The sequence below is a fragment of the Melitaea cinxia genome, chromosome 4 (assembly GCF_905220565.1).
Source record: "Melitaea cinxia chromosome 4, ilMelCinx1.1, whole genome shotgun sequence".
NCBI lineage: Eukaryota > Metazoa > Arthropoda > Insecta > Lepidoptera > Nymphalidae > Melitaea > Melitaea cinxia.
This window is the reverse complement of record NC_059397.1, coordinates 15,980,359-16,105,499: the sequence shown is the minus strand read 5'-3', so window position 1 is coordinate 16,105,499 and position 125,141 is coordinate 15,980,359. Positions and strand designations below refer to the sequence as shown.

General features: G+C 31.9%; 3 protein-coding genes across 3 annotated transcripts; 1 reads left to right on the top strand and 2 right to left on the bottom strand.

Moving 5' to 3' along the window:
* Positions 1–4,143: 4,143 nt before the first annotated feature.
* Positions 4,144–9,386, bottom strand: LOC123670312 (TNF receptor-associated factor 4-like). The gene is made up of 7 exons (XM_045603816.1): positions 9,235–9,386; positions 8,530–8,681; positions 8,127–8,248; positions 7,374–7,564; positions 6,551–6,711; positions 5,753–6,007; positions 4,144–5,346 (listed from the first exon to the last, which is right to left on the bottom strand). The coding sequence occupies exons 1-7, from the start codon at positions 9,274–9,276 to the stop codon at positions 5,019–5,021; spliced, it is 1,251 nt and encodes a 416-aa protein (XP_045459772.1). The 5' UTR covers positions 9,277–9,386; the 3' UTR covers positions 4,144–5,018.
* A 10,632-nt stretch (positions 9,387–20,018) lies between these two features.
* Positions 20,019–42,740, top strand: LOC123670428. Its single transcript, XM_045603924.1, has 8 exons — positions 20,019–20,167; positions 25,950–26,371; positions 29,974–30,167; positions 35,930–36,086; positions 37,353–37,518; positions 39,152–39,339; positions 40,911–41,097; positions 42,559–42,740. Exons 2-8 carry the CDS (start codon positions 26,210–26,212, stop codon positions 42,738–42,740), a joined length of 1,236 nt encoding a protein of 411 aa, XP_045459880.1. The 5' UTR covers positions 20,019–20,167; positions 25,950–26,209.
* Positions 42,741–45,605: 2,865 nt separating this feature from the next.
* Positions 45,606–110,029, bottom strand: LOC123670311 (nose resistant to fluoxetine protein 6). The gene is made up of 12 exons (XM_045603814.1): positions 109,700–110,029; positions 95,708–95,919; positions 80,907–81,100; positions 78,765–79,029; positions 68,551–68,711; positions 62,043–62,211; positions 57,346–57,539; positions 51,559–51,688; positions 49,844–50,033; positions 49,037–49,179; positions 48,582–48,678; positions 45,606–45,798 (listed from the first exon to the last, which is right to left on the bottom strand). The coding sequence occupies exons 1-12, from the start codon at positions 109,992–109,994 to the stop codon at positions 45,767–45,769; spliced, it is 2,082 nt and encodes a 693-aa protein (XP_045459770.1). The 5' UTR covers positions 109,995–110,029; the 3' UTR covers positions 45,606–45,766.
* Between the last annotated feature and the right edge of the window lie 15,112 nt (positions 110,030–125,141).

The following is a 125,141-nucleotide window of genomic DNA, read 5'->3' as shown; positions in this document are numbered from 1 at the left end:
GCCCTGTGAGCGGTCTGCTACAAATTGAAGACAATATTTAGTTTATGTGAAAAAAAAATAGTCTGTTGTCTATGATTTGTAGTGACTTTGTGTTGGTTGTGTCCCGTATTAAAGACGATGAGTTTGGAGGCAGCAAATGTTTAAAAACATTAATAGGGGTTCAATTTATAAATAATTTCGTATCGGTCTCAGTAGTTTTATAGTTAAATATACATTTTTCTAGTTTTAATTATTAGGTGATAATTAATTTTTTAAATCTGTTTCATTGGCGTAGTTGTAAGAATTTTTTGACAACAATTGATATATTTACTATCCAGCTGTATTAAAATAATTATGATTTTGACTGATCACAAATAAATATTGGTTCGCTAGATGAAAATCGAAAGAAACAATAAATACGTCTTAAAATAGTGATTAAGAAATGAAAATTAATTAAAATATATAACGTAGGGTTACTACGGTTATTTTTATACGGCGAATAGATAATAATATTAAGATAAATCTGCTTTTTGTGTTTTATGTTTATCTCGGATATTTTTTTTTCATTTTATGTGATTTACATAATTATATCTCATTTTTTTTTCGCTTTGTATAACATGTGTGTATTGTCATATATATTAGTCACTAGTTACTGTTAGACGTTCTGAAATTAATACATGCTTTGTCTCTCGGGAACGACAAATAAAAAAAACATGTTTTAATTAATAAACGTTTAAAATATATTCTTCTCACTATATCTAGTACTAAAGTTCTGTGTAATACAGTGTAATTTGGTATATTTTATACATTTGTATTTGACACATTAATTTTTACATATGTCACTTAGGATTAAGAGTTATATATAAGAGTAATACACGTTTGAAACTGGGGTGGTCGTGGCGCATTTTATTTACCGTAACTGTGATACGTTTAGATTTAGTTTTGACATGGATTCATTTATTTTTACATGGTTTCCTCGACGCTATACCTTCCGTTCATTGGTGTATGAAACATTCCGATTAGGAGGTATCATTTCAAATGTTATGCAGTTAAACGATTCGATATTTCGTAAGTCTTCCTCAATTCCATGTTTTAAGTTTAACAGTAAAATAAGTGATTATTTACTAATCGGACGTTAGATTTTCTAACTTAGAAATGTGAGTAATTGATAAAAAATAGTAGTAAATCTTTTTTCTTTTTTATATAAATTCTAACAACCTATGGGAAAATAAGTGGTTCCCTACAATCTTCGCCAAATTGGAATAAATTATTGTTAAGAGAAGGCTACTTTAAGAATACTTTAAAAATAGTAATTCAGTATATACTGTGGATGAGATAGTCTTAAATATAAGTATTTAATTTAAAAAAAAAAGAAAATTTTTACAGCGTTAAATGGTATGTCGTGAAATGTTTGAGAGACTGCGACACAGTTCATTAGTGAACCATAGAATATAAAGATAAGGTGGACCTTGTACATATGTTCGTCAAAGTACATTGAATTAGAGTGGCGCTACTATAGCTGAAGCGCTAAATCGCTTTAAAACAAAGCACGTAATGTTGAAATAGAGCACTGGGTTTTCTCGACACGTGGTATTTATATTTACAATAAAGTTAGGGAATGGTTATGGATAAATTTGACTGTCCAAAGTGACAGAATGGGTTGCTCAAGTCACGGTTAGTTTTAATTATAACTTTATCAGTTATCATAATCGATGTTTTTATACAATATGTAATAAATAACTGTTTGAATAGGATATGTGTAAATCCTGTTTGAAGTTAGATAAATAAATAAGTACAAATTTCTGTTGACATCTGTCATCTCGGCTCAGCACTGTATCACAAAATGTTGGTGGTGGATATACTCTGTGGCAGTCGAGTATTACCCGATATAGTGTGGATGTAGTGCAAGACAAGTGAGCCGATATCACTGTAAGGTCAAGTAGAGCAGAAGAAAAATCACGGATGAAATATTTTAAGATATTTATGTAAAAATTAATTTTCGAAATCATATATGACGTTTTTTCAAATATTATAATAATATTTTCACAAATTATAATGTTTTTATTGTCGACTGGCTCTGAGAACCAATGTTTTTTTAATTATAATAATGTTTATACGGGAATAAAATTAGGCCATTTTATTCAAAGAAGTTCATTAATTTTTGTAGTATTTTTAGTTCTCAAAGTATATTTTGACCATTATTAATATTATAATCTAATTATTTTGGATATAATTTCTAAAACAAGTCATTTCTAAACATAATCAATTAATTAATTCACTATTAGATTAATTAATTAATTAATTTATTTTATAGTTTAAATATAAGCTAAAATAAATCTTTTTTCGAATGCTTGCGTTTGTTGCACTTCCACAATTTACTTTGTATTAAAATAACTTTTTATATGATGTAATTTTTGCGGCGAAATAGTTTAATGTTACTACTTAAAAATATCTCCCACGTAAAACTGACACGAAAAACCGCGTAGGAAATACATTTTGACCAGTAGCCTCATTAAACGCAGATATATTACGTCAGAACATCATATGTGGATGCTATACTTCACTTTACTTTTAAAATATTTAGTTTTGATTCGTTGGTTGATAAAGTTAGCTTAAAATTTATGTCGGTTGCAACTTAACAGATGCAAAATAGCAACACGCCTGAAAAAAGAGATGCAAATAAAACAGGCAAAATTAACTTTTAATGTCGCACTTTGTACTAAACATTATTATCAAATAAGCAATTGTTGGTCGTGTCTCAATAATAAGTACCGGATAATACTAAAAACGACAATTAAATTTTACAATACAGAATGTTCCTAGCTGTGAAACGTTTGATGACTTTTGTGAAAATTGATAAACTATTGTAACTTGGTTGTCAAATATTTATTGGTGCGTTCAGAAAGTGTTTTTTCCATGTTTTTCCAATTATCGCACTAAAGCGCATTATGCGGCATCATGCTCAACGTTGAATGTTTCAACTACAGCAACGCTTCGCACAATCGAGCACTGTAAAAGTACTGTACTTTCGTGTGATGCGTGCAATCGATACCAACTCAGTAGCAGAAAATTAGCAAAAAAATTTAGGGAGTTTTTTTGGAAATAATAAAAAGTTAATTTAGACTGTGTAAAACATAAATATAGGTATGGATGAAGATATAAACATTACCATTTTTTTTTTATTATACATATAGGAGTTTGGTTACAAACACCGGGGCACGAGAATTTTATATATTAGATGTGTCATTTTAAATCTAATGCGCATTAAAAGGATTTAAGAGGAGACATGTAACCAATTTTCTCGTCTCTCTTTCAACAGTTTTACTCTCGCATTACTTTTGCTACAGTACGCCACTCTGATTGGTTTGAAGAATTTATTCTTATTATTATTATTTAAAAGGGTATAATTTTTTGGTTTGTATTGTACGGCACTTGCCTATCTTATCTATACATTCATAGTCTAAAAATTGTGTTAAAATATAGTTACCATTGTATGTCAGGGTCAGAATTGCCATTATAATGAACTATTAAGTACACTCGGAATACAATAAAATTTTAAACTATGAAAAATACTAAGGTATTTCATAACAAATTTTCTTTAGAATAATTTTTTTAATTGTTTAGTATTAAGTGCATTTTTTGTATTACATTTTTAGGTTTTAATATCCGTTTGTATTTAGTAAGTTATTTTGTAAACTTGATGATTGAAAATTGTATCTTAATATTTTGCATGTATACCTTTTTAACCCCCGACGCATGGGTGTTATAAGTTTGACGTGTCTGTCTGTCTGTCTGTCTGTGGCTCCGTAGCTCGCGAACGGATGAAGCGATTTCAATTATTTTTTTAGTTGAAAGCATTGAAACCTTCTATGTCATAAAAGTGTAAAAAATTCTATTAATGAACTATATTTTTGTGATGAGATGTGTCAAAATATTTGGTGTTGCTACTTAAAAATAAACTGAATATTTCCAGAACGAAATAATGTGATGGTTGAATGTGATATGAATTTGGGCGTTCATAAGGTTGGATCGTAAGGGATATGCCTATATTTTATTAAGAATTAGCTGTATGTTAACGTTTTATAATTCTTGCATAATACAAGTGGATAAAAAATATCAATTGTTTTATTTATGTGACCTTGTAAGAACAAAACAAAAAGTAAATTTTTAAGATAAATTGTTTATTTCAATAAAAAATGTAACAAAATAAATTCAATAACAATATATATAAGGCACCATTCTCTTTCCACTATACAATAGTAATAAATTTAAAATATTGGAATGATAAAGGAATGGTAAAACTTTATAACAGATCTGCAATAATCTCTTAAGAAAAATTTTATTTACTATTTAATTTAACTAACTTTATTAACAATAAAACACTTATTTTAAGTTAGTAATACATTAAAGTATTTAATAATGTCTTAAAGGACGGACATCGTTACGATAATACATTTCACTTAAATCTATAAATTAAAGAGTACATGTAAATAAAAGAAAAAAAAAATTTGATCATAATATTGCGTCGTACAAAAATGTCTTTGTACGTAATGAGAACTATTATTTTGTTAAAAATTGCAATAATATAAAAATGGTGGATTAATTGATCAATGCCTTCGTATCAAATTCGCGTACGTAAAAAAAAATAATGTCGACTAAACTCGCCAATCTAGTAAATAGTTATATAAATGGATAGAAATAAGTTTAGACGTTATTGCTAGTTAAATAATCTTTGGTGCGTTGTCAATTAACGACACTAGCCTCAAGATTAGCCAGTCCAAAACTGTTACTGTCCGTTAGAAAGGCTCTTTACTAAAGATCCTTATATCTCAAAAACTGCAGTAAAAACCATAAATGTGGATTGTTGCGTAAAACCGTGCACTTTTTAAACGGTATTTTTATTATAACGTTACGAATCAATATTATCAACAAAAAATCTCCCAATTAGATAGACTTGGCGAGTTAGCCGAACATCTGGCGAAAGTATCCAACAATTACCCACTCAAATAAAAACAACAAACAAAAAATCACTCCTCATGTCATACACACCTAATATTAACTTTTATTATAAGCGCGTCATCCTTAACAAAACCATTCCTAACAACATCGCTAACAACAGCGTACTCCGTATAACCAAAACCCCTGACACATATCTCTGTTGTCGGTTTCTTGAAGGCTATGAGGTTTGAATTAGACATCATTGTGTCTCGTTGTGTCATGTCCGGGTCGTATTGGTTGATCATGGCGAATGTAATACGGCCATTGAAGGGCCATTCCAAGCAATTGTCATATTCAGTCTTCATAAGATGTACGTGTAGTGCAAAGCAGAGGGGATTTTGAGGGGATATGTTTAGACGGACGCAGAATCTGTATTGTTGAAAAAAAGGTGTTGTTTTTGTGATAGTTTAAGACGTCTAATCTCAAATAATAACTAGCTTAAATATAGGAAAAGTCAAAATTAACTGTCAATTAAGAAACTATAAAAAAATCTTTACGCTAAATTTCTTATTAGTAATTAAAATAAAAGTGTCAAATTTTCTGGTGCTAAAGAGATAGATTTATTTTTCGTGACTCATATGCTCTGTCCACTCACAAATACTAAATCAAATCCAATTCAAAAATTGATCCTCATTTATGATGTTGTTTTTGCGTAACAACAGATTAGGCAAACAAATTAGTCAAAAAATAGTATAATATTTTAGTAATGATATATAAAAATGTAGCTAATACTAATACTTAAATTGAAATTATAACACTTCTGAAAAAAGATTACCTGTAACCATTTGGTGATGTATAAAAGCCAGGGCTGTACAACATTTTAAAGTGATCCTTTAACATTGCGTCCAATCTTGCCTTGAAATTATCTATCTTCCATATATAATTTCCCATGCAGTAACGCAGAAGCATGTCGTTGTTTTGTTTCATTTTCGCCACTGCGAATGCTGATAGCTGCTTTGACATGTTTGCTATTACTATATCTTGTTCCCGATTTCTCTGTTCTAATACCACAACTCTTTCATACAATGCCCTGTAAAATATTTCGACTATTTCAAATAAAATAATATAATTGTCTAATTATAAAGCATCAGTCTCGCTTACTTTATCAATACAAAAAGAGCAAAAGAATTTTAAAGAAATTTTTCCAGGATTTTATAATATTTTCAAGCAATATGAAATGTCTATTTACTTGTTTCTTTGCTATTTTTGTTTCATATTTAATGTGGTCATATTTTTTTTTCCACTTTCCATTCCACTTTTCTCTCCATTCCACTTTTATTTTAAATTATTTTAAATTGATAGCACCTTTGCTATTATGAAAATTGCAATTTTTTCTTTGGACTTTCGATAGAACTATAAACATTTTTTATGTAACGTTAAACCAAAAATCAGTGTTGATGTAAACATCAATTTTCTTGTGCTTTTATCACAAAACTATGTAAAGATTATATTCAATTCAAAGTTATCATAAAAGTTTCTGCCACTATTAATAAAAACTTAACATATAATAAAGTAATGTAACTACATCGAAAGTAAATGATATGTTAAGTAGGTATTGTAAGCAATGTACCACCTTATAAGGGCGCTAGTATTACTAAGCGGGGCAGAGGTGCTTTGGTCACTGTCCTTGTCCGGAGCCTCCCAAAGATTCATAGCCTCTTGTTCTTTTGCATCAATGCTAGCATTTGATATGTCACTATCTATTTGGATTTTTGAATATGCATTCATTAGAAACTGGAAACATATATATAAATATATAATAGGCTTATTAAATTTACAATGTGAAAATCATCATTTTACAGGAGAGCAAAAACAAGGTTACAATAAAAGATTGTTTGAGAATTGTGTGGGCTAGCTTAGGAGTATCTTCTTCTGTAGAGTAAAACATTCTCTTTCAATATATATTTAAGTTTTGTTAGTTAACATTTATTATTTTTATTTTATTTTATACTTTATTGTACACCACAAATATATTACAAACAAAGCATGAAGATAGTTACAGACAGTGAAGTACAATGGGCGGACTTATGGCTAATTAGCCGTTTTTTCCAGACAACCCATTTACTTGATGATGAGTTGTAACTTTTTTCACAATTATCAAGTGCTTAGATTATGTGATAAGTGATACTTGTACAATTAAATCACTTTACACCTATAAAAAGTAGACCCTAGAATAATGAATGTTTCTCCAAAAAAAGATAAGAGTTTAAATAATTAAACTTATTTTTTTTTCGTTATCACCTATATCCTACTCACATAATTTACTTAAATTTTACTAAAAGTTTTAGGTTTTTTTTTTAACTAAGATAATTGAACAATTTGAAGTGAGTTACACTTTTAAAGTTCTCAAAATTGTATAAATTTGTAATAAGGAATATATTTAACGGAAGACTTACACTCATATGATTTTGTATATCATTATGCAAATGAGTATTCATATCTTCTTGGCTGTCAAAGGTTTCCTTACAGCCGACAGCTTGGAACGAACATGGAACCCTGATTGATTGAGAAGATGCTTCAGGTTGGTTAAACTCACATATTGCAATGTGGGAATCTAGATCCAGTGGTGTCACTTTTACTGAGCAACCTAAAAATTAAAAGATACAATTCTGTCTATTTAAATATGTAATTTAAATACAGTTTTATGTAACTAAAAGCAGTATTATGTGTCTGTACTTAAGAGCTTATTTTAATAAACCAGGAATATAAATAAAAAGGCTAGATTCATTATTAGTTTGCATATTCATAATTTGTTAATTGACCTTATTTTGCATGTACAGCCAATGTTTAAAATAAAATTTTACTACTATAGTTTACTTAGGTATTGTATAAATTAAGCCACTCATTATATTATTCCATAAAATTATATGAGTACTTATTATATAATTATGTTCAGCGAAAAAATAAATTATGCTTACTATAAGTTACTTGCTACTTACTATCCTTTGCAATTTTATATGAGTAACCTCAGACTCACGGGACGGTACAAGATAAGACGTAACCTGTTTATTACTTCTAGATTTTCATCTGTCTATGTCCAAATCTATGCCATTACAACATTATTTATTTATTTAAAGAAATTAGTATACAAAGAATGATGATAGTTGATTATAAGTGAAAAATGATAGTCGGATACGAGTATACTATACCTTTTGCTGCAAAAGGACATGACATTCTTTGTTCTTGTATTTCTCTTTTTGTGTAATTGTCAGGAAATATATCAACTTTCATACTGAGATTTATGTTATCTATTGGACAGTGACCGCTGTTCCTAGAAAAATACATAATTTTTATTATTACTAGTAACATTATATTTTTATCTTAAAGCTGTTTGTCTAAGTGCTAGTTTAGAAATTACAATTTTTGGTGTTTTGTAACATCTCTATTTTGTAAAGGATCAGAATATGAATGATAAATAAGTTTTAATGTATCTCTATAAAAAAAAAATATTCATTGACATGTAGTAAAAATTCGATGAAAGGAATTTTAATACAAACTTGATCACATAATTTTTTATTGTATAAATATTAAAATGTATTATTAAACACTTACTGTAACCAAGAAGTAATGCAACTTTTACAAAATTTGTGGCCACAAGTTGTTATAACTGGATCTCGTAGCCAATTCAGGCATACGGGGCACTCGTACCTTGATTCAGGTTGATTACTGAGAACTGTTTCATTTATTGTTGTTATGCCCATTGGCTGAAATGTAAAAATATTAAATGATATACTAGTTATCAAATAATTTATATTTTTTCAAATATAAAGACCTTTTGGCTAGTCTTTAGATTAAGAGCCGTCATTGTGAAGTTAGAAAAGTTAGGGTTATTTTTTTTTGTAACGAAATTTCGATAAATGGTCTAATTTTAAAGTTAGATAGGTTAGGGTTATTTTAATTTTATTTTTTTGTAACGAAAATATTCCGATAAACGGTCAAACTTTGAGCTTAGATAATTCGATGGTTGTTAATCTAGACACCGACTTTTTTATATAAAGCCTAATTAGTTAAGAAGGTTATGAATAATTAAATATTAAGTTTCCGAGTCATAGCAGTAACCATACATGGTGGTGAAAGCAGGTCGTCTAAGAATGTACATAAAATTAAAATAGATATGGATAAAAAAATCTAGATAAGCATTTTACTGCTGAATTTAAAAAAGCCAAATAATACGTTATCCTTGACAATTTTTAACTTTGTTTGAACTTTTAAAAACTCTTACCGTCGAATGTGTAATTAGTTATATTTAGTACTTACAGCAATGCCTTCTGACGCGTTTTTTGTTTTATTTGGATCCATTGCAACAAATAAATTATGAAGATTTTTTAATTTTTGTATAACTTAATTAAAACATGAAAACAATGCATAAATGACATAATGATCAAATGACGAGTGATGAGTGATGACTGATGACTGTATGCAGTGTTGCTAGTAATTATTACTATTTTTGTATTATAATTTTACATCTATAATAATACAATTAAATTTATAACCGACTTCCAAAAAAGGAGCTGGAGGAGATCCATAATTCTTCTGTATTTTTTTTGTGTATGTTTCTCAGGACTTTTTACTGTGTGGACAGATTTTGATTTTTTAATCGAAAGGTGGTGCGTGTCATGTGGAGCCATTTCAATTTAATTGAGATCTAATAAGTACTTTTCAAGTTTTACTAATAATGCGTATTTGCTTGACTATTTTTTCGCCGATCTATCTTATACTATTAAACGAGCAATTCTTGTATATATATATATAATCTGAATCTCGGAAACGGCTCCATCGATTTTCATGAAATTTAGTATACAGGGGATTACGGGGGAGATAAATAAATCTAGCTAGGATTCATTTTTAGAAAATGTCGTTTTATCCCTGTTTTTAGGCAATGAAAAAATGGATACAGGAAAAAATGGATGGAATAAGAAGGTAAATTTCGCATCTGTCAATAAAATTGTAATAGCTCAGGGGAAATCGGCCGATCGCGCTCGGCCGAAAAGATCATGGTTCGAATCCTCACGTAATCCAGATCGATTATCGTTTTTTTTTCTTTTTTTTCTAAAAAAAAATAAAATCGAAAAATATTATTCATATTTTATCAATATGTAATTCGTATTTAAATATGATTTTCAAAAAACACGATTTACTAAAAATACCGAGCTAAGCTCGGTCACCCAGGTCCTGTTATATTATACCGCATAACTTTTCACTGGATACACCGATTTTGATTATTCTGGTTTTAATCGAATAGTGGTCTTATATAGTACTTTTTGAGTAATCTTTTGATGACGTGTATTTATGTGACGATGCGTACGCATCTTTGTCGTAACGTCATCTATCGGAACCCAATAAAACTACACCGGTTCGGACTATCAATCAAATGATGTTACGCGGCCAGATCTACTATAATGTAGTAAGCTATATATATACATATATATTATCCACTAAAGGCATTAGCAGTTTATTCTTTATAAATAATTTTGATGATTCTTGTTTTAATCGAAAGCTGAGGCTTGGCTTGTATTTATGGTATAATTTTTTTAATAATTTATAGAATTGGCTACGATTGTTTTAAGACAATATAATTTTGTTCCATCCTCGGATAAAAATAACTATTTCGGTTATAATGACTCAAAATAAAAAGCATGAGACTAGTTGAAATAATATCAAAAAAATTCAAAGAACGCAAATGCAATCCAAATCTTAAATCGCTCTTTTAGCGATAAGACCGCCTTTGTACATCTTCCTCTAATTATACTACTTTTGTTTGTATCTTTTAATGGTGTGCAATAAAGATTATTATTATTATTATTATTATTATTATGTAGTAAGTCAATAATGTATTATTAGATTTTACTACATTGAATTGGTATATCAACCTGACACTTACGCTTCAGCCCACGGCTGGGCTTAGGCTTCTTTCTCTTTGGGGTTGACGGGTTGGCGGATATATTCCCTACAATGAGTAACGATCGCTATCAGGTGTACATGATATCAACCGGGACCGACGGCTTAACGTGCTCTCCGAGGCACGGCGGAGAGACCCCAAAGGACACAGCAGCGTGGTGATTTAAGCTCCGACTCTTATCTTACATGGAGAAAGTGGCCGATGACCAGCAGTGAGATGTAACAAGCTGAATCCTATACTTTTTCTTCGCACGGTGCCTCTTCTCTACGAAGGTTGGCAATCATCATGGCTATCTTAATCTTCGAAGCCGCAGCACAGAAGAGAGAGCAAGTACTTAGGTTAAACCATTCACGGAGGTTCTTCAGCTAGAATGTTTTCCTTCTGCCAGGTCGGCGTTTTCCCTCAATTTTTCCTTGATTCATAAGTTAAAGAATTCGATATCTGTGTCCTCTCATTATGTGACCAAAATACTGTAGCTTCCTCTCCTTCACAGTCCTCATTATTCCCAACTTCTTATTCATTCGACGCAGAACCTATACATGTCTGAAAATAAAAAAAGCTTCAATATTTTTATTTATGTAGATACACTTGTCACTGTAAAAGCGAGTAAATCGCGTCAAATTGTCAGATTAATTAATTACTAGATAATTTGACAGTTTAGGAAGTAACAGTTTTTTTTTCTAATTATCTTTTTGCTTTACGTACATTTCTTTAGGAATGAGATGAAAACTTTTATAATCGATGAAAAGTGGCTTAAAAGCGATAAAATCATCATTAAATATTTAATTGTTTGTCGTCTCCAGGATTTCTAGAGTACAAAAAACTTTTTTTTTTACTGGTAAAATGTCTTAATCACACGATTGAGAGTAGAATGAATTTCTATGTTAATAGATATAAGCTAAGATATGGCTAAGATATATAATTATACTATAGACGACCCTTTTGATTTATCGAATCCTTATATTTACGAACAATCATATTAAAAGAATATATTTTTCTAGTTTGTGAGTAATATGTTTTGTTGTAAAAGAGCGATAAACATACTGTAAGTATTACAATCGCTATCATTGCGGAGGATCAAAAGTTGAACATAGTATTAAAATAATTTCTCACATCTTTGCGGTTAAGCTGCACCGTACTTGTACTTGATTTACCTAGACATTACCTGTCTATTTACCTGCCAGTCAGTGTGGCACGTTGTTTCCTAAAAACTAAACTAAATTACATTTTCAAAGTAAAAGTACCAAACAATTCTCATTCCAAGCGCCTACCGCTAAACGGTTTATTATGGTATGGGGTTATTTAAATTATTAAATTCAACGTAGGTCGTGTTGAGCAACTCCATAGAGCTGAGAGGCTTACATAAGGCGATAACGCTATTTTATAATTCCGTCCGAACACGACGTTTGCGCAGAAATCATGCCAACAAATTGTGTTATAAGTTCCGTTGGTTCATAAACGAAATTCTTAAGCAACTTGCGGACGTAAACGATGGAGCTTACATCTTTGAATTGTTCCTATTGCGTCATTTGCATGGGAATGAGACACATGCCAAATAAAATTATCGTGTGTTATATTTTTGACAACTATCCTAAATTGCTGGCTGTTATGATATTTAAATTACAATTCCTTTCTTTTTATACGGAAAAAAATTATGGTATTTTTTATCTTCTTACAGTTCTAATATTTGTTCTGTTATGTTATCTATTTTTTATGTAGCTTTAAAAAAAAGAGTAGAGGAAGAAATTTCTGATTTGACGGTATATTGGTTTTTATATAAATTTTCTGAGATGTCAATTTTAGATTCGATTTTTGTTTTTCCATTTTTAATGAGAAAGGAATATTTAATTCATATTCGTATTCGACCATTTTGACATTATGTAATAATAGACAACTGCTTAATAAACTTGAAGACATCCAGAATTTATGTATACGATTCGTATTTGGACTTCGCAAATATGATCATGTCTCTGAATTCCGTAAAAAATCTAAGTGGCTCCCAATTCGCTTTCGCAGGAATACGCATATTCTCAACTTACTTTGCTATTTAACCCTGTTGAACCTGCTTATCTAAAGCAACGATTTCTTAGTGATTCTCATAAACGCAGTCTTCGTTCTGACGATAGCTTACTTATTGAAATTCCCTCTCACTCCTCTTCCTTTTATACTAAATCTTTCACTGTTCAAGCTTCTCGACTTTGGAATTCTTTACCCTTGCATATCAAATGTGTACAATGGCTTTCTCTTTTTAAAAAGACTGTCAGAAAGCACTTTCTTGATATTGAATTTGAGTAAAATTTATATGTGTACATGTGTTTATGTAAGTATGTACACGTTTATGGCTCACTTTAAATGCTGTAACACAATTTGTACACCTACACCGACACAATACCATCCCTTCTGCTCCTAGGTTGCCTGGAAGAGATAGATCGCTTTTAAGCAATAAGGTCGCCCTTTGTACCTTATATTACATTGTTAAAATCAATTTGTTATGTATTATTTTTGTTTTGCTGTACAGTAAAGCGTTATGTTACGTTATGTTATGTTTTACTGCGTGGACTGGTGAATAGTAGAATAAAGAACAAGTAAAATGTTCACCGAGCAAAACAATGACAGAACAAAAAGGTCTGCTTGGTTTTTTGGTTAATAAAGCCTACACTATTTTGCAAATAATGAAAAACTAGTCTTGATGGGGCTAAGGTTGCATTCCATCAAATTACATAAGTGAATTACACTCATTATTAGAGTGTATTTAGGTATGTTTTCAACTTTCTCTGCTATGATTTACTTAAATTACTTGATATAAATATTCATATTCATTCCTACAATGATTGTAGTGCCTTATATAGTGAATGTTTGATTTTGTCGTTTACATAAATAATGATCTTAGTAGATGTGTATGCTTCTCTCATTCAAGACAGGATTCATGAGGTTTGACACTGTCAGTTCAGCTTTTTATTGAAGGGTAATGAGAACTACTGCCTATTTCTTGAGTATAAATTAAACGTATTTGTAAGTCCACAACAGCATTTAAATGCACATTTGAGAAAATATCTCTTTACTTCTTTCAAGAAAGGAGAGGTTTGTAAATAAGTATGTAATATATAGGATTGATGGGATACGTGTATGATTTTTTATCCTTTCCCTAAATAATAGTCTAAATTAAATCTTGATCGTTACTGAGTTGATTTAATGTAAATAACTAATCAATATAATTAAGTCCTTACTGCTTATAGCAGAAATACATTAAAAATTTTACTCATAATAGACTTAGTATGTAAGTTTTATACGTTGACTATTATGAATCTGTTATATTGTAAGTCAATCTTATCTCAACTGTCAAGGTTTTATTGTTTGCAGCTGTTTGTCTATTTTTGTTAAGTGTACCTACCGTTTTATTTTTCTAATCAAATTTAAAATACTGTCGTCGTCCACTAGATGATGATGATTCTGATATTACACGCTAAAGAAAATCACAGATACGCATCTGTGTGTATGACTATTCATTTTTACTGCTTTAAATTCTTTATTATATATTGTGGGGTTATGGCAGTAAAGAAGATAACCCGTCTCTTCCCGTGGGTATCGTTATAGGTGACTAAGGGTTAACACAGTTCTAATACCACCTTGGAACTTATAAAGCTGACCGATGGTGGGATAAACATCCAATTGCTGGCTTTCAAATACACAGGCCGAAGACGGGCAGCAGCGTCTTCGATGCGACAAAGCCAGCACTGTTATTTCGAATTTTTTAAGTACAATTAATGTTCACATTATTATTTTAAAAGATGTTATGATAAAATATTCTATTTTTATAGCTAAGCAAAAATTTATTAATTACCATAAATCATTATGCTAATTAATAAAATTTTAGAAAAAAAACGAGTGTGCTTTAGACCACACGACCGAAGTAAATTTCCTTAGCAACAGGCCTGCAGTGTGACTTAAATATAAGAAATGTAACTGGCTATGGGGGAAAGACAGAGAGAAAATCTGTGCTCGCACCTCTCTCTTTTGCTCTGTTTGTCTTGCCCGATCACAATTTTCGTAACGCTCTCGTCACGCATTCACCAGCTTACTCTCCAAGTCAATCGTGCAATATTTGCTTCCAACTTTACTAAACTTTCACAAACGACACATGTCCACATAACAGCTTTATTTTTTATCAAAGAATGCGAATTAGTATTGTATGGTAAAAATATTCAAATATCGTAACCGACTTTAAACAAACGCTTAACATTGTAACACATTTGAAAGAATTTACAATTTAAATGCAATATCGCGTGCGTTTTGCGTAATTTACGACGCTACTATGATTATGTAACGGTTATACTAAGTAGCGTTAAAGCTCTGTATGCCTTATTAATGATCTAGCGGCCGGTTTAGGCTTTGCAGGTGGCTTTGACACAATGTAATACGATAGTAGTTACTTACTGGTTTATGAGTACTAACATATTTTTTTACATATTTGTGTTCATTTTTTTTTTATAAATATGTAAAAGTTTTCATTATTGTGGTATTTTTTACTAGTTGTAAATTTATTACTTATTATTTATAATATTTGCTGTATATAGTATTGTGTATTAACGAAAGCCTACTTGAAATGAATTGCATATTTTATTTTGATTTTAGTATTACTCTTCAAAATGTAAATGGAATTTAACAATAATTGCTCTCACTTTGTAAATGTCTGGATTACAAGTTTGAGTAAGCACTAATACAGTACGAACATTTTATTCCCTGAGGCATAAGTAATAAAATTATTTGTACATAATATTTTTAAATTGACTTAATTCATTAATATTCTTTAAGTTCATTAAATATTTATATTCTAAGTTTCTTAACAATAAATAAATTCAAGTTAAGTGTATGTATAATATATTTTTTCTTTTTCAACTTTTGTGTATTTTAAGTCATATATTTTATTCATAATCAAAAATTATTAAGGAAGTTGAGATACTTATGAATTTTAATGAAACAACTTTTTTCGGATTTTATCGCGGTATATTATTAACTTTTGATTCCCGACGTTTCGGATACTTTACAGCAACCATGGTCACGGGAGAACGAAACGTCGGGAATCAAAAGTTAATAATATACCGCGATAAAATCCGAAAAAAGTTGTTTCATTAAATGAGTAAAATTCGCGTAAACATTAGAAAACAATACTTATGAATTTCGTTGTTTTTCCTGTGTATTTTTTGGAACTTTCCTTGTTTGTAGTTAGGCAGGCCTTCCTAAATATTTTTTTTTGATATTTTCTTATAATTTGTGTGAAGTAAATACTAAAAAATGCAATGCGCATGACAAACATTTGTATTGGCCATACAGGTGTTTGCCGTGGTCTGGGTGTTTATACAGTCCCAGTGGGTCTCCCCACCGTGCCTCGGAGAGCACGTTAAACTGTCGGACCCGGTTGTTATCATGTACACCTGATAGCGGTTGTTACTCATAGTAGGGAATATATCCGCCAACCCGCATTGGAGCAGCGTGGTGGATTAAGCTCTGATCTTTCTCCTACATGGGGAAAGAGGCCTATGCCCAGTAGTAGGATATTACAGGCTGAAGTGAAATACTAAAAAATATTGTTTATATTATTTGTCATAATAGGTATTCGTAATAAGCGATATAGAGACCAGTTTTTAATAGTATTTATTATTATTTTATATTTTATTGTCCACTACAAATATATTACAAACAAAGCATAAAGATAGTTACAGACAGTGAACTACAATAGGCGGACTTATGGCTAATTAGCCATTTGTTCCAGACAACTCAGACATAAAAAGGAAACTTATTATCTAAATTGGATAGGTGGTGTAGATGTATAATAAACTTATATACAAATGTTCACATTCTAATACATATAGAAAATATATAAATAAAAAAAATATAATATATTTTCTTTAATATAATATATTTTTCTTTCGATTTTTTTGTTAAATGTGTAATTAGACAGCGAAATGATTGAGACCATTCGTATTATGATGTTCCCTTTAACAGCTATGGTAAATAGTCGAGGTATATGCACATAAAATTTGTTTTAAAATACCTAGTTAGCATTTATCATGTAATTGCTAGGAAAATGGATAAATGCTTGTAAATTAATTATGTTATATCAAACGCTCTAACAAGGTCCATTTATAATCTAGCCGCGATGCTACATATAAGAGCTGGTCTAACGATATATAGATTTATCGCAGCCGTTTATCGATATACGAAGTCGATCCTGACGTAGTCGATGTTGAAGCTCGTTATTTTTAATCAGATCCAAAAGTGGATGAAATGAGGTGGACATGAGACGCATCTCCTTCTTCTCGTTTACGGATGGCATGTTATGCACTCGATCCTTGTCTTAAATTGTATAAAGGTGTATGAATGTGTAGTTTCTTTTGTTTTCGTTTTTATGTTTTATTTTTTAGTATTATTAATAATTATGTACTTTTTTTGTTTTAGGTTTTGTGTTTTATAGTGTTTAAATAAATACTATTTGTAATTTAAGAATATTAAAAAATGATTTTGGTGATTTTAAAGTAGGTACATGTTGGTACATGGAGGTATACAAATATTGTGTACGTATTTTATTTTGACTTTATACATTTTTGATAGTGTTAATGTCATTAATTTATTATTGCTTAATCAATATAAGTTTTCATGATAACAAATACATTTTAATATCTACTTTAAAATAAAATAACTAAAACAATATTTCTAAAATAATTTATCGATTCTTAAACGTACATATTGTTGTAAGAATCTAGCAAACTACTTATTATATGATGTAAATCTTTTATAATCGAGTAATAATGATAAGAAAGAGAGATCTATAAAAATAGCTCATAAACACTTATAATATTTAATTAAAACATTTTTTTCCTTTTAAAGACATTTGAGAAAGGTTCAAAGGTTTTGAGTATTAAAGTTACTATAATAATGAATGATACTGTTTCTTTTTCATTACCTCAAAAGACAGATCAAGTATTTTGTGTTTGTAAGAGCAGGCATAAATTGGCGTATTTTTTCATATATAATTACTTTTCATAGTTTTATTTATTTCTGTCTAAATTATTGAATTTAACAGTCTTATAGGTAAATAAGTCTCATCCCGAGAGACGGTCATACCTTAGTGTTCATGTAGTTCGCCTAAATATTAAATTAAGAAAGGGAACTTCGAGTTTTGAGTGAATAGTATATACATAGTATAACAGTATATATCATCATGATCATCACTTCAGCCTGATACAGTCCACTGCTGGACATAGGCCTTCACAAGTTCGTGCCAAAAATGGCGAGAACTCGTGTGTTTTGCCCATAGTCACCATGCTGGGCAGGCGGGTTGGTGACCGCAGGGCTGGCTTTGTTGCACCGAAGACGCTGCTGCCCGTCTTCGGTCTGTGTATTTCAAAGCAAGCAGTTGAATAGTTATTCCGCCATCGGCCGGCATTTTAAGTTCCAAGGTGGTAGTGGAGCTGTGTTATCCCTTAGTCGCCTCTTACGTTACCCACGGGAAGAGAAGGTGGCTATATTCTTTACTGCCGTAATCACACAGCATATGTATGTATATACAGTGTGTATATATAGTATATCTAATTGCATAAACCTCTTTTAACCGAAGCTTTTACTACTCATATACATACACATAAACCTTAGCGTTTTTTTTCTTTTTTTTTAAAGGCTGTTTACAATTGTAGTTCGTAGTACGTATGTATACAAGTGCTTAGTTTTTGTAGAGCGTTCGATCGGTCGATAAACCTCGTTTAACGGTACCGTCGGTTCGCATAGACTTGCGTCACCTGTAGCGTGTAACGCCCTGACAGTGTGGCCGGGGCTTTATCGATAACAGTTATATTCAAAGTTAGACCGCTCATTGATTACGAGATTTGGACTAACGGGTCTTAAATGATCTACAATTGTGAAGTATCAAGATTGTCTTACAAATTACTTTTTTTTTGTATAATTGTGTTAGAATACAATACTATTTTAGAGTATTGTTATATCTCAAACAGAGATTAGATGTAACTGTTTATAAATATACAAAAGTAATAGGTTTTGTTTGAAGTAATTTAAGTTTTAAGTGCGTTCGAAATTTTCTTATAGAAAGTTAATTAGAAAGAACACTGTCAATAATTGCTTAGTAAATGTTCAATGAATCGTTTTACGACTTCTTTCGTCGATAAATAATTGTAATTATTTCACAGAACTGAAAGTGGAAAAAATATTATCCACTTCTGTGTACAACCTTTTTTTATTTTTTAATAATAAAAATACGAAATTAATTTTTTTATAAAAATAAAAGATCCATATCAATATTTCATACATTTTTATTGTAAAGTACGTGTTAAAACAGGAAAGTATGTTTTGTGCTTGTTAATGATTAAAATCAACAATTCATCAGCGAGATATAGAAATATTTACACGGTTAAATGTATGAAACCTATTACGTGTCACTCAATGAAATTATTACTGGATTTTTCCAATAGTTAGTATTAGTAGTTTAGTTTTAGTAGAAGTTATCAGAATTATAAAAATTAAAAAAATAACGAATCAAAATCAAAATATTTATTAACATAGTACAACTATAGTCTAAGCGCTTTATAGCAATCTTTTCTAAGCGATTCTCTTCTATTGAGGTAGCGTATATCAGAAAATATCCTGCTCGAAATCTGAAACAGCGCGACGGAGGAAGTTTACAGAAGATCGCGGCCAAATCTTATTTATGTATATCAAGCAGTATTGTGTTTCTGTGGTGAATAAGGTTGACAGAGCTTCTGGGGAGAATCAGGGTAGGTGTTGTAAAAAAAACATCTTACGCGTATTACTTAAGTATTCTAATACGATTTTGAACAAGAATACGTTTTAGAGAGAAGAAAAATAAACAAAATAAATTGTTACGAGTACCTACACGTAATAATTTAGCAGAATATCAAAACATTTTTCACAATCGCTTAATTATATAGTCATATAGAAAGGTAATACTAATTAAAATATTTTTAATTTAAATAAATTATAATATCGCATTAAAATTGTTTTTGACAAACAGAGATACTCGCTTGACGATATACTTTCGTAATAAGATGTAAACGCGATACGTAATAGAGACAAGCTTATTGTTTCACTTGAAAGCTCGAATACCCTTAGTATATGTCGAGACGTGATCGCTGACGGTCGTACATTTGTCTCTAATAACTAAAAACTATACGTGATTGTAAACAGTTATCAGTTTTATAAGTGATACAAAATTAAATAATTTAGTATGGCCTAGCAACAAATATAAGACAATGGATAACATTGGTAGAGTATGAAAATTAATATTTAACAATTTTCACGGAAAATAATTTAAAATACAATTAGTGGTTTGACAAAACTGAAAATTTAAGTTATTTTAATGTAACTTTGTTTAAGTGTAATTAAAGATTTTTTGTTTTATACAAAGTGCAATTAAATTAATGAGGATACGAGGGGACATCTCATAAGTATGTTTTTTGTAATTTTAATTGTGTACATTGTTATAAATTTTCATGCATTGAATAATTTCAAGAATAACAAATTAAGGATTTACGGGAAATCATACACAATACAAGTAAATATAATCAATAAAATCAACAAAAAACAGTTACCTTTAGAAGCATTTTTCAATCGTCATCTTGCAAAATATATACATTTTTTAAATTATTATTTGTAGTATACATAAAACTACAAAACTATTTTGTATGTATTACTCATCCATTGTAAACTGAGATTTAAAATAATAATTATTGAAAGTTAAACGCATAAAATTATTATTTCTGTATACGAAGTATATCTCGAAATTTAGGTTTATAAATTATATTTATATTGACGCTGTATAAAAACCGAGGGTTTAGAACAGTTCTTCAATAAACTGGCTTTCTGTGTAGAAACGAATCACCAATAAATTTAAATAAAAAATGTATCTAGAACACTGAGAAGATATCTTAGGCTCGAATAAAACCTAGGCTTTACCATAATTACTTGGGGTTAATGGATCGGATTGGACATATCCTCCAGACCGGTAGAGGAGCCATCCACATGGAAAACATGTAGATCTAATGCATATGTAGATATAAGTAATCAAATGTTTTGAATATAAATGTATCATTAGATATTCAATACATCTGTTTTAAGAAAAGATGAAAAAAAAGTTGTTTTTTCAATTAGTAAATAGGATTATGACAGCGATACTTCAATGTTGTATAAATCAGCAGATAGACCTATACGTTTTGTTCACGGTTTGTTTTTTTTATTGAAATGGTAGGCAATTGAAGTGTTTAAATTGTGTGTTAAAAATATAGTGCAAACAATCACAGGCAACATATTAATATATAAAACTAACTGACCCCGCAAACTTTGTTATGCCATAAATTTTATTAACCCCCTTAATCTACCCCCCCTTATAACTTAGCGGTATGAAAATAGATTTTGGCCGATTCAAAGATCTAAAATCGGTCCAGCCGTTTCGGAGGAGTATTGTAACTAACATTGTGACACGAGAATTTTATATACAAGATTATGTATTTACGAAAGTTCGTTCATGTATGATGTAGCGTTTCCAGTTAAAACTATATGCTGCTATAAATTTTTAAGTGTAGTTCATGTAATCGTGGTACTGATAGTTTCATAATTTATTTTAAATATTAAAATGATAACGGAAATAACAAAACTAATTTACATAACATTTTTGTTATAAGCTTGCATTATCTAATATATAAAAATATTTTGGAAACTACTTAGTTACTGCAACTAATGTCTGAATTTAAAAGAGTATTGTGTCTGTAGTACGAATAACGGTACTGTGCGTCTCCATTCATCCCGGACAGCTCCTTTTTGGGAACACATATGTAATGGAACGTCCACTGCAGCCTTTACTTGGGCTATCCATGTCATAGACGATCTGCCTTAAAATCTCTTTATCTACTTTAAAGAATAACTTGATGTAATATTCTTTATGTATTCTTTATCATACAAAACATTGGCGAAATTAGTCTGTGTTATTTGGTATTAGTGAAATTCATCAGACCAAATTAGTAAATAAATAAATGTCTAGTACCTAATACAATAGTTTCATTTTTGAGTTTTTTATAATATTGTAGTGAGTAACAAATTCGTGCACCTATATAGTATTTTGAAACATTCTTGATTTTGATTGCTCCTATCAATATGACATGTTAACATACATAATGTTACAACGTTACTTAAAAACTTTTTACTTAACCTCGACCTCATTTGTATCGATGACTGTACGTTTTTATTTCTAGAATTCGTGATCAAAACTCTCTTTAAATGTATTGTGAAACTGTAGGGGTTTCCGTTGCACGCATTGTACGAGTATATGCATTAAAAAAATCTATACTTACTCGTATATTATTTATTACTTTGCTTCAATGCCTTATGGCGTGAGGTTTGTAGCTATACCCATTGAACGATTTGATTAATATATTTTAATTTGTATTAAATTATCCCGTTAATTGAGAATAGCGAGAGTACAGTAACAGCCTTGCAATTTAATAAAATCACTGATGTTTTACTTAATAAAACCTGTTCATTCATATTATTCACATGCTCCAAATAATAATTATTGAAATTACGTATTCGTTCGGTTTATTTAAATTGGAAAATATGCTAATAGATTGGTTAGTCCACAAACCTACATCCGACTGCAAGCGTCGGGTTTGAAAAATTAAATTTATTGCGCCATTTTCGCGTTGTGCAATAAATTATTAAGGCTTTATTTCCATTAGAGCGATTAATAATTGACAATAATGCAATTAAGATTATTTTAATAAATTAAAGAGTGTTATTTAAGTATACGAGTATACGTCAATTCTCGCTAAGATTATGAAATATTTTATTAAAAATTACTTTTGATTTTGTTTATTTTTAAAATCATTTGTGAAGTAAAATTAGATATGTTTTTAAGTAAGAAGTTCTCTTTCTTAAATTTCTCTGGAATAGAAACTAATATTGATTCAATTAATTATGTTGTTTGGTTATTCATGTTGATTATTCATTCATGTTGATTATTCATTGTTTGATATGTGACGTTATTTCACTTAAGCTTATTGTTTCTGATGTTAACTTATTTTGTAAGATATAATTGACACGCAAACAAAATTTTGTAAGACAAAACATTTTTAAATCGTACCGGTAGCTAGATTGATACTTATACGAACAGACCTTTTAACATTGCCATCTAGTATTATATAATGAATAACGATTAGTATGGCGAAACATTTCAATTAAATATTATGTTATAATAACTTAAAAAGGCCTAAATTAACCAATAAAAAAGTAGTTTCCAGTCTAATTAATATATCAAAATATAATATTATTAATTCGTTAGAACTTAATTAAATTGTACTTAAAATACTTTATAACTTGTCTATCTACTTTTTTATTTACTTTAAAAAGTAGAGCAATACTAATTATTATTTTATAAGTGTACGTTAGCAAGTATTACAACAAAAATAAACCCATTTTCATCCAACTGTAACAAAAAAGGAGAGTTGTGAGTTTGTTGATATAATTAAAAGTATAAAAATATTTCGATAAATGTATTGTGTGATATTATACGCATATATTATACGCTTGTTTTGGAAAAAACTGGTCATACAAATAAAATAAAAAATACTTAATATACATTATATAAACTATATCTAATATATTATATAAACTTCTAAATTAGGCATATGATATCTTAGTTTTTTCACTGTTGACTTGAATTTTTAATTTAATTTTTATTTAAAATAATTCAAAATATTTCTCAAAATTAATTATGATACATTCTTTTTTGAAATTACATAATAAAACATACTATATTATTCATGAATTAATTTCAAGGAAACCAATTATTTATTTAAATTTAAATTGAGTCTTATAATTGCTTTCCATTTCTCTCAAATGGCTGTAATAAACTATTATATCTGTATGAAAGTAAATACAAATTAGAAGATATATAAAAGTGTAAATTAACTTGTAATAACTATTAATATTATATTAAATAATAAAAACAAAAATAACTCGAGTTCCACGATTATTCGTCGTGTTAGGTTATAAAATAAAGAGATTATTTAAGAAAAAAAACTGTTAAAAGTAATTACTTTTACTTTAGTTTATAGATTCAAAGTATTTGTTTATATTTTTTTGAGTCATTTCATGGATTTTGCCTGAAATAAATGCTTATTATTATATAATTATATACACAATTAACATAACATAACATAACAATACACTTTATTTTACACCAAAACAGAAATAATACATATTATGGACTTAAACAGAGTATCATCAGGCACAAAGGGCGGCCTTATCGCTAAAAAGCGGTCTCTTCCAGGCAACCTAGGGGCAGAGGAGATGGTATTGTGTCAGTGTAGGTGTACAAATTGAGACATAAACGTTTGAATATATTTACTTATTTACATACATACATACGTAAACACATACATAAATACATACACATACATAATTAATTGTGTTTAATTATGTATCAGTTCGAAGTCTGGTCGCATAGTACTAGTATAAAAACTACCCTTGGCATACAATGAAGATATTTTTTATTAATGAATTAATATGAGATATATGTATTTCTTTGAATTTTAAATGAAATAGATAAATATATCGTTCGCTTAACGTAAAAACAATTTGTAAATGAAATAATTCTCAGACGATGATCTAAATTTCAAAAGATTCATTTCTTAATCTGAACCTAATTCTTAGACTTCTTCATAATGTAATTGTTTCTAAGTTATAAGTTAATTTGTGCTTATATTGTGGGAAAACGCTTTTGTGTTCTTAACTGTGAAGTATCACACTACAATGGGTTATGTAAGTTCGTGCCTTATTGTTACTTCAAAGCTAACTTGATTTCAAATATAAACGAAGAGATGCTTGAATTGAGCCTTTGCTTTTTTTATTTACCATTAACAGATTACTAAACTACCTACTTACAAACTAAGTCCAGATTAGAAACAATTTACAAAAAAAAAAAAAAAATTAAATATAGAATAATTTAAAAAAAAAAAAATGGTTTCCGTCAATTTTAATGGAATGCCCTTTTAGTTAGTCTATAAAAAATCTGCAATACCGATTCAAAAATATTGGGTCGACTATTTCATATAGCTATTAGGTTTTCTCTCTATAAGACTATCGAATTATCTTGAAATAATTTAGTATTAAGACTGTAGAATTATCATGAAAGAAAATTGTTGCGTTTTTACTACCATTGTAAATTAGAGTAGACAGCGCGCCACTCGCACGTAATCTCAATAAAAAGTATTACCTGGCAGCCTACATGACTCCATTTCGACATATGACTGTGGTACTCATACCGTAATTAAATGCTATTGAGGTAATTTTCCTTTAGATTACTGATAATTAGTACATAAAAAGATTGTAAGAGTGAGCTTGATAACCATCAAGGTAGGTTAAAAATTACTTTACATTGGTTAATGTAAAGTAATTTTTAACCTATCAAAATAATAACAAAACACTAATTATAAATATTTCCTTTTTATAGTGATAAGAGTATGAGTAATCACGTTATTGTACTGTCATCCCATAAGATAAAAAAAGAATTAAGACAGAAGATAATAACAATATAAACAAAGTCACGAGGAAAACTATATCGATAGTTTTGAAAAATCAATTTATTGTACCTATTATTTAATATTTCATCACATCATTATCATCATACCAGCCTTTCGCAGTCCACTATTGGACATAGGCCTCCACAAGCTTACGCCAAAAATGGCGTGAACTCATGTGTTTTGCCTATAGTCACCACGCCGGGCAGGCGGGTTGGTGACCGCAGGGCTGGCTTTGTCGCACCGAAGGCGCTGCTGCCTGTCTTTGGCCTGTGTATTTCAAAGCCAGCAGTTGGATGGTTATCCCGCCATCGGTCGGCTTTTCAGTTCCAAGGTAGTAGTGGAACTGTGTTATCCCTTAGTCGCCTCTTACGACACCCACGGGAAGAGAGGGGGTGGCTATATTCTTTAATGCCGTAACCACACAGCATTTTTAATATTTAGCGTTAAGTAATATAAACTTATTTTTTTCTCAGTCGATCTGTTGATGTCGATGAAGTTATCAGAGTAAGTCGAGGAAGCACCTGAGCCGGAACAATTTGTGATCTAAGAGCAATTCGAAAGTGAATCACGGAAATAACGATGTGCAAAATGAAATAAAAGCCATCATATCAAATTTAAATAATAATAAAAAGTGAGCGGTTATTATTTAGTGAACAGTAAACAGAAAAAAAATTTGGCTGTATATAAAAATGTTATTGTGATAAGGAGTAAAAAAGAAAACAAAGAAATAAAAATGGCTACCTGGTTGTTGTTTGCCGCTTTATTCTGCGGATATCAAGCAGCGGTTCTGCCTCCTCACTGGGCTGATGTGAAAAGAAATCCTTGCGCTGCTCATCCTAAGGGATGGTTGATGTTGTATTGGCCTTCAGATGGAAAATGTTACACTATATACAAGGTAAATATGTATTAATTTTTACTACCCATCTCTTTCTCTACTAGTTAATATTTCCGTGGAATAACAGGTAAAAACGTTGTAGGAATTTCGTTATTTTCCAAAATTAAAATGTATTAATAAATATAGGTATACAATTTATTCAATGCCTTTAACTGAATTTTATTGAATATTTTTTTTTTTCGATCAAAAATGATATCATGTATAATGTAAGAGTTAAGTAAGGTCCAGAGTAAAGTTGTGATATCACGTGTAATTGTGTGTAATTATTCAGTGAATGACAAAACAAAAAAAAAAAAATGGATTTTCTGTCATCCTTATCAGTATTACATATCATTTTATTTTAAATGATCACCTCTTACCGTTACCAAGATTACCACACTAAGAAGCTTCTTACTTTATTAAGTAATGTAGACACGAGCTTATATATTAAGTGTGGTAATATATTATATACATATATTGGCTTCTAGTAGTAAATCGTCCGAACAAAAAAAATAAAAAAATAAAATTTACCCAATGACACATGACGTGTTTAAAGTAAAATCACCTAAAAATAAACCCACGAGCTCAGTTGCAAAAAGTTTATAAACAAATACATTAAATTTGATACCGGTCCTGCGAGTTTTTTCGTGAGTCAAGACCGTGACCGATCAATTTACACGCCGTCACTTACTGACCCACTGAACTTAACTTGTTTATTTCATAATGTGTCTACGCGCAATAATTGCATTCTGTTAGAGAGATAACAATTGTATGAACAAATAAAAGATTTGAATTTTGATAGAGAGATATTGAACAAGTTAGCTTATTGACATAAAAAGCGTTTCTTACCTCATAGAGCAGAGAAAACGTACGTATGTTTGAATTATCAATTATCAAATTGAGAAAGTCAAAATTCTGGGTCAAAAGTTTAACTGTTATTTAAGCGTAAATAACGATTGAAGTTTTACTTTAACAATCTGTAAAAATCAATCAAAGTGTAGGTCAATAAATGTAGGTTAAAATACCTAAACCTTTTAAGTTATGTATTTTGTTGTTTAAATATAGCAAATTGAATTGTTTGAAGTGATGAGTTTTACATCTATGTAATTATAAGAGATTGGCTAGGCGTTTGAGGCATATTTCTTTCTCTACGCATTAATTGTACGTGGGAATGAAGTCTCCATAATGAACACTCGTCATACCTGACAGTTATATCTATTTAAGTACTTACATAAAAATGTCCTTTGTTATAATGTGCATGTTGCGCTTGCTTATATTAATATTATAGGGAGGAAAGATTTAATAAATAAAATTTTGTTTGTTTCTAATGTATAAATTAGTGAACCGATTTTCAAAAAAGACGAGTGTGTTTTCGACCACACCACTGAAGTAAAACTTATAACAAGTAATCTCTCTTTTTATCATCACTAACTTATATCTCCCTCTCAACTTCCGTTCGCCTCACCCGATCACACTTTTTATAACGCTCTCGTCACGCTTTCAACAGCTTACTCCCCCAAGTCAAGCGTACGTAAAGAAGTTTTACTTCAAAAATCTTTCACTGATAGGGTGCAGCTTTATCACTGAAAGACATAGACTATATTAGTAAAATAGTTTGATAGGAGAAGACGGAACTCAAAATCTTGTAATCCACACGTGCGAAGCCGAGAACGGCATGCTAGTTTATAATATAATTAAGGTAAAGTATGTAACTAACGTTTACGTAATTTTACTTTACATCTGCATTTCTGGGATGCGATTATCTTTATGGTGCTAATGCCTTTTATAATAAGGTTCATAAAGTTCAACACGACGCATAATATGTTACGCACGAGTGTGTTATGCTTACATCTGACGACACGATATAAATAGTAAATTGTAAACATTTCATTACACATTTTTAACGGTAACAAATAGCTGTCCACTTACAAATTTAGAATTATCCTTCTTTGTGTTTGCCTAGAAGAAAGGAAGAAAGGTTAAACGGGAAAATTAAACGATGCATTTGAATTACAAACAAAATTTTAACAGTTTTTGATGTCAAAAAGTTATATTTCTACATTACGACGCTAGAAATAAACGAGTCATTATTTATAAAAATCAAGTTAATGTATATAGTTTCGTAAGCCAGACTATCGTAATTGGTCGTATAAATCGTAACATAGCGCAGTCATCTATATCGTATCGCCACGTCTATAAGGGTTTTTCACCTTATTATTCAGGTTCAAGGGTCGCATTATGCAAGTCATATCTGATCGTGGGATCTGATAAAAGTAGACACTTATACTGTGTTGTCAAGTTTATATTATTCGCTTATTAGCGAGGTTATTTCTTGTAAACTTTAATTTGTTTTTTAGTCTGCGATGTCCTTGTATGTATTGTGATATAATAATATGTATTGAATGTTTCATTATAGGATAATAACTTTTCAGAATTCAAATTAAGGGATCTTTAAAGTATAAAATTTTATTTTATATTACCTTAATTTAATTTATTCGTTGCATTTAAACCTGTCTAACATGATAAAAAAAGAAATAAATGCGAAACGAAGGCGCACACGAAGAGTTCGTCATGATAATACATTATTACAATGTTGCAGCTGCTCTTTGACTTTTAACTACATTTTTATAATTAGTTTTTCGTAGTGGTCATCGTTTTAAGTAAATAGAAGTTAAAGACAGTCGGACAAAAAACTTCTTAGTGATATTAGTAGTAGGGTTGCGTCGGCACCGTATTTGGTCCAGAATTTTTATTATGTTTTATACTTTGTCCATTAAAACTATATGAATCCCTTTAAAAACAATAAATTCACCGACATTAGTGATTCTAGTCTCGGAAAAGTTGTAACCCTATAAATATTTTTATTCAGCGCGTGCATCGTTTAATAGCTGATTAAATCAACTGTAAAAAAAATATGGATAAAGTTTCAATCATTCGACTTTATTGGTTGGTGATAGTGGTGATAGTCGCTTGTAATTTATTAAAGTTTACCTCTTTTTAGTCTCAAACATGGTTTCCGCGTTTAATACCGGAATCTATGTTTATCGATTATACAAAAATGTGACAAAATTAGTAATTTCCTTGTGTTTTGTATAATTAATTTACTGAATTAAAAAATACAATTTGTCAATGACTACAAATAACAATTTTTTTAAATAAAAAACGGGGTTCTGTTACAAATACACAAACGCACACATTAGATTTGAGACTTGAAGCGTCTTTACAAGCAGCGTGAATGCCAATTACGCCAATGGGCCAGTCAAAATATAATTTTCCAAAGATCGTTGGAACAGTATTGTTATTTTAGACGAATTAATTTTTGTCATAATATTTAGTATACTTATTAGAAGATACGCATATAACTACATGGTTTAATGGTGTTGACGAATATTACCTTCTAATGAATAAAGGAACGAAATCTTCATAGTTGCTTTGTGTGAATTAATTTTACGAATCTTTCAAATTAAGTGCAAATTATTGCATGGTTTGGAGTTTATTCTTTACATCATGTAAATTTTGTGTTTGATCCGCTACTAATAAGTAATGTGCGTTCGTGTTCTGTGTAGCTAAATCGAGGTCACGTCGTTTTACGTATAATAAATTATAAAATAACTTAATTTCAGAAAGGATATCCATGTCCAGACACCCAGGAACTGAGCCCTGGTCGACTGGGCGGTCGGACGGTGGCGGAGTGCAAGTGCCCGCCAGGTACCGCTCAGTTGCCACACACAAAAACTTGCCACAAGCTGTTCCAACGGGGACCATGCCGGAATGGGGAGTACTTCGCTCCCGTTGAAGAGTCATTTAACATGCGAGGGTAGGTAAGCATCTAGACGCCAAGAGAATTATATCTGTGTTTATTACGAACGCGGCCGGCACGCCTGCAACACCAGAAGTATAACACACCAGAAGTATCACGAGCGCGACCTAAATCCCGACCCGCTTCATGAGCTCTGGCCACCTTACTCACCACAGGAACACAGCACTGCTTGAGAGCTATGCTATTTAGCTGTGATATTCTGTAACATTCAGGTCCTCCCTTAGTTGGCCTGTTCCTCCTGTAACCTCAATAAATATATGTAGATTGTAAAATTCAATTCGATTGTATTTTTTTAAAAATATATGTTACATCAGAACTTTTGACTGGTGAACCGATTTCGACAAATTTTATTTTAATTGAAAGGTGTTGCGTGTCATGTGGTCCCATTTAAATTTAATTGAGATTTGACAAGTGCTTTTTACAGTTATATCTAATAATGCGTGTTTTTTACTTGATTGTATTTTCGTCACCCGACGTTGTATTAAGCCGCATAACTTTTCACTGGCTTTATCGATTTTGATGATTCTTACTTTAATCGAAAATTAAATTTTATCGAGATCTGATCGCTAGTTTTTGAGTAATCTTTGATAATGCGTATTTACTTGACTATTTTTTCGTCTACCTACGTTGTATTACTTGTCGATGTGATTGAAGTCGGTTTTATTTTTGTTTGCGAGCAAACACAATTATCTCTTTAATTGATAATTTTCTTTGGTCGGATAAATGGTCAGACTACGGAATCTCAGTAATAAAGGTCTTTCGGCTATCTTTGAATGCGGAAACACAACATTGGCATAAAGCTACATTGTTTGGATGCGCTTATCTCTAGTGTTGTTGTATTGTCTTGCTAAATTCTTCTTGCGTTAGATAATATACATTTTTCACCCTTTTGTGGTTACGGCAAGGAGGATTTTTTTTTTTTTTTTTTTCATTTTAATTATCGTTTATAAAAGTAGTAATACACGAAATATTAAAAAGAAATAGCAACAAAAAACCACTAAGGTTTTAAACTGTGCTATCTTAGTCTAATTATACACATTCATTATTTATAACGGTTACAGACAATGTTCAAATTCTTTTAATAAGAAAATAAGAAAACAATTTGTAATATTATAAATAAATACAATAAAATACAATTTAAGTAAGTAAATGTTTAGTTCAAAATATTTAAGTAATGTTGTTTTAATTTATTTTTGATATTTCTATTTGAAATACTTTTGCATAAATCTACGGGTAGGTTGTTAATAAGTCGAGGCACAATATAAGCAGTTGTACGCTCACCATACATATTGTTAGCGCGCTGTGTACGTAGTTGTCTCTCAGTGATCGCCCGTGTGCATACAGGATGTTCAATAATATTTTTTGATGACATATTGAAAAATTGTTCTTTAAGCAATATAAAATTTACTTTGGAATGTACTGGTAAAATTTTACAATGCTTAAAGAGCCCTGATTCGTTATTGGAAAATTTACATTTTATTTTTGGTGACACTATTGTTTTTAATATTCTTAATTGGAGATTATATATTTTATCGAGGTAAGTTTTATACGTGCGGCCGTAACTACTAATTCCGTATTGTATATAGGATTCTCCTAATGCGTGGTAAAGCATAATTTTTAATTTGAATGGTATACGACTTTTAAGTATTGTTATATTTGCAAGAAATTGTCTTAGTTTGTCACACACTAGTTCAATATGGTGAATCCAGTTAAACTTGTTATCTATTGTAAGTCCAAGATATTTCTGTGTTTGGGTAATCTCTATAGTTGGGCATTTACAATTTGCTTTATTTTTTGCGTGAAGACAGTCATGGTTATGAGCAATCAAATTTTCTATAGGACATTGTTTAATATATGGAGACTTAATAATCAGTAGTCTTGTTTTACTTGCATTGAGCACTAGACCAGAGTCATGACACCATCGTGTTAGGGCATCTAGGTCGACTTGTAAACTGCTTATAGCGGCTTCGAGATTTCTATTAGCCATAACAAGACATGTATCATCCGCGAACTGGTAACATGTACTATTAGTGATACAGTTGTTAATATCATTTACGTAAGTTAAAAAGAAAAGTGGACCCAGCACAGAGCCCTGAGCTGTACCCTCAGTCACAGATATATGTTTACTGCAAATATTATCTACTTTAACAGTAAAGGTTCGGTTATCGAAGTAATTTTTGCACCAGGTCAGTAGTGGACCACGTACTCCACAATTATCTAATCTGTCAACTAGCTGCCGATGTACCAATGTATCAAAAGCACGGGAGAAATCAATAAAGAGAGCTAAGACAATTTTTTTGTCATTAAGATGTTTGTTGACTTCGTCGGTAAACCTTGACAAAAGGAATGAAGTGCTTTTACCCGACTGAAATCCGAACTGATTTTGATTGATTACATTATATTTTCTGTAGAAACTATTTATCTGTTCTGATACATATTTTTCAACAATTTTATCTATGGAAGATAGGAGTGTTATAGGGCGATAATTTGAGTAATCATTCTTTTTAACTTTTTTATGAATTGGTCTTATACAACCTATTTTTAGAGCATCCGGGTAATGACCACTTTCAACACTACGATTAATTAAGTCTGAAATTGAGCCAGAAATGTTGTCGCCTATAACTTTAATATCGGAAATATTAATATTGTCCAAGCCTGGAGCTTTTCTTGGGTTTAATTGTTTAATTATTTTATTGACACATTTTGCTGATGCTCGTTTGAACAATATACTTAAGTCCAAAGTTTTAGCTATAGAATCAGATAACTTTAAATTACATTTTGGAATAATGTCTTTAACTGCTCTGTCAAATGTTCTTGCAAAGTTCTCGGTCATGTCTTTGGTATTAATACCCTGTGCATCGAAGGCTCTATGTATAGCCATATCTAATGATAGTGTTATTCTTCCTAACATTTCGTTAACGATTTTGTATATTTTTCTTGTGTTTCTAAAATTATTATTAATATATTGTACGTAATAATTATTTCTTTTGTATTCTAAAAGTTTATGAATTTTATTTCGAATTTTGTTATAATCTAATTTAATTTTTGGATCTAGACTATTTTTCCACTTAGAAAATATATAATCTCTCTTATCACAAAGCCTGATAATATTGTTATCTATCCAGGGCGAACTAAATCTTTTTAAGCCTATTCTTGTCTTTTTAAAAGTACTTTTATTACTTGCTGTCTTTTTTGCATGATCAAAAGAAGCATAAATAAAATTTAAGATTTCGTTGGGACTTTTCATACTTTTTGTTTTAGACCATTCTACTTTTTTAAGTTCCTCATAAAAAGTGCTGTAATTTATAATCATTTTCGAATCAACCTGTATGCATCTTGGCGCCGAGAATGTGTCGTCGACACAGGCAAATATTATTCCTCGATGGTCGGCCAGTACGACGTCGAGAACTGCCGCGAACTTATGCCCAGTTGGAAAACGTGCAAATATGTGATCAATACATGATTTGGTAACAATTTTTTTTTCTTACCTCAATCCGGGTAAAGTCTGTTATTCCACACATTAATCCATGTTCACACAGTGCTCCTAAGTATGAATGCTTATATGCTGAAGTATCTTGTAAATTAATATTCATGTCACCAATGAGAAGAAAGTTCTGCTTTGAATTAAATTTACTTATGTGGTTATTAAGTTCCGAGATAAATACTTTTATGTTTGTACAAGGCGGTCTATAAATTGCACTCACAACTACATCATAATTTGAATTTATTTTTAAGGTACCAGTAAGATTTTCAAAAGTTTTTGTGTTTTGTTCTATTCGTGTAAATTTTATATGGTTCCGTACATAAATAATAATCCCACCACCTTTTTGGTTCTTTCGCAGATGTGAGTATAATTTATAGCCGGCTAAGTTGTATAGGTTAATTACATTGTCAGATATACCAACTTCTGTTAAGACAATAAGGTCTAATGGATAAGTACAACTTTCAATAGTTTGTTGCAATTTCGTAAAGTTCTTTATAAGCGATCGGATATTAAAATGTAAACATGCTAATTTTAGTTTAGTATTTGATGCAATAAGTTTAAAGAAATTATTTGTGGAATGACAATCAAATATTTCTTTTACACTCGTATTTATATCCATAATTTTCAAATTTTATATATGTAATAAATAGCTCAGATGACTTACAAAGGTGTTGACACTTCTGGTTGTTTCTCAAACTGACCAGAACATAACTTTTCAACTCGTTTAATATCATCAAATGTACGGATATAGTAAATTTTACTATCATTAGACATCCTCGCATAAACTCGTCCGTTCCTGCACCATACATACTTACAAGTTTTGTTTAGTAACTGTGTTTTAGTTTTATACAATAATGATTTTTGGAACTTTGTTAACGCCTCCCTAATGTAAATAGGATTTTCATGTTTTTCTATCGGAGTGTTTGAAATTAGTTGACCCACGGTGAGGCGATGTTTCTTCCCGGCTTCTAACCATTGGTGCTGGAGTATCTTTGACTTTAGCTCAACGAGAATCGATCCTGGCTTTTCCTTGGTTCCTGGTAGTCGTAGCGCTGACTGGATATTCTTATCTTCAATATTAAGTTGTATAGCCATATTATGAACAACTTTTCCTACATCATTAGTTGGTATTTCTGGTAAGCCAGCTATCTCTAGCGATGAAGTGAGAAATTTTTGTTCGAATTCGTTCAAGCTGTTTTCCAACGAATTAACCCGTAACTCGAGGTTCTTGTTTTTATTTAAAAGATCATAATTTTTGTTCTCTAGTTCTTTTATTTTACTGTCTTGTTTTTTAATATTCTGATCCATTTGTGAAATTTGATCACTCAAAAACTCAAGTGAACTTTCAAGGCCTTTGATTTCATTGCGAAATGTCTGTTTTACCTCTCGGCTTATATCCTGAATCAATTTTTTAGTATTAAGGACTGTAGCGGTTTCCGGAATTTCAGCAGCTTCGTAGTAGTCCTCTTCATCGACTTCTTCTGGAATCACAAAGGAAGACCTGTGTGAGATGTTCTTTAAACAGTCCTCACAGCTCCATTCTATTCCTACGGAATTTTTTAAAGTATTTAGCTGTTTATTTGATAACTTCGAGCATGTTGCATCTGCGTGTACTATTTTGTCACATCTACTGCACTCAAGTCCGGGAACTTTTTTTGTAATATTTTTTTTACATTTAACACACTTTTTGATTGTCATGGTTGAGAATCATTAAATTATAATAGCTATTATATTTATTTTAATTTTATATTTTAGGTAAGTTTCTGAAAACGTATAACGTTGCCTAGCAACCACATAAATAAATATGTATATATATATGATAAATATGTATTTTGCTAAAATTTTCAATCGTTAATAAAATATCAATCAAGTTAATTTTTTTTTAATTTTTAGTTGACGATATTTAATGTTAATGCATTTTGAAATAAAAAATTGAATAAAGTAATTATAATTTTATAAGAAATAAATTGAGCTAAGTAGGAAATGACTTTTTTATATTATTTTTAAGTGTATGATGTGTTTAGAAATACTTATGTATTAAAATGATTAAAAACAAAGGAAATTAGTTTAAAATCACTTATGTTTTACGTATTCTTAAATGTTGATATGTAAATAAAATGAAAAGTATATATATACGAAATTTTCTACGCGAATTAGTTGTCTTAACAAAACAGTGACGAGATTGCCACAATAGAACTGTTAACGGTTTTACCAGAAATAAATATGGTCATGATCTGAGGTAAGTGTGACTAATCCGTTATGTTTTATATTCCAGTGAACGTCAAGGTATGTGCGTGAGGCCTCAGGCGTGCGCGGACGAGACCTTGTTGTATTGGCCACCCGATGGTCGCTGCTACTACAGACTCACCCAGGGTCCGTGTTACCCCGGTTCTATATTAGATATAGGGGAGGATGGGCTGGCTAACTGCACCGTAAGTTATTTTTTTTTCAATTTAAATTATGTAGTTTATATGTATGTATGAATGTAGATAGGACATTCAAATTGAAAATATTTACTTTTGTAAGTAATTTGAAATAAAAATGAGTGTGCTTTAGACCACGCGACTGAAGTAAAACTTACAAAACGTAACTCTCTCTCTATCTTCACTAACTTATATCTTCCTCTCAACTGCCATTCGCCTCCCCTGATCACACTTTTCGTAAAGCTCTCGTACCGCATTCACCGGCTTACCCCAAGTCAACCATAAAAGTATATTTATGTATAAGTAGCGATTTCTTCCAGTCTACCTTTAGGTAGAGGATAATAATATAGGAGTAAAGAAAAAATGAAAAAGATTAAAAAATGGAATGGAATTATCAAAAATGGAATGTCTGATCTGTTAATTACACGTGTTTTTATGTAACTTAAATTTGGAGAATTTTACACACAATGTTACCTGATGTTTTTTTATAAATACAATTTTTAAATTACCGTCAATTTAAATTTAAAATATTTATCTTTAAATGTCAAAAATAATATTATCTTATTATATATCTTATATATATATATATATATAACTATCTATCTCTTAAATATATTATCTTAGGCGGCGGTGAATTGTAAATGTTATAAAAACTTATTTTAAAGCTATAAAAAAAGTAAAAAAAAGTATTGTGTAGTATTATGTAAGTATTGTCAAGTAACTAAATTGTTTCTTTCAGTCATGATGTAATGATTTAAAGTGAAGGAGGAGGTTCTCTATTTGATTATATGATTTTTTAATCTCTATCAGGTGTACATGATAACAATCAGGACCGACGGCTTAACGTGGTCTTCGAAGCACTGTCGGGAGACGCACAAGGACAGACATCTAAACCGGAGAGAAATATTTGTACAAATACAATTTTTTTTTATATCACTAGTGCGGCAAACAAGCGTACGGCTCACCTGATGGTAAGAGATTACCGTAGCTTATAGACGCCTGCAACACCACAAGCATCGCAAGCGCGTTGCCGACCTAATCCCCGATCCCCAGAGGAGCTCTGGTCACCTTACTCACCAACAGGAACACAATACTGCTTGAAAACAGTATTATTTAGCTGTGATCTTCTGTAAGGTCGAGGTACTACCCCAGTCGGGCTGTTCCGTATTTTGAGCAGGAAATTCCTGCTGTGCCCTACCTCAGTTAAATATCTCACAAATCGTCGGTGTTTTAGGCGACTACTCGCACCACCTAATGTTCAGTCTCGTGCTCCAGTGCGGACCAGACAGCCCTCACTACTGGCGGGCGGACGGCGGATGCTACGCGCACTACAGCAGGGGCCCCTGCGAGCGCGGCCAGCTGTTCCTCCCGGGCGCCCGCTGCGGCTGCGAGGCGCACCTCCCGCACTACCACAACGGCACTAAAGGATGTTATGAACTTGGTGAGACCCAAACTAAACCAGATTAGATGTTAAGTCTTGGTTAAAAATAAATTTCATTATTTTCAAAATACAAAATCTATACATGTATATAAATAAAATTTGAGTGTCTGTTTGTAATATTGAAAACCCCATTTTACTTAATGCATATGGATGTATACAAGGTACGTATATCAAAATAACATTTTTTAAATTTTTTTGTCCGTTTGTTCCTAGTAATATTTGAATCGGCTGGACCGATTTTGACGGGACTTTTACTGGCAGATAGCTGATATACTAAGGACTAACTTAGGCTACTTTTATTTTAGAAATTTATTTACTTTGTATAATAACTCTGCGAAGTGAACAATTATTTATTTTTAAATTCCACCTGGATGAAGTCGCGGGCACAGCTAGTACATAATAATAGTTTATGCAACTGTCATATAATGACGGGTATTAAAACACGAGTGTGAGTTTATAAAACGAGCGCAGCGAGTTTCATAATAGTAACGAGTGTTTTAATACCCGTGTTATATGCAGTTGCATACACTACTTTATCTTCACTAATGCAATTAATCAAACAACAAGAGTAAAAGCTGACAATAGTTTATTTATAATAATTGTTCAAATTTTGGATGGTACAATTTTGAAAGTTAATGTTAATTATTGATCCAGCAGCTGTAGCGGTCGCGGGACAAGCAGTAGAGCTTGTAGACGGAGTCGGAATAAGTTATTATATTCTTTTTCATATAATTTTCTAGATTTTTCTGGCAAAAGATTGTGGGTTAATTTTGTTGCCAATTCTAGAATATCCGGAGGCGTACAAATATCATCGTCGCTATCCATTTTTAACTTTTAATTTATTAAATTAAATTCACGCGTACGTGTATTGTCATAGTGATTTTGCCGCCATTAAAATCTAACCAATGAGAGCGCAGCTGCGCGCATGCGCGCGCTGTTATAATGAGATTTTACGATATCGATGTGGATATTATACCATCATGTGAAATTGCTTAAATTGAGTGTTTTGTTGTCTGCGCTATAACAGTAGTAATTATAAGTCAAGTATTGGAAACATAAGTAGAATGTTACAACATTAGTGTAGATAAATGTGTTTTACATACGGTCGTGGCTAAACTAGCTGCGCTGTTTAATATTTTTTTAGTGTCTTATGTTTTTTCCTTATTATTTTTATTTTCCTTATAAATATATTTTATTGGGATTTTACTCATTAAATTAATTAATTTACACTGATTTTTAATTTTATTTATTGATTTGATTTAATTTACACTGAACAGCAGCATCCAGTGAATGCCTATAAAAAGAAGTACAATAATTATTGTTTACCTAACTATTATGTATAAAACATTTATTTTGAATATTCTGTTGGTTGTTCTTGATAAATAAATAAATAAAATAAATAAATTTTAGTTGTCACTAATTATTTGCCAAAGAAAATAGTTAGGTAAGCATTTTCTAATTACCTTTAATGTGACTAGATGTCACTCTTTTGTTTCATTAGTATTCCGATTACGCTTATGGGTATAATGTAAATTTTATGTTGTTATTTGAATTTAAATCTTACCCATTTTGGTGATTCGGCAGACATTTATGTAAAGCGTCGCAATAATATCTATATTTTAAACAATTCCAGACACTCTTGGACCTTGCCCAAAAGGTCATTTGTTCGTAATATCCGAGGTGTCAGAGAGCGGGTCGCGGGCGCAGTGCCGCTGTAAGAACTTCCACACGCGGGCGGCTGACGGAGCCTGTTACAGGCTCTACACCAGAGGACCTTGTGGGCAAGATGAGATGATTTCTAGGGGAGGACGGTGCACCAAGGTGAGTTAGGCGTTGATTTAGCACGGTTTATAGTATTTGGCCTTACAATGATGTCTGTTTATAGTAAATGGTCCGTGATAGGTGATGATGACGCTGATTTCTTCAAACGATTTTCTAAAAATCTTGGTAAACGTAATTCTTATGATATTTACGATAATATTTTTGATAAAAAAGATAAACCAAGCAATAAAATCTCTCTAAGTTCCACGATAAATTAACTTAGGAATGTATTAAACAAAGGTGTTTATAGCTAGGGTGGTCCGCCTGATGGTAATGAGTTATAGTCTTTAAACCCTTCCTATACTTATGAATATACACTGCTGGTAAGGCAGTGCATCCTCAGGATCTCTGTTTAGCGTATTCGAATATAATACTGCTCGAGAGAGGTATTTTTGGCTGTGATTTAGGTAAAGTTTATATACTTCTTCGGACTCCTCCAGTTTTTAAGCAAGGTAATATATGGGTGCGAAAATTTCTCTGCGACTCGATTAAAAAAAAATATGACTAGGTCTGACCGAACCCGTAACCGCCAGCGCAACAGCCATAAACCAGTGCTGTGATCGTTGCGCCAACGTGGCGTCGTGTTGTGCCCTGCCATAGTAACGATATATCTGTTTATGATATAAAAATAAAGGAGGTACAAGTACAAGGTTTCGTAAGAACAAAAAATAATCTGATATTTAAAAAATAGATTATCTTTCACATTCCATTGATCAGGCCATTGTTGGCGTAGTTTTTAGAAGCCCTACTTTCTGCTCCGCGGGCTATGGGTTTGATCTCCGCTTGAGCCTGGGTGTAATAGTTATATTTATATATGCATTCACGGTCACAGGACATCACATGGATTGTGCCTGTTGCGTAGGCGGTTTCGATCCCCGCCATACAGGTGTTTGCCATAGTCTGGGTGTTTGTGCAGTCCTTGTGGGTCTCCTCGCCGTGCCTCGGAGAGCACGCTAAGCCGTCGGTACCAGTTGTCATCATGTACACCTGACAGCGATCGCTACTCATAGTAGGGAATATATGCGGGTTGCATTGGAGCAGCGTGGTGGATTAAGCTCTGATGCCCAGTTGTGGGAAGGCACAAGCTGCAGCGAAGCGTAAGAAGTAATCGCTTCACAAAATAAATATAAGTGAAGCGCGTGTGTGCGTGTAAATATAAGTGAACACCGCCCCCTCGGCAAGGGCGAGGTCCCCGCGTTCTGACGGCTCGCACGCGCCCGGCGCGTAGCGGACCGTCCGTGAGCCGTCTCAGCGCTCCGCATAGCGCCTCCTCCACTCCGACGACGCTCTAAGCCGAGGTGCGATCTCGCTAGGAGACACCCATAGGGCGTGCGTTTTTCCCCCCAGCTCTCCCAGAGGGCTCCCCATCTTCCTTCGCGGCCGGTGTCTTTAGTAAAAGCCGATACAACAGCACTCCACAATTCGACAAAAGAAAAAAAAAGAAGAAGAAAAACAAGCGCGTGCCGCAGGTGCCGTGCGCGCGCGGTCTCACCGGTGACGTTGTAAAGGCCGACAACAGCACTACAATTCGAAAAAAAAAAGAAAAAAAAAGAACCAAGCCTGTGCCGCAGGTGCCGTGCGCGCGCGGGCGGCTGTACGCGCCGGCGCGGCGGCGCTGCTACCGGCCCGGCGCCGCGGAGCCGTGCGCGCGCGGCCAGCTGCTGGCCTACGACTTCGGCGCGCGGCCCGCGCTCGACGGGCTCAGCCACAACGGCGTGTGCGTGTGCGCCGCCGGCCCGTGCGCCGGCAAGCAGGTACGCTCGCTACTGTACTGTTGTATTATTAACCGACCCCGAAAGAGGACGAGCTTCCTCAATTTTATTTTATTGTAGTAATTGCATTTGTACCATGTATTTAATTGGATTTTATTTTTATTGACTAGGTTTAAATTTATTTATTGGTTTTAATTTATTTTATTTTTAATGAAAATTATTGAATTGACGAAATTATTATAGTTTTTATTAATATAGATTATGTAATTTGACTACGTATTGTGAATTTTTAGTGATGACTTAGTTTTGTTTTGTTAAATAAAATAATAGAATTGAATGTGATGTCAATTTTTGTATTTTTATCTTCATATGACATATATTTAATACGACTAACGATAATATCCTGTAATGTTAGATGTATGATGGAATAAATAAATATATAAATTCGACCGTATATATTTTTTATGTATGTTCGCGTTTCTGAACTGATCTTAATGATTCTTTTTTTTCATATGTACGATTTTTATTTTTGTATTACCCACACATTAGGAATTCTAAACATTTTTGAATATCATATCGAACCCGCGTCTCCGACTGACCGTGTCGGCGCTCTAGCCAATTAAGCTAGGGAACGATGTACCCGCTAGATCGCCCGATAGATAGGTTCGCTTAAACCGAATATAAAAATCATCATATCAAAAATTTCGATCTAGCGGGTACATCGTTCCATAGCTTAATTAACTAATACTCCTTAAGAATCGATTTTCGTATAAGGTCCCCGGTATGGAAAAATATGAAGAGTAAAATCTACTAAACGAATGATCTCGATACGTTTTTGTTAACACCATTTATCTGTACCCAAAAGGATTCCGATAGATGGCGTTAAGACGTTTTCGTTTATTTACCATTTGATTTGGTATTAATCTTTTTCTTAGACTAGTAAGCCTTTTTTGTGCCTTTAAATTTATTTATTACTTTGTTGCATAGACATAGTAAAACATTTTTTTATATTAAAAAACACAGTCTGCTTCCATATTACAGCGTGAATGTAGTTTAGACACACGCTAGGTCACAAAGTAGAATTTTCATCTACTCAACATGTAGTAATTATACAAAGTAGAATTTATAGGTAGATACTGTATTTTAGTCATTGGTAAGTTTAATAAAATCAATGTTCTTATAAAAGCTTGTGGAAGTAGTTTAGGTTATTTTATTTACTTACTAATTATTAAAAAAAATCAGAAAAACAAAGAGGAAAAAATAAATATAAATAACAGCTTTATATTCTTAATTATATATATATCGTGGTCTGGGCGGTCTGTAATTATATAGTTTCTGGATCGGTGACATAAAAGAGCTTACCTTCTGTTAGTCAACAAAGTTCACACAAATATACACACACCCACAGACACACTAATACTACACAAATATTTGAATACATTATCAGTAATTTATAGTATGAGTGGGAGTGTGTGATCAGTAATGTGTATATCAATATTTTAGGAAGCATCGTGTTCCGATCGCAAAGGCGCAGTAATATTCAACGGAGCGTGTCACATCCAGCACACGCAGGGTCCTTGTTCTGACAACTCCTGGCTAGTTAAAGATACCAACGGACGAGTATCCTGTCAGTGCAGACCTGATATCACGACGACAGAAGACTGTTCTACCGAATTAGTGAACAGTTGACGAGAATTATTATGAAGATAATGCCACTGAGTCGTATTTAGGATTATCTAAAAGGTAAAAGCAAGAACGCGACTAGAGTGTGACATTTTCAGTTATTTGAAGGGCTTTTGGTTAAAACATAGTTTTAATAAAGTAAAAATGAATTGTGTGGTTTCGGTTTGTAGGCATTTAAATACCTTATTTATATTATACTTGCAAGAATAAGTGCTAATAATGCTACACGGTCAGTTTATGCGAATATAGGCGCCGGCCATATTGGCCTTGGCTGCTCTTTCATGCGTCTTTCACTTTATCCCCACTCTGTGGTCAGTTGTAATGCGACATGCGATAGATGAACGAAAATTTTGGATAGATAGAATAAAAGTTTTACTTTAATAACAAATAAAAGTTAATAAGCAAGAACTTGTATAGAGAAGTATAATCTACATTTTATTTGAACGGTTTCTAGTTCAATATTAAGAAAAATGTTTAGTTTGTACATACGCTTATTTGATATTCTGGATATTGTGTTATTGTCTTAGTTATATAGAGTACTTGGAGTTAGTACTGTGAGATTTGAAGAGAGAAGTTGGATCTTTGAGAAAAGGTAGGTGGGATTGTTATAATTGTTCAATTATATAAAGAGATTATTTTCTGAATATTTCAAGTATTTAGTTTGTAGTCGATGAAAACCGAAAACATTTATGATATAAGTATTATAAATGCCTTCGGTTAGGACGTCTGAAAGGATGTTGAAACAGTTAAGAGGAATACTATTTTAACTTAAAAAATATATATTATAAAGTCTATATTTTTAATCTGTGTTGCAGGAAACTAACTCTACTGACTGTATGTAGAATATGTTATATGTCTGTTTACATTATTGTTATTGTCGAATTTATATATTATATTATGTATAAGTTGTATAAATGATTTATTTCTTATTGCAGTATCAAAACTATTTTTTTTAAATTATTTTTACAGTAGGGTTATATCGTGCTATACGATATTTTGTAAGCAACACGATCTGGTGTTCTAGTGCGTGTAGTCGCCTAAAACACCGAGGTTTTGCGGGTTCTATTCCCGCTCGTGATGGAATATTTGTAATTGTACAAATATTTCTTTCCGGTTTAGATGTCTGTCCTTGTGGGTTTCCCCGCCGTGCCTCGAAGAGCACGTTAAGCCGCCAGTCCCGGTCGTTATCATAAATACCTGATAGCGTTCGTTACTCACAGATCATACCCGCTAACCCACAGTTGAGCTGCATGGTGGATTAAGCTTCAATCTCAGACCAGCAGTGGGATGTTACAGGCTGAATGCGAATTAAAAGTATTAAGTGTCACAACACTATCTTTGGTTGTTCAACACATAGAAATGAAAATATAAAACTTAAGTAAATTATTTAAAGTGTAATGATCTCGAATAGTTTAAGAAAATTAATGTATTTATGTTGGTAAAGCGAGTAATTTTCTTTAGTAATGAACAGTTTCTACAATTAATTTGTAACTGCTAATATCGATAGATTTCTGATGTAGTTCGTATGGAGTACATGAAAAAATTCTGCCTCTAGTGTGTAATATCCGAGATTATAAGAAACAGGACGGCAATATTATTTAAGTTCGTAAATTAAAGACGGTTAGATGTTTTTATATTTATATGATAAAATAAAAACTTGTGTTTTTTCATAGCAATAGGGCTAAACTGTGCTATATTTTAGTGTAAACATATTTTGATACATTTTACCAGTATATTTGAATTATGAATAAATGAATTTAATGTTTTATTATTTTTATTTCTATCTTTTTAATTGTTTTAATTAATACTAGCTGACCCCGCAAACATTGTTTTGCCATATATGTTGTTAACCCCTTTAATCCCTCTTATAACTTAGGGGTATGAAAAATAGATGTTGGCCGATTCTCAGATCTACCCGATATGAGACGACACGAGAATTTTTTATATAATATATATGAAGTCTAGAGTGTTTACATCAGGGATGTCAAAGAAAGGGCCCGAGGGCCGGATAGGGCCCGTACCATAAGTTACCTATAACCATAGGTTACTTACAACAAACGAAATTAAATAATTATCAATAAACAAATTTAGGGTTTTCCGCTTAAGTAACTAAAGGACTGACTAGTTCAATTTTCTTAGAATGGCTTGAAATCTAAAAATGTTTGCTTTTTCTTTCCAGCGTTTTTGGATATTCCAGCCAGAGTTACGTGCGGCATGAATGCTCGTGTGATAATTCTATGATATTTTAAATTAAAGAAAAGAATAATTTGTGTTGAGCTAAAAAATTGAAACAGGCGTAGTAAATTTTAAATTTACTACGCCCCATAGTAAACTTGTATAGCTTATGTATGACAGAAACTCCATATTGCATTGCCAGCACGTTGCCGACCCTAACTACTGATATAAGCCCTTAGAAGTAACAAAATGAAAATATGAGGAAAATATTAGGAGCTAACTTCTACTGTAATCCCTCTGTCACAGTCTAATCGTATTTATAGGAAAACAGGCTCAGGATTTGTTAAACATTACGAAACTATTTTGTTATATAACTAAGTCGGCCAACAAGCGTATTGCTCACCAGATGGTAAGCGATTACTGTAGCTTACTGATGTATGCAACACCGAAAGCATCACAAGCGCATTGCTGGCCCTTCCACCAATTATCTCGCCAAGAGCTCACTCAGCTGGTCACCTTACCATAGGAACACAACACTGAGAACTGTGTTGTTTAGATGTTATCTTCTGTCACGTTGAGATACTTTCCCAGTCGGGTTCCTCCGAATTTCGAATAAGTTACTTCCTGCCATGCCCTTACTCAATACATGAGGGTTAATAACTAAGGGATAGTGGGGAGATTAAATATAATACAATATAATTTTAGCCATCGTTTATTTATCTTACAAAATATATCTATCTATCTTATAATTAATTATTACATAACGTAAAAAATACACAAAACATTAATATAAACTTATTAATTACGTGATGTTTGGTTTTAAGATCTTATATTACAGTAAATCTTTGTCTTTGTCATCACTTGTCCTTTAATTTTGTCTGTGATTTACCTGAAAAAAAAAATAATAAAATACATTAATTAACAAATAAAATACTAGGCTTAATATTACCCAACCTACCCTACCTACCCACCTTGACCTAATTAAACATTAAATAACTTTTTTAAGATTACGCGTACTGTCAAACCTCTGAGTATTTTGTATAGCAAATTATTTAGATTTTTTTTTGTCAAAAAAACTTAACAAATATAATTTGGTATTTTGTTTAATTCCTTTACTTTAGTACAAAAGTTTATTCACTTAAAAAATAATGAAATAATGAATCACCATTATCAATCACCACAGTCACACTCCTTAAAGACTAAAGGGCTTACTTCAACTGGTCAGTATGAATACGGCGTTCTAATTTACTACGATTTAATTAGTCAAGGGGTAATGAGCGAGTAAAAAATGCATCACTATTTTTGTAACGCGAATACGCTACAGCATGTATGACTCGTTAGTCTCTACCAAAACCAGCAACTCTTAGAATCACCTAATGGTTCATCATTACTGTCTATACAGTCCACTGCTGAACATAGGCCTCCACAAGTTTACGCCAAAAATAACGTGAACTCATGTGTTTTGCCCATAGTCACCACGCTGGGCAGGCGGGTTGGTGACCGCAGTACTGGCTTTGTCGCACCGAAAACGCTGCTGCCCGTCTTCGGCCTGTGTATTTCAAAGCCAGCAGTTGGATGGTTATCCCGCCATCGGTCGGCTTCTTAAGTTCCAAGGTGGTTGTGGAACCTTTTTATCCCTTAGTCGCTTCTTACGACACCCACGGGAACAGAGGGGATGGCTATATTCTTTAGTACCGTAGCCACACCTAATGGTTATATTACAGTAAAAAGATAACAAATTTTAAATGCTAGTTTGATTTAAGTGATAACACGTGATGACTGTAAGACCAGATTAATATTTATTAATATTTTAGTATCGAGCAAAAGGCTGTTCTCCGATTAAATACCGTTTTATTTATGAGAGTAAATCCGTTTAGAATCTATTCCACTGCGGTGAGCACATGTAAATGTTATAAGATTTCTCCAGAGACAGGTCTTTTCACGGCGTTTGGAGATGATATTACCATCGGCGTGAGATGAATTTTTAAACAAAAAAAAAAAGAACTTGCGAACTGGTGCAAGCGTGGATTTAGTAATTTTTTTATCATAGTTGAGGTACTATATTGCGCAAGTACCAAATATAAGATCCTTTACTGTACTTTCAAAACTAGCTTAAAGCTATCAATAATACTATATCTCGTTGTAAGTTTTTAATAATTACTTACATATAAAAGTATACATAACATGTTGTCTGTTATATAAAAGTAAATACATAGGTATTTACGTGCAGTATTTACCAAAAAAATCCATTTTTAAATTATAAAACCATTTTATATATAGATAGAAATCTCCAAATATATAGTTACTGTATAAAATTGTTTTGATTATATTAACAGAAACAAAAGTAATACGTATCTCATCATCAATCGTAATTTATTTGTCAAACCATACCTGGAGATGACAAAGGGAAAAAGGAACCTTCAAGTCAAAAGTAGGACGTTGATTTCCATAAGTAAATTAAAGGAAAAATAAGTTTATTTACCGAGTGTGTAACTTTTGAAGGCTTCTTGTAAGCAAATCTTATTAAAGGTAATGTTCAAAAATATTATGGGAAATGGAAGATTACGGGGACTGACACTTATTTAAAAATGTTGATTATTTTCTGACGTATAAATGCTTAAAAACACATTTATATTTTCTGATGTCTTTAACACGATTCACTTGTTTAGTGCTCAAGTGTTAATATTAGTTTCGTGTATCGTAAAACTGATTATTAATTAAATTATTGTAAAGTTCGATAACATAATAAATATATATTTTCTATTTATTTCGTAATAGAAAGCCGAACCTATAAGTTGAACTTTAAATTAAAAAAATTTAAACGCTTTTGTTGAAAGACGTATGTTATTTTTAGGGCCTGTTTCATCAGTTATGGATAACACTATTTGACAGATAACGATACAAATAGATTTTGACAGCGAGAGGTAGAATAGACCACTAAGATTTTTTTTACATTGATTATACATTTATACATTTCTTTACTTTACTTGTTTCTCCCCAATAAATAAACCGCAACTTTGAGATTAATATACGCGACTACAAATATCTCATGAATATAGTAGAATTCGATGGTTAAAAATAATAATGAATCAAAAACTACCGAATGCTTCTCTCATCCGGTAAATATAGTTTATCCAGAAGTACTGAAATAAGCCCTTAGAAGTAACAAAAGAAAATATGAGGAAAATATTAGGAGCTAACTTCTGTCTGTAATCCCTCTGTCATAGTCTAATCGTATTAATAGGCAAACAGGTTCAGGCTTTGTAAAACATTACGAAACTATTTTTTATATAACTAAGTCGGCCAACAAGCGTATTGCTCACAAGATGGTAAGCAATTAGGTACTGTAGCTTACTGATGTATGCAACACCAAAAGCATCACAAGCGCATTGCTGACCCTCCCACCGATTCCCCCTAAGAGCTCTGGTCACCTTACTTACCAACAGGAACACAACACTACTTCAAAACAGTATTAGTTTAGCTGTGATCTTCTGTAAGGTCGAGGTACTATCCCAGACGGGCTGGAAGAAATTTCCTGCTGTGCCTTACCTTAGTTAAGTTTTTGTGAATTACAATAAAATGTTATTGCTTCGTAATCTTCACTATATGTTAAGGTGATACTTATGAATTTTGTGTAAGTAAAAAAAAAAAATACACGTGTAAAGAACTTACCGAAATATATCCTATACACTTGGTTGAAAGGCATCTCTATTGCCACTGTTGCTATTATTGATACAACCAGCACGGTTGCCATTTCCGGTATGTGGAACTGAAAATAATTATTATTACAAATTAAAGGAAAACTCTTAAAGAATTTTCTTAACAGTTTTAATCACAATAATAGGTTTCTAAGATTCTAAAGTTGCAGTGAAGTACCGATGCATGTTTAAAAAAAAAAGAAAAATATGGAAAACAAAAGCACGGGCATTATAAGCCTGTGGATATATAACTTAAAAAAAAAAAAAAAAAACAATAATAATGTAAATTCAAATTCTGCTGAGAAGAATCGATTTAATATTTACAGGCTTTTTTTAGTGCAATATTAAAGTGCAATTATTGCGTCTAAATGAAATGAATGAGAGTTTTGAATCCCATAATCCCAGTGTGGTAATATTGATTATACTTACAAGAAGCATTGGCGAATAATGTTCGGAATGTCTTTGGATTCCGACGTTGTAGAAGAATATAGGGAACTGGGACAGGTATACCGCGTACGCTATTTTGTTGAAAAATTTAAACACCCATGACTCGACGAATGCTGTTCCTGAACCTGGTGAAATAATAAATTAAAGAGTTTTAACTTTTTTACTTTATTTGCTGCGCGTATTCAAAACTCCGTTTATAGACTGTTATTAAAAAAGTAAACGAAGACCCAATTATTGCCTCTTCGTGTACATAATGTAATATCGCCTCTCTTAAAAACTTGTAGCCAGAAAAGTCATAAATATGTAATTAGCTAAAGATATAAAGTGGCTAATCTTAAACAATATAGAAAATGACAAAATTGGCTTGTACATTTCTGATTAAATAAATATATTTTTGTAAATTTTGTATTAAGTTAATAATCAATCTCTTGATTCTACCACTATAAATAGTTTTCTTTACGATATAAGACTTTTTCTATTATCATATGATTGGGATGGCAAACAAGCGTGTGCCCCACTTGATGGGAAGCGGTTACAAAGCCTAAAGATGCCGGGAACTCCAGGTATTTCTTGCTATTATCTCAATACACAAAAAAACGAGTGTTCTTTAGATCACACGATTGAAGTAAAACTTCTTTATCTCCATCTAACTTATAACTCCCTCCAACTTCCGTTTGCCTCGCCCCATCACAATTTTCGTAACGCTCTCGTCACGCACTCACCAGCTAACTACCTTAGTCAAGCGTTCGTAAAGAAGTTTTACTTAAAAATATTTGTATACTAACTTACCAACATAATCATTGCAAATACACCAGTGAGCGAGGCACATGAACAAGCCCCATAGAATCGGGGTGAATGCAGCGAACATCGCCGCGGGATAGTGCTCGTACTCGTAGCCCTCCAGACCCATCTTGTACGGACTGGCGATTGTGTATGTGGCCAGTCCGAAGCAAGTCGCCCAAAGTAATCTCGCTTGATTCTAAATTTAATAAATTTAATTTAAGATACTTATATATATATATAGGGAAGTCCCTTTATTCAAAGTTAACATTTAATATACTTCTATATTAATATTATAATAATATATTTGTGTTTGCAAGCAAACGAAGAAAAACCGACTTCAGTTATATCGACAAGTAATACAACGTAGATAGACGAAAAAATAGTCAAGTAAATACGCATTATCAAAGATTATTCCAAAAGTTGTAATCAGATCTCGATGAAATTTAAATTTGACCACACGATAAACATCGGCTTTCGATTAAATTAAAAGTCATCAAAATCGGTACACCCAGTAAAAAGTTATGCGGATTTTCGAGAATTTCCCTCGATTTCTCCAGGATCCCATCATCAGATCCTGGTTTTCTTATCATGGTACCAAAATAGGGATATCTCCTTTCTAACAAAAAAAGAATTATCAAAATCGGTTCATAAACGACGGAGTTATCCCCAAACATAATATATATATATATATATATATATATACGGTCGAATTGAGTAACCTCCTCCTTTTTGAAGACGGTTAAAAAGGATGTTAATATAGAGAAACCGGAACAGCCAAACTCGTGTTACATATATAATCTCTAAACTACTTTAAAACAAGTATTATATAAACGTATTATAAACATGAAATAGATATTCTTTTCTAATGAAACAACTGTTGTCCTCCCGTGACCGTGGTTGCTGTAAAGTATTCGAAATATCGGGCATTTAAAAAATTTAATGAACCGCGATAAATCCAAAAAATCTGATTCATTATAATAAAATACACAAATAAATCTACACGTTGTCTCTTCGGCGCAGTCAGTCATTAGAAACCAGTCAATAACAGAGTTTGTAAAGTTTGTAAATAAGGGCTTTCTTATAAGGACCCCCGTAGCGTCATTATTATAGCTCTTTACAGGGCCGTGGGTTATTAGTACCTATTTAATGACTTCAACTATGTGATAGCATGTAATGATAAATATAATGTGATACAAAGTGACAAGACTTGTACATTTGTTGTTTTATAGATCGTCTGTAAGTAATTAGCTCTGTAATACTTAAGGTATTATTTTTAATAACTACTAAAATAGCTACTGCACTAAGTACGCAAATAAAAAATAAAAAACGATATAAAATCTATAATAGTAATACATGATAAAAAATATATATTTAATACTAGCTGACCCCGCAAACGTTTCTTTGCCATATATGTTATTAACCCGCTAAATCCCCCCCCCCCTATAACTTAGGGGTATGAAAAATAGATGTTGGCCGATTCTCAGACCTACCCGATATGCCCACAAAATTTTATTAAAATCGGTCGAGCCGTTTCGGAGGAGTTCAATGTTTAACACCATGACACGAGAATTTTATATATTATTAAGAATTTCCTTATTTGTGTTCGTTATTGTCTGGAATTTTTTATAAATGAAAATAATTTTAAAAAATCTTAAAAGTTCGCAAGTTCAGCTAGTTTTTAACAACATTTACTAACATATTGAAATACATCATTTACTTACATCACTGAGTTTTACAAATGATTTCTTGGATTTCATGAAATAGGCCATAATCACACCGATGAGGTAGATCGTAGCGCGGTGAGTTGGCAGAATGTATGAAAATCTTGCTGCATCCAGAAGTTTTTGAACTCTGGAAAGAAAAATATACTTGACAAATCTCTTTGTTTTTTATATTGAATTATTTCAGAAAACTATTCATCTCAGTAACGAAATTCGTATTTACTACTTTTGATTTAAACAAGGTACTACTTAATATAAAAACAATGCAATATATTTATTAATTGTTACACCTACGGGTTGACATTATTTGAGTAAATGGGAAGATTTTCATTAGTTTTAAGTGGATCAAGTTGTTGTATAATTCTAGATTAATATGTACCTAAAACATTACCTACTTTAATATTTGTGTTTTGAAATAGTACCACAATTAATGATTTAATTATATACAAGAAATTATAATGCAAAATTAAATATATCGCTTTATCGCTCGGCTATTATTTATAACACAAGCCTTAAGTCGCTTACCTTTGGAACAGACGACCGTGTGAATATGTTAATAAAAAAATCTCAATATAAGTATGACGTTATGAAACGTATATTTTTATGTATCAGTATTTTTCACTAATTTAATTAAAACAGAACAAACAAGAAAATATCTGTACATTAAACGGACATTTCGACAATTATTCAATTTTTAAGTTTTGATTTCTATTAAAAATAATTTTTATTATTTTATATTTCAAGCTCGAAATAAAATTAAATGTTAGAACCAAATTTCCGACTTTCACAACGCTCTTTAATAATTATTTTTAATTGAATACTGTGTAACATACCGAATTTAGCGGTGTATGTATTGGACATAGGTTTGGATGATCGTTTATAGTTTAGACTACACAAATAATATTGTCAAAGCTTTTTTTTTAATTTTCCCTGGTCAATTTATATACCTATAACAAATGTATAGCGGTGTCGTCAATATTTGGGAACAAGGGACTCTCAACTCGAATGATCAAAATAAGAAGCATTTGGAAGATGAAGCTTTAGTTCGCAGACGTCAATATAAAAGGTTGTCGGGCAACCGCATACGTTTAACAAAAACGGTCGAATCAAATATAAAATTTAATATTTATTGTAATTAAATAACAATCGTAAAAGGACTTTCAAATGAAGCGACTACATAGCATTATTTAGTAATCTCGGCTCTTGATTCAATATGTACCTACATAGACAGCAGGGTCACTACAAACTGCTACCGATTAATTATACGATGCCTAGATAGAGTCATACAAGCGCCACGAAACATAAGGCTATGATTTTAGATCGTAGTAGCAAAAATATTGTAATTAGTTCCAAGTTTTATTTGACGATTTTTTTTAATTAATCATTATTTTTTTTTATAGTTCAACTTTGTCGTTCCGTGATTATTATTCGATACTAAATAATGGTTATTACGTTATAAAACTTTTAAGTACATATTGAAGTAAAAAATCATAATTAGACATAAAAAAATAACAAAATATTTTTATATTTTATACAAACATTTACAAATAGAAAAAAAATAAGTGAGATAGGGTACAGCAGGAAATATCCTGCTCAAAATATGGAGCAGCCCGACTGGGAAGTACCTCGACTTTATAACCTAAATAATACTGTTTTCAAGCAGTATTGTTCTTGTGGTGAGCAATTGTTAATCCTGGGGGAAATTGGGGGTAAGGTCGGCAACGCGCTTGCGATGGTACTAGTGTGTGTCTATTGGCTACGGTATACGCTTAGGTGTATAAAAGAAATAAGATAATCATAAACATATTTTTATAGCATTCCATTTTTTTATTTTTTTTTAGTAAAAAATAAAATAACAAAAAATTCGTCTCGTCCCCCTCCGTTCCTTATAAAGAAATTTTTTTTTAATGTTGTAATGCTTTTCATTTTTTGTGTGGGCTTATATGCGATATCGTTTCACGTCTTTCGTGTTTCGTGTGTCCATGTAGTATCGTGTTTTTAAACGGTTTTATTTAGCTCACCCCGTTTGTTTTATTTTTTATTCTTGGGTCAAATTTAGTAATTCAAATTTCACCCTCTTCCTGTCAACCGATTAATTTGAAATTTTGTATACACTTTGGATTTTGGTGACAATACAATTGTGTTTATTCGTTATCATTATAAATTCAAGATGGCCGCCGCTACAAAATGGCGGATAATTTATGTTTTATTAATCCCATCAATATGGGTATCAAATGAAAGGGCTCAACAAGCAGAATACAATATACTATAAAAAATTGAAATCCAAGATGGCGGCCGCTACAAAATGGCGGATAACGTAGGTTTTATCAATCCCATCAATATGGGTATCAAATGAAAGGGCTCAACAAGCAGAATACAATATACTATAAAAAATTGAAATCCAAGATGGCGGCCGCTACAAAATGGCGGATAACGTAGGTTTTATCAATCCCATCAATATGGGTATCAAATGAAAGGGCTCAACAAGCAAAATACAATATACTATAAAAAATTGAAACACAAGATGGCGGCCGCTACAAAATGGCGGATAACGTAGGTTTTATCGATCCCATCAATATGGGTATCAAATGAAAGTGCTCAACCAGTATAATCAATGTACTATATAAAATTAAAATCCAAGATGGCGGCCTCTACAAAATGGCGGATAACTTAGGTTTTATCAATCCCATCAACATGGGTATCAAATGAAAGGTCTCAACAAGTAGAATACAATTTACTATGCAAAATTGAAATCTAAGCTGGCCGCCGCTACCAAATGTCTGATAACAATTTTTTATCAATCCCACCAATATGGGTATCAAATAAAAGGGCTTGACAAGAAGAATACAGTGCACTATACAACCTCAATATTTAAGATGGGCCTTGCAATAATGAAGCACTAAATGAATTAAACAGAATGCGAAATAAAAACTAAAAACTAGAAAATAAAAATAGATAACAAAACTTTTTAAGTTAAACGGTTTTATGTTAAACATACATTGCAATGTTTAAGATAAATGTACTAAAAACCAAAAAATAATAAAATAGATACAGTCATGGGAATTATAAACATATGCATAGACTAGACTAAAATAAAACCGTGGGGCACGTGTCTACAAATTATCGACTTAATGTGCGATAGAAGAATCGTTTAATTCGTCGTTAAAATAGGCAGTTGGCCCGCAGACGGTGAGGAAATTACTTACTATTTTCTTGCTCATGGAAATTCCAATAGTTATACACTCCATGTAAATAAAAGAGATGTTTCAACTAGTTTATCGTTGGACATTCACACTGCTGGCTGGCGAGGAATCGTTTCACTGCTCGTAGTTTGTCTTTAATCGACAAAACATATGATAAAAGTACTACTCGCTCACCACTATGAAACCGTAAAACTCGCTTATAATCGAGCTTGCTAGCTTGTTTCCACATTCTAGCCCTACTTATCACACGTCCATCGTTGTCGGTTGAACAACTGCCTAATTATAGTGTAACATTACAAAACAAACATTTTAATCAACGATTGTAGACAATTGACGTGCCCCACGGTTTTATTTTAGTCTAGTCTATGCATATGTTTATAATTCCCACGACTGTATCTATTTTATTATTTTTTGGTTTTTAGTACATTTATCTTAAACATTGCAATGTATGTTTAACATAAAACCGTTTAACTTAAAAAGTTTTTTTTTAAATATAAAAAATTTATTTTATAATTTAACAGTAATAAAATACCTTATAATAATAGTTCGCTATATAAATAATTGATTAATAGGTATGTAACTGTTAAAGTATACACGAGTACGAGAGTGAGTAAGTAGAGGTGTACTTGCCACTTATTTCGAAAAACCGGACAGATTTTCAGGACAAAAATAATCTTAGCTATGACCAGTACATAAAAATAAAATAGTTACGGTTTTGTCATCATTATCTACTACACTTTAATTTTCAAAATATCTTCCGCTTTGTATAAATGGACTTTGTTACACTTTTGTTACAAGCAAAGATTTAAATATAGTTTTATTACATTTTAATAAGTAAACACTTACACAGTCTACTATACTTATGATAATCGATCGCCTCTTCCTATGGTGTTAGCAAGGTTATCACGACAATAGTACCTCGTGTTAAGGCTAAGGCGTGAGAACAAAACTTGTAATTACGTATTAGTGTATACTATCTAAGTATTGTACATTTAAAAGCACATTATATGCTGTAACCTGTTAATTTTCATGTTTTTACCGGTATTTTGGTTTTTTTTTTTCGATTATGGTTTTTGGTATCAAAACATTATGATGATATGATTAATGGCATTCGATCTACATATGTTACCTTCTAAATTATATATGTTACCTTATAGTTACTTAGAAAATAGAAATGTTTTTTGTTATTTATGTTAGGATAGTTATACGAGTATGCTGTTAATGACCACTTAAAAGAGTTATAATATTTTGGTTTAACAAATTATTCTCATTCTAGTTATTTCTTCTTGATTAGAAAGAATATTTTTTCATTTGTGTTAGAATAGTTATATGCTATAAAATGTTAATTTATAATCACTTCATGAAATAGGGAGGTCTATTTTTATTGTGTAAGATATACATATATATGTATGATTTTATACGTTAATTGACAACCAATTTAAGTTGGTCGTAACATTTTAGATTAATTTTTTTCCATTATTTTCGTTCTCGTTATGGTTATTTAGAAACAAGAATATTATCGAAATTAAGATAGTTGTATTATATTAATTAATAACTAATAACTATGATATGTTAATTAATAAATATAACTTATCAATTACTTTATCAATTACTTTCGTTCGCGTTATTTGTCGATGTTTGATGTTTTTTATTTGTCGTTAATGGTTATTTTATTTATGTGAGGATAGTTATCCTTCCTTCCTTCCTTACAGTGTCAATATATTTTGGTTTAACTTTTTCGATTATTGTGACCTATGCTTATTTTTCTTCACGTAATTTAGAAATATGAAAGGTTTTTTATTTCTGTTAGGACAGATAACTGATATTTTAGTTATATAACAAAAAAATATCAAAAGCAATATTAGATTTTGCTTACGCAAATAGTTTATTAAAATATTCATTTCAAGAAACAAAAATGGAATAAAAATATTTATTCAAATGTTGTATGTAACAAAAGAATCAGTATCGGTTTTCGGTGTACGGAGAGGGTCTTTAGGACTAACTACTTACTAACTATATGTGTGTGTGTGTGTGTCACGGCAGCCGTCAATATGAAGTGTTAATACAAATGAGCGTATCAAATCTCTTATAGTAAGCGGATTATTCCCAAGTAGGACAAATATTGTATATAAATTTGCGGTTTTTGTGGTTAATATCTATCATAGTGATTATAACCCATAAATATCTATTATAATATCGATAGCTCCTAAGTATACTGAGTCAACTCTACTTCTAATAACTTTATTTTTTTGTTACGTAGGTGGATAGGAAATGAAGTAAATGTTATTAATATCTTAAAAAAATTAAATAGTCAAAAGTTGTTAGTTGACTCAGTATACTTAGGAGCCATCGATATAACATCTAACTTATTACAAGCATGGTACGGTAACAAGCTAAGACTCTCTACGTAGTTGTGACATGATATTGGCATGATATTATCACAATAATATGATTATACCATGTGTAGATCTATCTAGAATCGAGATAGACACAATTTCAAAACATGTAGTACAAAATTAGGGCTTATATACCCGGGATTATTACAAACAAAATGATAACAACATTTAGTTATTTTAGTACTTACGATATTCCATAGTACACGAACATGCTGATGTCGTACCAGTGTATAGCCAAGTATCTCAAAACTGTTGAAATCACTGATATACCGAAGATAAGTGCGAGGCCCAAGCGTTTCGACTTCCAGAGAACGAACATCAGAGGTAGCGTCGCTACGTACAGTTGCATGTCCATTCCAATTTGGTGAGTATGGGTCAAACACTAGAATAATAATAAAAAAATGTCATTTCACTTTAGCAACACAAAAAAAAAATCTAAGCAATTTTTTGACAATGAGTATCGGTAAGTTATTAGAAATTAACCTGATTTTCTTTTTAATTATAGCCTTATTATTAATTGTCATAAGTGCCACCCCTGGTAACGTGGGAAACATAGGGCTGGTGTGTTTTTTGCCCAGAAAATCGGCATAGTGATTCAATGCGAAACGCTGTCACCTATCTTGGATTAATTCCACGTGGACAAGGTTTGTATCGCAGATATGTATCGCAGAAATTTTAAATATACGTATATAATCATAATTATATACTGTAAAATTTAGAAATAAATTTCTTAAATTATAGCACATAAATCATCACTGAGGCTTAGATCATATAAAACCTGATCATAAATAATTAAAAAATCACAATTGCTACAATTGTGGTATCCCTAATTATGGCTGATTTTTTTAAAGATAATCAAAAGTACAAATTTTTCCATTAACGAATATTAATTAAAAAAAAAAAGATCTGTCGGGAGGTTTTAACAAGCAAATATTAACGACTCAAGCTTTGTTTGAATTCGTAAAATAACTTAAATGCAAATTAATTAACACAGTTAAGTTTGTTTTTCAAGCAATATAAAGTTGTGGAAACCAGTTAGTTTATAATAGATTATAATTTTGTTGATATTTCTTTGATACACGTCCTATACGTTATGATGTCTCTTACAAAACTGGTTAAAATAAATAAATGTGATAACGGAAAATTCATTAAATTGGGTGTTAATTTTTAGTATTAAAACTTATTTCGTATTAAAATTTATTCATTTAGACCATGATGTATTTTTTTTTTTTTTGTATTTGTGACCAATTTATTATGACAACAACGCCGCTCGTTTTTATAGAGAACAACTTTGAATATATACTAATCATCATCATCACCATCACTTCAGCCTGATACAGTCCACTGCTGCACATAGGCCTCCACAAGTTAGCGCCAAAAATGGCGTAAACTCATGTGTTTTGCCCATAGTCACTACGCTGGGTCGGCGGGTTGGTGACCGCAGGGCTGGCTTTGTCGCACCAAAGACGCCGCTGCACGTCTTCGACCTGTGTATTTCTAAGCCAGCAGTTGGATAGTTATCCCGCCATCAGTCGGCTTCCTAAGTTCCAAAGTGGTAGTGGAACTGTGTTGTCTCTTAGTCGCCTCCTTACGACACCCGCGGGAGACGAGAATATATAGTAATATATCCAAGAATCCTTATCATTTATTTTTTTATTCATTTACTACCGAGAGTCACGGATTCCTATCAGATATTTGTAACGACAGCTAAAGTACTAAAAGTACGCGAGGGAGACATATAGGTATGGATAAGATTCGAGTCAAAATATAAATCTGTACAGGCTATGTAAATAACCCTAGCGAGGGTGTTTAACATTCGATTATCGGTTTTGTGAGTAGGTATAGGGGGAGATATTCTGATTTTACTAATGTAAAGAAATTCTACGCAAAAATATACATTTTAACAATTTATACATATATACATATGAACAATTTAATTTGTATTAAGCATTGGAATATTACAGTAACTATGTTTTCTCAAGTAATATAAAATAGGTAATCGAAAAAATAATTAATTAATTACACATTAATACACATTACGAGAGATATATCAAATGGTATTCGTCAAATCTCAATCAAATTTAAATGGGACCACATAAATAATATATATAATATCACCAGTTTTCTACATCTCATATTTTCTGAAAGCATCTTTAACTATATTTATGTATTTTCCCACAATAAATGACATATAATAATGTACAATAAAATATCTACGATCAAGGATTAGGCTTGACCCCGTGAAATACCCGTGCTTTTTGCCTTTAGTTAAAACATGATTTCCTCTCAGCGAGTACATACTATTTTATTGGACTAAATTTATTTGGATATATGGTTAGGGGGCTCTGAACTTATACAACGTGTTATTTAATATGTGTCCTTCCATTTATGGACATAGAGATAAATTTAGGCAGACCATGGCAAAAATTTTAAGTGGAGATAATTAAAAGTAGGAAATTACAGCTCGCGCTTCAGCCTGAAATATTCCACAGCTGGGCATAAGTCTCTTTTCGCATGTAAAAGAAGGATCAGAGCTTAATCCACCACGCTGCTCCAATGCGGGTTGGTGGATATATTCCCTACTATGAGATACGATCGCTATCAGGTGTACATGATAACAACCTGGGCCGACAGCTTAACATGCTCTCCGAGACACGGCGGGGAGATCCACAAGGACTATAAACCGGCAGCAGCATTCAAAACCGCCGACACAGCACACGCACAATAACAAGTAAGTACTAATAAACTTGAAAATCGACCTATTTGAAAAAAAAAATGTTGTGAAGGCATACAAACAACCGAATTAACGGTAAAACTTAGGTGACTCGATCACACGACATTCACTCTGCGTTAGTTCAAAAAATTAAAAAAAAAACTTCTTTACATTTGTACGCTTTACATTTGTACTATTATTAGCAAAATATTCCAGCCTGCATAAAACATCATTTCAATTTATTATTCACGGGAGATAGCTATTGATACTTTACGTATTTGTGACCTCAAAATGCTCCATAAAAAGTGAAATATTGATTTTCCACCATATTTACCTTAACCCAAATCTGACGAAGTGTGTCAGTATATGGTTTATTATTTGTTTTCGCAAATGACAGAAAATATAATATTTTTGTGTGATCTTATAAAGTTCTTGTTAGTTATATGTTCTCATATTACGTCTAGTACTCTCATAGTACTTTGTTGTTGCACAAATCAGCATCAAAAACAATTAAAATTTTAATTCTGTGCCTCCCGTGATAAGTAATATAAGTCTAGTTTTATCTTTTTTATGATTTTAGCAGATGCATACTCAGAAAAAGTTAACGAGTTTTTTGGTCCAATTCACGTTCTTCTATGTGCTATAGTTACGAAAATATTTGGTAGTGATAGAAGTCTGATAAAAAAATCGTTAATATCGTGTATTTGTCAAGTTGTGCTTCTTCGTCAGTAGTCGATCACCCTTAGTATTCAACTCAAATTTTTGTGTTTTTGCGATTGTAATGTACTCACGTTTAATTTTCAGTACATTTTTCGTGAATACCTGGAATTATATCTCTTTGAACCTAAAACTTGTATACTGAGGTTGGGCACAGCAGGAAATTTCCTGCCCAAAATATGTAGCAGCCTGTTTGGATAGTACCACGACCTTACAGAAGATCACAGCTAAATAATATTGTTTTGAAGTAGTGTTGTGTTCCTGTTGGTGAGTTAGGTGACCAGAACTCCTGGGGGAAATTGGGGATAGGGTCGGCAACGCGGCAATTTGAGCGTGATCTGATAAGCAATTTTTAAGTTATAGGTGATAAAATGCGTGTAATAATACTTGTTGATGCAAATTGATAGTTTTTTTTTTTTCAATTTGAGAACAAACACAATTATCATGTTAGTGAAATATAATCTGTGTTAGTTTGACATGACTAAATTCCATATGAATATAAAATTTCATCATTGTTCTTTTCTATAATAATTTGAAAGAAAGGAATATAAAATCAGTGTTCCCATTTTATCTTTTATTTATTTAAATAATACCGCGAATACTATTGGTGTTTCTGGTAAATTTATTATATTTTTGTTTATTGTATGCTGAATATTTTTTTGAGAAAAAATTTCTTTGCAGATAATATTTCTCCTATAACTATTTGAAAAATTACAACAGAAATGTTAGATGCGATAATTTTAAAACAATGTAATACATATTTAGAAACGTACTAGTTATATAAAATATATTTTAGTTTATATAAAATATATTTTATATTAAAGAATTAATTAAATGTGTGAGTACTTCAATTATTAAAGAAAATAAAATAGATATTATAATTTTATCCATAGCTTATGCACGTATAATAAATATAAAATAAAGTAAGTTCATATTCATCACAATAATAATTGGGTCGCGTTGACATCCATACAATGCATTCCAAAAAATCAGTGTTCAGCAAAAAGCGTTCGCTTTGCAACACATATTTATTAAGTGTGTGACACTGTGTCAGTTATATAACGTTCATGGGAACAGAGTTATTTATTGTTAGAAGCTATTGTTCAATCAGTTCGATAGAGATTACATACTACTATCTAACTAAAGTTACCGTTGCATGTTCTGATCACTCAGGAGCCATTCTAATTAAGAAGGAAACACTATTTTCGTTTTTATAAAATAATATTTAGCGATTTTATCTTTTTGTTGATTTTCAGTGTTAAGTAAAAACGAGAAAAAGAATTTTGAACCGTAAAATTTGCTATAGTTTTTTAAAGATCCTACTGTAATAAGGTGGTGTAGTAATCATTTGTACCCTACTATTAAAAAGCAATTACTGTTTTACGTTCTTTCGTTCAGATAATGTACCTGCTTTAATATTCGTTCATGGGTTGGTTAAACGAAAACAAAACATACCATTTCCTCGAAGCCGAAGTAATTATGTATGAATAGAAAACTTTTCCACATGTTTTTCTCGCAGACACGGCTGTGCTCCTCGACCACGAGGTTCCACTGGGGTCCGTTATTTATGTCGGGCAGGATATATGTGCAGAATAACATTAAACTCAGGAACATTGGGAAGAGTCTGTAAACAGTAAATACATTATGATATAATAGTGGAGCTCTTAATGTTGTATAAATTTACATATTGTGTTTGAATAGTTGATAAATGACAAAATCCTATATGTAATATGATACAAATATGGATAATCCTTTTTTGTATGTTCATTAATCTCAGTACAAAGTTTGTATGAGAGAAAATTAAAATAAAAAATCGATATATTAACGAATAAAAAGAACACCGTCAGAAATTCGCCGGGTCAGTTCCCTTTTAACCGACTTCCAAAAAAGGAGGAGGTTCTCAATTCGACTGTATTTTTTTTTTTTTTTTTATGTATGTTACATCAGAACTTTTGACCGGGTAGACCGATTTCGACAAATTTTGTTTTAATCGAAAGGTGGTGTGTGCCAATTGGTCCCATTTAAATTTATTTGAGATCTAACAACTACTTTTCGAGTTATATCTAATAATGCGTTTTTACTTGACGCTTTTTTCGTCGACCTACGCTGTATTATACCGCATAACTTTCTACTGGATGTACCGATTTTGATAATTATTTTTTTGTTAGAAAGGAGATATCCCTAGTTTGGTACCGTAATAAGGAAACCAGGATCTGATGATGGAATCCTAGAGAAATCGAGGGAAACTCTCGAAAATCTGTAATAACTTTTTACTGGGTGTACCGATTTTGATAATTTTTAATTTAATCGAAAGCTGATGTTTATCATGTGGTCACATATAAATTTTATCGAGATCTGATAACTACTTTTTGAGTAATCTTTGATAACGCGTAGTTGCTTGACTATTTTTTCGTCGATCTACGTTGTATTACTTGTCGATGTAATTGAAGTCGGCTTTTTTTTCGTTTGCGAGCAAACACAATTATTGATTAAAATAACATAATAAGGTCGAGGAAAAGTCTTGTCGTATTTTGTAGTAAAAAGTTGCAATAAAATCTTTTTAGTTGTATTGATTGCAACTAGGTGATTTTGATACCATGGAAATGTGAAAAATATGTGTTAAAAATGAAATGAAAAAGTAAAAAATAGTTTCCCGCCACATTTCATTTGTTTTTTTGTTGCCAAAATGGCTGAATTCAACGAAGAAATTCGGCACATTTTAATTGATTCCTACTGTCAACAGCTGATGAGACTTAAGCAAGAAATTTAGGATAAGCGGCCAGAATTGATTAACGGAAAAAGGTACGATCTTTCATCATGACAATACCTTTAGCTACTTAACAAAATTCGAGAGAGTTTCACTAGGAAGTCTTAATACATCCGCCATATAGTTACAATCTTACACCCTCAGATATATGTTTCAGTCTCTTTAGAATCCTTTATGTAGTATAAATTGTGTAATCTTGCCAAAAATTACGAGATAGCGCCAAGTTATGGAAAAAAGGTATGGTACAATATATATAATGGTGGTATTATAATTGATGTGAATAAATTTTGTAATTAATTTTACCTTGAATTTCTATATAAAATAAGATGAAATTTTTTGACCGACCTAATATATCCATGTCAATATTTACGACATATTTATTAAATCGATTATTAAAATTTATTTTTACCGATTTTTGTTTCTATGAATCGGAATATTTAATATAAAAAAATATTAACATTTTGATAAATACGTAGCTACAACCTAACAAAATAAAACATAAAGAAACAGGTTAGATTATATACGTATTTGTTATATTTTATTTGTTCTGTTTTATACGCAGTTTATTTTATCGTTCGTAAATAAGATCATTCAGTTTAAGTTATTAGTAACTCTTGAGATTTATTTTACGCGTTGTTATTTATGGATATTATATGTTGATATATGCTGTTATGTAGTAACTATTAAACTTTATATAACGAATCTTCGTCTTTATTAAAATCAAATCAGCAAGGTCCACAGAAAAAATTAAAGTAAATTTACAAAAAATGCCATTTTAGTTGATTATACATGTCTAGGGCAAATTATGAATATACTCGTATTTTTTAAATACAACATAAATTAAATATTCCAGTATTGAGATAATTTTTTCTATTCTACAAAGAAGATGGAATGGAGCTCAATTCACCACGCAGTTCCATTACGAGTTGGGAAATATTAGGTATAAGACTTGGATCTCTTTCGAATATGTAGTCTGAAGACTGTTGTGCACGAATTTCAAAGACTACTGAGAAGGTCAGAATTGTATTCAAATATTTTTTTAAGTATTTTTATTCGAAATGTGAGATTGACGCGACGTTATTTGAAGGTTTGATGGTTCACTGTATTAATCTTGAATAATCAATTTCTTTACAGCTAAACATTTTTTTAAAAAGCCTGAAAGTACACCATTTAACCATTTAACCATTGTAATGGATTCTATATTTTGCTATACACGTTATAGTATGTACAGGTCCTTAAAGCGTTATACTTGTGAACTGATTAAATTTGATTGGATTAAATTTTCAAACTTAATTTCATAATTGGGATATGTTCGTAGAAGAAAGAAGTAGAGTAAGTAGTACTACAATTATTATTGTGCATATTTGCACAGCGATTTCTTTTAAAGTTTTGCATATATCATCTTTATTTTAAGGACGTAAGAGTCAGATTTATGTAGCAAAGGTAATTCGTTGGGTTCTTTCACAATTTTGAGGTACGAATCCGTCACTTATATTCATAACCTCCTTTTGAAACGTCATATCAATGTCTTTCTTGCGTAGCTGTGTATCACTTACGCTTTTCACTTGCATGAAGTATCGAATAAAGTGGCGTATTTCCTTTTTTTTCCATTTTAGGCAGAAAGCCTCAACAGAAGGAGTCGCTTCGAAAAAAGCGCAGAGGAATATGTTCGTTAATCATCGCACAATAAGTTTTAATGCTTTGAACTTTGGAATAGCAGTAAAAAAAAACAAAAGTATTGACTTCGCGACTCAGAGCGTCAATGATGAAGGGTTGGTTAATTTTTTTGGCCAGGAAATCGGAATTCTGAGGCAACGAAGAAATGTTGCTAGAATTTTTGCTACCACACACGAACATGATTTTTATTACAATTATTATTGTAAACAACTTTTATTAAAACGCTGTTCTATGTTTATTTCTGAAGTACGAATAATAAACAAGTATAATATTACCCTACTAAAATTTATATTGGTTTCAATGTATTCAAAATTACTTATAAATATGGATAAAAATATTTATGGTATTATTAAAATGTGTTTCATGTTACATTGTAGGGTTTATGTTAAAAATATATTTTTTTATTTAGGTCAGATACAATTTAGTTTTATATTGTAATTAGGAGTATATCATATAACAATGTCGTTATTTAAAAACAATAAAACATGTTTTTTTGAAACTTATTTAACAAAAAACCATAATAATAATATCTTTAAAGTATTTATAAAAGTAAATGATAATAATAACATGTTTACAAATTCTCTACCCGAAAAAAACACATAAGTATTATACAACTATAGGTATATGAAGCAAACACCGATCTGGGGGTTTGACAGACATTCGTGAAAACCATTATAAAATTGACGATTTGCCTTCGTAAAACGAATGACCAAAAATATAAAATATATGGTTATATTGCATGAATATTCCGTATATCTATAATATGTACGTCGCACACCACAAAACAGATGATTACTACTGTGTGAATTATATTGAATAAATTCACAATTTCTTTTAAATATTGATCTTGATTAGCGAGCGTTACGGGCCCAGAACTTAAACCATGATCTTCTGTCATCGATTAACGATTAAAGTTCCACTAATCTCTCGGATAGGTTGAAATAAAAGATAAAGTCCTGCTCAACAAGAACAAGTCGAACAATAATAGTATGACAAAAATGACTTGACACCATCACCTATCCTCAATGAATATTATATATTAATATGTTTCTTCAAAAATCATTAAGGAAACAAGTTTTCTAATACACATTTAATTGCTAGGTCGTTAAGATTGTTATGAATCGCCTTTAGACGCACGTGTTTCCAATTTTTTTTAATTACAAGATTTATTGCGTAATTAAATACTATGTTTTATTAATGTAACACTTCTTTAAATAAACTTTGTCTCAGTTCTCTTATTTTGGAACATAATGAAATATATTCAAGGAAATACAATCAATCCACGAAAGGACATTTACTTAGATAAACGTTATTATAAAAACGAATAAATACAATTTCTTAAATTAATTTTAGACGTTAAATTTTGGTTACTTTTTATAATTTTAATATTCATTAGGGTTTTATCGAAGCATTTTCAGTTAAAAATACGGTATTAGAAATATTTATTAAATTTTTCGATAGTTCCAGTTAATGGTTGAGCAATAGAGTAGAAGATAGTAGTTCCAAGTACTATTACTACCAACTACAATTGACATATAAAAGTTCTTAATTTTAGAAGTCTTGGGTGGAAATATTTAATACTAATGTTAAAATATTAAAATTTGACTGGCATAGTTATTGATTTTTAATTCGTTGTTCAATTTTAATTACAATCATTACAGACGAGACTACGGAAGATTGCCGATGGAGGCTGGATGAGGATCGCGGAAAATCAAGATGTCTAGCGCAAACTTGGGGAGGTCTATGTCCGGCAGTGGACTGCGTTACGCTGAAGTGATAAAATTATGACCAGAAAAATTACACAAAATCAACTTGCAACACCTAAAGTATGTAACTACTACAACGGAAAACGCACAAATAGATAACCCTACCGTCATTATACATACTCAACGTGCTTACTCGGATGAAATTTTTCGTCCAAAACTTAACCTTTGTATTTATATTCGTTAACCTGTTCTAAAGAGGTACAGTTGAAGTTCATACTAAAGTTTGGTATATGAAGGCAATCGCGACTGTGTGCCAGGATTTTTATAGGTTCTTTTTGCAATTCGATTAGATGAAAATACATTAATATTGGGAAAGTCTTAAATTATTACTATATTATAATTATTTACTTCTACTACTGTAACTATAATTATGATTCTTTTCTTTACTATAATTTTACTATTTATTGCAGTAGTAAATGTGATACGCTGTAATATTATGTATCTACCTATAATGCGTTTCAAAGTACGAAGTTGTGGCTGTGAAAAATTGACGTGTCTTAGTTATGTGACATAAAGGATAATATAAAGGACGCCATTGTCCTTTAAGGACCCGAAATCAACAGAGTTTTTGAGTCTGCATAACAAAATAGAGATAAGAAGTATATCGAAATCTACATTCAAAGGTTTAATTTAAAATTTAGGCTAGCATCTCTGAGTTTAATAGTACAAAATCTGTTAAAATTCATCTCGTGCTCAAGGGTGAATGAAAACATTGTTAGCCAGCGTGACTCAACGCAAATACGACGTGTACATTAACAAAATAGCAGTTGTTTACTATATTAAATGACGTCATATATTTCGATGTTGTTTATTTCTTGAAGGTTGCATTTGAAGATACTTGGGATTACTGAGTTGGCAGTATGGCAGATAATTTAATAATTGTCAGATCATCGAATTTTACAGTTAAAGTACTAAGGGCGGTGTAAGAAGTGACAGATGCCCGGCGGAGTTTCTGCGAGTTTCAAAAATAGAAAATGCACATTAAATCTTAAAAAACACTCATATATCAGAAATATTTTTTAGTAACTTTAAAATATTTATGTCACAAGCCCTTTAATATTATAAAACTTACAACTCTTTGCCTTATTTGACTTTCAAAAGTGGCTCGATTATTATATTTAAAACATTTATGCCTTAATTTTAAGCTTTAGCAATAGATCACAGCATTTTAAATGTGCATGCAATTTAAAGTGAATTGTCTAGTAGATGGTAATTAAGAGTAATTAGCCGTGTAGACGTAGAAGTAGACGTAACCGAACGACGATATCGAACGGCTGTAAAGAGATCTAACAGCTATATAATCTTTTTCTATTCTTTTTTTTGAGGTAGGTCTTATAGAAGATCACAGCTTAATTAAATAGTACAAGTAGTGTTGTATTTTTGTGGTGAGTAAGATAGGATCAATGCTTATTTTGACACCATAGTAATATAAAATTACTTGCATTCTTTATAATAACATTCGTGTGATTTCTCTTGTCGAAATATTACGCGTGACAGGTGTACTACTAATTAAACGTAACGTGAACATTTTTTCCGTTTGGTAGTATTCACAATGAAAACAAAACGCTTTTCCTCGACTTTCTTATAATATTTCGAAGTTTAAGACTAATGTAAGGACCGTTTGTACTAGATGTACACATGAAATATTACACAGGATAGACACGAAGTGCCAATTTACAGTCTTTTTTGAGGACGTCAATTTTGATACAATCTAAATACTTGTAATAAGATGAAATAGTATATAGAACCGTACCTGAACCACCTGGCCAGAAGTCTGTTCTTGAAGTCAATCGTTCCTTTCTTCTCCAAGTCCTGAAGAAGATTGTGAGCGTTAAGGAACCCGCTTAGATACAAGAAGCTGTCGGTATACACGATCGCTGAACGCCCGATCACGGCCCAAGGCATTCCAAACACCTGATGACAATATATAACATTTTCATAAAAGAAAAACGTATACTAAAGTAAAATTTAACAATTTATCTACATGCTCATGAGACATTGTGCAAAATAAATGCTGATTCATATATAATCAGTTCAGCCTATCGCAGTCCACTGCTGGACATAGACTTCCACAAGATGGCGTCAAAAATGGCATGTATAACATAAGTTATGCGTTTTGTCCCATAGTCTCAACGCTGGGCAGGCGGGTTGGTGACCACAGACCACTTTGTCGCACCGAAGACGCTGCTACCCGTCTTCAGCCTGTGTATTTAAAAGGTAGCAGTTGGATGGTTATCCCGCCATCGGTCGGCTTTTTAAGTTTCAAGGTCGTCGTCTAACTGTGTTGTCCCTTAGTCGCCTCTTACACCCACGGGAAGAGAGGGGGTGGCTATATTCTTTAATGCCGTAACCACACAGCATCATACATAATAAAGATTAAAAATTTAATAGATAAATTGAGAGGTAAATAACCGGATCAAAACCTTTAACAGTACGCATTTTTAAAATTAAAATATGAATATACAAAAAAAAACAAACTTATAAATACGTATGATATGTATGATTTGATATGTAGAAATTTCCACAATGTATTTTCTACATAATTAAAAAAAAAAATTATAACGTGCTCACACGGTCGTCTGTTACTAAAGTAAGCAACTTATTTATACTAGCGGACCCGGCAGATGTTGTTCTGTCCGGAAAACAGCTACCAAATTTGATTGCTTGTATACCGATAGCAGCACCACCTACCAGGTCCAATTGAGATAAAAACTACCCTATCTCCAAAGTTGGACCAAATTATAGATGCTTACAAAATTTGATAAAAATTAGTTCAGTAGTTTCGGAGTTACATACCGATAGCAGCGCCACCTATCGGGTTCAATTGACATAAAAACTACCCTATCTTCCAAATTGGATTAAATTACAGATGCCTACAAAAGTTGATAAAAATTGAGTCAGTAGTTTCGGAGTTACATACTGATAGTAGCGCCACCTACCGAGTTCAATTGAGATAAAAACTACCCTATCTCTCAAGTTGGACCAAAATACAAATGCTTACAAACTTTGATAAAAAATGGTTCAGTAGTTTCGGAGTTTATTGGCCACATACATCGTGACACAAATTTTTTATACATATAGATGTGTTCTGTATAAAACATTTAAACATTCTGAATCGAATAATTAGACAGTTCTGCTCAAATCGAAAAGTAAAAAAAAGTTACAAACTTTTTTTAAATGTCTAATAATATTTTATTTTAAGATTTAATGACTATGTCAAATAAGTATTAATGATCAGTAACTATATAGGTATTCGTGATCGTTAATTAACGATTAGATTTCATTTAGGGCCAGGAATTTACTTGCTATTAACATCGACTTAACTATAGTACATCGATTAACATATACAATATTATGATACAAAAAAAAAACCCAATTAATAAAGAGCCACACGAAATAATATTTAATAATAAGGTTTTACACTTAGCTGATTAACAGTTTATCCGTATACAGTTGTGTATTTCATATACTTTAAAGGATAAAAATAAAATAGAAAATCGTTGTATTTCGAACGAAATGAAATTGGATACACTGCAGTCCAAATATCTTTCGTTGCATTACGTGACGATTTTTGATTGGTTTTTATTAAATTAAAATGTATATGAAATATTTTCATCGAAAAACTGCATTACTTAATGAAACAAGCAATATCATGAATTAATCTTAAATCTTTTGTGAAATGAAATAACAAAAACAGTTCGAGAAATATGTATATTTTTTTTTTTATTTTTTTTTTATTTTTCTACTGAGACAGTTTTATTAAAGAAAATTAAACTTGTTTAAGCCGGTATACAATACCATGTTTGTTTGTATGAAGGTCGTATTTTGTGTTTTTAAATTATTTTGTATCATAAATAAAATGTTTGCTCGCAACCTACATAATATATGTACTTAAATGAGATTTTTGTTCTATCAGCATTGTAAAGTATTAAGGCACAGTACGGAAGAGAAATATGTTCAAACAAATTGGTAACATATGGTATATATACACGTCCTAAATAATTTAAGCCCTTATTTGTAATAAGAACTTATTTCGTAGTTTGAGAATGGCATATATCGCTATATCTATTCTTTTAATACATCTATTATTATGATTTGCTATATTTTCGAACTTATATAAATCTGGTATATTGTAATTCGAACTTATCCCGAAACTTTACATAAATGGCATAGACTAATATATCTTATACAATTAGAGTAAAGTTAAATATATACTAATTTTGACATTTGTACTTTTTTATAAGGAAAATACCGGGTGAAAATTTGACAGCCATCTATAACAAGCCATTGACCTCAGTGTCTACGTAAATAAGAAATTATTAGTATATTATAATACTTCCTATTTTAATATATCACGGAAATAAAATTTGGTAAATGACATTGCATTGACGATAGAAGTACTCATGAATGTAGTAGTCCGGTAGTACTCGATTTCCGATCGAACAAATTTTTTAGTTAAATGCCCTTGAAGGTCAACCTACCTCAGAGAATACATTAACTTATCTGGTCATGAATACATAATTCAATAAAGAATTGAATATACTTCCGTTACAGAGCAAAGTTACAATGAAAGTAAGGCTATGTTATATCGTCCAGTTGGAATCTTTTGCCAAGTATGAGCATTACTGTGTAATGAGTGCTATTTTGCACTGTTTTGGAATAATTTTGTATCACCTACTTAAGTCAATCAAAAATATATAAGTTTATTGCATTAATTTATAAAGCATTGAACAAATAATACATTGCATACAGCATATAACATCACCGAGTCATTCCTATATTTTATATACTTGATATTTACCCTCGTAACCTATCCTAGGTGTGTCCATGTGATCAACGTTTGATATAATTTAGCCTGAAGGTTTTGCGAAATTGACATTTAATTTTTCTTTGGTTTCAAATTATAATGCTAGTAGCTGACCCGGCGAACTTCGTATCGCCTAACAGTGACTTTTAAGTATTATCACAAATCTTTTGTATGGGAGTGTAGAAAATGTTATGAAAATGAGAGGGTACTCGGTGATTGCAAAGTAAACACGCACGTCAAAGTCTTCCGCAAAATAACAACTGTTTTTAGTGTAAAGAGTGTGAAATAGAAGTGTCGCAACACGAAATCCACCAAAATAGTCAATAATATATTATATAAACCAGTGAAAAAAACATAAAAAGTTATTCTGGGAATAAAAAGTGCAATAAAAGCTAGCGAACAACAAAACCTAATTAAAAGAGTGAATGACATAACAGTGCTAACAACATAACCAACAAATCTGTCAAATAGTAATAACTGCCATTTTGACACTGACATAGTGAGTCTTGCCAGCAACAAGAATATAAACTACCATCCTGCCGGTTTTGTCAGTAAATAATCTGAAAAAAATGGACAAAAGTATGGAATTATTGTTGTTAAAACTAGATGAGAAACTGAATCAACAAACCAAAATTATAACAGAGTCGGTGACGTGTAATGTTATGGAGGCATTGGACGAGAAATTAAAAATAATAACTGAAGAAAACATAAGATTAAAAGATAAAATATCGTCATTGGAGCAGAAAATTACGACCATGGAAAGAGAGAAAAGAAAATACAACTTAGTCTTCTTTGGAATTGAGGAGAATGGAAAATCAGAAGCGGAACTAGTAGACTACCTCAAGGACACAATCATAGAAACAGGCACACATCTAAATAGCCAGGAAATAAGCAATATATATAGAATTGGCAAGAATAAAAATGCTGAGAACCGCCGTCCTGTCGTCGTCTCCGTGACAACGCTGTGGAAAAAACACATGATTTGGAAAAACAAGTCAAAGCTGCCCCCAGGTGTCTATATAAAAGAAGATTATCCTAAAGAAGTGTTAGCAAAGCGCAAGCAATTACAAGCCCAAGTGGAAGAGGAAAGAAAGAAAGGAAACATAGCTTTTCTAAAATATGACAAAATAATAGTAAAGAAAACATCAGAAATTAATAGAGAAAAACGAAAAAGAGAAGGCCATGACTCACCTAACTCGGCAACCCAGAAAAAAATCGATTTAAAAGGCAACCCAGCTTCTACATCAGCCAAGGGAAAAGAAATTGCAAAACCCAACATACTCAGCTACGTTGAACGAGGAAGATCTGCTTCAATGTCAGGGACTCCAAAAAACCTGTAATGACCACCGGTACTCGAAATCAACTCAGAACAATTAATACCAAAAGCACACATACAACAACTGAAAAATGCACCCCAAGCCGGTTGGTCACCGTGGGGAAAGAAGACCACTACCCTTCAGCAAATGAAACACCTGGAAAAAAAGAGAAACCTAACAATATACACATAGCCACCCTAAACACACTTTCATTGAGGACTGCAGAAAAACTTCTCGAATTAGAGATAGCTTTGGGTAATATTAAATGGGATATTCTTGGCATGAGCGAAGTAAGACGAAAAGGGAACTGCATCGAAGAGTATGACAGCTACATTCTGTACTATATCGGTGAAACAAAGGGTCAGTATGGAGTGGGATTTATGGTGAAAAAATATCTAAAAAAACAAATCATAGAGTTCAAAGGCATATCCGAAAGAATAGCTTTACTAAATATACAACTACAAGGCTATAAAAACAAATGGACTATAGTACAGATATACGCGCCAACCGAAGCAGCGGACGAAACAATAAAAGATAAGTTCTACAACCAACTTACAACTACACTAGGAACTGCCCACAAAAACGTCATCCTCATGGGAGACTTCAATGGGAAAACAGGTAAACAAAAGCATGGCGAAGAGACAGTAATAGGAAATCATGGCATAGGAACAAGAAGCAAAAACGGCAAGAGAATTGTAAATTTGGCTCTAGAGAATAACTTAACCATACTAAATAGCGTTTTTAAAAAAAGAAACACCAGGAAATGGACTTGGATATCGCCAGATGGAACTTATCGCAATGAAATCGACTTTATAATTAGTAATCAACCTAAGTTTTTTCAAGATGTTAGCGTAATAAATAACTTCAATTTCAATAGCAACCATCGTATGGTCAGAGCTGTACTATTTCACAAACAACAAAAGAAACAACGAAAACACTTTCACCAGAGTGAAAATGCCTGCACGACTGATACAAGGTCTCAATACAACTTAACAACCGGAGAAATAGACAAAACACAAGAAATTTACAACATAGAAACAAATGATATTTATAGAAAGAATAAAACAACAAAAAACAAACATACACTGAGCTCGAAAACAAAAGATCTCATTCAAAAACGGAGAGAATTGCTTAAAAATGGAAGAAATAAAACAACATTACGTGAAATTACCGAACTAAGTAAGGAGATAAGTCGCAATATAAAACAAGATAAATCGAATGAAAGAATAAAATGTATCCAAAAACACATAATTAAAACAGGTGGTATCAGTAAAGCACTCAAAGAATTAAAAGAAACAACGCTATGGGTCCCGAAAATGAAAAGCAAAAACAGCAAGGACGAAACAAGAAGACAGCCAATTCTATAGATAGCGACAGACTATTATCGGAAATTATATTCTACCGAAAACATCTTAAAATTCAACATAGACCTTGAAGACAAAACAGAAAATATCCCTTCGATTCTTGAAAGGGAGGTTCAGCATGCGATAGAAACACAGAAAAATGATAAAGCTCCTGGACCTGATCATATAACCAATGAGATGCTGAAAGCTTCATTGCCAGAAACAACGAAAAAACTAACAAACTTGTTTAATCTTATCCTCAACACAGAATCCATACCTTCACAGTGGACAATAAGCACTATAATACTCATATTTAAGAAAGGAGATAGATCGGAAATAGGAAATTATCGGCCAATAAGTCTCATGTCCAACATATACAAAGTGTTCTCAAAAATAATATTGAAACGCATCACCAAAAAACTCGAAGAACAACAATCAAGAGAACAGGCTGGATTCCGATCGGGATTTGCAACAATTGATCACATACATGTGATAAAACAGCTCATTGAAAAATGTCAAGAATACAATTACCCATTATACATGGCATTTGTGGACTATAACAAAGCGTTTGACTGCCTGGAACATCAGTACATTTGGGAAGCCCTGAAAAATCAAGGAATAGAAAATAAATATATAAGGATGATAAAAAATGTGTACTCCAGTAGCAAAGCACGAATCAAACTAGAGACAGAGGGGGAAATTTTTCCAATACACAGGGGAGTGAGGCAGGGAGACCCACTCTCTCCGAAACTTTTTTCATCCGTGCTAGAAGAAGTCATTAGGAAGATGGAATGGGACAACATAGGGATTAACATAAATGGAACATATTTAAATCATTTAAGATTTGCAGATGACATAATACTTATAACAGATAACCCGGAAAGCCTTAAAACCATGCTTCAAGATCTATCATGTGAAAGTAAAAAGGTGGGACTAACAATAAACAATACAAAGACAAAGATAATAACAAACAGGTCCCAAATAAGTATCTCAGTAGATGAAGAAGAAATAGAATACGTGAATTCTTATGTATACTTAGGCCAGCTTATCGCTTTTAACAACCAAATGGATTCAGAGATTGACAGACGGGTAGCCAATGCCTGGAAGAGATTTTGGTCCCTCAAAGAAGTGCTAAAAGGCAATCAATATAATATGGCAATGAAAAGGAAAGTATACAATACATGCATATTACCAATCCTTACCTATGGGTGTCAGACCTGGGCAAACACACAAGAACAAAACCAAAAACTGATTACATGCCAAAGAGCCATGGAGAGGAGTATACTGGGTTACACAAAAAAGGATAGAAAGAGAGCCGTAGATCTAAGACAAATTACCAAAATCGAAGATGTAGTAATTAAAACTAGAAAACTCAAATGGAGGTGGGTAGGCCACATGATGAGAGAGAATAGAAATAAATGGACGAGAGATATAACAGAATGGACCCCTAGATATCAAACAAAAAGAAAACGAGGAAGACAAAGAAAACGTTGGTCTGATGACTTAAAAAAGCATGCAGGTCCAATGTGGCACAGAAAAGCTGAAACAAGAGCAGAATGGAGAAAGCTGGAGGAGGCCTTCGTGTCGCAAAGACACGCCGACGCGTCGCCCGACATATTTACCTAATAATATAATATCAATTAAAATTACAATTAAAATTACAATTAAAATTACAATTAAAATTACATATATAGTGATATTGAGTATATATAATAGTAATTCAATAATGTTAATAATGAACTTTTATATTCTACTTTTAAAGCTATAAATTCTAATTTGCATGTCTAATTTTAACTATGAAATGATAAATCATGTATATAGTGTTGGCAATAAAGGCTTAATAATAATAGAAAATGTTGTTTTTAGACTTTTTCAGAAAATTATTTTTTTTTTTTTTAGAATTTTTCTCTCCGTAAGAACCATCCTCGTACTTCAAGGAATATTTTAAAAAAAGAATTAGCGAAATCGGTCCAACCGTTCTCGAGTTTTGCGCTTAGCAACACATTCAGCGACTCATTTTTATATTATAGATGTAGATATATTGTTTGGAAAAATAAAGCTTTATTCAAATTATGAAAATTGTAATATTGATAGCTAATCCTATTAGCGTATATATTTATTTGAGACGTATAACTTATATAACTACTTAATACCAGTTGTTAATATTATTTGGTCATTTTCATGATTAATTTTCTCATTTTAAAAATCTCTCCATAAAAAACATGAAACAAAAATTATAAATGTCTCCGTTTGTTTTGCCACAATTTAATTACAAAGTATATGCGTTTTATTTGCTTTTGCCACCTTTGCTAAATGAGTAATAAAAAGATTATCTTAAGATTTATTACAAGTGTCTGTTATGTTTTCATTATTAATTTACAAATGAGGTTGTAATTATTTATGACTAGCTGGGCCCGCGACTTCGTCCGCGTGGAAATCAACAAAGTAGTTTTTGTTTAGTTCGCAGTTATAAAATAAAATAAATCTGAAATAAAAATAGCCTTAGTTACTCTTTATTACATCAGATATCTGCCAGTGAAAGTCCCATCAAAATCGGTCCAGCCATTTCAGAGATTAGCCGGAACAAATAGACAGACAGACAGACAAAAATTATAAAAAATGGTGTTTTGGTATATGTACATATGATTTTAGTAAAAAGCGGTAATTTTTATATTACAATCAGACACTCCAATTTTATTTATTTGTATAGGTAAGGAATATGCATGTAAGTATGAGGGCGCAATTTTTATTCGCGAAAAAAGGGGTATTGAGTAAAAATAAAAACAGAAAAATATTTTCCTTTGCAATATATTCACTGCAAGACGAAGACATTTTCGCATAAAATATGGACAGCGTATACGAATGAGTACCGTGTGGTGTCGGGCGAGTAGAATGGCACCACCCCCTTCCTCCCGTGGGAGTCGTAAAAGGCGACCGAGGGGATAAAACATGGCTCAAAATCATCAGGTCCTGGAGAAGGAAAACTTCATTTGAAACCCGGAATGGGGTCTCCTTCAAGCATTCGTGGCATAGCTCTAAAATGCGAAAGACTCCTGCAGCCGAATTGGCTCCACACGTATCGACTCATCGTTGCTGTGGGCCTAGTCAGTGAGGTCGAGAGGGTGGCGCAGAGCTTAGGCAACTCTGCGTTTTCCTGAAGAGCGTCCTAGGCGGCACAGTGTCTATCTGACACTGTCTAAATCGTCTGCAATAGACGGACTAAGGCCAATGATACGAATGAAGACTGAATATGATAAGTGTTATAATAATTCTTATTCTTTGTATTTTTTATGAAATAAATAGAACTTGCTATTTATTGCTTTTTATATTAAGGATTACAAAATAGCAGTCTTGTAACAATGACGATAAATTGTTGTCGAGAATGCCGACACCTAAGTGACGAAAAATGACAAAAACTTCAGGACAGAACAGGAAAAGAATTTGCATATTTTAGAGGCCATTTCGAAAAATAAACGTGTATATGATTTAGTTAGTTTTTAAAGAGGAATAGTGAAAAAGGACAAGGGAATTAAATAATAATATAAAAAGAGAAAGTCTTTAGTTTCACAACCAATATAAAGTAGACAAACATTTTATTGCATTTTTTTTTTATGTCACTAGGTCGGCAAACAAGCGTACGGCTCACCTGATGGTAAGCGATTACCGTAGCTTATAGACGCCTGCAATACCAGAAGCATCGCAAGCGCGTTACCGACCCAATTCCCAATCCCCCCAGGAGCTCTGGTCACCTTACTCACCAACAGGAACACAATACTGCTTGAAAACAGTATTATTTTGCTGTGATAAAATTTTTGCATATTTCTTATCACATAGAATATTATAGCAAACGCAGCATCATATTTTTTTTTAATTTCCGATGAAACAGCAAAATATTAATCCTTTTTATGAAATAGATCCGTTTATCGTGATCTTTGGAGCCTGAAGTCTAAATGTATAAGATGCCTAGTCATAGTCACGAATTTCATTTAAAAAACGAACAATGATTATCATCAGTAAAGTTTTACTTAACATGGTAAAGCAGCAATTATATATATATATAAAATTCTCGTGTCGCGGTGTTTGTAGATAAACTCCTCCGAAACGGCTTGACCGATTCTCATGAAATTTTGTGTGCATATTGGGTAGGTCTGAGAATCGAACAACATCTATTTTTCATCCCCTTAAATTATAAGGGTAGTCCGATCTAAATTTTTTAAAATTTTTGGATAAATTATTTATTATTTATTTTATTATGATTTGGCGTGGAAAAATACATACAACCCTAAATTTTCACCCTTCTACGACTAACCCCTATTTTTAAATAGCGTTTAGTGGCAAGACAACGTTTGCCGAGTCTGCTAGTATTGTATAAAAAAACCAAATTAGTAGGTGATCTTGTTAAAAATATCTACACTATTAAAACAATAATTGCGAAGAATGATAATATCGAATTGAAGATTTTGCACACTGTTAATGTGAAGAATAATGTTGTTGTACTTACCTCAGAAAAGCTGGTCTTGTTAGTGTAAGGACTGTGAGCCATCGCCATAGACTTATGAGCTAGAAGCAACGCAAATGCATTAATTCCCCTAAATGCATCCACCCCTTTCACTCTCGTCGGCGAATCGGATAAGTCGAAAATTTTCCTTAAATTACGTTTAAGCGAAAACGCATTAAGTAACTTCTCAAAGTTAGTTGTTCCTTCCTTTCCGTCGTCAAGCATTGTTCCCAGACTCAACAATAGGATTATCGCCAGGAAAAATGTTCTGAAACAAAATAGAAACGATGTACTTCCTAATGTACTTCTTTATTACAGTGTTCAGTTGCAAATTTTACATTAATAATACTTAAAATAATTTTATGAAATATTTTGTCGATACTTATAATGAAATTTTAACAAATTAAATTCTGTATATTGAAGATATTATGTTTTTTTAAGCTACTTCTATCGTTATTGAGTCCAAAAATTTTATTGTCAACATTTACTATCCAATGTTTATGAGATACATATTCAAGGTTTTATGGTTCATTTGTGTTTCTCAATTTGTACACGTAAACAATATGACATGATTCATGCTGGCTAGTCAAACTTCGTAAAAGAAAAAATAAGGAAGATGGTACTAATATTCATGTGCTTGCATAAACAGGTGATAAATATTTGTTAGAATTCCATTTTGTATATATGGTTTTTAAAACCTTTGTTTGATTCGTGATCTATTGCTTTGTTATATTTTTTATTGTTTGAAAAATATTAATTCGACAAAAAAAAGAGAATTGATTAATTGGTTACCCAATTAATTATTTTAATGTATTTTTTTGCAATTTTGAATTATATGTTTAGTATTTATAAAAAAAACGCAAATATTATTGACTGATTCCGTTATTAAAATTTTATTTTATTATGACATAGGGTGATATTTTTTTTTTTGTATTTGACGACGCGTTGGCGCAACGGTTGCATTATTGGTTTGTGGCTGTTGCGCTAGCGGTTGCGGGTTCGATCCCCGCAAATGACAAACATTTGTATTGGCCATACAGGTGTATGCCGCGGTCTGGGCGTTTGTGCAGTCCTTGTGGGTCTCCCTACCGTGCCGTGCGTACACATGATAGCGATTGTTACTCATAGTAAGGAATATATCTGCCAACCCGCATTGGAGCAGTGTGGAGAGGATTAAGCTCTGATCCTTCTCCTACATGGGGAAAGAGGCCTATGCCCAGCAGTGGGATATTACAGGCTGAAGCGATATTTTTTGGTAAAACATTAAATATTTTACTGTACCTTTTGATGCTAATTACGTATTTATTGGAAACCGAAATGTCAATAAATCAAATGTGTTAATAGGTTTTAATTCATTTACGCCCACTCTAAACGAGATAATGTCACACAGTTTGGGAGCGGCTGCTAACAAAAATTTTAATTGCCACGTAGTGTTGTTATTTATAGTTCAAAACTATTAAAACACCTGTTTAACGCAAGTTTTAATTTTTTCCGTTCTGTTAATATAAAAATTGTGCAGATTTTTGCTATTTATAAATAAATTACTTCGTTTTGAGACCTGAGAGTATTACCTCACGGAAGATAATTTTTATAACCCATGTGATTATTACGTAACTAGTAGTTATTATATTATATATTTATACTTAGAATAAATCTGTAACAAAGTCTTTAAAAAAAATTTGGATGGTAATTTAAATTGATATTGAAGTCAAAATGTATTTTTTGCCTGTCTCTCAGTTTCTCTATCTACCTATATTACTGTCTGGCAGTCTGAATTTTGGTAACGCATCACACCCAAATAATTAAATGGATTTTAATTAAACTCGCTTTGATTTAAACTACACTAGACACGCACGAGTACACTAGATATCGTTTATTCTGAAATGCAGTACCTTCAGTTCCCGGGAGTGATAGACAAAAGTTGACATTTGTATTCGTGGACGAAGTCGCGAGTTTTTTGTTTGTAATAAAATAAACTTATTTTGTTTAATTACTTATCATTAAATTCGAAAAAAGTGTCAAAAAATCTTTTCCTGTGGATAGCCTTCTTATTATGAAAAATTAAGCTAAAGCTATCGTTACATTAATGAAAACTCGTACAAAATAGAGATTCTTCTACATATATCTTTTTTACTTCATACTTACATCGCCAAGGACTTTCCGAATGAATACGGTCGTTTAACGTTTTTCACAGTGCACATTGTATTTTGAACTTTCACAGATATACCGAGGTCGTGCAGTCTATGAGATAGCTCGTCTTCTAAGTCGAAGCTGCTGCATGAGCTTGGCATGCAAACTCCCCATAGAATGCTGGAGTATCTTGGAAGACGGTGACCCATCTTGAACAAAAATATTTAGTATGTTAGATGCGCAAATTTGAACTACGTATATAATGGCACGTACATTTTTTATTAGATGAAATTTAATATAATATTTGAGTACTTGATTTTAAAACGTAGACTAGACTTTAAGATTGAGTAATATTAGACATCAGGTTTAAATCACCTAGACTAGACGAAAAAGTTAAACAAAAAAGTTTATACATATGTATAATTATGTTTGTGAAATTAGAAACGTTTACCCATTATTTTCCCTTGGCTCGATTATTTTATGAAATTATGGAATAGCTAACCCAAAAAAATGGTCAGCGGACTCCGACTAGCACTTCGCCGAGCCGTGACTACAACCCTTCTTGAGAGCTGGATACACCCCTGGCCTTATACATATTTTGAACATTATAATGGTATAAGAAATTAGTCAAAGTTAATAATAAGAATAAAATTATCGATTTCACTTCAATCTATTTCAGTTGCTAGAAATAATTTAACTTGATTACATAAACATCTTTTAAAGGTTCACAAGTTTTTTTTTGAGAAACCAATTAATGATGGAATATTTTTGTTAAATAACGTAAATAAATTTAAAAAGATTTTTAACTACCGTATAACACGAATATCCAAAAGTTTCATCACAAAAATATTTTTGTGTCAGTATATTGCAAATCGTAAATTATCGAACGCTATAAATTTATCTATTTTCAGAACTAAAAGGTTACAAGCAAGGTATTTGACCAAAAATAAATTTAGTCTTTTGACATTTTCAAAGCAATAACTTATGTGTTATATATTCAAATTATAAGGAAAGTCAAATCTGCACTTAAATTTAATGTTACTAATTTAATGCACTTTATTAGTCTTGATATTTTAAATTCAGCCTTTTGATGCGATAAATTATTTGATCAAGTATAAATAGTTTTTTTTTAATAGTTTAAATACGATAGTTTCATATTTAAAAAATAAGAATAGCTTATTAAACAGTACACATATTTACAATTAACAACTTAAAAAATAAGTATTTACAGATAGTTATGGTACAAATCATATCCGCGTGGAATTGTGCTTAGTAATTTAAAGTAATAAAATAATTAATAATTGTTTAAAATATGTTACATGTTTATATTATAAGGAATGTCATAACTGAATTCAAATTTAATCTTACAAATTAAATTCACTTTAATAATATTTTCGAGACATTAAATAGTGCTGTTCTTGTGCGATAAACATATGTTCATTTCAAAAAAAAAAAAAAAAAAAATAATAATAATACAATCATTTATATAATTTTTTTATATTGCCGTTACGTTTAAATATAATACATTTATAATACAAAATGTCAATGGTTTTGATTATGTTTGGCACGAATAAAATGTATAAGAAATACGAGAAAGAGATGTCATACATTCCTACAATACTTATTGTGTTTGGTTTCATTTATGATTATTATCATTGTCATGTCTGCCATGCTCTTACAATTTTATAAGCACTAGAATGCAAATAAAAAAAATTATAAATAGTGCTATTTGTATTTTAGGAATACGTACAATACTACAATTGTATGAAAATATTCTAAATATTTATAATGTTTATTTTGAAACGTTATTGTGCCAAAACAGGGCACAGTATTGTCTCAATATAATTTTACAACTCTTCCAGAAATTGTTTGCTTTAAACTGTGAGCATTGTGTAACACAATAAGAATTGTGATTCAAAATAAAGCTAGAGTCCAAATAAGTTGACAATGTGGCCGGCAGGCGAGCTCCTTACGGAATATTAACGAAGGAATCAGACCTTGGTATTTGCGTGATCATGATACAACCGATATAGGTTCCTTTTGTTATATATTCGTCTTCGTTATGCGTTATTCATTTTTTCTTATAATCTTCAACATTCTTTTGTTAAAGCTAAAATATTTATTACCTAAGGTTGACAAATTTTAATTAACTATTAAGTTTAATACTTTTTTCTTGTTATTATGTTTTTCTTAGTTCTGACAGTAAGCTGATTTACGAAAAGACTAATTCTCATTTGAATCTCAATATCTTAGATGGTTAGTAACTCCTTGGGCATGAATAATAGTGCTATTAACAGTATAACTTAACAATCGAGATAGATGGATATATAATTCAGATTTTTAACCAAAATAACCTTGAAATGAAATTGGTAATTTTGAATTACTAACTCTTATTACTTATTATAACTATTCAGTTTAATATTTCTTTTATTGTTAATTGTTTCTCCATTTTGACAGAAATCTGATTTATGGAGATACCAATTATCATTTGACTTACGATATCCTGGAGGATTAGTAACTCGTTGGGTATGAGTAATTGCATTATTAAAATAACAATTAAGATCGATAAAGTTATAGTTTTTACAAAATAGAATACTAAAATAAACAATTAACACATTCCAGGTGAGTCTTACAAAGCTAAGAACGGATGATTAATTTAAGGTTATTTATCTTAAGTTTTCGTATGCAAAATAATGCACCTTTTGTTCGTCACCAGCTTCATATCACATTTTCTAATCACGTTACATCTCAAGCACGAATTGCTTATATTATAATCTGTTTGTCGTCTGTTTACATACAATTGCATGATGAATTTTTATATCAAGTTAAATGTCACATGGTATTCTACAGTATCTTAATATGCGAACAATTTCGTATGGCTTCCGCTTCGATTGACAACCAATATTCCTGATCCTGATTGACTGTAACACAGATGTTATCTTCAGAACGATTCCATAACATTACTACATATGATCGTTGAGGGTATAAGTGATTTTTATTTTTTTTAAAAAGTATAACTAGTGACGTAAAGAAGACATTGGAGCTGTATACATAAGACTATTTATAGATTCATTTTCAAATATTTTACTTAAAAATTTAGATGATTTATTTAGACACCTAATTAACAGTGAAGTGGCAGTGCCTTGAACAGTTGCGTTACATGCCCTCTAGCGAAACACCTCTTGAGAGGACAGTAGCTTTGACACACACATACAGTGCATTTGATACTCTCTAATTAAAAATTATAGTAATAAATGTAATGATACTAGGTATGTATCTTTACTAAAATCACTTTGAGTCAATCTTGCCAAATCACTTTTGGATTTCTCACTAAGATGATTGTCAAAATAATATCTGAATTATCACACTCTTACACCAAGTAATTCTTTTAAAATCCGTTATAAACTATCGTGCTTTGCTCAAAATTATAGTATCTGAATCTTCTTGCCTTTTGCCTTGAATATTTCGCATCTTCTTTATATTTTAAGTAAGTCAATACTCTTGTGACCTTTAGATTTTCCTTTTGGGTCTAATCTAATCGGATCACGTAACATAGCATAACGTAACTTTACAACAGTCAAATGCTAAGTTGACCGGACGTCTGAGGTCGTTTAACTTATTTCGCTATTTTATTTATTTAGTCCTTAGATACAATTTCTCAGTCTATCAGGTCGAAGAATTTGATTTCCGGCATTCCTCATCAATTCACCATTAATACCACAGATTCAATGCTTTAAATTTTTGACACGGTTATAAGATAGCTTTAATATAACATATTTATAAAGTTCCATAAGAAATAAATTAATTGTTACGCATTTAGCCTGTGATATCCCACAGCTGGGCATTGGCTTTTCCACAGCTGGGCATTGGCTTTTTTCCTATGTCGTAGAAGGATCAGAGCTTAATCCATCACACTGCTCCAATACGGGTTGGCGGATATATCCCTACTATGAGAAGCGATCGCTATCAGGTGTACATGATCACAACTGGGACCGACAGCTTAACGTGCTCTCCGAGGTACGGTGGGGCAAATATTTGTATAAACACAAATATTTACTCCGAGCGGGAATCGAACCCGCGACCAACAGTGTCTAGGACCGCCGATACAGCACACGCACCATTACACCAGAGCGGTCGTCTAATTAATTGTCGATATAATCGAAAATTATTATTCGAATTTTTCAACTTGTAACTAATTATTTTTGTTAATAATTATTTGCGATGTATATTTTTCGACTTTCCCCAATCTGTCCCTCATAGCGTTTTTATATCATTCTCAACTACAAATAATTGTGTTTGCTCGCAAACGAAAAAAGACGAAAAAAATAACAAACGCACTAGTCGTCACTACAATTATTGAGGGTTTCCCTCGATTTCTCTGGGATTCCATCATCAGATCCTGGTTTCCTCATCATGGTACCACACTTGGGATACCTCCTTTCCAACAAAAAAGGAGTTATCAAAATCGGTTTGTAAACGACGAAATTATCCTCGAACATACATAATATATATATATATATATATATATATATATATATATATATGTTAAGACATTATGACCAGGAAATATTTTCGTCAATTTATTCAAAGCATAAATATTTAAAATGTCAAATAATCAATTAAGTTATTCGGTTGTCTACTTAAATATAATGAAAATGTACATTATGTATATCATTATACGTTTTTACTTTTAATTTAATTGCTAGCGACTAAATCAGAACTCATCACGTGTTAAATAGTGATGTATGATGTCATGGGCATGTGTTATGCATTTTGACAGGGTTTTTTGGTACTTTTGAATCTTAAGAGAATCTCTTATAACCTTAAAAATCAAATTCATTAACATTATATTTCCTAAATCAAATTTTCTCATAAATCAATCATCAATCAAGACCGTCCGGTTTCCCGCTCGGGATAAATATTTGTATTTGTAAAAATATATCGGTTTGGATGTCTTTCCTAGTAGGTTTCCTCAGCGTACCTAGGAGAGCACGTTAAGCCGTCGGTCCCAGTTGTCATAAATACCTGATAGCGGTCGTTACTTATAGTAGGGAACATAACAGGCAACCTGCAGTGGAGTAGCGTGGTGGATTAAGACACAATCTTTCTCATACATGGAGAAAGAGGCCTATGCCCAACAGAGGGATGATACAGGCTGAATGCGCGTATGCAAATGCCTACATAAATAATAAATAAATAGCTAAATAAATATCTTATAACATACACACAGGGTCGTCTGTTCCTATGATAAGCAACTTAATGCTTGTGTTACAGGTACCAGCCGACTGTTACATAGAAATAATAAATATATAAATATAAATATTACAAACAGACTCAGGCGGGAATCGAACCCGCAACCCGCGGAATAGAAAGCACTACTAATAACTAAACGTAATTACTAGTAATGTATTGATCAGATGTCCATAAATATGTGTCATGGTTTCTACTTTTTTAAATACCTTTAAGCCAGCAACGCTTTTTCTTGTAGTGGAGATGTTTGTATGCGAAATTGACCTCGACAATTAAAGATAAGCCAGTTGCTCGTTTGTTGGTAAAATAAAAGAAAAAATAAATAATAATCTGCAAACGTTACTTATAATTATTTTCAATTGATTGTTTTAACAATTGAAGACAACGAAATCACGCGATATTTCAATTGATTTTGGACTTGTAAATATACTTTTGTACAAATTCAAATATATATATGGATTATAATTATGGATTGACATTATAAATATGGATTGATCCCAACAACTTCCAGTTGTGTTTTTCGCTCCCATCCTGATGTTGAACTGACCGTATTTGTTACTGCTATTTTTAAATACAATGTATATATAAATTGAACCGTACTGTATGGAATAAATAGGCCCCGTAAAATGGCTAATTAAGGATAAAGGAATAACATGTGTGAGATGTGGTTTCATCTCGACAAAATGTTTGTACATCAATCTTAGCCAATCTAACATTTGCGAAGAAACTGTGCGGCTTTTCATTATAATTTTAAGCCAAATTACTTGTTTCAAACATCTCGTAATCATGAACGTAATGACATTTGTGTCAGAATTTAACCTTATAATGTTATGACTTCTAATCAAATTTTGACGTAGTTGTGTCTTCACATAAATCATTTTTGATGACATTTAGACATTTCTGATTGTTTCGTATATTTTATACGTTATTGTTTTATAAAAATTATTTTTATAATAATTACTTCTATATGCTGTGCGTGCTGTGTGGCTACGGCACTAAAGAATTTCGCCACCCCCTCTCTTCCCGTGGGTGTCGTAAGAGGCGACTAATGGATAACAAGGTTCCACAACCAGAACTTAAGAAGCCGACCGATGGCGGGATAACCATCCAACTGCTGGCTTTGACATACACAGGCCGAAGACGGGCAGCAGCGTCTTCGGTGCGACAAAGCCAGTACTGCGGTCACCAACCCGCCTGCCCAGCGTGGTGACTATGGGTAAAACACATGAGCTCACGTTATTTTTGGCGTCAACTTGTGGAGGCCTATGTCCAGCAGTGGACTGTATAGGCTGTAATGAATGAATACTTCTATATAAATAATTATTAGCGTCAACCGAATCATAACTATCTTTTCCTTTTTAATAAAATACTGCCCAAATACCCTGTTTTATGCTCCGAGGGTTATGGTTTCGATATCCACCCCGAGTGTGGGTGTAGAATTTACATTAATTATCAACGGATGTATTATTTCTATGAATGTTTATCTAAAAATATATAACTATATCAGTCGGCTGTTACCTGTAACACAAGCATTAAGTTGCTAAACTTAGGAATAGACGTCCGTGTCTGCATGTTAAAGATATAATTGTATTTGCAGGCAGACGAAAAAAACCGACTTCAATTATATCGACAAGTAATACAACGTAGGTAGACAAAAAATTTGTCAAGTAAATACGCATTATCAAAGAATACTCCAAAAGTGACCACATTATTAATATCGGCTATTGATTAAATTAAAAATGATCAAAATCGGTACACCCAGTAAAAAGTTATGCGGATTTTCGAGTTTCCCTCGATTTCTTTGGGATCCCATCATCAGATTCTGGTTTTCTTATCATGGTACCACACCAGGGATATGTCCTTTTCAATAAAAAAGAATTATCAAAATCACTCCTTTTTTGAAGTCGGTTAGTAAAAAAAGAATTTATATTATTTTTGGATATAATGAAAAGTAAATATCTAAGCAAAAGTTTCAATTAAAAATAAAAAAATGCGTTAATTTTTAATCTACTTATTCGCTTTCCCTTAAATAAAACTTATCCAGTGTAAATATGAACGTCGCACAATTGATTGTAAAGATAATAAGCAAAAACAAAATCGTGTATAAAATTGTAAATTGATTTTTCATTGTTTTATAATTTTGCACATCTACCTCAAAAATATTTTTTTTGCACGTCTTAAGGCCGACGCTTAAAGTAGATAAGGCTGCGTGGCTTTTATTTACTTAACATATTTTGTATAGTTTTGTATTAAAGTCAAATAATTTGAATATATTATATTGTATCAGCTCAAAATCAACCAAGTGCGGACATCAAATCGTTATTAGATACGTCAGTAGACCAAATTTGTGTGATATATGACGACATACCATAATAATTATGACAGAGCGATTATTACAGTTGGACATAAATAAGCTATTGGTGTACTTTGCACATTTGAATGTCTTGTTTAATATGTGTATGTATCATCCAAATTTGTATGGTATGAGTTGCTAAGCGTGTTACAGAGAATCGTATTGTTTGCTCAAAGGTAGAGGATTTGTTGTGTTTTCGTTGTAAAAATATTTTTATAAATTATAAGCCCGTTGGCGCAGTTTATAGTGGCCCTGCTTTCTGTTCCGCGGGTTGCGGGTTCGATTCCCGCCTGAGTCTGAGTTTGTATTTATATATGTATTATTTCTATGTATATTTAAAAAAATATTTAGCTATACCAGTCGTACCTGTAACACCAACATTAAGTTGCTTATCATAGGAACAGACGACCGTGTGTGTATGTTATAAGATATTTATTTATTTATATTTATTTATTTATTAAATTTAGTTAAAGTACTTGACATGGTTTTTGATAACTATTAGATAGGTAATTGGTATATATTTAATTACGAATAACTATATTAAAATAATTGAATTTCAAAAGCAATTAAGCCGATACATTATACAATTTGTCGATAGTAATCAATTTATTGTTTTGCACAAACAGTTTGAGACTTCATTTTAAAATAATTATGTTTAATGATGAAATCATACTACCATTTTGTTAGGTTTTGACGAATTTTGTGTTTTAAATTATTAAATATATATATATATATATATATATATATTTTTTATGCAACACAAAACATTACTGCATATATAATTATGCAGTTGTGTTTTACCCATAGACACCACACTGGGCAGGCGGGTTTGTGACCGCAGGGCTGGCTTTGTCGCATCGACGATGCACTCACATGAGTTCACGCTATTTTTGACGCGTACTTGTGGGGCCTAAGGCCTGTGTGTGTGTGTGTGTGTGTGTGTGTGTGTGTGTGTGTGTGTGTGTGTGTGTTTTATTTCTTTCGTATGTAACGTAGGTGTATTTTTGTTCCTATTGTATGTCGTAGAAATATTTTTATTGTCATTACTAGTAGAAAGAATTGGTAATGTAAGTTTTATTTTAAAATATTGACCAGAGTATCCTGAACCTAAAATTAACAAACTCAGCCCATATAAGCCCATCAATCAAGATTACATGAATTCTTAAAAATGAAAATCTTAAGGCTCTACCATATGATAACTCTATGTGCTTAATTGTTAATATTTTTTTAAACCTGATATAATAATTGTGTTTGCTCGCAAACGAAAAAAAAACCGACTTCAATTACATCGAAGAGTAATACAACGTAGATCGACGAAAAAATAGTAATACTTTGTTCGTATTCCATATAACGCGACATTATAAAATTGTACAATTATATAATGTTCTACTGTTATTTCTAACATTTTGTTAGCGATTGTAGGCAGAAATTTCATAAAAGGCCCGTCGTCGATTCGCGCGAAGCGCTGACATCGCTTATTACGGCGGGTTTTTTAGTTGAAGCGGATTTATATTGAATTACGGTTTATGTCTTTTTTATTAAAAATATGTACTGTTCATGTTTTTACACAGCTCCGATGCACGACTGGAGTTTACCCCTTCAGATCAACTGTCTAAATAGGCACAAAAAGGCTTACTAGTCTAAGAAATATATTATTACTATATCAAATTGTAAATAAATGAATCCAATAACGCCATCTATCGGAACCTAATTGCGTTATTAGAAAACGTCTGAACGCCATCTCTAACAAGGTCATTCGTTCAGTAGATTTTACTGTTCAATTTTTTCATTCCGGGGCCTTAAATGAAAATCGATTCTTAAGGAGAAAACTCCAAAAACAGTCAAGTAAATACCCCATATCAGATATAGCTCAAAAAGTTCGAGTCAAATCTCAATTATATTTAAATGGGACCACAAGACAAGCACCACCTATCGATTAAAAAAAGAATCATCGATATCGGTCCACCCAGTAAAATAGTAATGAGGTTAATATAACGTTGGTCGACGTAAAATAGCCAAGTAAATACCCAGTATTAGCGATAACTCAAAAATTAAAAGCTCAAATATATTTATAACGAATAAATTGCTACTCTCTACTCTAGTGGAATATTGTAATTTGATCGATAGTGAACGAAGTAATTTCATTAAATTTTGATAGATGGCATTGTGGCAAAGTATTGAACATGACCACAGTCGTCTTAACATCGTCATGTAAATACGTGTCATCAAAGATTACTCAAAAATTGCTCATTATATCTCAATTATATTTAAAACGGACGACATGACAAGTATTAGCTTTTGAATTATACAAAAAAGATCAAAATCAGTGTACCCAGTAAAAAGATATAACGTATAATACAACGTAGGGTGACGAAAAAACCGTCAAGTAAATACGCAATATTAGATATAACTCACAAATTACTAATCAAATCTCAATTAAATTACCACCACCACGGACCGCGTGACGAATAGTAGCTTTTAATTTATATAAAAAACGTCAAAATCGGTGCACCCAGTAAAAAGTTATGAGGTTATAATACAACGTAAGGTGACGAAAATAATGTCAAGTAAATACGCGTTATCAAAGATTAATCAAAAAGTAGTAATCAGATCTCGATAAAATTTATATGTGACCACATGATAAATATCAGCTTTCGATTAAAGTAAAAATTATGAAAATCGATACACCCAGTAAAAAGTTATTGCGGATTTTCAAGAGATTCCCTCGATTTCTCTGGGATTCCGTCATCAGATCCTGGTTTTCTTATCATGGTACCAAACTAGGGATATCTCCTTTCCAACAAAAAAAGAATTATCAAAATCGGTACACCCAGTAGAAAGTTATGTGGTATAATACAACGTAGGTCGACGAAAAAAGCGTCAAGTAAAAACGCATTATTAGATATAATTCGAAAAGTAGTTGTTAGATCTCAAATAAATTTAAATGGGACCAATCGGCACACACCACCTTTCGATTAAAACAAAATTTTTCGAAACCGCTCTACCTGGTCAAAAGTTCTGATGTAACATACATAAAAAAAAATACAGTCGAATTGAGAACCTCCTCCTTTTTTGGAAGTCGGTTAAAAATCTAAATAAAATCTGTCTGGCGTATCATCTTCATTTTAAACATATTTCAAGTTAACCTTTAAAAATACGACTTTGGTCTTATTATTATTCCATGATTTTTATCAATAAATTCTAGTTTTTTAATGTTAAAATAGATTGCAAATTAAATTCGGTTCTCACAGATAGAATAAATTATGTTTTACAATATATAAATTTATCATTCAAATGCGAGTCAAAATATTCAAATACAAGTATCTATTTTTACCCATTGGTGTACAAATATATACATATTTGTACTTTTAATATGTTGAGTCTACTTAATGGTTTGATAAATTTTCATTAATGAGATGTTAGAGATCTGTTAAAAGGTTGTTGCAACGTATAACCAACTTCATATAAGCGAAACCGATATAAAACAAATAAAGTTTGGTAGCTACACTCATAGACGTATTTATCCTAGGGTCAAAAGGATCGGGTGGCATTCGGCGAGGGCCAGCGCAAGTCGAGATATTACCGTACTATACGTATGCTCGGCTTGTTGGGATGTAAAAAAACAATCGACTTATATTTAAATTATATGGAATAGGAGGCCTAAAAAATCCATAATACATACGCTGTTTTTGCCGTTTTCACATAATGTACTGGGTGGCAAACGTTATTAGCTCGGGGCGCTGAATCTTTAAATACGCCACTGGCCACACTGCATATAATTCTTTTTTAATGCTTTTAAAATTTTTCCTCTTGATCCTGATTTGGGATTTTTGGGATTCCTTTGGGATTATTGAAATTATCGTAATTTATAAAAAATAAATAATATTAAACGATAATAATGATTCAGCAATATTGTTTTCATGTTATTGCTTCCTTTTTTATGTAAATATATGCTATATATGTATTTATAGAGAAGCATAGAAGTTGGTTCAAGAAGAATAAAATAAAACAAAAGGTACGAATTAACTTTAGAGAGTGGCTTCACAAAATAATTAACTATCCGCGTTATTATAATTACGTTCAACTTCTGTGCATAATTTCCACTTCCTCAACTTATTCACTCTCCATTAGGATGAGCATTGTCAATTAGCCGGTGTTGAAGTTTTAATATAAATTAGACTTGAAATGAACCATATATCCACCGTTTTAGTATATTATACAATTTGTATATTATATTTATTAATTTTGTATAATATATTGTATATGTTTGAGACAATTAGGCCGGTAAACAAGCATTCGGCCACCTGATGTTAAGAAGGTAACGTAATTAAGTTTTTTTTAGTGAAAAAAGATGATATTTTATAGTAATCTTTTTTTAACAGTCGTTACAGGTGGCCGTATTGCTGACACAATGATCTTTTTAGACAACTTGAATAAAATGAGCTGGTTCTCAATTCGACTCTATTTTTTTATGTGTGTATCTCATAAATTTTTACTGGGAGTGCCGATTTTGATCATTCTTTTTTAAAGGGAATACTGGTTTTGATTACCAACGGTTGTCCAATTTAAATTTGATCGAGATATAACGAGTACTTTTTGAATTACCCGTAATAATGAGTATTTAATTGCCTTTTTACTGGCTATCTACGTCGCAGTACTTGTCGATGTAATTAAAGTCAGTTTTGTTTTCGTTTGCAAACACTATATCTAGCAATTTTTTTGCAGAGAATTTGCGTAAAAAGCATGCGAATGGTTGAAAATTTTCCATACTTAGTATCATATTTATGTCAATATTTACTACTAATTGACAATAAACAAATACATAATGGATAAAAAAATAGTCGTAAATGTAATATAAAAAGCTAATTACATGTGTGTCTACAATGTGTGGTTGGTTATTCTTATTATATTTTTAACCGATTTCCAAAAAAGGAGGAGGTTCTCAATTCGACTGTATTTTTTTTTTAATGTATGTTACATCAGAACTTTTGACCGGGTAGACCGATTTCGACAAATTTTGTTTTAATCGAAAGGTGGTGTGTGCCAATTGGTCCCATTTAAATTTATTTGAGACCTAACAACTACTTTTTGAGTTATATCTAATAATGCGTTTTTAATTGACGCTTTTTTCGTCGACCTACGTTGTATTATACCGCATAACTTTCTACTGGATGTACTGATTTTGATAATTCTTTTTTTGTTGGAAAGGGGATATCCCTAGTTTAGTACCGTGATAAGGAAACCAGGATCTGATAACTTTTACTAGGATATGTAATAACTTTTTACTGGGTGTACCGATTTTGATAATTTTTAATTTAATCGAAAGCTGATGTTTATCATGTGGTCACATATAAATTTTATCGAGATCTGATAACTACTTTTTGAGTAATCTTTGATAACGCGTAGTTGCTTGACTATTTTTTCGTCGAGCTACGTTGTATTACTTGTCGATGTAATTGAAGTCGTTTTTTTTTTTCGTTTGCGAGCAAACACAATTATTATATAAATAATATTAAAAAGGTAAATGGTACGTACATACGAAATAGTCTTGAACGTTATATAAATAATTAATTACATATTTATTTAAAATTTACGTCTACTCTTATTAATCGTATTATCATAAAGATTCAGCACAGAAATATAATAACACACTTGTGACACACTTGTGACACACTTCGTAACAATAAGCTCATTGTCTAAGTTCAATTAAGATGAAAATTGTAGTGCACTGTGATTGCAATAAAACATGAGTTTGATGCATTTATGTACTTGTGATTAGTTACATAAAAGCGTTAGCGTTGTTCATTTATTTTACAAGTTTAGTTAAGTTTTCTAAAAAATGCATATTTGTAAGGCTAAAATGGGTGTAAAAAAACAAATAAGTCATTTGAAAAATAAGTCATTGACGTATGTCATTAAATTATGTTTATTTATAGTCTATAGAGGTTATATATTCTATAAGAATTGGTTTAAAAAGCTAAGTCTACTCTATAAGCTATGAGTTCTGTTTCCACAGATGTAAGAAGTACACCAGACTCTTAGGGCTTGTTTTAACCTAATTTAAAAGGATGCGAATATAAACATCTGAGAGACAAGTGGAGTTAATAGTACAAAAAAAGTTAATAGTACTAATTACATCTTATTTTTGTCTTTTTAAATAAATTTGAATTTGCTCAATTATAGTATTTAAATACCTAGAAAATTTATGTCATGTACGTAGTTAACTGGTGAAAAAATTGTGTATATTGAGTTTGTCTTTTGCGGAATATACATTTCATTATTATTTATTATGCAATAATGAATCCAATAACTTAACCACGTACAAAAATTGGGTTTGAGATTTTTTACTCAAAATATAAACTTCTGTAAAAAGATGTAATTGTAAAAAAAATATGTAATATGTTAATAGAAATGAACGTAAAATAAGAACTTATCTTAGTAGCTTTTAATGCATGATTATTTAGTGTGTTATTAAGGATTAGCGCACTGTGGCTGTCACTGTCTGTGTTTATGAAGAGTTCTTGATTATATTTACTGCTGAATTATTTATTTATTTATTTGGAGAACGGTACACAAACAATAACAAGAATAACAGCGTAGCATAAAACAGAAAAATAGATACAAATTGTCCCCTTTATGTATCACTAAGAACAAAAGGATAAGACTTTACTGCAAGGACAGTAAAGATGATTAGTTATTACTTTTAATAGTCTAGAGCTAATGAAAACACTCAGGTAATTAATTAATCTAAACATATAACTTCCTAACTTTAGTTTTAAAAAGCTACTAGCACTAAATATGTGCTAAATATTAATTAGGCTTAACTTACTGAGTTGACTCGACAGAAATTTAGATTCCTAATTGAGAAGGAGCAGCATATTTTTCGTTTATATTTTTAATAGTTAAATTAATATTTGTTGACGCTAATTTAGTATTAAATAAATACTAGTTAAAAAATGTTTAAAAAATTAACGGAATTTATAGACTAGTATAACTGCATGTGTAATATGAAATCATTGTAATATAGTTTACGCTAAGCTAAATTTAAAGTTTGACATATTTGCAAAAAGTGTGTGTATGTGTGAGTGTGTAATAAACGCGCTTACAGTCACGAAACCTAAAAATATTTCAGTTTTATTTTATTATTATATATTATGACTCAACAGAAGGACTGTATTTTTAAAATAGACATATAAATAATATTTATACTTACATCTGTGACATTACTTTTAAGATAATGCCCGCTATGTATTAGTGTGTCCAATTCATCATAGCCTTTTTCACCTCCGATGTCCACTTGCAAGTACGCCAGACAGTATTTACCACGTACCGCACCGTCTATGCCCAAACATTCGTCAAAGTCGCCATATTGGTTGCCATTGCCACTCAGTATACCGGATGGTGGTTTTGCTGTCGCGTCGAACACTGGAACAAATATTGGCAATGTTATTATCGAAGCTGAGACAAAGTTTGTCCATTATAATCCAAACTTGCTTTGTTGTCTTGTTACGAGACTTGACAAAAGCGCTCTTAAGAGATTAGGAGTCGATCTTGTTTCTGAATAACATGAGACAAACTTTGATATATGATTCAGAAGTAGAAGAAATGTAATGAAATATCACCCATCTTATGTCAAAAAATATTAAATTTACAAACCAAAGTTGCTGTAGTAATATTTACAAAAAAAAAAAATTAATAGCTTTTAGGCTTACATTTTACGTCTATAGTTTGTTATTTACCTAAGGTTCATAATAATATTTTTATTGTTTTCATGCTTTAGTTTTTTCGCCTTATTGATTTTTTTTAATTTAAATCATTTTTTTAATTTTAGTAATTATTAGCATTACTAAACATAAACAACCAAAACGAAATTTTTAGGAGTATTATTAATGCAAATTAATTTTAAAATTTGTAGAAAAAATATAAAGAAATATTTTCATACAATAACCTTTTACTGGTTTATAAATATTATAGCCCTTAAATTAGGTCAAATATACTCTCCACGTTATTTGATTACCTTTTTTGCAAATTTAAAATTTAATCCCCAAAGGGTTGACAAAAGAAAACGGGTCTTCGATATTCTGTACTGAGATATGTTTATATATATTTGAGGATTATTATAAAATTTCTTTAAAAAAATTGATTAAGACGTAATTATTCAATAAATATAAGCATCATAGGCTATTAATTATTAGGGGAACGAAAGGTACTTTTTCGTGTAGAGTATTTATTTTAAATGACTGTTAGATATACTTTGCTGTACCCCCAGGAATTCACTGCTATCTATATTTGCTACAATAATTTACGATTTTTTTTACCTTGAATATATATTTTTTTACTATAAAGGTGAAAATCAAATGTACGGTTTGCCTGATGGAACGCGGATACTGTAATTTATGAACGCCTCCAACACTAGGAGCGTTGTAAACGCGTTGCCGATCCTAAGCACTTACTATCCCCAGAAGCTCTAGCTACCACATTCTCCTCAGGAACACAATACTTTTTTTTTTTTTTTTTAATGTCACTAGGTCGGTAAACAAGCGTACGGCTCACCTGATGGTAAGCGATTACCGTAGCTTATAGACGCCTGCAATACCAGAAGCATCGCAAGCGCGTTACCGACCCAATCCCCAATCTCCCCAGGAGCTCTGGTCACCTTACTCACCAACAGGAACACAATACTGCTTGAAAACAGTTTTATTTTGCTGTGATCTTCTGTAAGGTCGAGGTACTACCCCAGTCGGGCTGCTCCATATTTTGAGCAGGAAATTCCTGCTGTGCCCTACCTCCGTGAGAGTAGTATTATTGATATATGTTAATATAGATCTCGAAAAATCTATTAACATACACATACACACACATCAGCCTGTCGCAGTCCACTGCTTGACATAGGCCTCTACAAGATCGCGCCAAAAATGACGTGAATTCATGTGTCCATCATTGCCCATAGTCACCACGCTTGGCAGGTGGGTTGGTGACCTCAGGGCTGGCTTTGTTGCACCGAAGACGCTGCTGCCCGTCTTCGGCTTGTGTATTTCAAAGCCAGCAGTTAGATGGTTATCCCACCATCGGTCGGCTTTTTAAGTTCCAAGGTGGTAGTGGAACTGTGTTATCCCTTAGTTGCCTCTTACGACACCCGCAGGAAGAGAAGGGGTCGCTATATTCTTTACTCCCGTAACCACACAGCCTATCATATATAATATCTAGATATCTATTAATGTAGAAATCTGAAAAAAAAACTCCTCGAAACCGGTTACAGTGGTCTACTGGGCCGATTGTCAATCATCTATGAATAATACGGGTAACTGCTACGGCGTTGATCCCAGTGAAGAAAGTACCTTCACTTACATGTGAATGTGGAACTCCAAAAAGAACTTATTCGTGTAAAGGTTGAGGTCATCATGGCGTATTGGTACGCGTACTTTTTGAATGTCGCACGATAGCATTGAGACGTGTGTCAAATACTGGGTGAAATGGTGACAAGCGGTGCATTCTTAATGTCAATTATACGATTCGATAATAACTAAACGTGTTTAGCGATAAGACGGCCTTTTGGAAGCGTTTCATTTATTAATTTAAATTCAAATTGTGGCCTTTAATTGACTTACAAATGTGTCCAAAGATTGTTTGTTGCACGCCCTGTGTTGACGGATAAAGATTTGTATAGACAATCTGCTTGGACAGAGAAGGGCACAGTATAAAAAAAAAATGAACGAATTTTACGAAGGGAGTGGATTTGATATTTGATTGTCATTCAAAGCGCTCTTTCAAATTACAAAGCGTCTTTGGATTGAAGAGTAAATAGGGTAATTTGTAACTTACGAATGGAACTGGTAGCAAAAAATATTATACGGCTGAGTTCCTTTATTTGGGAGTCTAACTTAGACTAAATTTAGGTAAAATTAGTTAGTTCTTAGTTAATTTCTGTACTTAAGGATATTACTAGTATCAAAAACAATCATCGGTAAAGGCGAGGTGATTCCTAATGTGTGGGTAACACAAAAATAAAATCGTACATATTAAAAATAGCATGGTGTCGTCTCCTGTCAAAGATTTTCATTGTAATATGAAACTTTGAATAGTTACGGGTCTCTGTAAAGAACTCACTATAGACGGCGCCACGCTTCACTTAAACCGAAAGTAAAAATCATCATATCGGTAAAGGTGATTTGTATTAGTGCCGATTTAAATTATAGTTACAAATAGTAACATTATATTATGTAAGATAGGATTTTTATGGGGTTTACTTTTATACCAAAACAATTACTTCAGTAATATTACTTTCCCTTAAGTCATCAAATAACAGGATTAATAATCTTTCGGTTAATACCATCACAACTGATATAGTTTAAATATTCTGTTTAAAATAATAGTTATTATTGAATTGATGACAAGAAAATGGTTATAATGCTGGAGTTGAATTGGTGAAGATGAGGTTAATAGTATTTGACTTCATTGAAAAAAATATATATTTAATAATCGATAAAGTTCTTCTTTAGAACAGTTTGACTAAGAGAAATATCAATTTCATTTTATACATAGAGATACGGGATAACGGTCATAAAATTACATATTCAAATGAGTATCACATGGATTCACTAAAAAAAATCTATAGAATATATTATCTACCTCCTCGCGAACATTATTTCGTGCATCTTAAAGTCCATTAACAATAATATGAACACAATAGATACAAAAGTTTTACATTAAATTTAAATAAAATTCTTCGAAGCTCTGCCACCTACAACAAATCTTTAACACACAACATCATACAAATAATCAAACTGCGACAAATCTACCAATGCAATGACGAAAGCTGTAAAAAAAGTGTGTATAGTGTGTGTTTGTGTGCGTGAGTGTGTGTGTGTGTGTGTCTGTGTTTGTGTGCGTGTTACGCACATAATAAGTTATACTTCATTGGCTAGATAACTTCACTTCGTTGACTAGCTAACTTTAGGGTGTCGGTTTTTTTATTGTAAAGGTGTGCGCACGCATCTTATAAAATTACATATAGTTTTTTCCTAACGCCGCAAGAAGTATAACTTCAAAAACTCTTGTCTTTTTTGTTTGTTATTTCAATAAAGGATAGTAAATATATGAACTTCATACATGTCCTTTTTGTATTAAGCATGGAATGTTTAAAGATTATGTATTTTTTTACTCAAAATTCTGAAGAAGCAGATACTTATGATACATCATATTACTTATGTTGTGGGTGATTATGAACTTCGAGTACATTCAGCATTCTTAAGATATTTTATCAAATTATTCACTCCGATTTTTTTTGCCCATTTATAAAACGTAATCTTCAATTACTTACAAACGTGTTTTGCTTTAAATAATAAATTACATTGCAAAAGTTGTAGCTTGTCGCTTTGTGCTTGCCAAGCACTAAACTCGCGATATCATCAAGTATATTAATATGATACATATTCTGGAGGCGCGGCAATAGGTCGTTGACCTAGCGCTAGATTGTAAATTTTATACTCTATTTTTTATATTTAATTCTCACCGTGCATAAATTATACAAAATTGACAAAACATGACACGGCTAACGATGTGACTTTTAAAATATCCAATTTGGCTACATTACACAAATTTTATTAATTTTTAAGGCATTTATTTTGAAGTAGAAATATGGACGAGTAGTAATGCTAAAATAAGAAGTGTTACCAGTAGATAAATTTAGACAATTATGTAAAAATCCATGTAATAATGTTTTTAATATATGATTTTGCGAATTTTTGTAAATTTGAGATATTTGGAAATAGTGAAATATTGATTTAAGATTTTTTTTAAATGGGTGCACAGACTAATAGATACAATTCTAATTTAATTGTTAAAAAAAATAAAGAAATAGATGTAAAAAAAAAACATGATTTTAACTCTAATAAAAATAAAATAAAATAAAAGCATAATGAAAATAAAACTATTTAGTTTTATTAAATTTATTATATTTTTTATGCATATCCCTCAAATTCGATATCGATCTAATTTTAAGATATTTTACTAGAGCCTTGGCAGTTTTGAAATTCGCTGTACCCATCACTAAAATTAAGCGAAGTTTAGTAAAGTTATTAAGTGAAAAGTTCAATGCAATATTTAATGATACAATAATTGTGACTAAACATTTTTGTGATGCTAAAATAATTGGCGTTAATATAATATTTTCAGTAACATGAAAGCAAATATAGCAATTGTTAATTGAATTTATTATAAGTAACAATTCGTAACAGAGAAAAATTAAAGTTTATACTACTTTTACTGTTTAACTTGCTTTACCGTGAGTTAGGAAAATAATTCATACAGAGCACCGTAGTATTTTTGAACAGGTAATAATTTGTTTGGTTTTCACCGCATGATTGAGTTTCTATTTTTAATTTAGTTGTCATTGTGTGTATATTTCGTTTACGGTGTTATTATTTGTTTAATAACTAGCTGTGCCCGCGACTTCGTTCGCGTGGAACTTAACAAAAAAGGTTATTGTTCGGTTCGCTGAGTTATAAAATAAATAAATTTATATAATAAAAGTAGCCTAAGTAACTCCTTGCTACATCAGCTATCTGCAAGTGAAAGTCCCGTCAAAATCGGTCCAGCCGTTTCAGAGATTAGCCGGAACAAACAGACAGACAGACAAACAGACAAAAAATGCAAAAAAATGTTATTTTGGTATATGTACCGTGTCCATATGCATTTAGTATAAGGCGGTTATTTTAATATTGCAAACAGATACTACAATTTTATTTATTTGTATAGGTAATCCTTAGTTTTTTTCTTTACCAAAAATCGTGCTCTTAGACTTTTGATTCGTAATTCGTAGTAATAAACGTAATGGATGCTTGTTTATATAACAAAAAGTGCTTCATATATACATTTTTAAACTGTTAAATAAACAGTACCTGAGTGACCGGTTTAGCTCAGTATTTTTAGTAAATCGTGTTTTTTGGAAATCATGTTTAAATACGAATTACATATTTATAAAATAAGAATAATATTTTTTTTTTACCGAAATACCGAACCACCGAATAATAAAAAATATAAAAAATAAATATAAATAATCAAAAACACAAAAATAATTAAAAAATAGTAATGATAAAATATGAATAATATTTTTCGATTTTACCGACATAATAATAAAAAATAAAAACTGGCTATTTAAATAAAAAATTACGAGTTCAATTAGAAAAAAAAAGAGGAACTTATAATCGATCTGAGAGTTTGAGGATTTGAACCGTGGTCTTTTCGATCGATTGCGACCGGCCGATTTCCCACCTGAGCTACAACACTTACACTTATTACACTTTTACAACTTTATTGACAAGTGCAAAATTTACCTTTGTATTCTCTAACGATATTGTAGCCATTTTTTCATTGTACTAAAAACTAAGATAAAACGACATTAAAAAAAAAAAAGAATAGGATTAGTTTCAGGCCAGATTTATTTATCTCCCTCGAAATCCCCTGCATACTAAATTTCATGAAAATCGTTGGAACCGTTTCCGAGATTCAGATTCTAAATATATATATATAGGAATAATATTAGATAAATGGAATTATACGTAAAATATCAAAATGTCAAATAATACCGCTAAGCTGATTAACAAGTTATGTTAAACGGTCTCACACGAACACACGATGAAATATCGCTTAAAATTAACGGATTATATATAGAATCACGTTTATTATATTAATGTCACCGTTATATATTTAATGTCGAATAGTAAACTATGTAAATAAGAATTCATCTTTTGCAATCTGTAATAAACTATACAGATAAAAAATAATCTGTAAGGTTGAGGTACTTCGTCAGACGATCTGATCTGTAAGCATGACATATCCTACTTTGTCACATCTATATAATATTATTTTTTATAGATGTTTTACATACTCTTGCAAGGTCAGTAGCTCGGTAGGTTGTTAATGATTTTTAACTAGTGAAGACTTAACATTGATTTAAACCTTCTTCTTCTTCTTTAAGACTTCTTAAAAAAAAAACTATTTATTATAATGAAACAACGTTTTTCGGATTTTACCGCGGTTCATTAAATTTTTTAGATGCCCGAAGTTTCGAATACTTTACAGAAATCATGGTCACAGGAGACCTCGCGTCGTCGCGAAATTCGCGTAAACATTAGAAAACAATATTAAAAATAAAAACTATTTAATTAAAAGTCTACAGTTGTTACGATGTAAATTTCCGTTTCACAATTTTGAAAAAATTTCATAAGCAGTGATATACAAAATTAATAACACTATTATAAATAATACTATTGAATAATACTATTGAAACTATTTTGAAATTATTTTAAGTGAAATATTGTAATAGAGAATATGTCGTAGGCTTCAAACTATCTACAATAAATTGAGTACACCATTGGGTGGCAGTGACCCTGTGCACAACTCCAAGGTTGTAGGTTTGATTTCCGGACTAATGTGTGGGTTGACTATTTATATATATATATATATATATATATATATATATATACTATGCTTATATTAAAACAAAATAAGTAAGCATAGTGGTTAATTCTTATCTAAAATGCATTATTTGATTGGTTGAATTTTAATTTTCATTGAATTGTAATTTTAATTTAATTTTAGTATTGATTGGATTTTGATTTTAATTGTAATTTTGATTCAATTTTGATATCGATTTTAATCTTGATCTTAATTTTGATTGTGATTTTGATTGAACTTTGGTATTTATTTTATTTTCGATTTTATTTGTAATTTTTATTTAATTTTAATATTGATTGGATTATGATTTAATATAATTTGTTTATTGAATCTAAAATAGTTTAAGAAAAAAAACTGCAATAAATGATGATTATTATTATTATTATTATTACGTTTACGGCAGGAATTACATTGGCTTCCTTAGAATAACAGAGTATTTTAAGTTAATGTTATGTCGTTTATTTAATTTAAAATTATTACTTTGCAAATATTAGTAAATTAGCAAACGCACGCGTGACTGTGTGTCTGTGGTAGTGTGATTATTCGATTTTTTTTAAATTGTGATTTAAATAGTCAATTTTAATATAGAGCAATTCAATGATCTTACTTCTTTTGAAAAAAAAAAAAACTTAAGCATACATCCTTAAGCATAAACCTTTTAGTTACTTTGATAAAGAAAACCTACGACTCTAGAAAATCCAAATTTCCATCCAATATTTTTAGTATTTAAAAACTCTTTTACAAATTATAATTATTTCAAACTTGTTTTTACGTAAATTATAGCAAATCGTACAAGTGATATTTGGAATAAAACACGTGTTTAAAAAATGTCGTTTTATCTTTATTTATTGACTTTGAGATGACTATGGTTTTTAGTTTAATGTTTTATGTAAAAAAAAAAATATGTGGTGTCATGGGACTCCAGGTAGAAACGACGTTCTTTCGGATAGTATAGAAGCAAAACAATTTGAAAAAAAAAAATGTTGAATTTTATATATATTTTCTAGTTCTTGATTTTATTTTTTAATTTTGTTGATTGGTTTTTAATTAAGTACATAAAAGTATTTAGGAAATTTAGTATTTTAGAAAACAACAAATATCGTAAAATAAAATAAATCAAACAATATAATAATAATACTAATTCAAACTATTAAGTGAAATAAAAAAAAAACATGGCTTTATTTATTTTTGTAGACAATATAAAATTACATGAATAATTAAAAAAAAAATTACTAGTAATATTTTAGTTTTACAAACGTCATATTATACAGTCGTGTGACTGATATTACGTCACTTCCGTTATATATTTTTCTTACGGTTTTAGTATCACATTTTTTTCAGTTCGCTCGCCCAGACAAATGTCAAGCCTGCCGTAAGGAACTTCGTTCCAATTAAATAACTTAAACAAAACCTGTGAAGGATTACATTTAAGGATCGGCGCTGATTTTAGAATAATAATGAATATAAAAAATAAATAAATTTTAAATGTTTACGACTAAAACAATACAATTATAATGTTTTTCAAGATTTGTATATTCAAAATACATAAAAAAATTCTAGACATAATTTTAGGTAATTTTAAATTAACTAAAAATAAATAAATTAGTAAATAAGATAAAATAAGGCGATTTTATGCTTAAACAGAATAGAGAACCGATAGAGAGTTTTTAAAATAAAATAAAAAAATGTGTATATAAAATAAAAGCAGTATGTGGCAAACAAATTTTATAGCTTTATTATAGCGCAAATGTGATATAATAATTAAAATTTAATTTTAACCAGTAACACGTGTAAAATACGTCTATTCAAACATATATATACATATAAACATATATATACGTCTATTCGTACATAATCAATTTTTATGTTCTCATTATTCATTATTTAATCTGAACGAGCCTATTTATTGATTAATTTTCAATGTTACATATCTCAACTCAATTATGATCCTAATACATCGTTTTTAAATGTCTTTTGTTATGTTATAGTGTGTAGTAAATGTACATACGAGTATAGTTCGTTGCTCGCGGCTATGTTCGCGTGGATTATTGATGATGTTAAACGTTTAAACGTATTTTCTTAATCATAAAATGGATAATTGTCACTTGTTGTTTGAACTGTAGTTTATAATTAATTCAGATGTTTTGCATGTAATAAAAATCATGTTACGTTTAAAATTAAACAGTATTATCCTTAAATTGTTTTGTTGCGTGTTAGATTCCTATTTGGTGAGGATTTTTGTTAGTGCATTAATCTGACACATGTGATTGAAATAAATACCCGATAAGAATCATAATTCCATAGGGTTAGTGTATTTTCTAGTTTACAAAGGAAATGGTTTATGATGGATTGAATAAGTTAGATCGTAATAGCTTTGTGACAAAATAAATAAATAAATAAATAAATAAATAAATATATATATATATATATATATATATATATATATATATATATATATATATATACTTAACAAACACACAATCGTCGTTTTTTAACTCAGGCAATTTAATATCTATGTTGTAGCTAACATTCGACTGATACACATATTAATACATATTATTAAATAAATAATAACACCGTGAACAGAATATACACATAGTTGTGCTCGCAACACATCGGAAAGCAGGGTTCTTAATTTAAATTTTATAAAAGTTCTAAGATATTCCTGCGGAATTATTTAATAGTCGTGTTGGAGACTAGAATTTTGTGATTGTCCGTTAAAGTGTTTGTCCTCGAGCTAACTACTAAGCTACTAAGCGTGTAGTATTTCATTTACGTTATAATACACTATACTTAGGCCAAATATTAGCCTTGACATAAATGTGACAAAAACATGACAGACTTATGTCACTGGCGAAACATTGAAAGCATTATAAAAAGATTATCTTCTTTATACTTGTGATGTTACAAAACCGTTGATTTTCGATTAACGTGATTAATTATAGTTTCGATGAATATTATTTTTTTGTTACAATACCAGTTCTACTAAAATACATAATGTATATCACATTATAATCATGAACTTTATTAGTAATTATACAGAAATTTGTGAAAATAGCTAGGATTTTACACGTCTTATAGTTTCAAAAATATAAATAAAATAAACTAAAAACCGTGAAAATAATTATATAAAAGGATTAATTTCTATATTTTAAGCAGAAAGCGCTGTCCCAGCGCTCGTACAAAGTTACGCATAAACGTGCGTAACTCTCGTAGTTGGAAACATGAAATTTAAACTCGACTAAAGCTTCGTTATATAAGTTAACTTCTATTTTGATGTTAATATACATTTAAACCTCCTAACTTCGTTACGTTATGCAAAATTAAGATATATTATTCAGCATTTACGACGCTTCGATTAATAATTTTGATTATAATGATTTTTTAAGATTATTTCCAAGTTTTTATGGAATACTTTAGTAGTTGAATGAATTATTAACTTCTATCTAGTTTTTCAACGACTCAAAATATATCAAAATGACAAACACTAGATTAGTCACTAAATATTTTTGTATAATTTTATTTTTTAAATATAAACAAACTCCTATATTATAAATTAAGCATTAAAAAAAGGTATGATTCATGGAGTAGTATTTATATTTATCCGTAATTTATTTGCAACAAAAAAAATATACATACGTGCATTGAATTGGTTTTAAAATACTTTAAAGTGTAATTTATGTACTAAATTATATAAAAGTATATAATATTAAACACGTGTCCCGTATTCAATTGAATTCGCTAATTATTCTCAGAACAACAAATATCTAGAACAAGATATTAAAATTATTTTAATGACGCAAATTTATTTTGAAATAGTACACATACAATAAAATTATTATTTAATTAAAACACAGATAGTAATAAATTATACCGGCAATCGTTTGATTTTGTCGTTATACTAGTTTCTGCAATGGAGATAGGTTTGATGTCCGATGTCACTATGAGATTATTATTTCGATCACAATCATTAATTTATTATAACATGTTATGCAAATATACACACGTTTCTTTCTAGTCGTTATAGGTATATAATTTTTTGATTGCTTTTCAGTTTCAGCGTTGTAAAACGAATTGAAATGATAGTGAAATGAAATGAAAATGAATTGAAAATATTTATTTCGCTATAAGGTTATTACGAACACTTAATGAACGTCAAATAATATATTTAAAAAAACTCACCTAAAAAGCGTAGGGTAGCAAAAATACCAATCAATTAAAAAAAATTACATTCGGTACATTACAAAATTAAATAATATAAATATAAAATATTGTTATCTAGCAACCTTAACTTAGTCACAATAATTAATGAACACTAAATCCTAATGTCTCTGTAGACATTACTTTCCTATCGTATCCTCGGCTTGGTTAAATACTAACTGTGCCCCGCGGCTTCACACGCGGTAATTTGAAAAAAAATGTAGCCTTCCTCAGTAATATGTAACACAAAAATAATTTTTCAGATCGAACTAGTAGTTACTGAGCGCGCTTAAACAAACAAACAAACTTTTCAGTTTTATAAAATTAGAATAAATTACAATAAACAAATCAAAGCATTGTCCTTAGTGCCGGGAGGAAAAAGGCAGGAGGAAAAGTTTTGATACTCATTTAAAGTCATATACGAGACGAAAAAAACGTGACAGTAGCGAAATGATCTGGACCAACACGAGACAGCCGATTATGTGTGCTGAAATCACCACATGCCACCTGCTCACAATATTTGTAACTATATCCATTGACAGAACGGGTCACAGACATATCCTGTTCGAGCTTTATTCAATCCCATGCTTTTTCATCGGTAAGATATTCATGGATATTAAAATAAAATTTGATTTTTGTATTTTAATATATCAGATATGAAAGGTGTTTGCGGAAATAGAATATGCCACGTATCAGGACTAAGGTTATGCCAGATTAAAAGCTTTATTTTTCTAATAGCTTTTTAGAAAATATCAAATCAGTCAAGATAAAAATTTAATATTTTCTTTTACATATACTGTATAAGTAAAATAATTTCTAGCGAAAAGTATGGATTTTGTTAATATTCTTTGCAAGAACCAAATTTAAGCTGTAGATGGTTCTACACAGCCGTTCTCCACATAATTAGGTATCTAATAGTGATAGTGATCTCTTACAGACATGTAAGAGATCTCTATTAGTGATAAGACCGCTTTTGCACTTTTTCAAGTTAAAATATTGTAATTATCTAGACAAAGATATAAAATTTGAGTCTCTGTTTCTAATACTGAAATAACCGTTTTTACTAAATGCATATGGATGTATACGCGGTACATGTACCAAAATAACTTTTTTTTTTACAATTATCTGTCTGTTTGTTCCGGCTAATCTCTGAAACGGCTGAACCGATTTTGAAGGGACTTTCACTGGCAGATAGTTGATGTAAGAAGGAGTAACTTAGGTTACTTTTATTATAGAAATTTTTATGTTTTATAACTCTGCGAACTAAACAATAACTATTTTGTTAAATTCCACACGGACGAAGTCGCGGGCACAGCTAGTTGTTCAAGATCATATATGTATATTAATACGCCAAGGTTAAGATGTTTGCCTCCCCTTTTAGAAAAAACTTTACAATTACTCTACATAAATTATATATCATTTTTATAGATGATAAATGAATCGCTTGCTCTCCCGGCATCATCAACTAAAAAATTTAAAATATTTAAAAAGGAAGGTTAGGTATGCTTTAAAAAGAAGGAAGTAAATCTAAATAAATGAATAATTATCTCAGCCGGATTTTTATATTCGGAGCTTTATATTTTTATAGATATGATGTTAATTTTGTAGATTTATTTTAATATGTCTCTTAATAGACTAATATAACCAGTAAACTATGACAACAGAATAATTTATCTAATTATAATTTACGTTATCAGAGATAGAGTTAAGTGAAATGGGCTCTTATTCTTTCAGGAATATGTATATAATAATATAGAAATAGTTATTGTATATTTTAAAAGCAATCAATGTCATACTAATATTTTGATCCCTTTTGTACAAGTAAGTACACAGTTCTAAGGTTTTAGGGTAAAGTTTGTATAAAAGAAAATTTACAGTAAAAAACATTTATTCTCGAAAGAAATATGGCGGTACCGGACTTCGTAACACCATATTTTCTTTTTAGCACTATATTTTTGAACTGCTAGTGTTCATTACACAATGTTTCTGAGGTGACTTCATTGTTGAATTAGTTGTTAGTAATTGAAACCAAAGCAACAGTAACAACATTAAATCATTAAATAAAATCTTGGGTATTCAAATTTTTGACCGTATTCGATTTAATGCGTTTTTCCTCTGATTATTATTGAAAGTAAATTATCTTTATTTATACGCAAAACTTATATGCAAGTAGTTGATACCAACTACAGAATTTTAAACATGCTCGTGATTATTTTGACTAGATCTAAATGTCACTATTACTTTTAAATGTTAATTTATCTAGATATTCATTTGGTAGTGAGTTTACTTTTAATTTTTTTTAGTTTTTTTTTTATATTATTATTTACTAGGTTTTGTTGATATTATTTTAGAAGTAAACTACAGAATGTTTGGTTTGATTTTATATATGATATTTTAAATGATTTACGTTATTATAATGTAATTAAATATTAAGGTAAAAGAATATATTTTGTGTTATCATTATTATACATTAAGAAAGCGTTATCATCTCCCTGTCATTAAGATAAAAAAAATCTTAGTCTGTAAGGAAATAAATAAAAACAATTACTTTTCAACGCCCATAACTCCAACCTGTCGAGGCTGTCGTAAAACAGTCTGCTGTCCCGGCGACACTGTTCGCTCGTCCCATTAACCGGCACCATGATCCTCGGGAACCTATCCCATAGATCGAGTATATTAACCCTCGAATACTCATAGGATTCATTATGAGCGGCAACTTTTAAAATCGTCCCATTTGAAATAGTACTTGAAAATATGTTATCGTCGGCGATAGTGAGTTCGATACACTCGCGAGCTGCGCACGCGCAGACGAGGGCGAGAAGCACGCAGGTGCGCGCCGCCATGTTTCCTACAGCAATGATGCCGCGCTGCCGGCGACTTGGTATTAACATCACAAGCGCACTTGAACAATAACCCTATGACACTGACACCTATAAGATAAAACACAATAGAGTTTTGTAATTATTTTTTTTTACCTAATTTATATTGTAGTAAAATTTTTAGTAGTTTGTTTACATTTTTGTATTTATACTTCTGTAAAATGTATTATATATATTTTTATAATGTTAAAAGTTGTTAGTTTAATCTTAGCAAGTTGTTAAGTGTTAGCAAGTTTTTTTCTTGTTGCAATAAGGTACAATAAGTTAGTTAAGGTACAATACGTAAAGTTAAATCTGTTTTGGTTGAAATGACCATTGATAAAATTAGTGTATGTTTTGTATTCTATTTTTAAAATGTAAATAATTTGTGTTAATGTAATTTAGACAGTTTCCTGTTGGTGTATTTCCTAGATACCCTGTTTCCCGTTCCAGGGCTATATATCTGATTCCTAACCGAACCTGGACGAGATATTTAAATATTACGTATATACTTGAAAATAATAACGTTAATATGTATATCAGACGGCTGCTATCTTAATCACGTAAGTTAAACATATTCGCATTGGTTTCATTTTATTATATTCTTATTTTTTCTAATACAATTACGATTTACTCACTCCGTGTGCAAGGGGTAAACCTGCAGTTGAGCAGCGGCGATGGATTTAGCTTAAATCTTTCTCCTATATGTAGAAAGAGGCCTGTGCCCAGATGAGATGTTACTGGCAAAATCAAAATCAAAATAACTTTATTAAAAAGGCTTAAAATTAAAAATTGTAATAAAAAATAAATTATTATCGTTAAAAGTAAAGCTACCGACGATACGGAATGTAATATGAAGAACCGGCAAGAAACCTCGCAGTTATTTAAAAAAAACTGAGTTTCTATACAATATTTTTAATATCTTACATGAAATACATCGTCACTAAAACCGTACATCTTTATCATTTATGTACTGAATTAGCTAATAATTTCTTTTTAATACAAACTTTTATTTTTATTCGCAGACAATTGAAAAATCGTTCGTGGGATTTTATTACACATGCGAATACCATAACTCAGAATAGAGATGCTTACTTTGCGCAAACGGAAACTTGGAGTTACAATTTTGTTATTCCTTTTCTTGTTTAAGCTGCGATTATTACTATTTTTATCAAAATAATCGATATTTTTGTGAATATACATAATATGGTTGTAAATATATTGTGACGCAATTGTCAATATTAAATAATGAATACCTTATGAAAAACACCCCCCAGGGAAGCTCGAGCTCCAGGATCATAAATAGCGCAAATGGCTCTTTTATTGCAAAAGAAATACAGTCTCAATATCTGTATTAGTAACAGAACGTAAGACATAACATCATGTAAATAGCTAAAATATGTATATATATTTTTTTATGTCACTAGGTCGGCAAACAAGCGTACGGCTCAACTCATGGTAAGAGATTACCGTAGCTTATAGACGCCTGCAACACCAAAAGTATCGCAAGCGCGTTGCCAACCGAATCCCCAATCCCCCCCAGGAGCTCTGGTCACCTTACTCACCAACAGGAACACAATATTGCTTGAAAACAGTATTATTTAGCTGTGATCTTCTGTAAGGTCGAGGTACTACCCCAGTCGGGCTGCTCTAGTTTATATGTCATATTAAACACGCAGTAGCAACTATGGTCAGTTGACGAACTTTTCTACATCTCGTTCAAAACCAAGTAGTTTGTTTTAACCTGATCTTGAACTCGCGACAAAGTTCACGTTGTCATAATTTACATGTTTCCTATCAACTTTAAATATAAGCCATGTATCATTAGAAAATAACACTATATCACAAATATCCTTAACATAAAACCGAATATCATAAATATTAAAAAGAAAAGGACCTAGAAACGATCCTTGTGGAACGCCCATTTTTAGCACAGAGGTTGAATCGTAATAGTTAGATAATGGGCCGTTATTATTTTTTGATCAAACAAATATTAATCTGTGTCATAGTATAATTAATTTCCACTACCGGAAAATTACAACGTAATGCTATTGGGTGCTTGTATTAATTGCAGCTATAGGTAAAATCTATTGGAAATAACTTATAATAATTTCTAACACAAAATTTATTAAAATAAATTATTACTACAGAACTATGAACTATGAACTATTTTGTGTAACATGAAGTATTATATTATTTATAATGTGTAAGCAAAAAATTTATATTCAAGTCGTAACATAATGCCCGTGGACGTAATAATTAAGCAATTTTATTAACTTCAAAAGTATGTGTGTGACATTTTGAGCAGTTCAACTAGCTGTGACCCACCTTTACAGCTGCGTCTATTTGAGAAAAAAATTACTAAAATATTGTATAGCCTACCTAGGGTAGCCCATTTACCAAAACAAAAGTAATTTTTAGAGTTCGAACCAGTACTAAGATTATTGAGATTAGCTCATTCAAACAAACAAACTGTTCAGATTTATAACATTAATATAGAATTATTTTAGGTACTATGTTAAATATTTGATTATTAAAAATTGCACAAATTAAAAATATGTCACAAAAATATAAAAAACATAACATAGTAAAAACGACAGATATTTTTATAAAAAGCCTAGAAGTATTAAGGAGTAAATAGCTGATTGAAAAAATTCCATCACCATTTAAAAAAGAGGAAAAATTGTATATATATATATGCGACGATTCGTATACATACATATCTTATACTATTAAACGAGCAATTCTTGTATATATATATATATATAATCTGAATCTCGGAAACGGCTCCAACGATTTTCATGAAACTTAGTATACAGGGGATTACGGGGGAGATAAATAAATCTAGCTAGGATTCATTTTTAGAAAATGTCGTTTTATCCCTGTTTTTAGGCAATGAAAAAATGGCTACAATATCGTTAGAATAAGAAGGTAAATTTCGCATCTGTCAATAAAGTTGTAATAGCTCAGGGGAAATCGGCCGATCGCGCTCGGCCGAAAAGATCATGGTTCGAATCCTCACGTATTCCATATCGATTATCGTTTTTTTTCTTTTTTTTTCTAAAAAAAATAAAATCGAAAAATATTATTCATATTTTATCAATATGTAATTCGTATTTAAAAATGATTTTCAAAAAACACGATTTACTAAAAATACCGAGCTAAGCTCGGTCACCCAGGTCCTACTATTTATAAAAAATGTATCTATGCTGTAATAGGAAGTGATATCCTAAAAAAAAATCTAGTCAGGAGTAAGAACACTACGTCTGCAATTAACCGAATTGCAGCTTTATAACAAGTGTATTCTGAACTGCATGTGACTAAACTAAAACCTGTACTAGATTCTGTTAGCACTGTTGATTGTAGACGGATATTTTCTTTTTTTAGATGTCTAGGTCATCAAAAAAACAGCCCACTTATAGTAAGCGGTTACCATAGACAATAGGCTACAAGCTAACATCAGAAGTATCGCAAGCACGTTGTGGCCTCTATCTTTAACCCTTACTAGGAACCCTGGCTACCTTACATCACAGGAACACAACACTACTTGGGGGCAGTATTATTTAGCTGTACTCTTCTGTAAGGTCCATGTTAGTCCGGCTTCCTTAGTCTGGCTGCTCCATATTATGGAAGGATGTTTCCTACAGTACCCTACCTCAATTATAGTAGACGTGGGATAAAGTAATTGTTACATTTATAATTACCGACATTAAATCGTGATGACCTTTGGATCACATTGGTGTAAAATCAAACTTAATGATCTCTTTAATTAAACTGTTATTAATATAACGTGATTACTAATATGTTAAACAAATGAAGGTGATCTTAGAGAGTAAATAAACGTTAAGTTTGCTGCGAGAAGTCACGTAGTTAACTACTGTCAATAAATTTGAAATGGATCGCGTATTGTTAAAGAAAAAGTTTTCTTTTTGATACATGTCGATGTGTGTACGATTAGTAGTAGTTCGTTTATTTTAGTATAAAGAATTGTACTGCAAACAATTTTTTATGAACTTTAGTTACTTTGAAAACGAGCAGTTGGATGATTATCGCGCCATCGGTCGGCTTTTTAAGTTCCAAGGTGGTAGTGGAGCTGTGTCATCGCATCTTATGACACCCACGGGAAGAGAAGAGGTGGCTATGTTCTTTACTACCGGAACCACACAGAAAATACACAGGCCGAAGACGGGCAGCAGCATCTTCAGTGCGACAAAGTGGTCACCAACCCGCCTGCCCAGCGTGGTGACTATGAGTTTGCCCATGAGTTCGCGCCATTTTCGACGTGAACTTGGGGCGACTGTGATAAGCTGAAGTTAAGTTACTTTGAACTGATTCAGCGTCAGTGTAATGACTCACTGCTGAATAATGATATATTTCGTTATTTCGGAAAAGGGTCGGAGCATAGTTCATTACGCCGTTCTACTGGGGGTTGGCTAGCAGATGTTTGTGGTAATAATCGGGACTGACAGCAAACATGCTCTGTGAACAGAGTGGGCACCCGCACAGGCGTACTTCCAGATCATAAAAAATATTTGTATACAGATATTTGCTCTAAGCGGGATTGGAACCTACAACCGTCAGTGCTTAGACGACTGCGCGCGCCATTAAACTAGAACAGTTATCGGTCTTTCATTTAAAAAAAAAACACAACCAGGTGATAGGAGTTAAGTAAGTTTTATAAGAAAGTAGGTTGTATTTATTTGTATTTTTATAAAAGCCTTATAAAGTTTATAGTAGTTTAGTTAGTTAGTTTAGAGTAGAATAGTCCCAATGGACAGAACACCTTGACATATATATGGAACAATCAAAAACGACAATAAAATCTGATTGCAATTAATGAATTACAAGTAAATACTCTAAATATAAAGACATACTGACTAAACTGAAATTCATTCACATTGGAAGAAAACCAATAAACATTTCAATAATCGATATTTTTATTTTATTTTAAATTCAATCCAAATAAAATAAAATGCTTTGTGTAAAATTAAGCAATGCTAATATGCATACATATTCTCGGTTTTAAATTACACCGCATCGCATATAATATAATATAACGCTGATACATACGAGCAACGCACTGCTGTTACAGAGTAGCAAACATTACGAACCTCGTTTTGTAAAAATATTTGCAAATACACTGCACGTTATTTAAATTTAATTAAAATACATTTTAAATATAGAATTTCATAGTAGGTAGTAATATATGATTTTTAATGTAATTTAATTAATTATAATAATTTAATGTAATTTAAATACAGTCAATATACATATATATTAACATCCGTAATCTATTACTGTAAAATAATGTACGTAATTTTAAAAAAAATGATAATAAGAAATAAGCGTTTAGGCTGAACAGAGAGCCGTTTACTCTAATCCTAACAGTCGCAGACCTAGATGAACACGAGGTTTATCCCTGATTTCGTTTCTGGAATTAAGCGGGGTTAACCTGGGAGCACAATTTATTGAGTTATCTATAAATATTTTCAACGTACTGTCACAATTATAACAATATAGGTCACCCTGTTAACTGTATGACACAGCATGAAAATGCCTACTCAAAACATGGGGCAGCTCGACTGGAGTAGCTAGACTTCGACCTTTCAGAAGATCTTAGCTAAATAATACTGTTTTGAAGCAGTGTTGTATTGCAGTTGGTGAAGAAGGTGACCAGAGCTCCTTGGGGGAATTAGGTATAGATAGTCGGCAACGCGCTTGCGATGCTTCTGGTGTTGCAAACGACTATAAGCTACGGTAATCGCTTATCATCAGGTAAGCCGTACGCTTGTGTGCTGACCTAGTTATGTGAAAAAAAAGAGAAATAAAAAGTGAACCGACAGTAGATTGCAACACCGATTTTTAGGTGTTAAATTTGAATTCTGAATTTATCTCATTTTTATTGGTGAAACATTGTGAGAAAACTCTCTGTTTGGTCGGAATATATGAGACTAGATTCCCCAAACTACATTATAGGGCAGGAAATTAAGTTGTAACCTTTGTTTTCAACACAGGAGGAGAAGCTAGTTATGAGATTAAACAAAATATTTATTTTTTATAATTATCTTGTTTAGTAATTAGAATTAAAAATAAAACCTGTATTTTAAATACTTTTTTTGATGTTTGAGAATTTCTTGCAACTCTAGTTATAGGCCTTGAACTTAGTGCAGTTTATACTTCATTAACCGGTTTTCGTACCTGTAACTTAGGGCAATAACACCGAGTCTATTTGCGTTGTACATAGTTTTCTACATTATAATAAAAACTTGTAAATTATCATATCCTTTACAGAATTGAAACATGTGATTATAGAAGTTTAGATTATACAAGACGCAATTTTTGTGAACATAAGTCGAGTTGTCGTTGTAGTCTTTCAAATAACTTCTTGTAACATGTTCGAAATATAAATTACACATTTAGAACATATACCTTCTAAGCTTGGTCGTCATTATTTTAGTTAATATGCGATTATAAAAAGATAAATAAAATATCTATAGATAGGTATATATGTCTAATTCACATACCAATTATTTGTTCACTTCCTAACAGCAGTTTCTATTTCAGTTCTTTTGTTTGGGAGAGATCGCTCTTTCAGCAAAGAGGACTTTGTACATCTTTCATTTTATGTAATTTTTTTTAATGGTTTACAATAAAGAAAATATTATTATTATTATTATTATTAAAATGTACAGAAATAAATCTGAATTAAAAGAGTTTTTAAAATGTAAATAGTGATATTCCTAAACTTTTTATGTAGTAGTTGCAGTTTTAGTTGTATATTGAGTCAATTATTGCCTGGCGAACGCTGGCAGACGAAATTCAAACTAATACCAAAATATATTGAAAATCATATATACACATAGAAAAAAATGGAAGAGAAAAATTTTTATGCATAATAATATCAACATCCTAAATGGATAAAGTTTTATTCGTTTTGCCAAATCAGCAAACACGCTTATCCAGCATTGAAGCGATCAGCACATATTATCGACGATGACTTCAATCGAATAGTGATTTGAAGCCAATTTGTTTTTTGGTCCAACGAAACCGCATTAATTTAGGAGAGCGTTTGGTTGTTCATTGGTTTAACCAAATTACCTCCTCAATGGTGACCATTCTACCGTTTGTATGTCTTGAAATCGGTTGCATTGAAATAAGAAAACAAGAACGAAATAAGAAGTAGGGGTGTTTTGGTTTTCATGCAAAGAATGTAGTTGCGTTGTAAGTTATGTTTTTAGCTTACTATATATAAATTTATAGCATAAAAGTTGCCAAGTAAAATATTACATATTTCCTTCCCTTCCAGATTCCCTTGCTTCCTTGTTTACTTTCTCATTTACATATATAAAGAAGAATTTTTGACTACATATGACTTGCCTACATTTACAGTTACTTTATGAGCCATATATTTCCAAAAGAGCTTTGAACTTTAGCAGTAAAATTAAAGGACACACTTCAACTTATTATAATAATATCGATAGAGATTCTAGAAATCAAGTATTATTAATGATTATGTATTTAAAACAAAATATTTTAAAACCGGTATACAACTAAGGGCCTGTTTTATCGGATTTGGATAACTTTATTTGACAGATGACAGTATCCAACAGTAAAAAATTCTGAAATATTAAATGTATGTTCGGGGATAACTCCGTCGTTTATGAACCGATTTTGATAATTCTTTTTTTGTTGGAAAGGAGATATCCCTAGTTTGGTACCATGATAAGAAAACCAGGATCTGATGATGTGATCCTAGAGAAATCGAGGGAAACTCTTGAAAATCCGCTCATAACTTTTTACTGCGTGTACCGATTTTGATGATTTTTAATTTAATCGAAAGCCGATGATGACATTTAAATGTGATCATGTGGTCACATTTAAATGTCATCGAGATCTGATTACAACTTTTGGAGTAATCTTAGATAATGCATATTTACTTGACTATTTTTTCGTCTACCTACGTTGTATTACTTGTCGATATAATTGAAGCGGTTTTTTTTATTTTGTCTGCAAACACAATTATTACATAAATTTTCTGATCAGTTTTTAAATTTTAACAGTTACTGTTACTATGATTTATATGTAAAACGAGATATCTATCACTTTTGTTCTGGGTATATTTGAGTTTCCCTCTATTAATAGTGGACATTTTTTACAATTGAGCTCCATCCAATCTTGGTTAGAAATCAACGTTCCGAACTTCATCAGAGCTGAAGAATGGCCGTCATCTAGTCCCGATCTTAATCTGTAGTAGTGTAGGTTTGTAGTCAGTTTTAGAGAGTATGATGCTCTAAATGCCATGATAATAACACGCCAACACGCCAATATGCCAACACGCCAACACGCCAACACACCAATACGCCAACACGCCAATAGGTCAGCCAACACACCAACACGCCAACATGCCATCACACCAATACGCCAACATGCCAATACGCCAACTCACCAACACGTCAATACACCAACACGCCAACATGCCAACATGCCAACATGCCAATACGCCAATACGCCAGCTCACCAACACGCTAACACGCCAACTCACCAACAGGCCAACACGCCAACATGCCAACACGCCAATACGCCAACTCACCAACACGCCAACACGCCAACACGCCAACACGCTAACATGCCAACACGCCAACACGCCAACACGCCAACTCGCCAACACGCCAACACGCCCAACTCACCAACAGGCCAACACGCCAACATGCCAACACGCCAATACGCCAACACGCCAACACGCCAATTCACCAACAGGCCAACACGCCAACATGCCAACAAGCCAATACGCCAATACGCCAACTCACAGACACGCCAACACGCCAACTCACCAACAGGCCAACACGCCAACATGCCAACACGCCAATACGCCAATACGCCAACTCACCAACACGCTAACACACCAATACGTCAACTACAAACATGCCAAAACGCCAACACGCCAATACGCCAACTCACCAACACGCCAACTCACCAACACACCAACACGCCAATTCACCAACAGGCCAACATGCCAACTCACCAACAGGCCAACACGCCAACACGCCAATACGCCAACTCACCAACACGCCAACTCACCAACACGCCAACTCACCAACAGGCCAACACACCAACATGCCAACACGCCAATACGCCAATACGCCAGCTCACCAACACGCTAACACGCCAACTCACCAACAGGCCAACACGCCAACAGGACAGCCAACACGTCAACACGCCAACTCACTAACACGCCAACACGCCAACACGCCAACTCACCAACAGGCCAACACGCCAACTCGCCAACACGCCAACACGCCAACTCACCAACAGGCCAACACGCCAACATGCCAACACGCCAATACGCCAACTCACCAACACGCCAACACGCCAACACGCCAACACGCCAACTCGCCAACACGCCAACACGCCAACACGCCAACTCGCCAACACGCCAACACACCAACTCACCAACACGCCAACACGTCAACTCGCCAACACGCCAACTCACCAACACGCCAACACGCCAACTCACCAACAGGCCAACACACCAACATGTCAACATGCCAATACGCCAATACGCCAGCTCACCAACACGCTAACACGCCAACTCACCAACAGGCCAACACGCCAACTCGCCAACACGCCAACTCACCAACAGGCCAACACGCCAACATGCCAACACGCCAATACGCCAACTCACCAACACGCCAACACGCCAATGGACCAACAGGCCAACACGCCAACATGCCAACACGCCAATACGCCAATACGCCAGCTCACCAACACGCTAACACGCCAACTCACCAACAGGCCAACACGCCAACAGGACAGCCAACACGTCAACACGCCAACTCACTAACACGCCAACACGCCAACACGCCAACTCACCAACAGGCCAACACGCCAACTCGCCAACACGCCAACACGCCAACTCACCAACAGGCCAACACGCCAACATGCCAACACGCCAATACGCCAACTCACCAACACGCCAACACGCCAACACGCCAACTCGCCAACACGCCAACACGCCAACTCACCAACAGGCCAACACGTCAACTCGCCAACACGCCAACTCACCAACACGCCAACACGCCAACTCACCAACAGGCCAACACACCAACATGTCAACATGCCAATACGCCAATACGCCAGCTCACCAACACGCTAACACGCCAACTCACCAACAGGCCAACACGCCAACTCGCCAACACGCCAACTCACCAACAGGCCAACACGCCAACATGCCAACACGCCAATACGCCAACTCACCAACACGCCAACACGCCAATGGACCAACAGGCCAACACGCCAACTCACCAACAGGCCAACACGCCAACACGCCAATACGCCAACTCACCAACACGCCAACTCACCAACACGCCAACTCACCAACAGGCCAACACACCAACATGCCAACACGCCAATACGCCAATACGCCAGCTCACTAACACGCTAACACGCCAACTCACCAACAGGCCAACACGCCAACAGGACAGCCAACACGTCAACACGCCAACTCACTAACACGCCAGCTCACCAACACGCTAACACGCCAACTCACCAACAGGCCAACACGCCAACAGGACAGCCAACACGTCAACACGCCAACTCACTAACACGCCAACACGCCAACACGCCAACACGCCAACTCACCAACAGGCCAACACGCCAACTCGCCAACATGCCAACACGCCAACTCACCAACAGGCCAACAGGCCAACACGCCAACATGCCAACACGCCAATACGCCAACTCACCAACACGCCAACACGCCAACACGCCAACACGCCAACACGCCAACATGCCAACACGCCAACACGCCAACACGCCAACTCGCCAACACGCCAACACGCCAACTCACCAACAGGCCAACACGCCAACTCGCCAACACGCCAACTCACCAACACGCCAACACGCCAACTCACCAACAGGCCAACACACCAACATGTCAACACGCCAATACGCCAATACGCCAGCTCACCAACACGCTAACACGCCAACTCACCAACAGGCCTACACGCCAACTCGCCAACACGCCAACACGCCAACTCACCAACAGGCCAACACGCCAACATGCCAACACGCCAATACGCCAACTCACCAACACGCCAACACGTCAACTCACCAACACGCCAACTCACCAACACGCCAACACGCCAACACGCCAACACGCAATACGCAAACTACCAACACAACCTTCCGAATAGGTAGCGACAACTTACGACACCCACTGGAAGAGAGGGGGTGGCTATATTCTTGCCGTAACAGCGGGTTCCCACGACCCTAACCAGATCGTCGGTCCACCTCGTGGGGGGCCTACCAACGCTTCCTCCTAGAACCTTTCCGCCCCATGAGAAATGTTTGTGAAACATATAGATATTTCTCATCGCTTAGTATTTGTATTATAGGCTTATTCACGTTTAAGATATTTTCAAGGACTTCAATAAAAGCGTGCTTTACTCCTGAATATTTTTTTTTAAATCGGATTCTACTTTATTTATGAGATATTTCTATTCGCATATATTAATCTAAAAGTTGCAGTTTACTAAGTGAAGAGAAACAGACCTACTGGGCTATTCTACCTCCAGCTGTCAAAGTCTTTTTGCATCGTTATCCATCAAATAGTGAAATAGGTTATCCACAACTGATGAAACAGGCATTTAAACTAATAAACTAGCAATTTTACGTAGATTGTCGGCCCACCGGGCCGGAGGACATTCCACACTGCGTTTGCCAATAGGCGGTCTCTACCCTAGGACACGTCTGACAACGGCCATCGATCCATTCTGTGGGGTATGTGGGTTACTTTCGTTCTTTCGCGGACAGTCTCGTTTCAAATACTATCTTTGAGAGAAACTAAGTATAGATCGTTCCATTGAACGTGGAGTGACTTAACTTGTGGACCAGTCTCTTCATGAGTGTCCACATTTCGGCTCCGTATGTTAACACAGGCAGGACGCATTGCTCGTTGGGAGGACTCATTTAGACCACCTAGCATTTGGATTAGCTTCTCCAACGTCTACGCAAATATGACGATGTCGTTGGCAAAACAAAGGTGAGAGATGTATTGGCCTTTGACATTGATGCCTAGTCCCCTCTAATGAGGTCTCAAAGACATTCTCTAGCGAAGTGATAAACAGTTTCGGTGACATTACATAATAAATAATAAGCAAGTTCCTTGATACAAACTATTTAAACGGTTGATAAATAGACAAGGAAGTGATTTTATTATGTCGCAGATAAAATACTTATAATTTACATATATTACATTAATATATACTATATTTTATACATACATATTAACATTTACTTCTACGACGTACACTCAAACACACGCACAAACACATACACATACACAGTTTGATTTGTCACAGAGTTGCTAACCAAATCTATATCTTTATTTGTATATAGTCTAAAAAGATAATTATACTATAATAAAAAAAGTTGTACATAGGCATATAAAAATTTGGAAAATCCAATAGAGTACGCCTCCAAGTTGTATTTATTAGATAATTAATTACTTACTAAGTTTATCACTCAAAAACACAATTTTTAAAAATTTGTTAATATATTAATAAAAATTCTAAAAAATATAAGAACTGTCTTGCCTTCATATAGGCTTATAAATTAATAGTTTCCTGATATAATAAAAAACAGCTAATTTCGTCTAGTGGTTCTCGAGCTCTTTACGTACATCCAAAAAGTTGACGGTCAACATAATATACTCATATTTAATTGGTTGTTATTATTGTAACAGTATTTAAAAAAGACTTCAAATTTGATTGATTCAATGAAAATTCAATGAGATTGATGTGTATTCTTTATGAAAGTGTATATTTTACAGCATATAGAGGTGTAAGCACTTCTCTTACTTCTCATTATGTGAGAATAAAGCACGTTGTTAGGAACGCGCATCATGCGTCGCTGCGAAATTTTCGTCACAAGTTACAAGTCGGCTCGATCCTTGTGCTAATTACATGTCCTTAAATTAAAATAGTTTTAACAATTCAGTCACCAAGACTCTTACACTGCCGATTGGGTAATAACACCTAATGGTGAACGATTAAAATATGTCTGTAGTTGTATGTCGTTATAATAAGATTTTTCAGAGGGATTTATCTGGGTCTTATTATACCACCTCGAAAAATATGAATAAAAATACACTTAATCCGTACTTTTTACCAATACGGCGTAAACACATTATCTTTCTGTAGTTTACAGTTTGTTACATTTGTAAAGCTTAAACAGACAGATCTTTCAACCTTTTTTAACCGACTTCCAAAAAAGGAGGAGGTTCTCAATTCGACTGTATTTTTTTTTTTTTTTTTTTTTTTTTTATGTATGTTACATCAGAACTTTTGACCGGGTAGACCGATTTCGACAAATTTTGTTTTAATCGAAAGGTGGTGTGTGCCAATTGGTCCCATTTAAATTTATTTGAGATCTAACAACTACTTTTCTAGTTATATCTAATAATGCGTTTTTACTTGACGCTTTTTTCGTCGACCTACGTTGTATTATACCGCATAACTTTCTACTGGATATACCGATTTTGATAATTCTTTTTTTGTTGGAAAGGGGATATCCCTAGTTTGATACCGTGATAAGGAAACCAGGATCTGATGATGGGATCCCAGAGAAATCGAGGGAAACTCTCGAAAATCTGTAATAACTTATTACTGGGTGTACCGATTTTGATAATTTTTAATTTAATCGAAAGCTGATGTTTATCATGTGGTCACATATAAATTTTATCGAGATCTGATAACCACTTTTTGAGTAATCTTTGATAACGCGTAGTTGCTTGACTATGTTTTCGTCGATCTACGTTGATTACTTGTCGATGTAATTGAAGTCGGTTTTTTTTTCGTTTGCGAGCAAACACAATTATATTAGTATAATTTATTATATTTGTAGATATTATGAATGTGTTAACTCATGACAAGCTGATTATCGTAAATAACTTTAAAGATATAAATAACTTCATATTCAATTTTGATAAAATTGACGATAATTTGGTGAACACTTATATATACATATAACTTTATTAGATACATAATTGACTTCGTTAAAGTCCTCATATAAGAATATTTGGAATATATTATTTATTAACTGAGGTAGGGCACAGCAGGAAATTTCGCTCAAAATATGGAGCAGCCCGACTGGGGTAGTACCTCGACCTTACAGAAGATCACAGCTAAATAATACTGCTTGTAAGCAGTGTTGTGTTCCTTTAGTTGAGTGGGGTAACTATTTAGTTGGGGAGGTTGGGGATAGGGTCGACAAAGCGTTTACGGTGCTTCTGGTGTTGCAGACGTCTATAAGCTAAGATCAATCACTTACAATCAGGTGAGCCGTACGCTTTTTTACCAACAAATTCGCTTGAAGCGCCTATTATGCATTCACGATTACTATTCTTATACAAGAAATACTATTTAGATATGTCTAGTAATTTCACTCAGGTTTAGATGTATTTGCGTTACAGGGTTACTTTTTAATAATTTCTTAATAAAATTATGAAATTTAATCAGTATTTTGATAAGGTGATAAATATCTCTTCAGCTGTATTTAGTATCAAATATAAAAATATTAATTATTAGGAATCATTATAAGTTTTTTATTTTGTATAATAAAACTAAAAACTAAATATTTTTAAACTTAGACTAATAATGTTAAACTCGTTGCTGGTGATGTTAATTACCTACTCACAAATTGTATAATTTAACTTCTCCCTTAATTAACTTAAACTTTTATCAATTTAAATTAATATTTGTAATTCTTCAATGAGAGTATCTTAACAAAGAGTATTTAATGTTAACCTAAATAAAATAATTTATCAGTTTTGAGATAATTACAATAATTAATAATTTAACAACATTGACATTTTTTTTCGCACGCAAAATTAAAATTGAAAACCAACATTCCTTTTTACATAATATTTATTATAATTAGCCCAATTGATTATTTAATTTTACTTAAAAAATCAACAAGATTGTATAATTGACTATTATAGTTTTTTTTTTTTTGAAAAGAGTTGGAACAGTTGATTTGGATAATTTTTTTACAAGTTTATGATAAGGTCAGATAGGTCCAATAGGTAAGATAGGTAAGTCACCATTAATTCTATATTCAAACACGCAAAGTGTG

Bases quoted from the DNA above. Each gene is read 5' to 3' on its own strand.
- LOC123670428 (XM_045603924.1), top strand. From the start codon at position 26,210: ATGGCTACCTGGTTGTTGTTTGCCGCTTTATTCTGCGGATATCAAGCA. The intron at 36,087-37,352 runs GTAAGTTATTTT...CTCGTGCTCCAG, and splicing joins ATGGGCTGGCTAACTGCACC to TGCGGACCAGACAGCCCTCA. The intron at 39,340-40,910 runs GTGAGTTAGGCG...CCTGTGCCGCAG, and splicing joins GGGGAGGACGGTGCACCAAG to GTGCCGTGCGCGCGCGGGCG.
- LOC123670311 (XM_045603814.1), bottom strand. From the start codon at position 109,994: ATGGCGGCGCGCACCTGCGTGCTTCTCGCCCTCGTCTGCGCGTGCGCA. The intron at 79,030-80,906 runs GTAAGTATGAAG...ATTTTGTTTCAG, and splicing joins TTCGGAAAGTCCTTGGCGAT to AACATTTTTCCTGGCGATAA. The intron at 48,679-49,036 runs GTAAGTATAATC...AATTATTTTCAG, and splicing joins ATTATTCGCCAATGCTTCTT to TTCCACATACCGGAAATGGC.
- LOC123670312 (XM_045603816.1), bottom strand. From the start codon at position 9,276: ATGGATCCAAATAAAACAAAAAACGCGTCAGAAGGCATTGCT. The intron at 6,008-6,550 runs GTGGTACATTGC...AATATTTTACAG, and splicing joins AATACTAGCGCCCTTATAAG to GGCATTGTATGAAAGAGTTG. The intron at 5,347-5,752 runs GTAATCTTTTTT...TCAACAATACAG, and splicing joins ACATCACCAAATGGTTACAG to ATTCTGCGTCCGTCTAAACA.